Genomic DNA, 143,265 nt, shown 5'->3' with positions numbered 1-143,265 from the left:
TACAAATCCTAGCTCTGCCTTTTCCTAACTGGGTGACTTGAGTCAAGGTAGTTCATCTCTATTGTTCTTTTTGTCCCAGTGTCTTCATAGGGTGATGTAAGAATTAAATGAGTGAATATATATGAGATGCTTAGAATATTGTCTGGTGCATAGTAAGTGTGATGGTTAAAGTTGTATGTCAAATTGGCTGGACCATGATTCTCAGTTGTTTGGCAGTTATGGCATAGTTTGGCAGTTATGTGATGATGTAATCACCTTCATAATGAGATCTGATATAATGCGATCACTTCCATGATGAGATCTGTTATAAGCAGCCAATCAGTTGAGATGGAGTTTCCTTGGGGGTGTGGCCTGCATCCAACATGAGTGGACTTTCTGGCAAAGCTCATTGGTTTTTGCTCACTTTAGATCCTGTAGCTGGCTCCTGTTCATCTGACCTCTGGTTCTTGGGACTTGAGGTAACCTCTTACTTGTTGATCTTGGGATTTGTCAGCCTCTGCAGCCTGTGAGCCAGAGGCCTGCTGTTTGACCTGCTGATCCTGGGTTCGCCAGCCCCTGCAGGTATGTGAGTCAACAGAAGCCTCCAGCCTGACCCACGGACTTGGGACTTTCCAGCCTCTACAACCATGTGGGTCATTTCCTTGATATAAATCTCTATGTATATTTATACGCTTCACAGGTTTTGCTTCTCTAGAGAACCCAGCCTAAGATAGTAAGGGGTGCTGTTTCTATGCTATCTAACCTCTGAGCCTTTGTCCAGTTTGCACCCCCAAAGACAAACAGAACCTAGGAGGAAACACAAACAGAAAACATTTGGAGTCTGAAAAGTTGATGGAAAAAGGTTAACACATTTAGCAGATTCAAGGAAGAGGAATCCTTAGTCAGCAGTGGGAAAGCCAAGAGACAACCCAATTTATACTAATAAACCTTCCAAAGACTAAAACATGGGCATCGAGAGTTACTTCAGGAAGCGGGGTGAAGATGGGGCTAAAAAAAAAGAAGGTTTGGTTGAAAGTCTGCCCTGTCCCACCTCTGAAGAAAAAAAAAAAAACCAAACCCACCACCATGGAGTCAATTCCAGCTCATAGCAACCAATAGGACAGAGTAGAACTGCCCCATGGGGTTTCCAAGGAGTGGCTGGTGGATTCAAACTGCCAACCTGTTGGTTAGCAGCCGAACGCTTAACCACTGTGCCACCAGGGTTCCCCTTTGAGGAAGGCTGGAGGTTTATTTTCTGAAGAAAAGAAAACAAGTTCACTGAACTGGAGGGACACCAGGATCAGTATAGGGATGGATTTAAGTAAAATTTGCATAGCAAAGCTTGATATCCCCAGATTTTACCCCCACTTGGTTTCCGGGGTCTGGCAAGCAACATTTACCTTCCACGTAGGATATAAGGAATCTGATGAGCCTGTGAGAAAACACCTGAAAATATGAGTATTAGGATTCCAAGGAAACAACCTGGCCGATCAAAGTGAAACCCACAGTGGACAGTCCCACCCCCAGGCACTGAGCCCAGTTGGCTGGTTAGTGCCCCATTTGTAAGTGTGAGTGGTCAACCAGGGGTCACTAAACATTTGATTGAGGCCAAAAAAAAAAATGTAGTTTAGGGATACATTGTCGATAAGTACAGAAGTTGTGTGTCCTTGAGCAAGCCAGAAGCTCTCTAAGCCTAAGTCTCCCCTTCTGTAAAATGGTCAGAGCTGGAGCAGATCATAGGGTGGGGTTGGAGGGTACCGCACCTGTATGTCCCCTGTTCCAGGACAAGGGAAATCCTCGGACAGGTAGTTTCTCTGGTCCTCAGGGGTCCACAATGGCCAAATGATGGCTGCTGGCTGCCCCGTGGCTTCCTCCACGGTCACTCCAATGTGACACAATAGGGAAGAACGAGAGAAAGACCTGAATCTTGGAAATGGTGTCCTGGTTTGCCCTGATAACTTGGGGGGCGGGAATATGTCTTTGCCCTGGATTTCCCATGAAATGCAAGTATAGGCACCATCTGAGACCCAGTCTTTACAGAGAGGAAAACTCCAGAGCATTCTTCAAAGGACAATGCCTGGCCACCCTGAGAGAGAAAGTGTCCCTCCACCGCCCCCTGCCCCCAGCCACCTTGGGCTGTCTTCAACTCCATGGGCCTTATCTGCTAATCTGGTAAAAATAGCCCTCAAATTGTATTGTCAATGGGAGTGTAAGCAAAGGCACCCTTTCTTTAGTCTTTCAGACTCCTGACAGAAAACTTGAATAACAGCAGACCTGGTGAAGTCTGGGAGAGAGGGTGAAGGGAGATCCCTTTGGTGTTTTGGCCCCTGAGACTCCCTCTAAATATAGTTTGCAACTATCTTACATCAATAAGGATGAATTTTGGCTGCAAGTAATAACTCCAACCCCCGACTCAACTAGCTAAACTGAGAACACATTTGTATCTTAAAGCAAGAAGCCCAGAGGTGTGTGGTTCCAGGGTTAGTAAATTTAGAAACCCAAAGACATCAACAAAAACCCCGTCCCTCCCCTGGGTCATTCTCATAGTTCAGGTTTGGTCCTCAAGCTGGCTGCCTTAGAGAACACAGACAGACGAAGCATAGGGAATGGATCCGAGTACCAACAGGAAAACGACGGGCCCAGGATAATTCCTGCACTTCACAGAAGCATAAACTGAAGCCCAGAGGGAGTAAGTAACATACTTAAGGTCACACAGCAGAGCCAGGTCAGTCTTCTTGCAAAGTCCTCTCTCCGCTGGGTTATGCTGTATCCCACCTCCTACCAGCCCTTTCTCCAACCGAAGTTCCACCCCTCTCCCCATACCCAAACCGCAAAACCAAACCCACTGTCATCAAGTTGGTTCCAACTCATAGTGACACCACAGGGTTTCCAAGGCTGTAAATCTTTACAGAAGCAGACTGCCACATCTGTCTCCCTGGGACCAATAGAAACAGGACAAACACCTTATGGGTTGAGAAGCACCATAATCTTGTATCACATGACCATCGTTTAACTCTGGATATTTTAGAACAAAACCCCTACAGCCCCTACCGCCTTTGCATCTGAGAAGGCGCTGAGCCCGAATAAGGCCCCAGTAGAAATTTGAGATGGGCTGGGTATCAGTCATATTACGGAATTATAGTTCATTTTGTTAGACATGTTGGTGACATTGAGGTTATGTAAGAAAATATCCACACCCCACCCCACCCCACCCTTTTTTGAGATGCAAACAAAAGTATTTATAGATGAAATAAAATGATGTCAAAACGTTGCTTGAAAATACCCCAGGAAAAAGTGGGGGGTGGGGATGGGACACCCGTTGCTATAGAGTCAATGCTGACTCACAGCGACCCTGCAGGACAGAGTAGAACTGCCCCCCAGGGTTTCCAAGGCTGTAAATCTTTATGGAAGCAGACTGCCACATCCTTCTCCTGTGGAGCGGCTGGTGGGCTTGAACCACCAACCTTCTGGACAGCAGAAGAGCACTTAACCACTAAGCCACAGCAAAGCTGAAGCTGGCTGCTGGACACATAGTGGGTCACTGTTCTCTCTGCCTTTGAATGTTGGAAAATTTCCATAATAAAAATTAAAAATGAATAACAAAATAAGCCCCAGAGTGACTGCTTAAGGCTCTGAGGAGTTAGTCAATGGAAACACAGGGTGCTAAAAATAGCAAAGAGATTTATTTGGTTTTTCCACATGATATCTCTGATAATTTATCATCGATGCTCATGTTTTCTTGGTTTGTTCTCTAGACGTCCTGGATGAGGCTTGGCTTAGAGGAGAAAGGAATTCTCCCTCCATCACTTGAAAAATGCCCTTCAACCTCCTATGGGAGCTTTGGAAGGACATGCTTCTTCCTGGTGCTGCTCCGTGGGCGTCAGTTTCTCCACAGAAGATAAAGCATGGTAATACCTGCTCTGACTCCCTCACGGGGCTCTTGTGAGGGTCAGAGAAAATGCTGGAACGGAAAGAATTGAAAAAAAATTTTTTTTGATTTTCTTATTCAAAAGCGAGACATGATCATTGCAGAAAATTTATAAGCAAAGATAAAAGAAAATAAAACTCACAATACAGCCCCCCCACAATGCCTCCATGTTCAGTGAAGCCCATGAGAGCTGGAACTTGATGGTAGTGCCTTGTTTTTCCAGGTTTCGTGTTTGCCACCCTTGGCCAGTGAAGTTTTACCACTTTTCTATCTCTCCCTCTTAGTGGGAAATATTTGAGTTTTCCTTCTCTGACAGGTTTCCGGCTTACACAGTTTCTGGCTTTCGCAGGTATTACTGTAACTAGTGCTCTTACTTTAGTATATTATCCTACAAGATTTTTTGTTTTGTTTTCACTGTACATAGATTTTTAAAAAATTTACAAACATAGGCTCGTATTATGCAAAATTTTATTTTCTAAAAATACATTGTGAACATCTTTTCGTATTGTCACGAATTCTTCTCTAATATTATTTTACATTTTTAATTGCTGAGTTTTCTATTATTTGGCACTACAGTAATTGATTTAACCAAATCTTTTATTGGTGGACTTTTAGGTTGCTTTCATTTTTTTTGTTATTAATAAATAATGTCACAATTTTTTGATTACCCAAAATAAATTCCTAGAAGTAGGACTTCTATAAAAAGACAATATCAATTGTAGTTAGGCCAGGAAAAGAGAAATCATAGGTATTTCAAACAGGGAGGATTTAATATAGGGAATTGCTTACTCAAGTGTTGAGCGGATGAAAGAGCAAAAAGATGCTGAGCTAAGACAGAGATTAATAACTGCAGGAAGCAGCTACCATCTACAGGATTTGGGGAACAAAAGGGAAGAGGCGGTATTACCAGAATTTAGCAGTGTGGAAGAGGAGCCAGCATAAAGCTCACACTTGGACCCCTAAAAGATAGCACTCCTGATCAGTGTTTGGCACTCTAAAGTGGGCACCCCCTAACCAATTCTCAGACCTCTAAGGGGGTGGCCCACAACTAGACCTCTGAGAGAACACGATGTGCCTGGTGCTGGCTGGTGTTCCAATCCACAGGAAGTAGAAATGGCCTGGCTGCTACTGGTGCTGCAGAAGGTGGTGGGCAAGGCTGAGGCTGGGAGTGCCAAAGAAGCTGGAGGCTGGAGCCAGACCTGTCTCCTCCTTCCGGAGGAATACAGATCTCAGCTGGAAGCCAAAAGAGAGTCCCTTCTTTCCTCTTCTCACCTTCCGGTTCCCACCATTGCCTCCCATTGGCAGAACAGGAAGCCAGCAAGGTGGCTAAAGAACGAGTTTGCAGACTTCCAGCCCCAGCATCAGGGAGCAGAGATGGAAGGTGGGAAAAGCATGGCAATAAGAGGCAACAGATAAATAACTGATATAAAGACTTTTGATATATATTATTCCATTGTCTTCCAGGAAGGTTGAATCAACCTACACTTCTACCAGCACGCTATGAAAACACCCAGTTCCCCAAAGCTCAATAACGCTTAACGTTATCATTTAAAACTTTGTGGCCAATTTGATAGGAAAAATATTATACCTTATCTACCTTTCCATTTTTTTGACTGCTAGTGATGTTGAACATATTTCTTATGGTTTGGCCGTTATGTTTATTACTTCTTTTGTGAATTATTGAAGTGTAAAGCCAAAGTAATTGAAATGTCATATTTTTATGTCCTTTGCTGATTTTTATTATAATATTTGTCTTTTTCTTATCAATTCATAGCAATATTTTATGTATTAAGGGTATTAATTCTTGTTCTACAATACGTCCCGTAAATAATATGTTTGCACTGTGGCTTGACATTTCGTTGTATTTATAGTGTTTTTGATGTTCGGGTTTTCAATTTATATGTGACCAAATCTATTAATCTTTTCTTTTATATTTTTGCCTTTGGTTTCATGTGTAGAAAGCTCTTCCTCAGGCCAAAATTATATAAATATTTATATTTTTGTTGTTTCTTATAATTCAAAATTTTTAACATTAATATATATATTTTTACATTTCAACCTTTATATGAATTTACTTGTGGATATAGAGTGTAAAATTAGAAATCATTGAATAATCAATTTTTCCTCTATAATTTGGAATGCCACCTCTATCCTCTATTAAATTCATAAATGGAGCCCTGGTAGTGCAGTGGTTAAGGGCTCAGCTGCTAACCAAATGTCAGCAGTTCAAATCACCAGCCACTCCTTGGAAACCCTATGGGACAGTTCTACTCTGTCCTTTAAGTTTGCTATGAGTCAGAATCGACTTGACGGCAACAGACACACTGGTACACGTAAAATCCAAGCCTGATGCTGTCGAGTTGATTCCAACTCCTAGCGACCCCATAGGGTTTCCAAGGCTGTAAATCTTTACAGAAGTAGACTGCCCGTATCTTTCTCCCTCAGAGCTGCTGTTGGTTTAAAACCACCGACTTTTTGGTTAACAGTCAGTTGCTTTACCCACTGTACCACTAGGGCTCCTTACTAATATATATCTACAGATATATAAGGAACCGAGATGTATACATGAATATATAAGGAGCCCTGGGGAAACCCTGGTGGTGTAGTGGTTAAGACCTATGGCTACTAACCAAAAGGTCGGCAGTTCAAATCCACCAAGCACTCCTTGGAAGCCCTGTGGGGCAGTTCTACTCTGTCCTATAGGGTCGCTATGAGTCGGAATCAGCTTGACGGCAATGGGTTTTTAGAAGCCCTGGTAACACAGTGGTTAAGTGCTCAGCTACTAACTGAAAGGTTGGTGGTTCGAATCCACCGGCCACTCCTTGGGAGGAAAGTGTGGCAGTCTGCTTCTGTAAAGATTTACAGCCTTGGAAACTCTTTGGGGCAGTTCTACTCTGTCCTATAGGGTGACTATGAGTTGGAATCAGCTTGATAGCAACGGGTTTGGGTTTTATTTTATGTTGTTGTCAGGTGCCATTGAGTCAGTTCCAACTCACAGTGACCGTATGTACCACAGAACGAAACACTGCCCGGTCCTGCGCCGTCCTTACAATCCCTGTTATGCTTGAGCCCGTTGTTGCAGCCACTGTGTCAATCCATCTGGTTGAGGGTCTTCCTCTTTTTTGCTGATCCTGTACTTTACCAAGCATGAGGTGCTTCTCCAGGGACTGATCCCTCCTGACAACATGTCCAAAGTATGTAAGACGCAGTCTCACCATCCCTGCTCCTAAGGAGCATTCTGGTTGTACTTCCTCCAAGACAGATTTGTTCGTTCTTTTGGCAGTCCATGGTATATTCAATATTCTTCGCCAACACCACAATTCAAAGGCGTCAGTTCTTCTTCGGTCTTCCTTATTCATTGTCCAGCTTTCACATGCATATGATGCAATTGAAAATACCATGGCTTGGATCAGGCGCGCCTTAGTCTTCAAGGTGACATCTTTGCTTTTCAGCACTTTAAAGTGGTCCTTTGCAGCAGATTTGCCCAATGCAATGCATCTTTTGATTTCTTGACTGCAGCTTCCATGGCTGTTGATTGTGGATCCAAGTAAAATGAAATCCTTGACAACTTCAATCTTTTCTCCATTTATCATGATGTTGCTCATTGGTCCAGTTGTGAGGATTTTTGTTTTCTTTATGTTGAGGTGTAATCCATACTGAAGGCTGTGGTCTTTGATCTTCATCAGTAAGTGCTTCAAGTCCTCTTCACTTTCAGCAAGCAAGGTTGTGTCATCTGCATAACACAGGTTGTTAATGAGTCTTCCGCCTGACGCCCCGTTCTTCCTCATATAGTCCAGCTTCTCGGATTATTTGCTCAGCATACAGATTAAATGGGCATGGTGAAAGGATATAGCCTTGACCCACACGTTTCCTGACTTTAAATGGCATTAATGCTCCTGGCATGGATTCCAAGTCACCAGTTCCTGCTGCCCTCCTGCCCAGAGGGACTATATGAGGAAGAATGGGGCATCAGGATTGAAGGAAGACCTTCTAGGAGCTCTTGTGGTGCAGTGGTTAAGCACTAGTCTGCTAATCGAAAGGTTGGTGGTTCTAACCTACCAGCTGCTGCCTGGAAGAAAGATGTGGCAGTCTGCTTCTCTAAAGATTTAGAGCTTTGGTGTCTCTATATATCAGAATCGACTCAATGGCAACAGGTTTGGGTTTGGTTTAGGGACCTTCTGACTTCCAGAGGTGGGCCTATATCTTTACTCCTCGAATCTAGGTTGGCTTGTGACTTTTCAACCAGCAGAGTATAGCAGAAGTGATGCCATGTGACTTCTGGGCTAAGTCATGAAACCATGTGGCTTCCCCTTGTCGCTGGGGCACCTGCTTTGGGAGCCTTGAGCCACCATTGCTTATAAACTGACTACAGTGAAGCCACAATGCGGGAAAGGCTACATGATGAGACTCTATGGAAAGAGCCCAGGTACCAGCCATGAGTGAAGAAACTTCCAGATGGCTTCAGCCCCCAGCCGTTCGAGTCACCCCCAGCCTTCAAGTCTTCCCAGCTAGGGCCCCAGCCATCCTGGAGACAAGCCATCCCCTTTGTCTTCTATCCAAACTGCTGACTCACTGAATCTGTGTGCACAACAAAATGGTGGAGATTTTATGTCACTAAGTTTTGTGTTGTTGTGTTACACAGTAATAGATAGTAACAACAGTAGTCTAGAAGGAATCTAGAAATAAAGGAAGCCAAAGAGGGAAGGTTTATCAGTATTTCTCCAGCAGCTTGTGGAAGCCCCCCACCAGGCAAGCCTAGTGGCACAGGGTTGGAAAAATTCACCAGGCTTTTCCATTGCCTCTGTGAAATACCCTCCAAGGATGCACAAACTTGTTTCTTCCACCTTTTTGCCTACTAAAAACTAATGGATGACTATCTCAGCCATGGTGGCCAGGAATATTCTGGGCCCTGGACAAGTTAGATCATGCTGTAAACCAATAACCCAGCTTTCTGATTTGTACATCAGTCTCTTGTCAATTTAATATGTGTGAGTCAGGTCCCACACTTCTGGACTGCTTCAGCAGTACAGTGGAAAGGCTGGATTGAATTTCAGCTCTGGGTCTATCACTTAATAGTTGTGTGACTTTGGGCAAGGCACTGGGCCTCTGTGAGTCTCAGTTTCCCTGTATGTAAATTGAATCAAGAATATTTCCTTTGTACAGTTGTTGTGAGGGTTAAATGAGATGGTATTTGTAATGGGTCTAGCACAGTGCCCACGGCTAATATTATTCTTCATTTCTCTCCCCACTTCCAGCAATGCTGGGGACAGATCTAGACTACAGTGATCCCCAACACTCCCTCCCCGGCTCCGGGGAGATGAGCAGAGTTCCTCTCTGACCTCTCCAGTCCTGACCACTGTGAAGCCCACACAATTGGCAGCAGATGTCATGGCTATTGACACAAGGCTGCCTTCTCCACTGACCCACAGACATTGCTTGACTCTGCTCCTGCCCCCACAGGCTGTGGCTGAAGAAGCCGAGGAGGGAATCAAATAGGAGTGGACAGGGAGGCACTGCCAGGATGATGGAGTGCCGTCTCTGGAGGTAAACAGCCCTGTCCCATCAATCGCAGGAGGGGAGGGAAGCCAAGGGCTTGGGAAATTACAGCTCCATCAGGACGCCATCATCCCCTGCAGCTCATGAAAGTGATCAACAACCCTTTGGCTCTCATTTTAAAGATTAAACAGGAGGAAGGATGACTCGTCGGATTGCAGCCCAAGCTACTCGTGGCCCTGAATGTCAGAAAGCGTGATGGATTGAGTGCCTGAGACACAGGAAGAAAACATGGATCTCCATCTATCACTGAAGGAAACCTGAGTCGGGTCCAAGGCACCACATGGTCCCTTTGCCTCCCAGCCCTAGGACAGGTCCTGGGGGCCCAGGCCCAGGCTCTGGAACAAGAGCTCTGGGAGTCTGATCTGTTCAGTACACATCAACCACTTAGTAAATATTAGTTAAGGAACCCTGGTGGCACAACGGTTAAGTTCTCAACTGCTGACCGAAAGGTAGGCAGTTCGAACCCACCCAGCATCTCTGTGGGCGAAAGACCTGCCAATCTGCTCCTTTAAAGATTACAGCCTAGAAAACCCTATGGGGCAGTTCTACTCTGTCACATGGGCTGACCATGAGTCAACAATAGACACCTAACAGTGACAACAAATATTAGTTGAATAAGTATATGAGTTAACAAATGGATGAATCCTTGTTCTATCACTTTCTAGCTATGAGGCTTTGGGCGAGTCACTGCACAAGTCTAGTGGCCTGGTTGGGCCGCGGTTTCCTCATCTGTAAAATGGGACCAGAATGTCTACCTCCCCAGGGCTGCTGTGAAGATGAAATGACATCGCATAAGGAGAGCATAGTGATTGGTCTATATTACAAGGTGCTCAGACAAGGGCGAGGCCAGGTAGGATCGCCAGGGCATGAGCCAAGTGCAGGAGGGTAGGACAGGAGCCAGAAATCCAGACAGGGTAGGGGGCAGCTCCATGTTGCACAGTCATGACGCATTCGGGGCAAAGCCAGCTCAGCTCTGGCTCAGCTCTCTACCTGCTTCTTCTGCCTGTATTTGCTCTGTTTAGTGAGTCCTGCATTCTCCATGGCACAAGAGTGGTGCTCACAAAGGGTCTGGTGGGGCAGAGGGATCACTTTGTCAGCAGTGGCTCCGGAGGTGTCATAGAAAGTGGGGCATTTATACCATCTGTGACGGGGAGATGGGGTAGGGCTGGCAGAGTACCTTCTATGGAGCCTCCAAGAGGTCAGGCTGAGGACTTCATGTTTAATGGTAAAGGCAGCAGGGAGCTACGGAAGGTTCTGGAGCAGGACAGTGGCAATGCAAAAGAAATTCTCAGCTTTGTTAGACAATCGGTGTTTCAGCTCCTCCAAATAAGGGGTCAGCAGCACAACGTGAACCCCTGGAGCAGAAAAGAGAAAGAAAATAGCAGACCCGTGGTGGCAAGAGCACTGGCCCGGTGTCATGAGATCAGGGTTCAGGCCCAGGCTCTCCTATTCAAGGGAGTCACGTCACCTCTGGGAACCTCGGCCTTGTCTGTTAACGGGATATGGACAGTGGAAGGACCGTATGTGACAGCACCAGGACGGTCCCGACCAGTCTACGTGAATTTTATTAGTATCTGGGGTAAAATAGAGAAGGAGTGGAAAACCTGGTGAAATAAATTATTTTCAAAAGGGAAAAAAGAGCCTGGCAGGACCTCGAATTCAGGCTGCTGGACGTGGGCGTCACCAGCGTGCCCGTGGGAGGCGTTCTGCCAGCGGTGTCTCCTAAAATAACTGACCCTGGTGGGAGAGTAAGCTATTCTTTGCCACCAGGACTCTTCTCCTGCCCTCCGACTTCCCCAGGCACCCAATATGCCTGGTGGCTGAAAGCGGATGGATCAGGATTTCTTTTGTCAACTGGGGACAGGTTGGACGGTTGAAGCCTTGGGCTGCCTGCTTACAGATGCCGGCGGAGCAAAGAGTCCCTGCTGATGCGAGGAGCCAACATGGCATCAGGATCACAAAACCATTCTGTTCCGCACAGATGACAGGCAGACAGGGATGGGGTGAGGGCGAAGGGTCTGGGGCCTGGGCCCGTGACATAGTGTGCTGAATGAAATCCCAGGTCCAGAAGGCAAACTCTGCAGCCACTGGCCTTGGCAGTTGTCACATGTCCCCAGAGCCTGGCAGTTACTGCCTTTCTACTTCAATAGGCTGGGCCTTAGCAGAAGGAGTGGAGGGCCACAAGCCAGCATCCGCCTCTCAAACCCTAACTCAGCAGGCAATATTAAGCCCACAGGTCCTTCGCAGCAAGTGAGGTTGCTTAAAATAAACACAATGCGAAAAAAATCTAACTCATTACTCATGGCTTCTGCTTGGACCCCCTGCAACAGCCCCTGAGCTGCTCTTTCCTCCACCTGCAGACTCATTCCCCACCCCATCTGCTGCCCGAGCATGTGGCCAGATTTCTCTTCTGACTGCAGCTCTGTTCCAGCCATTCCCCAGCTCAAATCTCTGCCGTGACTCCCCAGTGCCTAGGAAATACCTGCACAAGGCCTTCTCTCCTTCAAGGCCAATCTCAAAAGCTGCATCCTCCAGGAAGCCTCTCCTGGTTTTTTTTAAAACAGTTTCTGACTGCTCTCTTGCAGGCCCCCGTCAGTCTTTACTTGTATCAGAGCCCACCCCCAGGCCTAGGGCTGGAGAACCACCTGGGGCAGGTCACAAAGCCAATCAAGAGAAGACACAGGAAAGAGAAAAAATAGTCTTCCTGTGGAGCCCACACACACCGCCATCTGCCAAGTAAAGAACACAATTACATGGAGAGTCACCTACCAAACCCAGAGGCCAGGAGGCCAAGTGCTGGGCAGCCTATGTGTGTGTGTACCTGTGTAAGGGCAGCCCATGTGTGTGTGTACCTGTGTAAGGGCAGCCTATGTGTGTGTGTACCTGTGTAAGGGCAGCCTATGTGTGTGTGTGCCTGTGTAAGGGCAGCCTATGTGTGTGTGTACCTGTGCAAGGGCAGCCCATGTGTGTGTGTACCTGTGTAAGGGCAGCCCATGTGTGTGTGTGCCTGTGTAAGGGCAGCCCATGTGTGTGTGTACCTGTGTAAGGGCAGCCTATGTGTGTGTGTGCCTGTGTAAGGGCAGCCTATGTGTGTGTGTACCTGTGCAAGGGCAGCCCATGTGTGTGTGTACCTGTGTAAGGGCAGCCCATGTGTGTGTGTGCCTGTGTAAGGGCAGCCCATGTGTGTGTGTACCTGTGTAAGGGCAGCCCATGTGTGTGTGTACCTGTGTAAGGGCAGCGCATGTGTGTGTGTACCTGTGTAAGGGCAGCCCAGAGGCTGGGGATGTTCTAGGTCTACAAATTATAAATCAAAATATAACTAAAACCAAGCAGTTGCTGTTGCGTTGAGTTGATTCTGGCCGGTGGTGACCCCATGTGTGTCAGAGTAGAGCTGGGTGTGCTCCGTAAGATTTTCAACTGTGACCTTTTAGAAGCAGATGATCAGGCCATCCTTCCAAGGTGCCTCTGGGTGGAGTCGAACTACCAACCTTTCAGTTAGTAGCAGAGCACTTAACTGTGTGTGCCACCCCTAAGCCAAAAGATAGGACATTAAAATGAAAAGATGTCTCAGCTCATCTAGTCCAACCCTCTCTTACACACAAGGAAAGTGGGGCTCAGAGAGGGAGCGAGGGCAGATTTCCAGTTAGAGCTCACAGGCGTCACTACTTAATTCATCCAGTCCTTTGCTCCTTGGTTCTTTCAATCATTCAACAACCTCACTAAGCCGCTGTTGGATTCTGGGCACACGGAGCAGAAGAAGTGGTCCGCCCTCCTTCCCCCATGGGACTGAGAGTAAGTCTGAGGTGCGTGGAAGCAGAGGAGGGAGAGGACACCCCACTGGGCGTGACAAGGTGAGGTTGGCAAGAGGTGGTCTTGGAAGGCTTCCCAGAGGAGATGTCTGGTCTGGGGTCTGAGGAATGTGTAGGAGTTTGTTGGATGGTTGTGATGTAGTATGCTGAATGAAATCCTGAGAGTCTGTGGACTCTCAGTCCAGTGCTCTTCCCTGACCCTGTATTGCAGGACCCTAACATCTCAGAACTACTTGAAGGTAGTCAGAATAAAAGGGCCTTCTGTCATGCTGGCTTGGCCCATCTTCTGTGGAGCCGTAAGCCCAAGGCTATGATTATGAATTGGAAAGGCCGAGTGTGACTCGCAGAAAGGCACCCCTGGGAGCTCAAGTGAGACCAGTGGCCACTAGGGGGCAGACCTTGTGTTAAAGGCTTGACTTCCCTAATGGAAAAGCTTTTAGTCTTCAATGGGTCCATGTACATCATTTTACGGATGAGGAAACTGAGGCCCAGGCAAACAGATCCTCTTGTACAAGGCTACACAGAAAATTAATGGTAGGACAGGGACTTAAAACAAATTTCTCAACCCCCTGGCCAATGTGCCCCCCATGGGGTATCATCAATGAAAGCAGCAGAGTTGATTCCCTATAGAAGCCTGGAAATATCATATCCTTCATAAAACAACAAACAAAAAAGAGCAAGAGCCTGATGAGAAATATAGTCAAGAAGAAACACAGAGCTTAAGTGTTGAGCCTAGTCAATTTGTGAAGATGTGTTTCTGAGTGTGTACTGTATGAGATCCAGTAGATTCCCATCCCTCCAGGAAGCTTTCTCTGAATCTTCTCCAGTTGGACTGGATGCCTCCTCCAAGCAACTTTGCTACCTTGTGTCATGTATCCTTATCTATACTTGCCCTTAGCCGACTGTACCATAATTCCCTGCCTCCTTGAACCTCTTCTCCATGGGACTATAAGGTCAACTACAGGAACGGTGTCTCATTCATTGCTGTGTTCCCAATTACCTAGCATATACTGGATGCTCAATGGACATTTGTTAAGTTAATAAATGCATACATAAAAGTGTGATGCCTCTTACCCTTAACTACCTTAACCTGTTGCCATCAAGTCAATTCTGACTTATAGCGGCCCTATAGGACAGAGTAGAACTGCCCCATAGGGTTTCCAAGGAGCAGCTGGTGGATTTGAACTGCCGACCTTTTTGGTTAGCAGCCAAAGCTCTTAACCACTGTGCCACTAGGGCAAAGACAAAGAAAACATAGGCTCTTCAATGAATTGAATCTCCATCTATCCATCCATCATTCATCCTTCCATCCCTCCATCTACCATTCATCATCCATCCTTCCACCCATTCATCATCTATCCCTCCACCCATTCATCATCAATCCCTCCATCCATTCATCATACATCCCTCCATCCCTCCATCATCTTTCCATTCCTCCATCATCCATCCATCCCCCGTCCATTCATCATCCATCCATCATCCTTCCATCATCTTTCCATTCCTCCATCACCCATCCATTCATCATCCATTATCTTTCCATTTCTCCATCATCCATCCATCCCTCCATCCCTCCATCATCCATCCATCCCTCCGTCCATTCATCATCCATCCATCATCCTTCCATCATCTTTCCATTCCTTCATCATCCCTCCATCCATTCATCATCATTCCTCCATCCATTCATCATCCATCCATCATCCTTCCATCATCTTTCCATTCCTCCATCATCCATCCATCCCTCCATCTATTCATCATCCATCCTTCTTCATCTATCTGCCTATACATCCAGCAGCATTTCTTGAGCACCACTATTGGCAGGACCCTGAGTTAAACAAAGGGGAATGGAGCCCAGTCTCCAAAGTGAGAAGCTCTGTTTGCAGAGGCCTTCGCAGAAAACCATCATCAAGGTTTTGGAGAAGACAGCAGCGCAATTTAGGGACATAATTGAATCAATACTCCCTGATCTCTGAAATCTATGTCTGTTAAGTGACCAACAAAGGACGGTGGCCAGGGAAGTGCCGCTGACAGCCTAGAGAGAGAAAACTCAGTTTGACAGCTGATGGGGAATAAGCCTGCTGGGGTGGGGCTGCTGGAACCCCCAGGGACCTTTCCATTATAACAAATCACTGGAGTTGGGGCTCCTGACCATGAATGTGATCGTCTGCTCTGGAAGCTACGGTGCAAGCAGTAGGCGCCAATGATAACAGGTCTCAGCAGTATGATAAATTCTCCTTGCCAGAAGCCTGGACTCTAGCCTGCCTGCCATGGGGGCCGTTCCCACTTGAGACCCCTCCCCAACTTGACCGAGGGCAGCAATCATGACAACAGTCATACATTCTTTGCAGCAGGACACATTCTTTCCCCTTTTGAGCTTTTTGAAGACCCTGAACAAACTTATTACCATAGGGTCAATTCTGACTCATAGTGACCCTATAGGACAGAGTAGAACTGCCCCCTAAAGTTTCCAAGGCTGTCATCTTTACAGAAGCAGGCTGCCACATCTTTCTCCCACAGGGCATCTGGTAGATTCGAACCACTGACCTTTTGGTTCGCAGCTGAGCACTTAACCACTGCACCACCAGGGCTCCAGACGACCCCGAGAGGGAGGCATTACTATTCTTCCCCTTTCTCAGGTAAGAAAGCAGAGGCTCCAGAGGGTGAACAGACTTGACCAACATCATACAGTTTGTAACTGTCAGCGGAAATGCCAACTTCGGTTCCTTCTCAAAGCCTTCTGGGGAAGTGACTCAATATCGGCCTAATTAAGGCATCTTCTAATTTAGACCCAGAGTGAAAACAGCTCGGTGCTGGCCAGGGAATGAGAACAGCATTAGGACTTAGAATCAAGGCACCACCCATCTGTGGTGTTTGAGGAACCTGGGGAGGAGGTGGGGGCCCTTGGACCTGCCTTTCTCACGCACACACTAGGAGGCTAATGGAGTCTTTCTTAGTCAGAGCTCTGTAGCATCCATTTCAAAGCAAAAAGGCATTCGCGAGGGCTGCCAGTTGTCATTTTTATAATGAAATTTGCTTTCAAATTCCAAGGCCATACTAAAGACAAAATAAAGCAAACTCAGGGGGCGGAGGCTCAGACGCTGTGACGAGGGAAGAGCTGGAAACCTCACAGCGGCCGTCGTGACTGAGATGCCTACACAGTGCACACATACCACGCACGTGTACACACATGTGCATGCACACACACACACAAGCACACGTGCACACATTTTCCCAGCTGACAACCTGAAGGGCTTAGCACGCTCGCTCAGTGCAGGCAAACTGGGATCTGATTCTAGCTCTGCCCCCGACACACTGAGTACCCTCGCCTCTCTGTACCTCAGTTTCCTCGTCTGTAAAATGGGCATAATGGTAGTACTTATCCTCTAGGGTTGTTAGAACTATTCTTGGCCACAGTGATGCTATGTAAGTGTAAAATAAAATAAAATAATGAATCCCAGCTTTGCCACTAATCCAGTAAGTGACCTTAGTAAATACCCACTGAACTGCCTTCCTGGCCCTCACTTTTCTGAATTGTCGTCCTGGCCCTCACTTTTCTGGAAAAATTCCCCTTGCTCCCTTCCAAATGGTTGCCAAGTCTGTAGTATGGAGGGCAGACTAGGGTGACAGCTAAGAATGTGGGCTCTGAAGTCAGACTTGTTATTGTGTGCCATCAATTGGATTTCGATGCATAGCGACACAATGTGACAGAGTAGAACTGCCCCATAGAGTCTTCTAAGCTGTACTCTTTATGGCAGCAGATTGCCAGGTCTTCCTCCTTTGGAGCTGCTGGGTGGGTTTTATCTACCAACCTTTTGGTTAGCAACCAGGTGCTTAACCATTGTGCTACCAAGTTTCCTTCTGAAGACTACCAGGTCCAAATCCCAGCCACATCCATCTCCTAGGTTGTGTCCTTGGATTAGTCACAGGAGCTCTCCAAGCCTCAGTTTCTTCACCTGTAAAATACGGATAAGAATTGTACCTACCCCATGGGGTGGCTTATTGGGAGGTTGTAATTGACACAAGTTTGTAAGGGGCTCAGCCCTGTGCCTAACATGATTCGGCTCAATCAACGTGAACTGCTAGAATTACATTTTCATTCCAAGTGACTCTTCGCCCCTGGCCATGGTCGATTGGGCCTGGCGTGGGCACCTGACCAAAGCTAAGCCAATCAGCTTCCTCCCCAGGGAGCCGTGCTTGATGCTGAGGAGGAGTGCCCTCCACCTCTCCATGGTGAGCTGGGTGCAGTGGCTGCTGTCATGAAGGCTGAAGAGCCTGGGAGCTGATCTGCAAAAGGGGAGGCAGAGCGAGAACCCTGGTTCTTGGGGCCAAGACATCATGAGGGAAGCCACCTTGCTGCTGAGGCAGCCCTGTGTCCTTAGGACGACCTCTCTTTTCACTTCAGCTGGTTCAAGCACGCTTTGGTTCCTCGTCCTGATCAGACCTCAGTTTCCTCAGCTGTCACATAAGTGAGTCAGGTCTGAGGCTGCTGAGCCATCGTCCAGCTCTGATGCCCTGGGCATGACCTTAGAAAGCTGCAAAACCAATGGACGGGATCGTGGTGCCTGCAACATTTACAGAAAGATTTCGTGCTGTAGACATCCCTGAAGTTAGCCCTGCTTGCTTTGGATTAAGAGCCCTGGTGGCGCTGTGGTTAAGTACTTGGTTGCTAATCCAAAGGCAGGCAGTGTGAACCCACCAGCCCTGGTGGCATAGTGGTTGACAGCTGCTAACCAAAAGGTCAGCGGTTCAGATCTACCAGCCACCCCTTGGAAATCTTATGGGGCAGTTCTACTCTGTCCTATAGCGTTGCTATGAGTCTGAATCGACTTGACTGTGACGGGTTTGGTGTGGGTCTTTGGCTGCTCCTCGGGAGAAAGGTGTGGCAGGCTGCTTTCATAAAGATTACAGCCTTGGAAACACTGTGTAGCGGTTCTACTCTGTCCTATAGGGTCACTATGTGTTGGGATCAACTCGCCGGCAATGGAGTTTCTTTGGGTTATCCAGACTTTTTCTTTACTATTTTCTGGTTAGTGCTCAGTTAGTGGCTCACTCCACTTTTTGGGCCCCTTCTATGAGTAGGTCCAGTGGTGGTCACAGTGGGGGACCTTACAGACCAGGTCACTCCCACATAGATGCTGTGAGAGCGAGAATCAGGGCTTGTTTCTCAGGATCCCCTGATTGATGCCACCTCTAGACTTTGGACTTCACCTCTATCATTCATGGTCTTGCCTTTTTTTGGTGTCTGTTTCTCTCCCAGATGGTGAGCCCTTTGAGGACGGGGTCTGTGCCACTTTCTTGTCAATGTGATCATGTGTGGCAGGTGAATGGGATGAACGAATGAGGGATGTTAACAAAATGAGCCCTTCCCGAGAAGGAAAACAGGAAGGAGAAGGCTCTGGAAACCAAGAACATTGAGGAAAGGTCTTTGACCTGGAAGAGACTTCGGGGGCTCTTACGAACTGTAAATACCTGAAAGAACTGTGTGGGAAAGAAAGTGGAATGAATCTGAACAATATTTACTGTTTCCTGAACACCTACTACACCTCACACCCTGCGCTAGGGGCCTCTCATCATTCACTCATAGCAAACACAGGAACGAGTCCTCCTTGCACCCATTTTACAGATGAAAAGGTGGAAGCTTGGAGAGGTGAGGCGTGCAGGTAAGGAATGGAGCTGGGAGTTAAAGGTAGCTCTGTCTTAACCTCGCACTACTCCATCTTCTTGGAGACCTGGTGGCGCAGTGGTTAAGAGCTAATGTGCGCAACAGCTGCTAATCGAAAGGTCAGCAGTTTGAATCCATCAGCAGCTCCTTGGAAACCCCATCGAGCAGTTCTGCTCACTCCTATAGGGTCACTATGAGTCCATCTTCTTGCATGTAAAAAATGATAATAAGATCAAACATAACAAATGAACATGATGAAAGAAAAGTGGCTCCCCAAGGCAGAATTGACCCTGACAGGGGGAAGTCACAGAGAGGAAGCCTCTGTCTCAATCTGTGAAAGAACTTCTAAATCCACGGCTGGATCCCAAGGGAATGAGTAGTGAGACTCTCGTCTCAGGAGGTATTCAAGAAGCAATAGAAGCTGCTCACTGGGGATGATCCAAGGGCCAGTTGGTTCCTATCTCTGAAGTTAGAGTTGTTTTTCAGACTCCACAGAGCACAGTCCCCACCTCTCACTGACAAGCCCCACCCTATGGTGGCCCACATCCCACCTCCCAGCCCCCCAGGACTCGGGAGCAGCCGCGTGACAGCTCTGGCCCACACGGGCTCCCCATTCCAAGTGGGCGGGGAGGCGCCCTGGGGAGTTCCCACTCGGGACCAGAGCATGCGCTGAGTCAGGAACTGCCTGGCTGTCACCGCCACTGCAGCCCCGCCCGTGGCAGGCGGTGGTGGGGCTGTGGCCGGCAGAGTAACTGCCTCCTGCCCACACTTCCTGGTGTCACAGCCCCAGCCTCTTGCGCTCCACCTCCCTGGGAGGTGTGTCTTCTAGGCGGGAACTCTGGAGTGGGGTGACAAAGACACCTGGTTTCCTCCCTGAGATGGGAGGCACCACCTTCCGAGCCTCTGCTGTGAGGGGGTCAAGAAGCCGACCTTGGCATCCAGCAGCACATTTCCTGTCCAGCCTCCCCAGGAGCACAGGCAGGTCCCCCAGCGTCCCCAGGAATAACCTGCTGGCCGGGGAATTTGATGAGCTGATGGCCTGAAGGGCATAGAACCGTCGGTCCACCAGGGGCAGGGGCTACTATCACTTCACCTAACCCTCCTGACAGCTCAGTGCGATGGTAAAAGTGATCTTACTTTTATAAATGAGGAAACTGAGACTCCAAAAGACAAAATTACTCACCCAAAATCATATGGCTGGCAGTGACAGAGACTTGGATTCGAACCCAGGATGGCCTCACCCTAAGCCCAGCCTCCTCCCCCATTCCAACTCTGAGGGGCACAACCCAAAGCCTGGTGCTGCCTGAGCTCTATGCAGCAACACAGCCGAGTGGTGTGGGGGGCACACCCGTCTGCTAGGTGGGGGGGAGGAGGGCAGGAAGTGGTCGCTAGGATCCAGTGCTCACAGGTCTCCTTCCTGACCGAAGCCTGGAGGCAGGGCTCTCAAAGAAGTCAGTGAACAAGGTTTGGGCCCAAGTGACAGGCACAGAGAGCAGACCCTGGGGTAGCGGTACCAGGAGGGAGGGTCCCTGAAGGATGGGGAGACCAGGGAGAGCAGAGGCCTTTCCGGAAGGGGAAACCAAAACAGCCAAACCCATTGCTGTGGACTAGATCCCACTCATAGCAACCCCATGTGTTACAGAGTAGAATTTCTCCGTAGAGTTTTCTTGGCTGGAAACCCTGGTAGCATAGTGGTTAAGAGCTAGGGCTACCAACCAAAAGGTTGGCAGTTTGAATCCACCAGGTGCTCCTTGGAAACTCTTTGGGGCAGTTCTACTCTGTCCTACAGTGTCGCTATGAGTCATAATTGACTCGATGGCAGTGGGTTGTTTTTTTTGTTTTCTTGGCTGTAACCTTTACAGAAGATGGCCAGGCCTTTCTTTCACAGTGCTGCTGGGTGGGTTCAAACTGCCCATGTTTAGGTTAGAGTCCAGCGGGAAAGGGCAGGGAAAATTGGGGGCAAAGAGCCTCAGGGAGGCTCAGCCAGAGAGAGGAGACAGCAACCGCCCCTTTCCGGCCAGGCTGAGGCCCCAGTAGGGGCTCGAGAGCAGGCAGATTCAGGTTTGACACAGGCCCAGGTCCAAGCAGAAACTGAGACGCTGGGGCCTGGAGCCTATGGGTCGCTGCCCACGGCAACAGTGGGACTGAACCTAGTGGGGCTGTGAAGACATACCCTTGGGGACATCTGCCAGACCAGGGCTGAGGGTTCTCCTTGGCAGCAGGGTGCTGAAGGCTGTGCCTTTCCTGGGTGCACAGCTCACAAGTCCCCAGGAAAGCTCAGCCTGCAAGGCCCTAAGGGGCAGGTTATGAGGGAGTCTGGCTGGCAGAAAAGCAGTGCTGCCCAGGGGCAATGAGACACCAGTCTAGGATCAAATCCCCTTCATGGCATTTCTTATCTGTGGGGCCTTGAGGAAATCACTTCACAGCCGTTTCCTCATCAGTAGGATGATGGAATCAGACAGTGTACAGGACGCAGCTGATGAAGTGAGTACCAGCTTCCAGCACACAGTAGGTGCCCCCTAAGCAGTTGCTCCTACTAAGGTCCTGCAGACTCTAGACTCTTAAACTCTCAGACCAACGAGTCTCCTTCAGGCGATACAACCGTCAGAGCAGCCTGCAGACAGAAGGGGGTCTCCCAGCCTGAGTGGACAATTGTCCATAGGCTCATGGCTCACCCCAGGGCCTGTCTCCTCTGGATAGACGCCCCCTCCTCCCCTCTGGTGGTACAGTAACTTTCCTGGGGCCACTGTAACAAAGTACCACCTACTGGGTGGCTTAGAAGGAGCTCTGGTGGCGCAGTGGGTAAAGCGATCGACTGCTAACCAGAAGGTCGGCGGTTCGAAACCACCAGCAGCTCCGTGGGAGAAAGATGAGGCAGCCTGCTTTCTTAAAGATTTACAGCCTTAGAAGCCCAATGGGGTCACTATGAGTCAGAATTGACTTGATGGCAGTGGGTGGGGTGGCTTAAAAACAACAGGAGTTTATTATTCTCTCACTGTGCTGGAGGCTAGAAGTCTGAAACCAGGGTGTGGGCAAGGTTGGTTCCTTCTGGAGGCTCTGAGGGAGAATCTGTTCCGTGCTTCACTCCTAGCTTCCGGTGGTTACTGGCAATCCTTGGCGTTCCTTGGCTTGTAACTGCATTATTCCAATTCCTGTTTCCATCTTCACATGACCTCCATGCTTGTGTCTTCTGTGCCCAAATGTCCCCCTTCGTACAAGAACACCAGTCAGTGGATTAGGGCACACACCTAGGTCCCTGATGTGGCACAAATGGTCAGGTGCTTGGCTATTAACCGAAAGGTTGGTGGTTCAAACCCACCAGAGGCACCTTGGAAGAAAGCCCTGGTGATCGACTTCACAGCTGTGAAAACCCTGTGGAGCACAGTTCTGTTCTGCAACACCTGGGGTCACCGTGAGTCAGACTCAACTCCACGGCAACCAGTTTGGGTGGTTTTATGCAGTATGACCCATCTTAACTTGATTACGTGTGCAAAGGCTCTACTTCCACGTAAGGTCACGGTCACAGGTATCGGGGGTTAGGACTTCAACGTATCTTTTGCGGAGGCACAAGTCAACCCAGTACAGCTGGTTTTCTCTGCCTGCTGTTCCAGGGGAGCCCCTGAGGAGGAACAGTGGCTTGGCTCCTGCGGCCTAAGTCTCAGGGCTTGCCGTCCTCCCCCTCCGCTGCTCCAGCCCCCAGAGCTCAGCCTCGCCAGGGAAGTTGTGACCCGTGAGTGCTTCGAGGACTCGCTCCATGGGTGCAGCGAGGAACTTGGGTGTCGGTGCACTAGGGAGTCCCAAATGGTGGGAGTCCCATTGCACTGGGAGGGAGCTGACCGTCTTGGGGGGTGAATACCCAGGCGTTGGTAATTAGGGCTCTATGTCTGATGGATGATGCAATTCTGACAGGTCTGTGTTCAAATCCCAGCTCAATGGCCTTGAGCAAACCGCCTCCCTTTTCCAAGTTGACTTTTCCTCCTTTGTAAGACTGGGTAATGACGTCTAACTCACCGGGTCATTGGGGAGATTAATTGAGACCATGTGTAAAAGTCATTTGCACACAAAGTGCCCAGCATGATGGAGTCAGACAGTTGAGCCCAGATGCTGGCTCCTCCAGTTTCTAGCTGGTGACTTGGGATGAGACATTCCATCTGTCTAAACCACAGTTTCCTTCTTGTAAAATGGAGAGAGATGTATGTTTGCAGAGTTGTTGGCAAGACAGAAATGAGATGATGTATAGAAAGCGCCTAGCATGGGAGTGGTATACACAAGGCACTCAAGAACCAAGAGTTGAAATTACGAGTGGGACAAGCATAGCCCACAGGGTGATCAAAGGCACCATCCCTTGAACTTTGTTCAGTGGGGAGAACTTCTCCTGCCCCTGGACAGGCCCTTGGCTGTTCTGCTCCCCAATAGATAATTCATTCAACATTTGTGTTGGTAACATTTGTGGTATAATATTGTTTGAGTGTCTACCATATGAAAGGTGTTCACTAGCGGCAGCGCTGCTAAGTTGAGGCTATGAGGATAAATGAGTGAGATTCCTAGCCTCCAGAAGTGTCTATTGGGGGACATAAATAGCTCAAATACAGCTGGCAGCATCTGCCACGAAAGAGGAACAGATAAAGTGTGATGAGCCTTCAGAAGAGGGAAAGAACAATTCTGGCTGCAGGTGGGGAGGGGGCCAGGGTGATAGAGACCAGGGAAGAGCTCCAGCAGCAGGTGGCACTCGAGCTGGTCTTTGAGAGATGGCATCTGTATAAGAGAGATGGGCGAGGGGCTTTCAGGGGGGCAAGCACAGCTTGGGCAGAGGCACCGAGGCTGAAAGGGGAAGAGAGGCTGTGCTGGGAGCCTTTGCCCTAAGACAGCATGTAGATATTGTGAATTCTACCCAGGCTGCAAAGGCAGGGCTGGGTCGTGATGCTCACGTTGCGTTAGGCACACCACAGAGATTGTGGAATGGATGAAGACATGAGTCGATGTCCAACTTTTCTGAGTTTCTTCAACCTATATTCTATAACGCATAGCAAAGTGACTTACAAACTTAGTTTCTGAAAACCTGCTCTGGTTAGAGGCCTGCTGGTGACCTGTCAACCACATTAAACAGAGACCTGAATTCACCACCAATAGTGAGCCCTACTGTGTGGCAGGTACTGTGCTGAGGGGATTCCAGAATCATGCCTTTAAATCTTTACAGCATCCCTCGGTAGATTTCTCACTTGTGGGAGACCCAGGTTCAATTCCCAGCCAACACGCCTCACGCATAACCACCAATTGCCTGTCATTGGAGGCTTGCTATGGGTATTGCTATGATGCTGAACAAGTTTCAACAGAGCTTCCAGACTGAGACAGAGTAGGAAGAAAGACCTGGCAATTTAGTTCCAAAAATCAGCCAATGAAAACCCTACGGGTCACCACAGTCCAATCGGCAAGTGTGAGAAAGTACTGTAGCCGAGGCTGGAGGGGAGGGGAGGGCTGCATCCTCGGGGCTTCCTGTGCTGGGCAAGGAGTCTGGATTCTGACCCAAGTGCAGTGGGCAGTGTTGGAGGGAGTTTACGGATATGACTCCCACTGTTTAAAGATCAAGGAGCCCTCATGGCATAGTGGTTAAGTGCTTGGCTGCCAACCAAAAGGCCAGTGGTTTAAACCCACCAGCTGTTCCACAGGAGAAAGATGTGGCAGTCTGCCTCTGTGAAGATTTACAGTCTTGGCAATGCTATGGGGCAGTTCTACTCTGTCCTATGGGGTCGCTGTGAGTCGGTATTCAGCTCGATGGCAGTGGGTTTGGCTTGGTTTAAAGACGGCACCGGCTGCTGCATGAGGGTTGGCTGCAAACGGAAGGAGTGGGAGCCGGGGGCTGAGGCAGGAGGTTGTGGCCGTGGTCCAGGTGAGAGTGGTGACAGTGACAGTGGAGACGGAGGGACGCGGTTGTATTGGGATTCACTGCGTTTGGAGGTGAAGTTAATGGCTCTTTCTAACAGAGGAGACAGGGGACCAGGGTGTGGGGGCAGGGGCAAAGGGGAATCTAAGGTAATTTCTAGATGTTTTGCTTAAGCAATAGGTCCCTGGGTGGTGCAAATGCTTTGTTCGACTACTAGTCTAAAGGTTGGTGGTTCGAACCCACCCAGCGGCACCACAAAAGAAAGGCCTGGCGATCTGCTTCTGTAAAGATTACAGCCAAGAAAACCTGATGGAACAGTTCTAGTCTGTAACACTTGGGGTTGCCCTGAGTAGAAACTGACTCAACAGCCACAAGTTGCTTAAGCAACAGGGTGGACGGTGGAGCCATCGTAGGTACAACAGAATTTGGGGAGGGGATCCTGGTCAGAAGGGCTGCTTTGGCCGTGTTAAGCTGGGGATGCCTGCTCAACATCATTCTGGAAATTCTGGGCAGTAGAGACATAATGCCTGGAGCTCTGGGATCCATCCAGGTAGAGATGTCCATTTGGGTGTCACTGGCACGTGGGTGGTGCTTAAGGCTGTGAGCCTGGGTGGGGTCACCTCAGGAGTGAGGGGAGTTAGAAGAGGAAGGGGGCCCTGGTGTACAGAGCTAAACGAGAACACTGGGACCGAGATGCCGTGGAGAGGCTGCTCAGAATCAGGGGCTGAGCAGGAGTGGCCATGGAAGTTGGAAGAGCGTCAGAAGGGGGAAACAGCCAGGTGTGGTTACTTGATGAATCTCAGGGAAATGTTAGGCATAGGCTTTGTTCCAGGGAATTGGGGCCTCGGGGGTGGGGGGAGGTACGGAGTAAAAATTAGAAAACAAAAACAAAACCAAAAACAGTTGTCTTTGAAAATGTCCACCTCGAGAGCAAAGAGGAGTGTAGTCAGATTTGGGGGCTATGTTGAGGCACCAAGGAGCCCTGATGGGGCAGTGGTTAAGTGCTCAGCTGCTAATCAAAAGGTCGGCGGTTCAAACGCATCAGCAGTTCCTTGAGAGAAAAGACCTGGCAATCTGCTCCTGTAAAAATTACAGCCTACGAGAGAAACCCTGCGGGGCAGTTCTGCTCTGTTATACAGGCCTCTGGGAGTCGGAATGGACTCGGCAGCACACAGCAACAATGACATACCTGTGGATATAATCCCATTTGGGAACAGGGTTTTCTTTGTTAGGTTAGTGAGGCCATCTCAGTGTGTCTTAAACCAATCACTGTTGAGACATAAAAAGGTCACATTAGGTACAGAAGCAAGAAAGTCTGAATGGGGGAGAGAAGGATGTCACGTGGAGACCTCCAAGCATGGCAGAGAAAGAACTCTAGAGAAGCTGAGACCAGGATTTCCCCCAGGGCAGACGGAGAGGGCCTTCCCCTAGTGCAGGTGCCCTGGATTCAGACTGCTAACCTCCTAAACTGTGAGCAAATAAATTTTTGTTTGTCAAAGCCACCCACTTGTGGCATTTCTGTTACAGCTGCGCTAGGAGATCAAGACAGAGGGTTCTCGTCTTGCGGCACCATCACCAGAGTGCCGTCGTGATTTTTTTTTTTGGAAAACTTTCCTAATAGGCAAAGAGAAGTATTTCATCGTGTGCTTACAGCATTTCCATTTCTTTGATTAATGTTGGCGTGAAACGTTTCTCCCTAAGCTCTCTTGGCTGTCTGTCCTCGTATTGTAGCTTGTCCTCTGTGGCGTATTTACAGAGCCTCTGAGGTGGAGCTCTGTGAAGTGATGGGCACGGAGCCCATGGGGAGGGAAGCAGAGGAGCCGGGGGAGCGCGATTTGTTTTCCTGATGGTCGCAGAGGTGTGAAGAAACAAAAGACCAGGAAACTGAGTCAAGGGCCTGTGCAGCATAGTTCAAAGCTGATTTAAAACGAGGTTTCGTTTAAGCTGTCAGGGACCTCCCTCTCTTTCTCTCTCTCTCATACACACAGACATATACACACGGACACTGATAACACCGAGGAATTATTTACAGAGGTCTATCTCGGCTGAGGCTTTTGTGAGACTTTTATCAATTATTGAGTAACTTGATAAATAATTCAAGATTTTCCTGCTGGTTTTTTTTTTTTTAAGCATCATCAAAAACACAAGACAGCAATTCAAGCCAACACATGGCCTTCCTGAAGCTGGAATAAATCCTGATTGTATTTCCACGTATGCGTGAATGAGGGTGACAGGAGCATGTTTGTGTGTGTGTGCATGTGTACAGGTGCATGTGTGTGTGCGCGCACACCTGTGTGCTTGCCAATGAGTGTGGATGCCTGTGTGTGAACAAGTGCGCAAGTGATTGCACGCATGTGGAACATGAGTGTGTGTTGAACACGTGTGCATGCATGCGCATGGAGGCATATATTCTGGGTAAGAGTGAGCTGAGAAGGAATTTCTCTGGTGGCCTTGGATTCTGCGGTTTGTTATAATTTCTTTGGTCTCTGGTGCTGGGAGCAGTAGTTCTTTCTTCATTGTGTATGTAAAGCCTTCTTAATAAAAACATCCAGAGCCTAGGTAGAGGAAATTGAAAAAAAAATATATATATATGCCTGCATTGAGGAGCAGTGAGATGAGCAAGCAGTGGGGGGTAGTGGGGAGGTTGGAAAAAAAGCAGGGATATCACCTCCTCCAGGAAGCCTTCCCTAATTCCCCAAGCTGTGCGTCTTAGCACAGTGTCTGGCACATAATAGTTACTGTGCCAAGTAATTGAAGAACAAAAAAGATTAAGAAGAAAGAGAAGTTCTTTTAAGTAAAAAGACCAAACACCTACCTCACCAGCATGCTTTCTACGGTGAGTCCTTCAGAGAAGGGAGCATGGCCCAGCCTAAGGATGCGGCGGGAGATGCCTAAGGCGGCCACTTTGAGTACTCTATGTCCTGTGCCTGTTAGCTTCTTACGTTTCTGGGCTTCTGCCTAGAAGACCTTTATACTACATTCCTGCCCCACGACCTCGGGGGGTCTTGGAGGAGCTTTGAGGAGAATTGAGCAGTATGTGCCCAGGGTCCCAGGGTGTCTTAACTGTCTAGTGCTGGTATAACAGAAATACCACAAGTAGGTGGCTTTGACAAACAGAAATTTATTTTCTCATATTTAGGAGGCTGGAAGTCTGAATTCAGGGTGCCACCTCTGGGGATGGCTTTCTCTCTCTGTCAGCTCTGGGGGGAGGTCCTTATCTGTTCAGCTTCTGTTCCTTGGCTGCTTGGCAATCTTCATGTGGGGTGACATCTATCTCCTTCCCATCTCTGCTTGCTTGCTTAGTTGCTTGCTCGGTATGCTCTTTCTATATCTCAAAAGAGATTAATTAAGACACTCTACAAGAATACTGCCTCATTAACATAAGAAAGAAAACCATTCCCAAATGGGATTATAACCGCAGGTATAGGGGCAATTTTTATAGGGGTTAGGATTTACAATGCATATTTTGGGGGGACACAATTCAATCCATAACCCAGGGCGTCATGGGGAGTGGAAAGAACATGAGACAAGGGACAGATCTTGGTTCCTGTCTGGTCTGTGTCACTCCCTGGCTGTACAGCCAGAGGCCAGCTGCCTGGTTTCTCCTAAGCTCAGTTTCCTCAAGTGAAAAATGGCATGCTCTTAACTATGAGACAGGAGCAAATGAATACCGCAGGGTGGTGGTGAGAATTAAGTGGGCTAACTCCAACACAGTGCCCGGCCCAAAGCCAGGGCAGGATAATAGTTCATTCATTCCATGCTCACCCCAAGGGGCAGCTTCTGGGCATTCCCCAGGCCCTCCGGTGCCATGGATTTTTGTCCAGTTGTAATACCAGTTACTGCGAAACAACTGTTAAAATCTCCAACTGTGATTGTGGGTGTGTCTCTTTCTTCGTTTGGTTTGGTCAGTTTTTGCTTTATGCCTTTCGAAGCTCTGTTATTATGAGCTAACATATTTATGTTAGTTATGCCTTTCTGTTGAATAGCCTCCTGTATCATGAAATACAGACTAATAAGCAACATCATGATAAATGAAGAAAAGAGTGAAGTCAAGTATTTCATTTTACTTGGATCCACAATCAATGCCCATGGAAAGTAACAGTCAGGAAATCAAACGATGTATTATATTGAGTAAATCTGCTACAAAAGACTTCTTTAAAGTTTTAAAAATCAAAGATGTCACTTTGAGGTCTAAGGTGCGCCCAGCCCAAGCCACGATAATTTTCAGTTGCCTCATAGGCACGCAAACACTGGACGACGAATAAGGAAGACTGAGGAAGAATTGATGCTTTTGAATTAGGGTGTCGGCGAAGAATATCCCGTGGGCTGCCAGAAGAACGAACAAGTCCTTCCTGGAAGAAATACATCCAGAGTGCTCCTTGGAAGCCAGAGTGGCAAGACTTTGTCTCACCTGCTTTGGGCATGTTGTCAGGAGGAACCAGTCCCTTAGAAGGACATCATGCTTGGTAAAGTAGAGGGTCGGCGAAAAAGAGGAAGACCCTCATCAGATGGATTGACACAGTGGTTGCAACACTAGGTTCAAACGTTACAATTGTGAGGTTGGCACAGGACCAGGCAATATTTCGTTCTGTTGTACATAGGGTCGCTCTGAGTCGGAACCGAATTGACAGCACCAAACAACAAGTCATGGAATACCCCTATTTCTCCTAACAGTATTCTTTGTTTTGAAGTCCACCATGTCGAACATTAATACGGCCACACCGGCTTTCCTTGGCTTAGTGTTTCCATGGTATGTCTTTTCTCATCCTTTTTCTTGTAACCTGTCAATGTCTCTATACTGCAAGTCCATCTTTGGTAGATAGGCCTTGCTGTTTTATCCAATCGGACAATTCTTTGCTTTTTAATTGGACTCTTCATTTACCTTTAATGTAATTGTCATCATGGTTGGCTTTAAACATACAACCTCGCCACTTTTTTCTATTTATTCCATTTTTTTTTCTATTTCTCTTGTCCTGTTTCTTTCGCATTAATTGAACTGAAATTTTTTTAGTATTCCATTTTATTTCCTCTGTTGCAGCTGTAGCTATACTTTAAAAAATTCTTTTTATTATTTTTAGTGGTTATTCTGGGGATTCTAGTATACATCCTTAACTTATCACAATCCATTTAGAATTAACATCATTCTCCTTCACATTTCACTCTTCACACTTCTCAAATTTAAGAACCTTACAAAAATCCAACTACATTTACCTTCTTATCCTTTGCGATATTGTTGTCATCTATATTTGCTTCTACGTACATCATAAACCTGATACTGCAATGATAATTTTGCTTTAAACTGCTATTTGTCTTTTAAAGAAATTAAGAAAAGAAAGTAAAAGCTAATCTTTTATGTTTGCTCACAGCTGTGCCATTTTGGTGCTCAGCATTCCTACTATCCGATTGGAATTTCCATGTAGCAGGGTGCAGAATCCAACATCTCCCAGCACTGTGTCATGTCCAGAACCCCCATTCCTCTGAAGTCCTCTCTGCAAGGCCTCGTGGAGTCTTGCCCAGCCTTCCACCGAAGATCCGTGAGCACACCCACCCAGACTTCTGTGCGCCACCCCCACTGCTGTTGGATCCATCTCCTCCTCTCTGGTACCCTACTCATTCGGTTCTAGCTGCTTCAGAGCCTAGAAGTTTGATCTTGGCTTCCTCAGCTTAGCGGGACTAATATGATCTGCCTCTGCAGGTGCTCCACAGATGTTAGACTGAGTTAGCAACTGAGCGAGTGAATGAATGAATGGAAGTATGAATTCCGCTCCATCATGGTCTGCCCTTTCCTACTTAACATTCCAAAGGACAAGTATACATCACAGTTTCCCACCACTGAGCCTTTTCTTGTGCTGTTTCCTCTGCCTGGAATGTTCTTCCCCTGACCCCATCTGACCAGCAACTACTTACTCGTCAGAGACAAGTAGACAGGACTTGCTATTGGAGTCAGATACACATGAGATCAAATCCCAGCCCTTCCACTTTCTACCTGTGTGACCTTCGGCAGATTAACATCTCTTGGCATAGTTCCCCTTCTGTCTTCTTGGCCTACTCCCCCTGCTACCCTGCAGGATGGTGGTAGGGTTCAAACAAGGTAATGACCATGAAGATCCTGGCACATAGTACACGCTCAACAAAAGGTGGCTATTATTGGCCTTCAAGGCTAGCCTCTGAGACATCTCTCCCACAAGAAGCCCTTCTGAAGACTCTATCCAGAGCTGGTTGCTGCTTCTCTCTGTCCCTTCCTGGGCGTACCCCTCAACCCCACATTATTGTGGGGTTGTCGTTGTTAGTTGCCGTCTAGTTGACTCCGACTCATGGTGTCCCCATGTGTGCAGAGTAGAACCACTTCATGGGGTTTTCAAGGGTGTGATCTTTCAGAAGCAGATCTCCAGGCCTGTCTTCCAAGGCACCTCTGGGTGGGTTTGAATCACCAACCTTTCAGCTAGTAGACGAGCACTTAACCATTTGCACTACCTGCTTAGGCCCAGTCTCCCCTGCTAGACTATGAGTCCTCCAGAGCCAGGATGGGCTATTCATCTGTGCGTCCCTGCCTGGCTCGCAGTGGGTCCCCCACGCACGCTTGCTGGCTCGGCTGAAGAGGCTATCGTCTCAGGAGCCGACTACACGGACGGCGTGGCTTATTATGGTCTGTAACATGCAGTAGAGAATTGTGTGGTTCAGGAACACCCCGCAGGTCAGCAAACCTGGGTCCCCTGCGCCTCCAGCCTTGGAAAACTCTAACTGAAGACACACGCTGCACTAAGCATTGCTTGTTCAGGGCTCGTGGAAATCCAGTACATTGCGCTTTGCCTCTGATAAGCTACTGACATTTCATTTCATAGCGTCAGCGTCTCATTATTACTCACTGCTCCTGCCATGAGAACATCAGTACCTTGTACGTGCATTAGGCTTTTGTCTTCAGCGGTGCTCTCCTGTCTGAAATTGTTCTCAGTCCGCCCTCTCCCCTTCACTGAGGTACCTGACTCCTGGTCCACTGCTCTTTCCAATGAACTTGTGAGGCACACATCGGTGATGGCGGTGACAAACATGATGATGGCGACAAAAACTCACATCTATTGAGTGATTCATACGTTGCAGACACTACGCACATTGTCTCATTTAGTCCTTATCGACCCTGAAAGATAGGTGCACAGGAGGAAATGAAGGCTCAGGAAGATGATGGTGAGAAGAATCCCTGCCTCCCTGACACCTTGTCCAGTGCTCATTCCAGCTGGCTCTTCACGGGCTCAGCTCTGCTCCTTTCTGCCTCCGAGAGCAGGGGTGCCTGCCTGGCCCCACCTGTCACATCCACGTTTCCACAGCTCTTAAAGCTCGAGGATGTGACTGTCTGGGTCAGAGTGACCGTGCCATACGCTGGACAGGTAGGGCAAGTGGGGTGGCAGGTCAGATCTGGGAGGGGTGAGGGCTGGTCCATACAACTGCGATGACACTTGTCACTAGGTGAGGGCCAGTTGGAGCCAGAGCAGACACCAGGTTTCAGTCCCCCCTTCCCTTCACAGAAGTTATCCTGAGACTCATTCTGCACCCTTCCTCCGGAGTCCTAAGCTGCCCACCGTGGTAACCAGCTCACTACAGCCCTCGTTACCGCCTTTCTCTCCTTTCCTGTCTTCCTCCCGCTGTTCACTCACCTACAGAGTAAACTCCCATCACCAGCTCCTGGCCTTAGTCTCTGCTTCCCATGGAGCCCAAAGTAAGGCGACAAGTTTCACTTCGTATTCCATGGAGTCCCATTTTCTAGATTCGTAATCTCTGTTTCTTTTATTCAACAGACGTTTTCTGAGCGCTTGCTGTGCGGCAGCCCCGGGAAGCAGCGGTGAGGCAGACATGATCTCAGGCCATCCGCCTTGGCATGGCCACCCCAGACGAAGGCACCGGCAACCGGAGCACACTGATGAGGCGACGGGAGCCCAGAGAGGGGTCTCTAAGTCAGATGGAGGTCTGGGAAGTCTTTGCAGATGGTTTGTGCCTGAGCTGAGAGGCACAAAGGGTGAAAAATCACGAATGAGAGAAATCAAGGGGCAAAGGTTGGTTTGGGCCGTTCTAGGCCAAGAGAGGTACGTGAGAGAAATAAAATGGAATGACATTGTCAAGAAACCATTGCTAATTTTTTTAACATTTCTGGAAAGCTTTTCCAAGCACCCAGCCCTGCGCTAAGTGCCTCACATAGATTAGTTCACATAATGCTCACAACCACCTTACGTGGTAGGCACAATTACCCCCATTGTACAGATGAAGAGATGGAGGTGAGAAGTTAGGTAATTTGCCTGTGTTTACACAGCTAGTAAACGACAGAACTGTAGTTCAAACATAGGCCAATCTGATTCCAGACCCCAAAGTCTTGACCCCCAGAATGCATTTCCTTCTATGGAGCTCATGGAGAGTGGTAGGGACACAGCTGGGAGGGCAGGCAGGGACTAGATCACAGAGAGGAGTCCCTGGGTAGTGCAAAGGGTTAACACACTCAGCTGCTAACCAAAAGGTTGGAAGAAAGGCCTGGAGATCTACTTCCTAAAACATCAACCACTGAAAACCCCGTGGAGCACAGCTCTACTCTGACACACGTGGGTCATCAGGAGTTGGAGCCGACTCAGTGGCAAATGGTTAAATGATCACAGAGCTGCAAATTAGGAGTTTAACGAAAAGAAAGACCAGACTTGCTGGCCTGACAGAGACTGGTGAAACCCTGAGGAGCATGGCTCCCAGACACTCTTTCAGCTCAGTAATGAAGTCACTCCTGAGGTTCGCCCTTCAGCCAAAGATTGCACAGGCTCATAAAACCAAACAAGATTAAAGGAGGACATCAGCCCCCGGGTAAAGGCTAGAAGGCAGGAGAGAACAGGAAAACTGGTAATAGGGAACCCAAGGTCAAGAAGGGAGAGGGTTGACATGTCATGGGGCTGTTAACCAATGTCATAAAACAATATGTGTACTAACCGTTTAATGAAAAATGTGTTTGTCCCGTAAACCTTCATCTAAAGTACAATAAAAAAAAATTACAAGTTTAAACGAGAGAGTGACAAGCTCAGATATTTTATTTTCAAAAGATAATTCTGGACATTGTTAGGACATTCCCTTCTGTGTTCAGGGTATGAGAAAGGGTCTTGTCCGTACTGAGCCATAGACTAAAGGACAAGGAGCATCCCTGTGAGGCCGGAGTGGGAGTGACAGCAATCATTAACGTGGTCCCCCTCCCAAGCAATGGTGACTTTCTCCCAGCAAGGTCCAGCGGTGCTTCCCCACTCAGAAATTGCCCTCCAATGCTAACCTTCCGGGGATTTTATTCAAGAAAGTGACATTTTCTTTCAGCTTTATCCCTCTCAAAAAGCCTAATAAGCATCACCTAATGACCAGCATGCAATGATATACACTATGACTATTTTTTACTAACGCTGCTCTATTCCAGAACAATCTTAATTAAGTGGAAGGTGCCAGGGGCTCTAAAAGAATTTACCAATGCCTCTCAAAGTAACTTTGATTAATAGCAGAGGCACAAATGTGTTGCCATAACTGGGTCACATGACATAATACAAATGACTATCTGTTGCTATTTTTAAGTAATGTTTATTAGAATCTCTTGGCGCGTAATAAATTTAATTTACAGCTGCTTGCAGCCTGTCTTACACATGGCCTCCTGTGGCTTAGCTCATTAACACACTCAGGGAAGAAATGAGTTTTCTCCTTAATTCTCCCATTCCATTTCTCCTTTCTAATGAGGCCAAATTGTGAAACTCTTCAAAAGAGAATTTCTCCATCGTCTCCAGTACAAATTGTCTTAAACGCTCACATTTTTTAATTATCACAGAGGCATGCAGCATAAATTCATGTTAGAGAGCTTGAGGCAGAGTGGAGAAGGAAACAGTGAGTCATCCATGTTCACGTGAACAAGAGCCCTCAGAAGGAAAGACAAGATGGACCGTTAGATACCAAGAACATTCCAGTTGGAGATTTGGAGGCCTCTCAACAAATCAAGCCAGTTTTGAAGGAAGTAGACCCAGAATGTTCCTTAGAAGAGAGGACGGCAAGATTTTGTCTTACTTTGGACCAATCCAAAGAAAGCAATGGAGAGGGACAAACCACTAGTAAAGGACATCATGTTTGGTGAAGTACAGAGTTAATGAAAACGAGCAAAGCACTCAGTGAGGTAGACTGGCACAATAGCTGCGACAATGGGCTCAAACGTACCAACAATCATGAAGATGGCACCAAACTGGGCAACGTTTTGTTTTGTTATACATAAGGTGGCCATGTGTTGGAGCTGACTCGATAGCTACTAGCAACAATGACAAACAAACTATCACTGACCTCTCGGAGAGATGCAGAAGAGCTCTAGACTAGGAGAACAGAGACCTGGGGTCTAATTCTGCTTCTCAAGTTAGCTTGGAAGAACTTTGAGGGACTTTCAAGCTCTCAGCAGTCTGACTCCATTTCTTGGGCTGAGGACCAAATTCAAAGACCAAACATCTCAATAGAACTATCTCGTAGAACAGAGCTCAGCAAACTTGTTCTGTAATGGGTCAGATAATAAATATTTTAGGCTTTACAAGCCAAGAGGCAAACTCAAGAATACTGTGTAGATATTTACATAACAAGAGAGAACAAATATCCACAAATTATTATTGATGCTATTCAAAATACAATATTATAATTGAGTACACTAGTTTATAGTACTACTAGTGACAAAGATTAAATTCTTTTTTCTGGGAGAGCTTTTTGTTTAATTTGGGTTCAAAGTTAATGTTCCCTGTCATCAAATTGATTGCAAATGCCCATTGCTATCAACCACTTTCGTGGGCTGTACAAAAGCAGGTGGTGGCTTAGATTTGACCTATGGACCACAGTTTGCTGACCACTCATATAGAATATTACCTAAGAGTGCAGGCTCTGCCGTTGACTAAAAAACAAACCAAACTCGTTGCCATCTAGTCAGTTCCAACTCATAGCGACCCTATAGGACAGAGCAGAACTTCCCCATAGGGTTTCCAAGGAGCAGCTGGTGGATTTGAACTGCTAACCTTTTGGTTGGCAGCCGAGCTCTTAACCACTGAACCACCAGGGCCCCTGGGTTCAAATACTGGCTGTATTTGTAACTATTAGCTGAAAAGTTATATAATGTCTGTGTCAGCTATCTATTGTCATAATGTTGTTATTGTTGTCAGGTGCCATTGAGTCAGTTCCGACTCATAGTGACCCTATGTACTATAGAACGAAACACTGCCCGGTCCTGCGCCGTCCTTACAATCCCTGTTATGCTTGAGCCCATTGTTGCAGCCACCGTGTCAATCCATCTGATTGAGGACCTTCCTCTTTCTTGCTGACCCTCTACTCTACCAAGCATTATGTCCTTCTCCAGGGACTGATCCCTCCTGATAACTTGTCCAAAGTCTGTAAGATGTAGTCTCGCCATCCTTGCTTCTAGGGAGCATTCTGGTTGTACTTCTTCCAAGACAGATTTGTTCGTTCTTTTGGCGTCCATGGTATATTCAATATTATTCGCCAACACCACAACTCAAAGGCATCAACTCTTCTTTTGTCATCCTTATTCATTGTCCAGCTTTCACATGCACATAATGCAATTGAAAATACCATGGCTTGGGTCAGGCGCACCTTAGTCTTCAAGGTGACAACTTTGCCTTTCAACACTTTAAAGAGGTCTTTTGCAGCAGATCTGCCCAAGGCAATGCATCTTTTGATTTCTTGCCTGCTGCTGCCATGGGTGTTGATAGTGGATCCAAGTAAAATGAAATCCTTGACAACTTCAATCTTTCCTCCATTTATCATGATGTCCCTTATTGGTCCAGTTGTGAGGGTTTTTGTTTTCTTTATGATCTTTTTTTTAATGTTGTTAAACCAAAAACCAAACCCAGTTCTGTTGAGTCGATTCCGACTCATAGCAACCCTACAGGACAGAGTAGAACTGCCCCATAGTGTTTCCAAGGAGCACTTGGCGGATTTGAACTGCCGACCTTTTGGTTAGCAGCCGTAGCACTTACCCACTGCACCACCAGAGTTTCCATGTTGTTGTTAGCTGCCATCAAGTCAGCTGCGACTCATGGTGACTTCATGTATAATTGAACAAAATGCTGCCTGGTCCTGTGCCATCTTCAAGATCACTGGTATGTTTGAGGCCATTGTTGTGGCCGCTGCGTCAAGCCATCTCATCGAGGGTTTCCCTTGCCTTTGCTGGTGCTCCACTTTACAGGCATGATGTCCTTCTCTAGCAATCACTCCCTCCTGACGATGCATCCAAAGTAAGCAAGTAGGAGTCTCGAACAGTATTCTGTGATCCACAGGGTTTTCATTGGCTAATTTTTGGAAGTAGATCACCGGGCCTTTCTCCTTAGTCTGTCTTAGCCCAGCTGCTCTGCTGAAACCCGTTCACCATGGGTGACCCTGATGGCATTTGAAATACAAGCAGCATAGTTTTCAGCATCATAGCACCACACAAGCCACCACAGTATGGCAAATGGACAGAAAATGGTGGCTAACAGATGGATGCTGTCACAATAGTGTTGCAAAACTTTAGTGGTACACAGCAAGAAATGTTTATTTAGCCCATGGATCTGCAGGATCCCGTTGATCTGGCCTGGGCTCAGCTGATCTGGGCGGCTCTCTCACATACATGCAATCAGTTACAGGTTAGCTAAGCAGCTTTGCGGATGTTGACTGGGCTTGCCCACTGTCCGGAGGTTCTGCTGGCTGTTGGCTGATCTACGGTGGCCTCAGCTGTGGCGACTGGCACGACTTGGCTCTGCTCCACATGTCCTTCGTTGCTGGCAGGCTAGCCAGAGCATGTTCTTCACCTTCACATGGTACAGGCAGAGAGGCAAAAGCAAGCCAACCCAGTTATACAGCATTCAACATCCCATTGGGCCAAAGCAGGCCAACAAGGCCCAGAGTCAGAGTGGGAGGGCAGAACCAGGTTACATGGCAAAGGGGGTGGACGAAGCAAGGCCACCAATGCAGCCAGTCTGACTCACCTCCCTCTGTGTCTTTCCTTATCTAGAAAATGCTCATGGTCCTAGTAGTTACCTCATTAGGTTATCGTGAAGGCTTAAGGAGTTAATACTGTGGTATCCTTAGAACAGAGCCTGGCAGTTAGTAAACACTCAATAAATGGTATTCATTCCTGTCACCTGGTTTACCCACTCTGGATACCGGTACTGGTAGGAGTTATGCATTCCAAGGGTCTATAGATAAAAATCTAAAGGAGTCTCTGGGTAGCACAAACAATGAATGTGCTTGGCTACTAACAGAAAGGTTGGAGCTTCGAATCCACCCAGAAGCACCTCAGAAGAAAGGTTTGGAGATCTACATACAAAAGGTCACAGTCATTGAAAACCTTATGGAGCACAGTTCTACTCTGACACACATGAGGTCACCATGAGTCACAACTGACTTGATGATAATTTGTTTTCTTTTTTTAATATGTAAAAGTACCTGGAAAGAATTCTTTACCCTGGGGCTATTTAAAGGGTTTTTTTCCTCTCTCTCTCTGATCAGTTAGGCAGGGATCATGGGTATCAGGGATACCTAGTTCCACCCACTGAGGAACTGCAGAGAGCCTGCTGTGAAAAGGGGCCCTTGTGTGTCCTGCGTCATCTGTGTGTCCCACACCATCTGCATGGGAGGGCCGCTCCCTGCTTACAGAGCCCTCTTCATCACACTCAAAGCTCAGTGGCTTTGCTGATTGGCTGGTATGAAGGCTTTGCTTCACTCCCCAGGTTCTGCCCGGCCGGGTGCTGTGTAGGGCACTCAGCCCCTGCCCCTCTGAGCTGAGCTCAGGGAGGCTGGTCTCTCTCCTTGTGCAGCCTGACTGTGTCAACAGAAGGGGGCTTTCCAAGCCTCCCCTAAGGAAGTAAGTGTCTCTTTCTGCTTGGAGTATGACCTCAAAAAGTGTCTCTGTTATTGGAAAAAAAAGGGATAACTTGGAGCCTCTTGTGTAACTTAAGTAAGCGTCCTTTCTCCCACACGGGCTTGGGGATTGCTGTTCAACTACTTCCTGTCTGAAGTCTTATGGGTTACTTATATTCCTCTTTAAGATAGTCAACATGTGAAACTCTGCAGTGCAAATCATTAAAAGTTATGACAGAGACTGCTCCCTCCAATGGAATCCCCGATTTTAAGCAGAGCAGGTGGCTGCCCTGAATAAGGACTGTATTTCCCAGCCTTCCTTGCAACTAGGCGTGGCCACGTGATTGTGTACAGACCAATGGGATGTTTGAGACTTCCAAAAAATGTTCTTAAAGAGGAATTACCCTTCTTTCTCTCTTTCTTTTTCCTGCTGGCTGGGATGTAGACGTGAAGGCTGAGTTCAAGCAGACATCTTGGACCATTAGGTGAAAAGAAGCCTACTTGAGAATGGAGGATCAACAAGCTAGAAGGAGTCTGGGCCCTGCTCTGTGGAGCATCATACAAGCCCAGACTTCCTTTTATCAGACAGAGAAATAAACTTCTTCCTTCTTTAAAATAAAAAAAAAAAAAAAAAATTTAAGCCTCTGTTAATTTGGAATTTCCGCAACTCTTGGCTGAACCTAATCTTAACTAATCCAGTGTCACTGTTGTTAGGTGTCAGCCGAGTCTCTTCCGACTCATAGAGACACTATGTACAACAGAACAAAACACTGCTCAGTCCTGTGCCATCCTCACAATCCTTGTTATGCTTGAGCTCATTTTTGTACTCACTGTGTCAATCTCTTTGAGGATCTTCCTCTTTTTCACTGACCCTTTACTCTACCAAGCATGATGTCCTTCTCTAGGGACTGATCCTTCCTGACAACATGTTCAAAGTATGTGAGGCATACTCGCCATCTTTGCTTCTAAGGAGCATTTGAGTTGTACTTCTTCCAAGACAGATTTGTTCATTCTTTTGGCAGCCTGTGGTATATTTAATATTCTTCACCAACATCACAATTCAAAGGTGTCAATTCTTCTTCAGTTTTCCTTATCCATCGTCCAGCTTTCACATGCATATGAGGTGATTGAAAATATCATGGCTTGGGTCAGGTGTACCTTAGTCCTCAAGGTGACATCTTTGCTTTTTAACACTTTAAAGAGGTCTTTTGCAGCAGATTTGCCCAATGCAATGAATCATTGATTTCTTGACTGCTGTTTTCATAAGTGTCAATTGTGAATCCAAGTAAAATGAAATCGTTGGCAACTAATCCATAGTCTTCTTTAAATGCTGAATTTTCTTATTGCACTTAAAATTTCATATGATTTACAGAAAGTTGGTGAATGATTTTAATGAGTTCAGGGGCTCTATAAATGAAGTTAAGATCAAAGATGTGAACTTAGACGATTTGTTTACCTTCTCCAGGCATCACTGATCATACAGGGTGTTAGCATGGTATTTATTACTTATACTCTCTTAAAATCTTCTCAGGCAAGGCAAGCACTACTATTATTATTCCCTTTTTACAGTTGAGGAAACTGAGGCTCCAGAAGTTTAAATAACTGTTTGAGATCACACAGTTAGATAGAAACTGTTATTCTGGACTCTAGGTCTAGACTTTCAGCCAGCTCTTGGCTCATCTGCCTTCCATCTGTCCACAGCCCCTTCATTGCATCCCTCTTCCCCACTGCTGCCAGCATGGTCTTTATACATCACCCACGTGCAATGCCACGCTCTTGCTTCAAACCGCCCAATGCCTCCCCACTGCCCCCAGAATGATTTCCAAGTGTGCCGGCATGGCCCAAGGGGCCCACCAGGGTGGAGTCTTCTTACCTGCACTCTTACTTCTCTACCCCCAACTCTCTCCTCCTGCCATGCCCAAATACACAGAGCCAGGAAATAGCAGACCTGGGATTCAAACCCGGCTCCGCCTGATACCAAGTCAATATATTTAACTCCTAAATCATAATCCCCTCCAATTACTCATTACTTTTGTAATCACACTGGTAGGTAAAATGGCAACTATGTAAGTCCCCATAGTACAGACTACAGACAGCGCAGAGGGGACAGGGCTAGGTTGGCGGGGTGTTGGGACTGGGGAAAAGATGCTTCCAGGGCAAGGTAATGGGAGCTGGGTTTCTGGACTTTGCCAGAAAGGCAGAGGGGACAACATTCCAGGGAAAGGAAGGCACACTTGAAATGGCAGGGAGCTGTCAACAGCAAAGCGTGTGCAGGAAACCAGGGTTCAGTCAACCTAAAGCAGAAAGTACAATTGTGCCAAGATGTGGAAAGCACCAGATTCTTTCTGTTCGTAGCCTGCGCTTACCTCCATCGCTGCCCTTCTCATGCCGTATTTATAAGCATCTCTTTACTCTCCCTCTTTCCCACCTGATGGGACCTCTTGGAGGGAGGGCAGGGACTCTGTCCCCCACAGTTCTTATCCCTAATACCCAAGCCCTGGCACATAATTTGCATTCAATAAATGTTTGCTGAGTGTCTAAATGAGCAACCATACCGGGGGACTGTTGTTGTTAGGTGCCATTGAGGCAGTTCCAAGTCACAGCAACCCTATGCACAACAGAATGAAACACTGCCCGGTCCTTGCGCCATCCCCACAGTCATTGCTGTTTCAGCCACTGTGTCAATCCATCTTTTTGAGAGTCTTCCTCTTTTCCGCTGACCCTCTGCTTTGCCCGAGACTGTCTGGTCAAATGAGTTCTTGCAAAATCATACTTTGAGTTCCTGGGTGGTGCAAAAGGTTAAGTGCTTGGCTGCTAACTGAAAGACTGGCACTTTGAACACACCCAGAGGTGCCTGAGAAGAAAGACCTGGAGATCTACTTCTGAAAAATCCTAGGGAGCACAGTTCTACTCTGACATACACGGGGTCACTGTGAGTCAGAATCGACTTGACAGCAGCTGGTTCACATCAATCTCTGAGAAAGGTGTGCTCTTTGAAAAGTTACACAGAATAGCTGGGTGCTAGCCTGGCCAACCCTGGTGTTAGCAGTAGGCCTTCAGGATCCCGGATGCTTCTGACATTTCTGACTAAAGTAAACGGCAAAATCCTCCTTCCCAGAAAAATCTACAAAGCTCAAAGAGAGGCAGGTCTCCAGGCAAAGCCATTCAGTGAAAATCCAACTGTAAACAAGAAGACAGGGTTGCGCAAGTCCTCCATGTGATAAAAAGTCATCCAAACATTTATTTATAAAAAAAGAAAAAAAACATACTCATTGCTGTCGAGTCAATTCCAACTCATAGCAACCCTATGGACAGAGAAGAACTGCCCCGCAGGATTTCCAAGGAGCAGCTGGTGGATTTGAACTGCCAACCTTTTGGTAGCAGCTGAGCTCTTAACCACCGCTCAGCCAGGGCTTCATTTATTCATAAGGCAAGACACAAATTGTAAAACTTGGCAAATTGTCTCTCTGTTCATTCATCCATTCAACAAATACATCCTGGGCCAACACATGGCAAATGCCGTTCTTGGCTCCTGGAATAAGGTGGCCGGTTGATTTCAGTGCTCCAGAAAGCAGAGCATGAGACAAGGTGTTGGTACAGGTGATTTAATTGGGAGGTGGTTCCAGGAGCAGGTGGGAGGGAGCTGGGGGAACTGAGACAGGGCAGGAAGGGAAGCCAGCTAAGGTTGTGTTATGGAGTCAGGTACTACAGTGGGCTATTGGGCATGATGATCCGCTGGGGACCCCCAGGGACTGCGGAGACTGAGCCTCAGGCTGTCCCTGCAAAAATGAGGAAGCTGGGGCCAGTCTCCCAGAACCCACCCTGTTTCCTGCTCAGGTTGCCCTGGAGCTTGTGACTGGGATGGGGCGTGGGGGAGACACGACCCCAGCATCCACAGGAACTATCTACCACGGCTGTGCCTGAAACTTGAGGTAGGCCTAGGGAATGCAACACCTCCAGGCAGGGAACAAACTCTGCCCTCTTGGAGCTTACATTCTAGCGAAGGGAGACCCACAGGAAACAAAAGAAGCAAGCAAAATAGGCGATGTGTTAGAAGTGGTTAAGCACTACGTAGAAAACACAGCAAGGAGAACGGGAGAGTGGGTGGGTGGGCTGCAGCGTTCAACGGGGTGGCCAGGTGGGTGTCATGTGCTGAATTGTGTCCCCCCAAAATATCTGCAACTTGGCTAGGTCATGATTCCTTGTATGACTGTCTACCATTTTATGTTCTGATGTGATTTCCCTATGTGTTGTAAATCCTATCACTGTGATGTCATAAGGTGGATTAGCGGCAGTTATATTGATGAGGTCTACAGGATTAGGTGGTGTCTGAAGCCAATCTTTTTTGAGGTATAAAAGAGAGAAGAAAGCAGTGCTGGGAGCAGAAAGTGTCCTTTGAAACTGAGGTTCCTGTGCTGAGATGCTCCCAGACCAAGGGAAGACTGATGACAAGGAGCTTCCTCTAGAGCCGACAGAGAGAAAAAGCCTTCCCCTGAAGCCGGCACCCTGATTTCGGACTTCTAGCCTACTGGACTGTGAGAGAATAAACTTCTCTTCGTTAAAGCCATCCACTTGTGGTATTTCTGTTATAGCAGCACTAGATGACTAAGACAGTGGGTCTTGTTGAAAGGTGACAGCTGAGAAAAGACCTAGAAGAGGTGAGCCCTGCTTATGTCTGGAGAAGAGTGTTCCAGGCAGAGGTCACAGCAGGGCCAAAGCCCCGAGGCAGGAGAGGGCCTAAGGGTTTGAGACATAGCAAGGAGGCCAGAGGAGGAGCGACAGAAGATGGGGAGAAGGTAAGGTTGGTCAGGGGAGGAAGGAGCGACCTTTCCCCATAGGCCAGAAGCCCTTGGTTTGTCCACTTAATAACGCCCTATCAGTAACTCTCAAACAGTTATGGAGCTTCCGGTACATGTTGAGAAGCTCTGGTGGTGCAGTGGTTAAGCGCTCAGCTGCTAACCGAAAAGTTGGTGGTTTGAACCTACCAGCTGCTCGCGGGAGAAAGGTGTGGCAGTCTGCTTCTGTAAAGATAAAACATGTAGCCGTCGGGTTGATTGTAACTCATAGAGACCATGCTGGACAGAGTAGAACTGCCCCATAGCGTTTCCAAAGAGCAGCTGGTGGATTCGAGCTGCCAACCTCAGTTAGCAACCGAGCTCTTAATCACTGAGCCACCAGGGCTCCTGTAAAGATTACAGCCTTGGAAACCCTATGGGGCATGCCCACTCTGTCCTACAGGGTCGCTTTGAGTCGGAATCGACTCAAGGCAGTGGATTTTTCAGTACACGCTGGACACTGCCAGGCACCTGAATTCAAAGGCGATTCACACAAGAGTCCCTGCCTCCAAGGCACTCACGGTTAGTGGAGAAACTTCTCTGCTGAGCTGAAATGGACCTGGTTTCTCATGGGCTCCCTCTGTGAAGGCCCTGGGCTGACAGCTTTGCTTTCGTTCTTTCTAACATCCTCCACGACATCCCAGCAAGGTGAATGTAAAACCAGTTGCCATCAAGTCAATTCGGACTCATGGTGACCCCGGTGTGTGTCAGAGTAGAACTCTGCTCCACAGGGTTTTCAACGTCTGATGTTTCAAAAGTAGATTGCCAAGCCTTTCTTCTGAGGAGTCTCTGGGTGGACTCGAACCTCCAACCTTTCAGTTAGCAGCTGACTGTGTTGAGTGTTTTCACTGCCAGGGATTCCAAGGTGAATGTAGTATCCCTGTTTTACAGTCGAGAAGCTGAGGCTCAGCGAGGTTAAGGGAACTTCCCAAATTCAAGCGATCAAAGTCAGAGCTCTTTGCAGTAACCCCACAACCTGCTGCCTCCCTGGCTACACAGACCCTCATAATTACAGTCCAGAGTGAGAGGTGCCACGGTGGGATGGGGGAGTGTGTGAGGTCAGAGCAGGGAGAGCAGGCAGTGAGTGACTGAATAGGAATTGGCCAAGGTGACAAGAGGAGAAGGATTTTCCACAGAGGAAAAGAAAGAGTGTGAGGAAGGCAAGAAGATGGGAAGCAGTCAGGTGCTTGCTGGGAACCACAGAAGCACAGAGTCAAAAGTATAAGTGAGTTGGGGGGCTGGGAGGCGGAGGAAGGGAGGAGGAAGGGAGGGCTTGGGCTGGGGAGAAGTGCTTGTGTGCCTTGCTAGGTTAAGGAATCTTCCTGGGAGTTTTAAGCAGAGAATAGAAATGGCCATATTTGCAGTTTAGGGTGTATGTATGTTTCTCCTCCCTCTATTAGAATGTGAGATGTCGGATAATAGGACCTGTCTCCTTCCTCCTGAGTCTCCTGCTTGGCCCAGCTCATATGGGTGCTGAGCTGAATCAAGGAGCTGGCTCTCCCAGCTGGGCTGGCATCACTTCCTGGCGAAGGCCTGGGCCTTTGGATTTGACCGACCTGGCCAAAGGAGTGACCAGAATGTTCTCTTGGATCATAATCTGGTTGGACTCTTCTGTGAAGTAGAAAAATGGCAGAGGGTCAGACTGTGACACTGGGCATGCCCAGTGCAAAAAACTTTTTCCGAATACTGGTCCTCTCTTAGAGTTTAAGAGAGGAAGACAAGGGACGGAAGACAGGGATGGTTTTAAAGTAAAATTAAAAATACAGGCTTCTTCCTGACTCCCCCATGTCCAAACATTCAGCTACAGAGGGATTTGGACCAAGGCTTTCTTGGGGAAAGCGCTGACTCAGAATTTAGGACAGAGGGAATATGCTCACATGTAAGGAAACCCACATAAGGATACTGCTCAGCTCCTTGATTATCTGCATGGCGTGGGACAAACCTCAGAAGATTTGCCAAGTGACGTCTTGTGCAAAGCCCAGAAGAGACTTGGGGTTACCCCTCCCCCACACCTGATCAATCAGGGAAACGTCCTTTCTGGACAGATTCACAGCCGATATAAAGGGTAACGTTGACTGTTACATATTTAATTCAAGCTGAGGTCATAAACAATTTGGATAACAATGTTCGTTTAAATAACTATATATTTGCAACATTTCCAAACATAGTTAGCCAGGATAATTTCATGGTTTGACAAGGAGTGCCCCCTTACTGGTCAAAAGCATTTCCTTTGTTGTTTGTGTGTGTGTGTGTGTCTGCTTTGTGTGTCTGAGTGTGCACATTGCTCAAAAAAACATCACTGATGCCCTTTAGCACCTTTACAAAAAAGCTGCATTTTTGTCCATCTCACCAGCCATCCACTGGAAACCGTATGGGGCAGTTCTACTCTATCGGTTGCCATGAGTCGGAGTTGACTCGACAGCAATGGGTTTTTTTTTTTTTTTTGGTTTTTATCCTTCAAACCAGCACCTGTCTGACAGTTTGCAGTACTATGGTGGCTTGCGTGTTGCTGTGATGCTGGAAGCTATGCCACTAGTATTTCAAATATCAGCAAAGTCGCCCATGGTGGACAGGTTTCAGTGGAGTTTCTAAACTAAGACAGACTAGGAAGAAAGGCCTGGCAATCTACTTCTGAAAATCAGCCAATGCAGACCTTATGGATCACAACAGAACATAGTCCAACTCGCTTGCTTTCGACAAGTCATCAGGAGGGACCAATCACTGGAGGAGGACATGATATGTGGTAAAGCAGAAGGCCAGCGAGGGTGAAGGAGATTGCCAGTGAGTTGGGCTGGCATGATAGCTACAATGATGGACCGGAGCATGCCAGCAATCGTGAGGAGCAGGCAGAACAGGGCAATGTTTCATTCTGTTGTACATAAGGTTGCCATGAGTGGGAGCTGACTCCATGGCAGCTCATGAGCCTTCCAAAAAAAAATTAGAGGTAGCGTTTTCCATTTCTTTTTCTTTTGGAGCAGTTACTCTGTGACATGCTAAGTGTTTATATGAATTCCCTCAGTTAATCCTTCCAAGAACTCTGTGATCTAAGTGTTATAATCCCTGATAGACAGAGGAAGGAATCAGGCTTCAAAGGCTTAGGAAACTCACCAAAGATGACACAGCTAGTGAGAATCAAGCAGTCTGACTCAAGAGCTGATGTTCTTGACCAGCGCGAAACTCTTCCCAGCTAAACTTAACCTGCACTTAAAGAAAAACGGTGACCAGAGGAAAACAAACTATCAGGATCCTTTCAAGTCTCCATAGCTATACAGGTGTTTCAGATTAAAAAAAAAAAATACCCTGGTGGCCATGGTTTTCTGCTTTATTTTACGCATGTGGCCACAACCTCTGAAGCTGTCTTAGTCTGGATTTCCTAGAAAAAGAGAGCCTGGAGCAAAGCCTAGGCAGTAACACGTGTTGGGGGAGATGCAATCCCAGGTTAGCAAGAGTGAGGGAAAACGGGAAGGAAGGCAGAGAAGGATGGAAAGCAAACCAAACGGGGTGCTTTACTGAACTGGCTACTGTTTCACCAGGGAACACAGCCAGTTGCTCAGTCACACAAGACATATTTAAATAGTCCGTATGGAACCACGTATGGAGAAAGGGAGAAGAATTATCTATAGGATCTTTCTGGATCCTTGTCTCTCACTTATCAAAATTCATGGCAAGGCAGATAACACTTTGCAGTATTCCTCGACTTTCCTGACAACTACCAGGAAAGCCACATCCCACTCCCCATGGTGTGAGGCTTCATCTGAGTCTGGGATTGGTGATAGGAGCCCAAACCTCCAAGAACCTGGTCAGGCTAGGCTTGGGCCCACAGCAGCTGTGGCCCCTGCCAAGGCGGGCAAGATGGAGGCTGTGTCAAAGCTCAGCTCTCACCCTGGAGGAGGCTGAGACAGCTAGTAGTATAAGGAGACTGGGCAACAGGTTTGATGGCTGCCCTCTCCATGGAGCAGCACCCATGGGCTGAGGAGGTAGGTATGACCAAGCAAATTTGGGGAGGTGCATAAATTGGGTCCAATACAGTCCACCCCTTGCATCATTCTGAGTTGCTGACATCTTCCTATGATATTTGGATCTAATTTCAGATAAAAATATCATTAATATGAGAGGGAAGCTGCAAATCCAATTGTTCAGGGTCGTGGCCCATTATAACCACCTAAAAAGACACAAAAGGGTTACTATACCATGTTATAGTTCCACAGCTGCCGCTGGTCCTAGTTCCGTGATTGATATTCATAATCCCCCACCAGGACCACCACTGCTTTCCATTCTAGATTCCTCTCACCTATGGCCCGTTCTTCAGCTGGTCTGGGGTTCTTAACTGGAGAGTCTGTGGATGTTTCAATTGCCCATTCATGGTTATCTCTGAGCAGAGAAGTCCTAGTGAACCCTAGAGTACCAGACATACTCTTCCTTGTACTCACTGTGTAATAGCAATCCTACCTCCTCATGGTGATCAAGGATGATTACTCTGTCCGTATAGAGCTCTTCCCGTTCACCGCTGGTTCACTTGCATGAAAGACCCAAGGTACTCAGCTAGTAATTACAGATCCAGTGCAGTGGAACCTTTGCTGTGTTTGCTGGTGAAAGTTGCACCCAATAGAAGCCAGGACCTCTAACCCTTCTAAGTTTGCAGGAGTAAGCAATACAGGTTCTGCAGGTATCTCGCTGGCAGTTGGGCTCAGAGGGGCCTATCCTACTTCCATTCCTTGGCTCCCAGGCCCACATATTCTAGCTATTGGAAAAACATCACCATCTATCCATTCATACTACATCCTGGAGAACAACCCTCTAATTCCACAGGTTGTTGTCTCTAAGCAGATGCCATTAACTGAGTTTCAAAAGGCCATTCCATTAAATTGACAAGAGCAATTTGAAAGATTAGATAGGAACCTAAGGGGGCAGTAAGTTTATGTTAATGAGGGAGGAACGACTCAGAGAAGGAGGGTGAGAATGGGTACACAACTCGAAGAATGTAATCAATGTCACAAAATTGTACATGTAGGAACTGTTGAATTGGTGTATGTTTTGCTGTGTGTATTCTCAACGACTACAACAACAGCAAAATAAACCAAATTTAGGGGGAAAAAAAAAAAAAGACCATCCTGTCATTCAGATAAGTACTATTATGGCCATGGAGAGAGGCTGGTTGATTTTCACAGGATGAGTCCTCTTGTCCACCTGGTTGTCTCAACAATGGCAATGGATGCTCTCTGGGAACTATTAAATATGAGACAGAAAGATCCATATCCTTTGTGCCGACTCTCATGAGTTCATCCATTTATTGAATGAGGGGGGCATCCATGTTCCTGAATTTTCAGTCTTGTTCTTTCCATGTCCCTGAACAATTAGCCAACCCGTTGACCCATGCACAGGAGTCAGGGTATGCCTGTACCTCCGGCCATCTTTCCGTCCACCCTTAAGTGGGAATGTAATGCAAGAGGTGTCTGTATGTTATGTTGACCTGGTGTGAATGAGCCTCCTGTGCTTTCTTTCTCCCTCAGACTTTCACGGAGAATTCCCCTTTGAGGCTATAGGTGTAAGTTAAGGAGGTGTTGGCGCAACAGAAGCAAGTGACAGGAGAATCTGGGTCACTTCTGTTATATGTTGGATTGCTGCTGCTCTTGACTGACCTTATGACTCAGTGACATTGTATGGTTCTTCATCAAAGGAACCCAGCCTCCCCTTTAGTCAGTGGGTTCTGGGCTATGAACAAGCTGAGGTAATTTTCCATTAGTATCTGATGATGCTCTTAGATTCTTGATTTTTTTTTCTTAATTTATACAAATCAAACAACACTCTTATCAACTCTTCACCTACCTTGGCCCTAGGTACACCACAATGTCTATTATGGTTAGTGCCTATTATAGCTAATGTCTTTTACCCATTGACACAGATTTCTATGGCTCAAGGTACCCAGATCATCACTCCAGCCTTGCTGCCCATTATGGTAAGTGTACCTACTTTGTCATTCATAGTTTAGTATGCCATCTGGCCTTTGCCATTACGTTGACTCCCATTGATACTAAAAACCCAAAACCAAACCCATTGCCATCCAGTTCATTCCGACTCATAGTGATCCTATAGGACAGAGTAGAACTGCCCCAATGGATTTCCAAAACTGTAATCTTTACAGAAGCAGACTGTCACATCTTTCTTCCGCAGAGCAGCTGGTGGGTTCTGACTGCTGACCCTTCGGTTAGCAACCAAGTGTTTAACCATTGCTCCAACGTGGCCCCTTCCCACTGATACTAGGGAGTCAATTTTCTCACCATCTCCCATCACCAATGCTGCCCTTCAAAGGATAGCCACCGGTGAACTTCTCAAAGATGCCAGTCCTCCCTCACCAGTGCATTTCTTTCCGCCTCAGTGAAGGGAATGTTCTCTGGGCCATCCTGGGAAGCATAGTTAGATAGTGGGTTCTCAGGTTTTACGATTCTAATATCCGCACCTCCCTGAGCCTTCTGAGTCTTTCCTCAATATTGTGCCGAGAAGTTGACATCTCACACTACATTTACTGTAGGCTGTTATCATGAGAACAGGCACCTTCTTGTGACGTCCCTGACTCAACGACATCATTGCTTGGTGTGATGGTTAAGATTGTGTATCAACTTGGCTGGGCCAGGATTCTCAGTGTTTATATGTGATCACTCCCATGATGCAATCTGCTGTGAATAACCAATCAGCTGAAGGGGAGTTTCCTTGGGGGCGTGGCCTGCATTCGAATATAAGCAGACATTCTGGCTTTTTGCTTGCTCTGGATCCTGTGGCCGCCTCCTGTTCATCTGACCTCTGGTTCTTGAGACTTGAGCTAACAGCTTATCTGCTGATCTTGGGATTCATTGATCTTCACTGCCTGTGAGCAGGATCCCTGCCCTCTGACCTGCCAATCACTGTGACTCTGAATGGGGAGAAGCCTCTATCCTAATCCACTGACTTCAGACGTTCCAGCCTCTACAATTGCATGAGCCGTTTCCTCGATATAAATCTCTCTCTGTATATATTTATATGTTTTACTGATTTTGTTTCTCTAGAGAACCCAGACACTTGGTCTCCAGGCAAAACAAAACTTTTCTATTCTGACAAGGAGAAAAGAGTTGCTTCTACCAGCCATGGGATTCAGGGAGACTTGGGGCTCCAAGTTTTTCAAGCTTGTGCACTCAAATGTCTCTATTCCAGATCACAGGGTCCAACTCTTCCCCTATCAGAGCCCTGTCTTGGACATACGACACTTGAGTGGCTGTGCATTTAGTCTTCTTTTTAGCTCTGCCACTCTTACAATCAGATCCTAGGCCTGATATTCAGTACGGTCTGTCTTGTGGATATTAAGAGATGAGAAAGTGTGTAAAGCTTTTCACAAAGCATGCCCTAAGTTGGCAGTTAGCTGCTTTGAGCCTATCATTTTCTTTTTGTAGGACCTCCAGTACTGTATGAAGAAGCTACCTAACCCCACAATCCTTATGATTATCATTTCACCCACACTGATCAAATGCAGCAGCCACCTGCACCTCATTCCAATTAGCCACAGGTTAAAGCTCTAGTAGTCGTGATGTCAGGGTATGCCGGGTATGACCCTGCTTACCACCACCAACGGGGTCCATGTTGCTTTCACGTAGATGAGAACTGTAGCTCCAGAGCCCCATCCTGAAGGTCTGCTTCCTAGGGCCACACGTGTGGTAGTAATCATCTGAGCCCTGGTTCTCTAGGAGAGAGAGCATCTGGCAATGCTTTTTCACTAGTTGTTTATTGAGGGATGCAATCTTAAAATGAGAGGAATTGAAGTGAAGCAGGAAAGGAGAGAAGTAAATACAAGGTTGTGCATTGTTGAGTTGGCCACATCTTCAGATGAAAACATTGCCAGTTTCTCAGCCACACCTACTGGGTATCTCCTGATGGCCCAAATGGGACCTCTGCATTCCATATGCTGGACCATGCCCAGGTTTTGTCTTTCGTGGTCAAAATTTGCACCTACAAGGTTTTAACCCCCTGTATTTCATTGTGGAGTTCCCTGGCCCCTCTAGGTAGATCTGACAAGCCGAGATGTAAAGTGCTATCTGAATTCAGAAGGGGTGAAAGGAGCCAGAGCCTCCCTAGGCCCTGCCAGTACAGAGCCTGGCCCTCACCCTAAGGAAGGCTGCAATAATCATGGTGTTAGGAGGACACAGGAGGTGAGGGCAGGTGACTCTCAGGAGGTGCACAGGTTGGGTCCAATACAGAAATACTGAAGACGAAACGAATAATGCAGGCTTAGCAACACGCAAAAGGGCAGAGAGTCCATAAGTATTGAACCTTGAGTCAGGGTCAATACTTCTGAGTCCCAGGTGCCCAGCTGTGTGGTCCTGGGTAAGTCACAACATCTCTAAAGCTGTTAAATGGGATAATTACATTTACCTCACAGAGTCGTGAGAATGGAAGTAAAATACGATGTAAAGAACTATGTTAAGTGGTAAAGAGTTCTGCGTAAAAATAGCAGAGATTGTTGTCATAGCTACAAATTGCAGTTGCGTATGTGGGCACTAGAAACCCCAGTGGCGTAGTGGTTAAGTGCTATGGCTGCTAACCAAAAGGTAGGCAGTTCGAATTGGCCAGGTGCTCCCTGGAAACTCTATGGGGCAGTTCTACTCTGTCCTATAGGGTCGCTATGAGTCGGAATCAACTGGATAGAAGTGGGTTTTGTTTTTTTGGTTTACGTGGGCATTGAGCTGCAAAGGCATTAAACTATCCAGTGTTACTTTGACCTCAGCTGACCAACAGTGGCTCAATTTCTTGCCTCACTCCCCTCCTTCAAACTATTTGGTGAGAGAAAGTCACATAGGGAGCCCCCCCAATCATTTTCTCCCCATCCTTCCTCCCCCAACAGTAGGCCCCTTAAGGGCAGTGGCAATATCTAATATGCGATTGTCCACTGTTCTGTTCGATTGTCCCCTGTTTTATACCCAGCCTGGGGGGCTCTGTTTGGCCTTTAGTAGGTGCTCATAGACACTATGTATGAAATGAATGAGTGAATGAATAATGTTCTCCCACCTCTAGTAGGTCACCTCTTCATGGAAACCTTTACTCCCCCTCCCTCCACACCCCATCCCTCTGACCTGCCACTCCAGTAAAAACCAGTTGCCTTCCAGTGAACTCCAGCTACGACTCATGGCGGCCCCCTGTGTGTCAGAGTAGAACTGTGCTCCACAGGGTTTTCAATGGCTGATTGTTCAGAAGGAGATCACCAGGCCTTTCTTCCGAGGCACGCTTGAGTGGACTTGAACCTTCAGTCTATCAGTTAGCAGCCAAGCACCTCTGCAACCAGTTAATGTGCTCAGCTGCTAACAAAAAGGTTGGGGAGTCCCACCACAGTGCAGGCCCCTTTCTCACACTACACCTCGCAGTGGGATGTCAGTGCACAGTGGGACGGCTGAGTTTAACATCTGTCCCCGACCAGACCCCGAGCTCTGGGAGGGAAGGAACAGGCTTATCCACGTTGTTCCTCAGCCTTGTGCTGGGTCGGATGCGGATCTGCAGAGCTCCCATGGGGAAGACCCTGGGGGCAGTGCTCTGTCGGGAAAGGGAGGTTTGTCTGAAAACTGGCTTGCAGAGTTTGTCGTTAGTTGCCATTGAGTTTGCTCTGATTCCTGGCGACCCTATGTAGAACAGAACGAAACATTTTCCTGTCCTGCACCATCTTCATGATCTTTGAGATGCTTGAGCCCATTTTTGAGGCTACTATGTCCACCCATCTCACCGAGGGTTTCTCTCATTTTCACTGACCATCTACTTTAGCAAACATGATGTCCTTTTCTAGCAAGGTTTGCAAAGCAAATAGTTTTTGAGTGTGTGTTTTTTTGGGGTTACTTGAGGGTGCCCACAGGCACTGTGGAAAGGTACTCAGAAAATGTTTCTTCGGTGAATGAGCTATGGTGTCTGACTCTCTCTGTGTCTTGAGCCCCTGGTGCGGCTGGCTCAACCTAAAAATAGAATTGCCCAGGCCTTGGGAACCTTCTGGAAAGCCATCCTATCAGTCAAGCGCTTGCCAAGTGCTTCCATTGGATGCTCAGGACCTGAGATACTGCCGGCGAAGCCAGCGGCAGCTGGTTTGTGGAAAAAAAAAAAAAAAAGGTAACCTGGCTACTTCCCGGGGAACCGACTTGTTGATAATCTTGCCTCAAACAGAAGAGTTTGCAGTTGGTTGAGGGAAAGCAGCGGAGAGGTCCTCTCCAGGGCTGTGGGCAGGCAGCTCCTTCCAAGCTGAATGGTGAAGGAGAGGTCGGGGGCCAGGGCTAGACAGAGGACCAGGCGCGCGGCCCCGGGGCAGGGGAGGTGGCTGCATCCTCCGGCCTCTGCGCTGTAAGAGCCAGTGGAGCGCGCTAAAGGGGGTCTCCCCAAGTCAGTCCTCGCCCCCTTCCCGCCGCCTCGGGAGAAACTCAGGGAGGCAGCCAGGGTGAACAAGGAGCAATCCCCCGGGAGTTGAGGGTCCTCATCCTCCAGGGCGAGTAAAGAAAACTCAAGCGCCCACTACACAATAGCCTCGCTAGATGGAGACGCGGAATCACTGCAGCGGCGCCGGCGGCGGCGGCGGCGGGAGCGCGGGCGGGAGCGCAGCCCGGGCGGGAGGTGGCGAGGGTTGGCGCGGCTCACGTCTGTTTTCCTTTTTCGTGCAGTGTTGATTTCGCCTCCGCCCGCGGCCCTGCTGCCCGCGCCGGCGCTCCGGCCCGGCGCCTCCCGCCGCTGCCTCTCGCGGGCCGGCGTGACGGGCGCGGAGAGCGGGCACCCCCGAGTCCCGGGCAGCCGCGCGGCGCCACCGGGCAGGGCGGGGACCCGGGGCGGCCTCAGCGCGGCCAGCTCGCGGCGCCTGGGAGGAGTCTTTCCCCGCCTCCGCCCGGCCTCGGCCCGGGCTCGGGGTGCCGCCCTCCCGGCCCGCGCGCGGCCAGGCGCCGCCCGGAGCTCTCGCGCCCCGTGCGAGCGCGCCGCGCCCGGGCCCCGGCTCTGCGCCCTGGAGGCCCCAGCCGCGCGCAAAGTTTTGCTCCAGTGCCCCGCGCTCCTCTCGGCATGTGAAACCCCCCGGCCCCTGCGCCGCTCCAGGGTGAGCACCGAGGCCCCGCCTAGAGGGCGGGGGACTGGGGAGGTGGCGGGCTTTAAATGGGGGCTGTCCGGCGGCTCCGGAGCAGAGCTGCCGCGGAGGGAGGCGGACCGCCCTTCCCGGCGCCGAGAAGCCGCTGGGGCGCTGCCAAGCAAGGTGGCATGAGACACTGGAGGGGTGCTGGTGGAGCTGGAGGCGGGCTGGGGGTGGGGCGCGAGGGAAAACGGGGGTGTGCACGGAGGTGCCTATGTTGCCGTGTACGCAGTGAGAGCCGGCGGGGCAGAGAGGGTGCACGTAGCATGTGATCTCGGGGCGGTGTGCCTGCAGGGTCAGGGAGTGTGCAGACATGAGTCGTTGAGTGTGCACGGCTGGTTCCGTGGGTGTGCACGCGGGGTGAGTGGTGCCCCGCCGGGTTTGAAGGGTGGGAGTGAGTTGTGCATGGCTGTTTCTGGGGGTGTGCACGGGGCCAAGATGTGCACGCAGGATTCTGGGGGTGTGCACGGGGCCAAGCTAAGGTGTGCACTCAGGGCTGTGGAGGTATGCACCGGGTTAGGGTGTGAGTTCTGGGCTGTAGGCTTCAGTGAGTCAGGGTCAGTGGGTGGGCAGGCTTCACTGAAGATGTCCCAGGGTGCGGGGCGTGCCCGCCCGGTCGGGCTGGTATGTGTGCAGGTGGGCGTCGGGTGTGGCGCCTGCGCGGCCGCGCGTCTGACCCCATCCTTGCTCTCCTGACAGTTCGCCCGGCGAGCGGGCGCACCGGGCCGAGATGCTGCTCCGGGACCTGGTGCTGCGCGGAGGCTGCTGCTGGCCCTCGCTGCTGCTGCACTGCGCGCTCCACCCGCTCTGGGGCTTCGTGCAGGTGAGCCGGGCGTCGCCTGGGCTCAGGCTGGGTGCCGGCTAAGCGCCGGCTGCTAAGCCTCCAGCGCAAGGTGTCTGGGGTAGTGTCACTTCATGCCCATTCGCTGCCTCTGATTGGTCCCGGAGAAAACTTCAAACCCATTGCTGTCTAGTCTATTCCAACTCATAGCGACCCTGTAGGACAGAGCAGAACTGCCCCAAAGAGTTTCCAAGGCTGTAAATCTTTTCCGAAGCAGACTGCCACATCTTTCTCCCCGGAGCGGCTGGTGGGTTTGAACCGCCGACCTTTCGGCAGGCAGTAGGGCTCTTACCAAGGGCTTAGGGAAAGAAAAGATGCTAGGGTCCCTCATACTCTGACCCTGAAAAGATTGCAAAACAAAACAAAACAAAAACACAAAACTGGAGAGAGGCTTCAGCTGTGGCCTGGTAAGGCCTTAGAACAGACAGGGGGTTAGAGAACGCTGTGAGGATAGCAGACTGTTGCAGAAATGTGGGAAAAGAAGCCTTGAGGGTTTTTTCAAACTTAAAAAAAAAAGACCAAAGAAGTCTCAGGAATATACATTCTTTATTTTTCCACCGGAACCATCGGTAAACTTCAAATTAGCCTTCTTAAATTGGCCTTCCACACAAGAGAGGGCTGTGTTGACTGTAGGTAGCGGAGTTGGAGTGTGGGCAGATTTTGTGTGTGGCCACTCGTGGGGAACATAAGAAGGAACTTTCCATCCATAAGGACTGCCTGAGGATAAAAGCCCTCACCCTGGATCCCCAGACCCCAAGGCAGAGGCCAGGCAACCACCAGCTAGAGTTACTTCTCTCCAGGCCAGAGAGAGAGACAGACCAGATGGTTCCTTGCGCCTCCCAGAGTGCTTCTAGTCAGTGGTACAATGAAGTGGTAAAGAGGTGAACTTTGGTGTTGTCTCAGAATTTTCCATCCCAGCTCTGCCCCTTGCCAGCTGCCAGACTTTGGGCAACCCACTTAACTTCTCAGCCTCTCTTTCTACTTCCCCACTGTGCTGTTGTAAAGTATTTCATGGGATAAAGCAAGTAAAGACCAGAGTGCAGTGTCTGGAACCTAATAACCCCTAAATGCTAGCTGCTGCCTTTGGGAATATTAGTGATGGTAACGCTGCCCTTACATCTGGCTTCCAGGTGCTCTGTCGGGCATTTTTGAATTGCTAGTGATTTAGCAGGCTCTGGAGGACATTTTTCCCATTTTGACCACTGAGGAACCCACTCTGGAGTATTTGCAGCTTCATGTTGTCCTGATGGCACTTGGGGAGCTGGGGACTGTTCAGATGGCTGCCCTGAGTAGGGGGTGACAGGATAAAGAAAGGATGGGGCAATTTGCCAGTCTGTTGTGATCCATGTCCTGTCCCAAATGATGGGGCCCTGCTGGGAACCAGCTCTGTCCAGCCTGCTCAGATGGCAGCTTGGGTGACACTCAGAGAGAGTCAGGGGCTGTGACGCTGGGACAAGCATGCCAGCCAAGTGTGCGAGGCGGCCAGCACACACCCCCCTCGCAGCAGCTTCTGCTCTCTTCTCTGGCTTGCCTCTGTCTCACTCACATTTGTTTTCCTTTCGGAAGTGACAGCTTTGTTCAATGTGTGAAACACCAGTTATTAAACTCAGCTGTACCTCCGCAGGATTCAGGGTTTTGGCACTTCTAAACACTTGGGCGGTTTGGGACTGACTTCCCCTGTTGTTCAGCTTTGAGCTGAACTACTAATGTTAAGTTCATATATTTTTGATGTTCATTTGTTTATAGTTTTTCTTTCTTCTGTGAGAGTTTTTGGCCAGTATGGAGAGAAACTTGACGGTGTTGTCTGTCTCCAAGACTAGAATTCTGCTGCGTGAACTGTTGTTGTTGTTGTTAGGTGCCCTCGAGTGGGTCCTGACTCATAGCAACCCCTCGTGTAACAGAAGGAAACACGGTCCAGTCCTGTGCCATCCTCACAATTATTGCTACATTGGAGCCGGTTGTTGCAGCCACTGTGTCAATCCGTCTTGTTGAGGGTCTTCCTCTTTTTCACCAATGCTCTACTTTACCAGGCATGACGTCCTTCTCCAGGAACTGGTCCCTCCTGATAACATGTCCAAAGTATGTGAGGCGAAGTAACTGGGTCGCAGCAACACCCACTAGCCTCTACTACCGCCACCTAAGGAAAGAATTACGTGAAAGCAACTTAGTTTTTAAGGCAGCGTCTTTCACCCAGGCAGTACTTAGACAAGGCATTGTGTGTGTGTGTGTGTGTGTGTGTGTGTGTGTCAGATGCTGTTACTGAATTCAAATCAATTTTCATGGAAATCGATTAGAACAGGGATCCTTCAGACAAGTGGAATGGTAGCATCTTGACTTCAGGTTTTGGAAAAATTAATTGACAAATGATGTGGACTGGAAACCCAGGGAAAGGGGCCTTTGGAATGAACAGGTCTGGTCTTTCAGCGGAAGCGCTGAAACCAAGGGAACACGGAGAAGAGGAGAAACAGAAGTGCACAAAGTGACGTGTTTCCCTGTAAGCAAAGGGGATAAAATCGGTTTCATCGTAGGGGGTTCTCAAATATAAAGAACTCAGAGCTAACCACGCTTTCATGAGCATTTTTCCAGAAAAATCCCCCGAAGTGGTAAACATTCGGAAGGGCGAGTCAACATCACAAAGTCTGAGAATTAGCGGGGTAATTGATGAGGCAAGAGACCTGTGGCTCCCCAAAGCACCAGGTGCCTACGTTGGAATCAGCCCAGGGTCTCTAACTGCTGTCCAGATGCTAAGAAACTTAATCATTAAAGTCAGATGGCATTTAAATTGCCAGACAAGTTGGTGGGGGGCATGTCTCAGCCTTTCCTCTTTTTTCTTTAATGTGTCTAGAATTGCGCTTTTGTGATTTAGGGTTCTTCTAAGTTCACTTCCACATGATTCCATCCTTTGCAAGTGAAGAGGATGACAGGCTGGGAAATTTATTAGGTGTGACAGCAGTGTGTCTCATCAAGTTACTGTGGTGCTGGACTGTCTTCATAAAAGATGCCAGAAGCCGTCCTCACTGTGGTTGCCCTCCTAAAGCACTCATCAGGGAGACAGGCTCTGAGCAGGGGGGGCGGAATCTCTGCGTGCTGAGGAGTAGCTACCCCAGACTCGAGAGTTGCTGAACTCCTCCTCGAGCCAGCCACTGCAGCTTCATTATTCAGCAGAACTTGCAGGGCACCTACTGTATGCCAAGTCTGTGTCAAGTATAAGTGACGGAGGGAGTCTCTGCCCTCATGGGATGGATAGTTTGGTGGTGGAGAGATAAACAAACAAGTAATTATAGGCAAGAGAGCTCAGTGGAAGCCCACAGCCAGAAGACAGGACCTGGCTGAGGAGCCAGCGATGCCTTGAAGATGTAGCTCTTAAGCTGAGACCTGAAGGATGAGGAGGCAGGATGTGAAGCGAGAGTGAAGAGTCCTGGCTGAGGGAACAGTCCTGAGGCCTGAGGAGAAAATGGGGAAATGGAGAAGCTGAGAGCAGGAAAGCACCAAGTAAGGCCACTATTGTAAGCCAACTGACATAGCGTCTTGCAGTTTGAACTTGATCCTGAGGGTTATGGGGGCTGTTGAGGGTTTTAAGCAAGAGATGACAGGATCTCAGACGGAGATTTTAGAAAGCTCCAGCACAAAGGGTGGATTCAAGGAGGGAAGCAAGGCAAGGAGCAGAGGGGCTGCCATATTTAGCAAAAAAAAAATACAGGATGTCTACCTAAATCTGAACATCAGATAAACATGGAATTTTTTTTTTTTTTTTTAGCATAAGTATATCCCATACTCGACTTTCAAGGGCAAGTTTCAGAGTGTCTTCTGACATCCATTTTGGTCTTTTCTTTCTTTCCTGTCTTTTTAATGACCTCTTTCTTTCTTTGTGTATGATGTCCTTGATGTCATTACACAACTCTTCTGGTCTTTGGTCATCGGTGTTCAATGTGTCAAATCTGTTCTTGAGATGGCCTCTAAATTCAGGTGGGATATACTCCAGGTCATACTTCGGCTTTCGTGGGCTTGTTCTAATTTTCTTCAGTTTTGACTTGAACTTGTAACTGATGGTCTGTTCCACAGCCGGCCCCTGGCCTTGTTCTGACTGGTGATATTGAGCTTTTCCATTGTCTCTTTCTACAGATGTAGTCGATTTGATTCCTGTGTATTCCATCTGGTGAGGTCCATGTGTATAGTCACTGTTTATGTTGGTGAAAAAAGGTATTTGCAATGAAGAAGTCATTGGTCTTGCAAAATTCTAACCTGTGATCTCCAGCATTGCTTCTATCACCAGGCCATATTTTCCAATTACCAATCCTTCTTCTTTGTTTCCAAATTTATTTAGCATTCCAATCACCAGTTATTATCAAGCCATTCTAATTGCATGTTCGATCAATTTCAGATTGCAAAAGTTGATAAAAATCTTCAATTTCTTCATCTTCGACCTTAGTGGTTGGTGCATAAATTTGAATAATTGTTGTATTAACTGGTTTTCCTTGTAGGTGTATGGATATTATCCTATCACTGACAGGGATGTACTCAGGATAGATCTAGAAAAGTTTTTGCTGAAGATCATTCAAAAGTGGTTGCAGCAGTATATCAACAGAGAACTTCTAGAAATTCAGGCCAGATTCAGAAGAGGACGTGGAACCAGGGATATCATTGCTGATGTCAGATGGATCTTGGCTGAAAGCAGAGAATACCAGAAGGATGTTTATCTGTGTTTTATCGACTATGCAAAGGCATTTGACTGTGTGGATCATAACAAATTATGGATAACATTGCAAGAATGGGAATTCTAGGACACTTCGTTGTGCTCATGAGAAACCTGTACATAGATCAAGAGGCAGTTGTTCACACAGAACATGGGCTACTGCATGGTTTAAAGTCAGGAAAGGTGTGTGTCAGGATTGTATCCATTCACCATACCTATTCATTCTGTATCCTGAGCAAATAATCCTAGAGGCTAGACCATATGAAGAAGAACAGGGTATCAGGATTGGAGGAAGACTCATTAACAACCTGCATTGTACAGATGACACAGCCTTGCCTGCTGAAAGTGAAGAGGACTTGAAGCACTTACTGATGAAGATCAAAGACCACAGCCTTCAGTATGGATTACACCTCAACATAAAGAAAACAAAAATCTTCACAACTGGACCAATAAGCAACAACATGATAAATGGAGAAAAGATTGAAGTTGTCAAGGCTTTCATTTTACTTGGATCCACAATCAACAGCCATGGAAGCAGCTGTTGAGAAATCAAAAGATGCATTGCATTGGGCAAATCTGCTGCAAAAGACCTCTGTAAAGTGTTGAAAAGCAAAGATGCCACCTTGTAGACTAAGATGTGCCTGACCCAAGCCATGGTATTTTCAATCGCATTATATGCATGCAAAAGCTGGACAGTGAATAATGAAGACAGAAGAATTGATGCCTTCGCATTGTGGTGTTGACGAAGAATACTGAATATACCATGGACTGCCAAAAGAATGAACAAATCTGTCTTGGAAGAAGTACAGATAGAATGCTCCATAGAAGCAAGAATGGCAAGACTATGTCTTACATACTTTGGACATTGTCTTAGTTTTCTACTACTACTATAACAGAAATACCACAAGTGGGTGGCTTTAACAAACAGAAATTTATTTTCTCACAGTCCAGTAGCCTAGGAGTTCAAATTCAGGGCACCAGCTCCAGGGAAAGGCTTTCTCTCTGTGTCAGCTTTGGAGGAAGGTCCTCGTCATCAGTCTTCCCTTGGTCTGGGAGCATCTTAGCACAGGAACCTCAGGTCCAAAGGATGCCTCTGCTTCCAGCAGTGCCTTCTTGGTGGTATGAAGTCCCCATGTCTCTCTGCTCACTTCTCTCTTTTATATCTCAAACGAGATCGGCTTAAGGCTCTACCTAATCTTGTAGACTTTATCTATATGACTGCCAATAATCCAAGTTATTATATCACAGTAATAGGATTTACAACATATAGGGAAATCACATCATGAGATAAAATGGTAGACAATCATACAATTATACAAGGGAATCATGACCTAGCCAAGTTAACAGATATCTTTGGGGGACACAATTCAATCCATGACAGACATGTTGTCAGGAGAGATCAGTCCCTGGAGAAGGACATCATGCTTGGTAAAGTAGAAGGTCATTGAAAAAGAGGAAGACCCTCAACGACATGGATTGACACAGTGGCTGCAACAATGGGCTTGAGCATAACAACAATTGTGGTCATGGCACAGGGCCGGGCAGTGCTTCTTTCTCTTGTACACAGGGTCTCTGTGAGTCAGAATCGACTTGACAGCACCTGAACGACAACAACAAAACCTTCCATACAACACTTGGGATATACTAAAAAAAAAAAAAAAAATCCATGTTTTTGTGACATTCAAATTTAACAGGGTGTCTTGTATTTTATCTGACAGCCCTTCGTAGGGGATTTCCTGCCTGGGGAGATAGGTGGTGGCCTAGTTTAGGGTGGTGGCAATGAGGGATAAATGGATGAATTCAAAGACTACGTAGGAGGCAATATCCATGGAGGGCAGAAAGCTGCACTAATTGGCCAGCTGTGGGACGGAGGGCGGAGAAGGGGGCACTGATGCTGCGAACTGGCAGATGTGGGGCACCATGCCATCTGAGTTCCCTGTATCCTCCAAGTCAGAAAGTTTCTGGGGATGGAGGGGCACATGCTAGACACTTTGAGGCACCTCTGGTCTCTCCTCAGCCATTCCTGCAGCCAGGTGGCAGAGTCATAGCGGAGAGGTGAGTTCTGTTTTCTTTTACAGCTACTTTTCACAGGTGCTAAATTTAGGTGACTGCAGGACCTACCTGTGACTACCTGGAGAACCTATCTCTCTGTGACTCTAGCCTTGACAGGATCCTGGCCCCACAAGAATGCCACAGAGAAGGGGCAGGAAGGCAGGCAAGGGTAAAACTACAATAGAAGTGGTCACCAGAAGGAATGATAGCAGCTTTTGTTCTGTGCACTTAAGGCACGTCACTTACCTCCCTGGGCCTCTGCTTCTTCTTAGGTGAGTCCAGCTTAGAGCAGGTGACTTCAGGGTTCAAGTTTCTTCCCTGTGGAACTCACCAAGAAGGACACAGCCAGGAGCTGAAACAAAGTTTATACCTTAAAATGGAGCCAGAGTTGGGGGACAGGATATAGCCTGTATTTCTCCACTTACAGGCACACCGACCCGTCACTGCCTTTTTATGGATCACCAAATGAACCCCACTTTGGGTACCTTACTTAGTCACCCTGAGCATGTTGTCCCAGCCATTAAGTGTGGATTCTAATACCCACCTCTCCCGGTTATTCTCAGAGTGAAAGGGAAGCATGTTTCACATGTTTGACACATAGTAGGGAGAAGTAAAGACATAGACCTGCCTGCCTGCCCCTCAAGACACTCACGATCAATTGTGAGGAGACGGACATTACAAAACTAGGGAAAGTGCTAAAAAGAGAAGGGTTTCCAAGTAGCAACAGGCAGGTGGGTCTAGTCCTGGGGGGCACGGGGTTTGGGGTTGCTTGCCCACGGAAGTTGTGCGACAGCTGAGTGTGAAGAATGGCTTGAAGTTGGCAAGTGGATGTTGTTAGCTGCCGTCCAGTTGGCCCCCAACTCGTGGTGACCCCGTGCACAGCAGACACAACGCTGCCCAATCCTGCACCATCCCCACGATAGGTTGCAGATCAGACCGTTGTAATCCATGGGGTATTTATTGGCCGATTTTCAAGAAGGAGATCTTTCTTCCTAATCTATCTTAGTCTGGAAACACCTCTGAAACCTGTTCAACATCATAACAACGTGAAAGCCTCCACTCGACAGACAGGTGGTGGGAGAACATGACGTACATTGGCCAGGAATCAAACCCGGGGCTCCTGCATGGAAGGCGAGAATTCTGCCATGGAACCACAGTTGCCTCATGGCAAGTGGATACGGCGTCCGAATAACCAGGGGTCCAGTTGAGTGAGGTTTGGCAGCTATAGGCTTGCATTGGATCAGACTGCCTGGAAACCCTGGTGAGATGCCCCAGCTGGAGCCCGTCCCTCAGGGAGAAGGACAGCTAGACCAGACTTCATGCTTTTGTGGTAACTGTGAAGCAGTCGTGACTCTTTCTGATTCAGTGGGGCTTTTATTCCTAGAGAGCAGAAACTGCAGGTGTTTACCACACAGTGGACTCCCTCGCTTCCTCCTCCTTCAGCCTGGCATCTTGACTATGATCTCCTCAAGTTCGACACTCTTCTACGTCTGTGCCCTTACAGTGTCTCACAGAAAATAGGTCATTGTGTCGGGCCAGGTTAAGCAAGCGTGCTCCTCATGAACCCTCGCGCATAAATTGCACCTTGGAGAGTGGAGAGTAATTACTTTGGCAATGGCATTGCTTGAAGTTCACACACTTTGTGGAATTCAGCAGAGATTCGGTATCAGAGGCCAGCCACTGGGAGCTTTCGGGCAACCCCCACGGCTTAGAAGGTCGGAATCCAGAGGACAGGCTCACTGGTGGGAGTTCAACCACCACACCAGGGGAGGAGTCGGTGGTTTGGGCCCTGGCATGTAAGGAGTTAATCGGCTCTGTGAAATAATTGCAAACCGCTCACCATCCCCGGGGCTACTCCATCCAGTGGGAGATTAGAGTGCCTTCTGGTTCTACACTCGGCAGTGGTCATTTAAAAACACTAAAAGGCGGTCAGCAGGAGCCTCTTGGCCTCGTAGATATTAAGGTGGACTGTAAATCAACCCACCTCCTGCCGCCTTCCCCACGGCCGTGGTGCAAGCCTGTTTGCCCCTCCAGCGGTGGGGGGCTGGGCTTTTGCTACCAGGCCCGGGACACGAACAGCAAAGGGGTGATATTACCCTCCAAACCAGTTGCTGTCAAGTCAACTCTGAGCCACAGCGCTCCCAAGTGTGTCAGAGCAGAACTGTGCTCCATGGGGTTTTCAATGGCTGCTTGTTTGGAAATAGATCGCCAGGCCTTTCTTCCCAGGCACCCCTGGATGTACCTGAACTCCCAACCCTTCGGTTGGCAGCTGAGCATGTTAACTGTTTGCACTACCCAGGGACTCTGCCTTGGCCTCCGAGGGCAGGGACATTGGAGTTTCTGGGTTTGCACGCACCCAGAGATGACAGCCAGAGAGATTAATCACGGCCATCATTGGGAGAGGGCGTATGCCGGGTGGCGGGGAGGGGGGATGTGACCACCAGCTCTTTCCTTCCTGCCTTTAAATCACCTTGTTCCCTGGAAAAGATGGCATTCTGGTGTTGGGAGGGATCTTGGCAGTCACCCTAAACCAGTGGATCTCACCTGAGCTGTACATGAGAAGCTTAACCAGGAAGCTTAAGCAAAATACCAATGCCCAGTTCAACGGGCAGAAAATCTGCACTGGTCAGGGGAGGGGCTGAGTCAGGGGAAGGTTTTGTGAAGCTGCCCGGGAGATCCTAACTTGCAGCCAGGGTTGGGAACTGCTGGTCCAGCATGACGCACTCCTGCTACCCTGACCGGTTTTCAGAGGAGGAAACTGAAATGGAGATGGACAGAAACACCAGATCAGGGCTTAAAGGGCATGGCTTCTGGTCTGGTTTTTAAATTTCAGTCTTTCATTCACCAAATATTTATTGAGGCCAGGCATTCCCATGCGTTGTAATTGTTGTCAGGTGCCACTGAGTCAATTTCGACTCATAGCGACCCCGTGTGTTACGGAGTAGAATTGCCCCATAGGGTTTTCTTGGCTGTGATCTTTATGGGAGCTGATCGCAAGGTCTTTCTCCTGCAAAGCAGCTGGTAGGTTTGAACTGACAACCTTTCAGTTAACTGTTGAGCACTTAACTGTTAAAGGAGCCTCATGGCATAGTGGAGCCCTGTTGGTGCAGTGGTTAAGAGTTTGACTGCTAACCAAAATGTTGGCAGTTTGAATCTACCAGTTGCTCTTTGGAAACTCTATAAGGCGGTTGCTATGAGTCAGGATTAACTCTATGGCAACAGGTTTGATTTTTTTTTTTTTTTTTTGATTTGATGGTGCAGTGGTAAAAGGACTTGCATGGTAACCAAAAAGTCAGTGGTTCAAACCCACCAGCCGCTTCTCAGGAGAAAGATGTGACAGTGTGCTTTTGTAAAGATTACGGGCTTGGAAACCCTGTGGGGTAGTTCTGCTCCATCCTATAGGATCACTAGGAGGCGGAATTGACTTTACAGCAACAGGCTTTAACCATTGCACCACCAGGGCTCCTGTGGGTTATAATAGTGAGAGTGAAAACAAACAAAAAAAAGGCCTGGTCCCTGTCCTCTAAAGAGCTTCAGTCCAACGGTGAAGACAGGTATGGATCAGGTAGTCACCTAAGTGTCACTTTCCATCTCTGAGTGTGGAACCTGGTGCCAGGAGAGTCTTAAAAGGAGGTCGGATTTGGCCGGAGAGGTCAGAGATGCTGCCCCAAGGAGGTGCTCACCGAGCTGGGTAGGGGCAGCAGGGGGAGGGTGGGAGACATCTGGCCCGTGGGCACAGCATGTACAAAGGCTGTTTAGTGGGAGGGAGCTCGGCCAGGGTCCAGGAACTGAAAGAAGGACAGCAAGGGCAGGGCAGGTGGCAGGAGTATGGGACGAGGTGAGGCTGGAGGCATTGTCTGGGGCCATAGCCTGCAGGGCCTGCTGGACCACGAGATCCCATGAGAACTGGGAAGGCGTTCCAGGGTTGTTGGGGTTGGAGGTGGTTTTGTTGGGTGTGTTTTTGTGTGGAGAATACACTAAGCATTGGGCAGGTTGCTCCTATCCCCTAGGTCACAGGGACAACGGAGCAGAGGCCTGGCTGGATGAGGTTCCTCCTCCCACATGGTGGCTTTGCCTTAACAGCCCCCAGAGTAGATGCAGGGTGGCCATCCCAAGACACAGTGGGAGAGAAGACAATGGCTAAGCATAGTGCAGAAGCAAGGAAGATGGGAGAAGTGGTGGGCTCAGGTTCCTATCCTGCCACCATCTGGGTGTGAGAACCCTGGGCAGAGACTTCTCCTCTCCACCCTGGACCTCAGTTTCCACAGTTGTGCAATGGGGAGATCATGCCAGTTAACTTCAAGTTCTTGTGCACCGCTCATCATATCCAGTTGACTTGCCATAGCTGGTCCTTGGCAGAGCTGGAAAGAAATCCTGCTTTCCAAACCTCCCACAACGTCTTCTCCTTTGAACCAACAACCCCAACTTCCTACCCATTCTCCTTGCCATGGTCTTGGGGGGTAAATGCAGTTACAGGCTGGCCAGAGGGTGGGTGGGCCCATTTCAACACCCGGTTGCCTCATTGTCTTCTCTGTCTCTCGGGCCTGTGTGCCCACGTCCACAGGTGACTCACGGTGAGCCCCAGAAGTCCTGCTCCAAGGTGACTGACAGCTGCCAGCACATCTGCCAGTGCCGACCACCTCCCCCTCTGCCCCCGCCGCCCCCGCCCCCACCGCCTCCCAGACTCCTCTCGGCCCCACGTAAGTAAAGGCTCACTCCATTTTCGAATTTCTCTGTGCGTTTTCCCGGGCCGAGGGCAGCCCTGCTTCCTTTGTAATTTTCCACTGGCCGAGCAGGAGGGAAGCCAAGGCCCAACTTTTCCCTGCAGTCTGTAAAACGCCTTTCCCTAGAATGTTCCTGCGAGTTGGAGAAGGACGCTGCACCGTCTGTTAATCAGATAAGAGTCAATCTCCATCTGATGAGTGGCTCTGCCCGGACTGTTCCGAAGGCCAGACACTTCAAGGGGCAGCCACTGAGTGCTGGTTTGAAATACCCCACCCGCCCACTTTCACATTTTGATTTTAAATCACGTTTAAGGAGGCAATTAGTGTAGAACTGAAGTCGAGGCTCCGAGAGCAGTTACACTGATGCCTTTTGACCATTTGCAGCTAGTTCTGCTACAAACCCTCTTTGACTTGTTTGCCTTGGACGATTTCATCTCTGAACAATTTGATCGCCTGGTCATTCAAACAAAGAAGGGTTTCTTTAGCCAGAAATGGCCTCAGCCCTGACCTCGACTTGCTTAAACTCCCTGCTTACAATTGTTGGTTGATAAGGTCTCTAAATGGAGGGTCTGTACTTGAGGCTGATCGCTCGCGTTTCCGCCTGGAGAATGCCCATGATCGTGCCTGCAACTACCTCATTAAACACACCGCCACTGGATTTATTTGGGGTGTATTTTTAAATGACCTTGATCAGCTTGTTCTCCTGAAGGCTGTTCCTAGTCTCTTGGTATCCAGTCGGGGTGCAGTGCTCAGGGGATCCTTGAAGTTTATATGAATTTCTGAATGTATCTTCGAGGCCCCCACCTGTTTCTCCATCCTTACCTGCCCCCCTGGGGCCCAGTGCTTCTCAAAGGGCAGCCCTCAAACTACCCACATGGCCTGAGATACTTGTTGTTAAGTGCAGGCTCAAACTTCGTTTCAAACCCACTGAGTTTAATTCTTTGGGGTGGGGCTTGGACATTGTCACCATAACAAGTTCTGAGGTGATTTCAAATGCAAGTTAAAGTTGAGAACCTAGGCCTCGCAGGCTGTTCCAGGCCCCACAGGAATCCTGCCTTTGAAGAATCCTTCTATGCCAGGACGCTCGCTGTCTTAGTTTCTTGTTGTTGTTGGGTGCCATCAAGTCTACTCTGGCTCATACCAAAAAAAAAAAAAAAAAAAACCAGACCCACTGCCGTCGAGTTGATTCCGACTCATAGCAACCCTACAGGACAGAGTAGAACTGCCCCATAGAGTTTCCAAGGAACGCCTGGTGGATTTGAACTGCCGACCTCTTGGTTAGCAGCCATAGCACTTAACCACTACGCCACCAGGGTTTCCCTCTGGCTCATAGCAACCCCTTTAACAGAGTAGAACTGCCCTGTAGGGTTCTCTAAGCTGTAATCTTTACCAAAGCAGATTGCCAGGTGTCTTAGTTATCTAGTGCTGCTATAACAGAAGTACCCCAAGTGAATGGTTTTAACAAACAGAAATTTATTTTCTCACAGTTTGGGAGGCTAGAAGTCTGAATTCAGGGTGCAGGCTATAGGGGAAGGCTTTCTCTGTTGACTCTTTAACTTCTGCTTCCAGGTTCCTTGGAGATTTCCGCGTGTCTTGGCATCTATCTTATCCCATCTCTGCTTCCTTAATCTGTTCCTTTTATGTTTTGTAAGAGATTGACTCAAGACACACCCTGCACTAATCCTGTCTCATTAAGATAACAAAGACAACTTATTCCCAAATGGAATTATAACCACAGATGTAAAACAAACCCATTGCCGTCAAGTTGATTCTGACTCATAGCAACCTATAGGACAGAGTAGAACTGCCCAGTAGGGTTTCCAAGAAGCAGTTGGTGGACTCGAACTGCTGACCTTTTGGTTAGCAGCTGAGTTCTTAACCACTGTGCCACCAGAGCTCCAACTGTGGGCATAGAGCTTAGGATTTACAACACTATTTTGGGGGGACACAATCCATAACATTCCACCCTTTGGCTCTCCAAAATTCATGTCCTTGCCACATGTAAAACGCACTCACCGTATCACATCATCCCCAGTCTTAAATTCACACCAAGTCCAAAATCTCATCTTCTGAATGACCTAAATCAAATATGGGTGAGACTTTAGGTGTATTCCATCCTGGGGCAAAATTTCTCTTCACCTGTGAGCCTGTGCAATCTAGACTACAGGTTATTTGTTTCCAAAGTACAATGGTGGAACAGGCACAAGGTAGACATTTTCATTACAAATGAGAGAAATTGGAAGGAAAGAAAGGATAATAGGTGCCAAACAAGTCCAGAACCGAGCAGAACAATTTACATTAGCTCTCAAGCCTTGAAACTATCTGGGCAACGTCTGCCTTCCAGGCTCTGAGTGTCGGCTAAAAACCCAGAAAAGACTACACCCTCTAAATTCTGGGTGGAGGTCCCTCAGCCCTGGGCTTCAGCTCCACCTTCCAGGCACACTGGGATGGCAACTCTGCTCCCTTGGCTTTGAGCAATCCCATTCTCCTAGTCCATCTGAGTGGTGATCCCACCCCTTCAGCCCTAGCAGTCCCCATTCTTCTCCCCTTGGGCACGGCATCCCCACTCCTTCAGCTTTGGGTGGTGGCCCCGTCCCCTAGCACACCTTAACGGCAACCCTACACTCCAGAACAGAGCTGGTGAAGCTCTGACTGTCTGAAACATAGGAAGCTGTGGCCCTACCCTTTGAGATCCAGGAAACAGTGGCCCCACCCTTTGAAACCAAGAAGGTTCTGCTTCTCGTGCTATCTCCAACAGTTCTATTGACCTCCAAGCTACTCCAGTGATAGTTCTTTTCTTGGAGGACTACAGATGTAGCTCCTTTGGTCTGTTTCCTGCCTGTAGAATTCCAAGAGGCAGACAGTGTTTTCTCCTTCCATTCTTTTTCTGTCCATTCAGTGTAAACCGATGAGTTTTCTGCTGTGGTAGTTGGTTAAATCCATCAGTCAGGCTTAATCTCTTTAACAAAATATTGTGTAGCCGCATCCCTGGTGAACATTCTAGGACATGTGTCCTTAGTTCGTACAATAGAATTTTCAAATCTGTAAGTTATGTTTTCATTTTGTACAGTTCATTTTTAAGTCCATCTCTTTCCTGTCCCATTTTACTATAAGTGTCAAGGAGAAACCCTGTGGCCCCTTTAAGATCTTGCTTAGAAATCTCATCAGCCAGATATCTATGTTCATCATTTATAATTTCTACCTTCCCCCAAACATTTGAACATAATTCAGACAAGTCCTTTGCCACTCCATAAAAGGCATTGCCCTTCCTCCATTGTTCAGTCACGCGTTCATCATTTTCTTTTAAAGCCTCACCAGAAACACATTTGATGCCCACTTTTCTAGTGACATTCTGTTGCTGGCTCCATACATATCCTCTAAGATGACAGAGACTTTCTGTATAGCTCTGCTCACTTCCTTCTGAGTCCTTACCAGAATTAACTTTGATGTCCATAATTCTACCAACAGTCTCTTCAAGGCACTGTAGGCTTTTACTATTAAAAAAAAAATAGTAAGCACCTTAAAACTCTTCCATTCTCTACTCATTACCAAATTCCAAAACCACTTCCACATTGTAGTTATTTTTTAGAGCAGCACCCTGACTTCTTGGTACCAAATTCTGTCTTAGTTATCTAGTGCTGCTATGACAGAAATACCACAAGTGGATGGCTTTAACAAACAGAAATTTATTTTCTTACAGTTTAGGAGGTAGAAGTCCGAATTCAGGGTGCTGGCTCTAGGGGAAAGCTTTCTCTCTCGGTCAACTCTGAAGGAAGGTTCTTGTCTCTTTAGCTTCTGTTTCCTGGTTCCTTGAAGCTCTCCATGTGTCTTGGCCTCTATTTTATCCTCTCTGCTTCCCTAATCTGTTGCTTTTATATTTTGTAAGAGATTGACTCAAGATACACCCTACTCTAATCCTGTCTTATTAACATAGCAGAGACAACTCATTCCCAAATAGGATTATAACCGCAGGCATAGAGGTGAGGATTTACAACACATATTTTGGGGGACACGATTCAATCCATAACACCAGGTCTTTCTCCTGTGGAGCTCCTGGGTGGGTTCTAACTGCCAACCTTTGGTTAGCAGTCAAGAACTTAACTATTTGTTGTGCTAAAGCAGAAATATCACAAGTGGGCGGCTTTAACAAGCCGAAATTAATTTTCTCGCAGTTTAGGAGTCTAGAAGTTGGAATTCGGGACACCGGCTATAGGGGAAGGTTCTTTCTCTGTCTGCTCTGGGGGAAAATCCTTGTCTCAGCTTCTCTAGCTGGCAATTCTTGGAGTTCTTGGGCTTGTAGACTGGTCAGCCTCCATTGTCTTTAGATAGTGCCAGCCTTCACCTGTGTCTACTTTCTTTGGTGCCTAATCTGCTCTTTTATATCTTAAAAATGATTGATTTAAGTCACATCCTACATGCTATGGCCTCATTAACACAACAAAGAAACTCCTATTCGCAAATGAAATTACATCCGCAGGTATAGAGGTTAGGATTCCAACACATATTTTGTGGGGGACACAATTCAATTCTTAACACTTGCCCTCTTCCTCTTTCCTAAAGGAACCCCTGGGCCTGTACTGTGGGGCTGGCCTCAGGCACCTGTCCCCAAAATCACTCCCTTCCCTTTTTTTTTGGAATTCATCTCCTACTCCTCAGGCTTCAGGCCTGTGCTGTCTGCAGGTGTGCTTATATCTAATGGGTCCATACACCTTGCTAGAGTCCTTTCAGTTCATCTCATGTGTCCAGAGTACCTGGAGGCCCAGAAGTGAAAGACTGCCTGGTCTTCTGGGATCTTTCCGATTCACAGGGAAAGGCCTCCTGTTGGTAACCCACACGGTGTGTTCTGAGAAAACACTGCAATTGTTCACAGGTAGAATGGAAATCCCCGAGTTGTTGGGCAAAACTAGAACCACAGTACATGATAAGTTTGACTTGGGTCTTAAAGAATAAGTGGGATCGTTCTGGGTTCATGAGGAAGTGGTGGAAAAAGGGCATCCAAGCAGAAGGAACATTGGAGGGATGACTAGTGGGTTTAAGGGATAATATGTGGACGGGGTAGGCTTTGAGGCTGAAGCAGTGATCAAGGGGAGGACTGTAAAGGGCTGTGTGTGTGTCTGAGTAGTAGCGCACACCTCCCCCTGTAGGTAATCATCTGCCTAACGCCATCCGCCATATCTATGTACCACCTCTTATTTGCTTTCTTTCTTTCTTTAAATAGACTCATTTTAAGTGTTCATACAAATTAGTTTTCAAAGAATCTTTTCTATAGCTACCATAAATGAAAAGCCAATATTACTTGCCACAAATAGACGGTGACCAAAAAAAAAAAAAAGCAATTTTTTGAAACACTAAAGATTAAAACATGAGAACAAACCAGTGTTCTAAAATTCCAATCTACTCTGAAAGGTACCGAGCATGAGGCCTTCTCTCTTTTTGTTAAAAAGGGAGAGAAGCAGTGATAGAGGCGTCAGAACCATAGTGGCACCATGCTGAGCCTTTTTCCCTCAAAAAACTAGAAGGCTCGCAAGAGAATTAAAAAGGCCAGTGTTCCTTGTTATATGTCTCACCGTTTCTGAGTGCTGTGTCCATGTAGCATCTAAAACCATCTCACCTAACTGCAGAGACCTGCACTCATCCATGAGGAAACTCTGCTATGGACAGGGATGAACCCCCAAGGTGTTAAGCAAAGGAGGAACTTGATCCAGCATCCTCTGCTTCAGAAAGATGAACTCTCAACTCTTTCGGCAGTGTGGAAGGTAGACTGGGGATGAGCTACCAGGCTGGAGTCAAGTAGAAGATTCCTGAGATAATTCAGGCCCTAGAGTACCCACAAGGGTGTGGCCACAGAGGGGAGGGCTACAGGAAGTACCCTGTGAGGGTGGAGGGACAAGGCTCCATGCTGAGCTTTGGGCCTGAGGGGGCTTCTGGGTGAGAGGAGAGTAAGTGGTTTGATACTCTAACAGGATTTTTCCAGTTACAGCAGCAGAAACCCATCTTGAAGTGGCTTAGCAATACAAAAGAAAAGGGGGTGATGGGACGGGGAGGGAGGTGTTTGGTTTTGGCTCATGTAATAGAACATTCAGGCAACGGATCTGCTAGATTCACCATCTCAAATGATTATTAGCTCATTCTCTTTCTCTCTCTCCTGATTTCTCCTGGGTTGCCTTTTCTCCCAGGCTGGCCTGGAGCCTGTGGCTCCAGGGTTCCATCAGTCCTACATTTAGCAACCTCCCTGCGAAGAGAGCCTCTTTTTTCCAGTGTTCTAACAGAAGTCCTGGGGCTGACTTTCATTGGACCAGCTTAGGTCCCATGTCCATCCTTGGGCCAGTCATGGTGGCCTACAGGATGATACGTGCTGATTGGTCAGGCCTGGGACGTGTGCCCACCCCTGGAGTTGGGGTATGGAGAAGAGTCAGTTCCCATTTGAAGTGTAAGGACAGTGTAAAGAAGTGGTGGTTCTCCACAGGAAGATCGGGGTGGAGGGCTATAACCCAAGGATAAAGGCAGGGACACTGGGCAGGAAGGACGCCAGATGAACATCACAGCCATGGCGTGCCTGGAGGGTGGGAGGCACATGAGCCCAGTGGCCAAGAATGTGTGTTACACATTCTCTTGGTCCACCTAGCACTCAGCCCAGGACCCTGCACACAAAAAGTGCCCAATAAATGTCAGGCAGAGCTGTGGCTGTGTGAGCAACTTCTGGCAGCCTTAAAGTATGGGTTTCTGTCCTATAATCCCAAATGAGTTATGTTCTCCCAGATGGCTCGAGGCATCAGGGCCGTGAAGCCTCTGGTGTCATTTAGCAGGTGCACCTTGAGCTCACCAGGTGCTGGGCTGTGCTGGGGGCCGGGCAGCCAGCGGAGCTCACAGTTCAGCACCTAGCCATCTACAGAAGGCATCCACAGGAGGGTCTAGGGTCCTTTCCCTAAAAAGAGAAGCCCAATTCCCAAAGTTGGTGGGCTAGCTCTGCCGCTTCCTCTTTGTGATTTTAAAGGGCCAGTCGATGTAAGCCTCAGTTCCTTCTGTAAAAATGGGCTTGAGGACCGTACCTGTCCCATGGGATTGATTTAGGATTGAAAATCTGAACGGCGAAAAGTGCTTTTGGAAAGTGGATGGGTGTCTATCGCTGCTCACCATCCTGTGAAAACCATTCTGATAAGGAGCAGCCTGGGAACTCTAGGCTTGGGGAACACAGGCTGCTACTGGGAAAATACCACTGGTTGCTGTGAAGTCTCACAGTGTTCACTGCCAGTTGCTGCCAGTCAGTTCTGACTCACGGCGACCCCGTGTGCGTCAGAGTAGAACTGCGCTCCATAGGGTTTGCAATGGCCAATTTTTTGGAGGTAGATCACCAGGCCTTTCTTCCAAGGTACCTCTGGTGAACTTGCACCTAAATTGTATCACCCAGGGACCCGACTGGGGAGAGGATATTTAATTCCAAAGTGGATGAAGGAAGGGAGGACCTGAGAAGGAATGAGGGAATTCCCAGGTCGACATTCGATTGGCAGAAGTGGAGGAGGCTGGACAGGCCATGGAAGAGAGGGCGAGTCAAAGCAAAGACCCAGAATTAGGAGCCCAGGGATCAGGGAAGCGTCTCATGACTTAGGAAGGATGAACTGCAGGCATGTGGGATACAGCGTGTACGTTTGGGACTGAGGAAGAAAGAAGCAAGAAAGAAACATCTGTGTTCATACAGACCTGTGAACCAGCTTCTCCTGGTTTTTCCTTCCAATTGATCATCTTTCCTGGTAGTAATGGCTGGAAATATCCACCAGAATTATTGGGTGTCCTCCTTCCTCATCCAAACAGAACGCTGCATTGCCCTTTTGCTCGGGGTGACCAACTTGTCCCCGTTTGCCTAGGATATTCCTGGTTTTAGCCCTGAAAGTCCTGTGTTCCGGGAAACCACTCAGGCCTGGGCGAAATGGGACAAAGTCAAAGACAATGTGCTTTTTAATTTTGTTTTTTGTTATATTTGGTGTATTTTTTGTTTGTTTTGTTTTGCCGTAAGATTTTCATGAGCCCTGGCTCCCAAAACTGTACCTGGAATTTCTTGCTCTGTGGGGCCCAGCCCTGTGTTGCCCTTCTCAGCTACCCTGGAAGACTGCTAAGACTGCTGCCCTGCTCTGAGCTCTGCCTGCCATCCAGACGAAGGAGGGAAAGGACTTGTGTGGTGGGGAAGATTCCCAAGAGCACCTCCACGTTCTGCCCCTTGCTTGTCAAGCTCTGCCCACAACCCTTCACTCTTATGCAGAGGTGGCGTCTGCCTAGGGAAGCTGCCTTTTGGTAAACTTGTGCAAGCTGTGTATACCCAGAGGTCTTCAACCCTGAGTGTGCATCAGAACCCCCAGAGAGCTTGTTAAAACACAGATGGCTGGAGGCCACCCGTAGTCGTCCTGGTTCAGCAGGCCTGAGGTGCCAGTGGCCACCGAGTCATTTCCAACCCACGGAGTCCCACGTGTATCAGAGTAGAACTGTGCTCTGTATGGTTTTCAGTGGCCGATTTTTCAGAAGTAAATCTCTGGGCCATTCTACAAGGTTTCCTCTGGGTGGACTGGAACCTCCAACCTTTCAGTTAGCAGTCAAGCGTGTTAACTGTTTGTATCACCCAGGGATGCCAGGTCTGAGGTAGGCCTGAAAATTTGCATTTCTAAGAAAACTTCAGGGGATGCTGGTGCTGCTGTCTGGGAAGCATACTTTGAGAACCAGCACCCTAGAGAATGACAGGTTCAAGGGCTTTGGAGTCAGACCCAGCCTGTCCACTCCTGGCTTTGTGACACTGGGCACATCGCATCCTTCTCAGGGCCTCAGTTTCCTCATCTGTTAAATGGGGCTGATGATAGCTCCCCAAGGACAGATTACTGTGAAAATGGGAAATAATACGGGCTGTACTGGGCAGATACTATGTGCTCACAGTGTCTCAGAGCCCGGCTTTCTGCCCTCCAGCCCTGGGCTGACATTTGCTGGTTAGCTAAGTGATTTGGGCAAGGTATCTGTAACTGCTCAGAGCTTCAGTGTCCACATCTGTGAAATGGGTGCCTACTGCATAGGGTTGTTGTGAGGGTTCAATGTGTGAAGCACACAGCACAGGGTCTGGAACTCAAGTAACACTCAACAAATGGCAGCTAATAACTAACAACTACAGTAACAATAATAGATCGCTAACCTTCATTTTTTTTTTTTAACCTTCAATGGAGCTCCTGGGTGGTAGAAACGGTTAAGGCAACTGGCTGCTAACTGAAAGGTTAGAGGTTTTAGTCTACCCAGAGGCATCTAGGAAAAAAGTTCTGGAGATCAACTTCCAAAAACTCAGCCCTTGAAAACCTGTGGGGCACAGCTCTACTCTGACCCACACAGAGTCTCCATGAGTCGGAGTCAACTCGAGGGCAACCAGCTAACCTTCAGATGGGGAATTGCTTAAAAGTGGTTCTGGGCAGTGTCTGCGGAGAAATCAGAGTCGAAACTCTAGGGAGAAATGGGTTGTTAGGGGTGTGCCAAAGTACAGCCAGAATGCTCCTTAGAAGCAAGGATGGCGAGACTACGTCTCACCGTACTTTGGACATGCTATCAGGAGGGACCAGTCCCTGGAGAAGGACATCAGGCTTGGTAAAGTGGAGGGTCAGTGAAAGAGTGGAAGGCCCTCAGCGAGATGGATTGACACAGTGGCTGCAACAATGGGACCGAGAATAACAATGATTGTGGGGACCGGGCAGTGTTTCACAGAGTCACTATGAGTTGGAACCGACTCAGCAGCACCTAACAACAACAGACTCCCCTAGGTCTTCAATAGACAAAAATAAAAAAAAGGTTTGCAGAGAGTTCCACTGGGTTCTCCTGGGGCAGCCCTTTCCAGGCACGTAGTCCTCAAAGTTGAACGGGGTCCCCAGGCAAATGTACTTCTGGCAAGTTGGGGTGGGGGTGAACCCTGGCAAAGGCAGAGGCTTGTGCCAGGGTCTGACTGAAAAGCCCTCAGCAGCCTGCAGCACTCAGGGCCCGGGCTTGCTCTGTAAATGTCAGCCATGGCCTCCTCATTCCCGCCCATGACTCAGACAGCTGGGGCCGGAAAGGAGACGTGCACCAGCCCTCAAGGAAAAGCGCACACACCCCCTCTGAGAGAACTGCTTCAGAGGGAGATAGAGCCCATAATAGCTGCAGAGAACAGAGGCGTGAACCTGCATCCACAGTACCTGATTTGAGGAGTTCAAAGCCCAGCTACAGATTTTGTTTGTGTGTATTTTATTCTTAGAAAAATTATGAGAGAGGTTAGATGACTCCCCAGAGGTCACCCAGCAGGGCTGGGGCTAGAAATGGCACCACCCAGCTCCCCTCCCATGTGACAAGGGCCAAGTTTTAACAGAGAAAGAAGCAATCAGACTGGAAGTTCTAGTAAGTTTTTTTTCACTCACCCAGAAAACTAGGAAAAAAAAAAACAAACCCATTGCTGTCGAGTCGCTTCTGACTCGTAGTGACCCTATAGGACAGGGTAGAACTACCCCATAGGGTTTCCAAAGCTGTAATCTACTTTGTCCTACAGGGTCACTATGCGTCGGAATTGATTCAGCAGCAGTTTGAAGGAAGGAATCTTTACGCAAGCAGACTGCCACATCTTTCTTACGCAGAGCAGCTGGTGGGTTCAAACTGCTGACCTTTCGGTTAGAAGCCGAACGCTTAACCTCTGCACCAGCAGGGCTCCTTAGAAAACTAGAACACTGCTACTGAGGCAGAAATTCTGCTTTCCTCATCTCATTTAATCCTCAGCCCCCCTTGGTAGTACGTGGTGGATGTTGTAGTTGGGTGCCATTGAGTCAATTCTGACTCATACTGACCCAGTATAATAAAATAGAACTGCCCTAGAGCGTTTTCTAGGCTATAATCTTTACAGGAGTGGATACACTGGTTTGGTTCGAACCACCAGACTTTAGGTTAGCCTCTGAGCACTCCTTAACCATTGCACCACCAGCGCTCTTTGTAGTAGATGGTATTGTCCCCAATTTCTATGAGGAGCTTAGGGCTCAGAGAGGGTAAATTATGTGCTCCAAGCTGCCCAGCTAGTAAGGAGGAGAGGTGAGGTAAGTCAAGACCATTCCATTCCAAAGCCTGGCTTCTTCCTTCTATCTCCAGCCGAACCCTCCCCCTATCTCTGAGAGTCAGCTTCAGGGGCCCCCTTTCCTTTCCTCAAAGGGACCTTGCTTCTTCCTGCTCAGAGCCTTTGCACGTACAAGTCATTCTGTCTGTAGGGCTCCCCTCAAAGTAGCTTGCTTCTACTCCAGTGGGTTTCAGCTCAAATATGCTTTTTCAGGAAAATCTTCCGTGATTGTGACAGAGAGCGTACCACCCCCCGTCCTGGTTATCTATGGCACGGAACACACCACCCCCAAAGTTAGTGGTAAAATAAACACAGAAGGTAGTACTATAACCTCTCATGGTTCTGGGGCAATTGACTGGGCTCAACTAAGAGGTTTTGCTTGAGGTCATCCATGGCATTGTAATCCATCAGCTGGAGCTGGAGTCGTCATAAAGCTTCCCTTGTGGTTGATGCTGGCTGTAGTTTGGGTCCTCAGCTGGGTCTCTCGACTGAAACACCTATTTGGGATGCCTCCATGTGGCCTGGGCTTCCTCACAGCATGGCGGCTGGGCCCCCAGGTTGAGGGCAGAGGAAGCTTTATCACTCTTTCTGAGCTAGCTAAGGAAGCCATACAGCATCACTTCCACTGCATTCCAGTCCTCAGAATTCCATGACCAAGACTGGCTTCTAGTCATGGCGGGGAGCTAGACACTGCCTCCTGATAGAGGTGTGTTGTCTTGGTTTCCAGGGGCTGCCATGACAAAATACCATGGGCGAGTGACTTATAAGACCAGAAAGTTATTGTCTCACAGTTCTGGAGGCTGGGAGTCTGAGATCAGGGTATCAGCCATGTTGATTTCTTCTGAGGTTCTGAGGGAGAATTGGTTCCATGCGTCTCTCCCAGCTTCTGGTGGCTTCAGGCATTCCTTGGCTTGTAGCTGCATCACATGGCATCCTTTCTCTGTCTCTGTGCCTCTTCTCTTTTATAAGGACACCAGTTATATAGGATTAGGAACCACCATACCCCAGTATGACTTCATGTTAACCTAACTGATAACATCTCCACAGACCCTATTTCCAAACAAGGTCATATTCACAGGTACAGGTGTTAGGACTTCAGCTTATCTTTTTGGAGGACACAAGTCAATCCATAACTCGTATCAAAGAATTTGTGTACATGTTAAAACCACACCAGCGTTCATCAGTGCACACACTCACACACACACTCTGAACTTCTTTTCCTCTGTAAAAAACCACCCCACCTTTTAAGTTTGTAATTAACTGTTTGATTAAAGCCTGAACGCCTTGCTACATTTAGACAGTTTCTGTATACCTATCGTATCCACAGTTACAGCCCCAGCTCCTTAGCGTATGCCTGGTGCATCATAGGTGATGGTGTTGTTAGGTGCCAGCAAGCCAATTTTGACTCATAGCAACCCCATGTAGCAGAGTAGAACTGCCCCATAGAGTTTCCAAGGCTGTAATCTTTACAGAAGCAGGCTCTGCCGCATCTTTCTCCCAAGGAGTGACCGGTGGGTTTGAACCACGAACCTTTTGGTTAGTAGCTGAGAATTTAGCCACTGTGCCATCAAGGCTCTTTTCTCTTATTATTAAAAAAAAAAAAAAAAATCAAACCTGTTGCCATTGAGTTGATTCCAACTCATAGCAACTCATACAGAGTAGAACTGCCCCATAGGGTTTTCAAGGAGTTCTTGGTGGATTCGAACTGCAGACCTTTTGGTTGGCAGCCGTAGCTCTTAACCACTACACCACCAGGTTTTCCTCTCTTATTATAGGGATACCTGATTTATATACTTAAAGAGCAGTAAATCACTCACAAATATTTACTCACTCACCAAATATTTATAGAGCACTGCAGGTGCCAAGCACCACATTGTGGTTACAGGCCAAGGATGATGCAGAGGACCAGACCGGGTGAACCGATAGGGAGAGTTCGTGGGGAAAGATTGGGAGTCCGTTTTCTCTCACATGGAGTTTGAGTTGTGTATGACATCAGGGGAGGCAGGGCACATGGAAATTGCAGTACAGAACCCCCAGGGAGTCAGCCGAGAGGTGGGGCATCTAACCCAGGCAGTGCAGAGATCAGAGAATGTGCCATGGAGTTGGCGATGGCTAAGCTGAGATGCAGGCTGGGAGTAGAGGTGGGGAAGAGGTGTGCTCCTGGCAAAGGGAACAGCAGGTGCAAAGGACTGGAGACCCCAGAGAGCCTGGTGCATCCAGGGGTTGAGAGTGTGTGGGGAGAAATGTCCTAGGGGAGTAAGGGCAAGGCAAGGCCTGGTGACATGCAGGAAATTTTGGACCTTGTCCCCTGGGAAATGTAGAATCCCTGAGGGTCTTAGTGGAGAGGTAGGATGAAAGTTGCCTTTAGAAAGCACTGGCTGGTGGCTCGATAACAGGAGATGGAAGGCAAGGAGAGCTGGAGTCCCAGGGAAAGAGTGTTGGCCTGGGTCATGCAGTGCCTGTGGACGTTGAGGGGAAATGCGGGTCAAAAACCTTCAGGGCTCAATGACTACCCAGCTGTGGGGAGTCAGGGCAAAGGAGGACTCTGAGTGCTATGTCTGATCAGATAGGGTGACAGCGACACAGGAGGGAGAGCGTGAAGAGCAGGAGGTCATGCGTCCCAGCTTTTGTCTGGTGGCCTTGGAGGGGCCTGGGACAGTGGGGGAGGGGTCAGCCACATGGGTCTGGAGTTCAAGGGAGCAGCCTGGGCTGGTTTAAGGATCAGGGTCCACTAGCAGCAATGGTGCCAAAGCCACCAGAGACCACCCAGGAAGAGTGTGGGGAAGAACAGATGAGGATAGAGCTGAAGTTCATGAGCAAGAGGATTCTGTCTTAGAGGAGCCTGAGAAGGGGCAACCAGAGGGGAGGAGGACACCAGAGGACATGCCAGAAGCCTGGGACTGAGGGATAGAGCTGAGCACTGGGACATGCTCACTGGATTAACAACTAGATTTTCCTGGCTGAACCCTCATGACTGACCTCATTCCACCTGGCAGTCATGGCTCTTGCTGCCAGCTGCTGCGTGGAGAAGAATGAAGGAGGAGGTGGCATTAAGAGCTCCACATGTAGGAACCATAGCAGCTCTGGAAGGTGGGTGGTGATGAACACTAGTATAATCCAGGGGGGCTTCCGGGAGAAGGTGGAGCTCACTGTGGGCCTGGAACGTGAGAGATCTGCTGGGCTTTAGGAAGGTGAGCAGCCCCCCAGAGTGGGGAGTGGCATAAGCAAATCAGGAAGCACACATGGGCATGACTGGGGCAGCTGAGGGTCCCCCACCAGAAGGTCTGGTCAGCACTGTCACAGGCATGAGTGGAGATGGGAGCATCCATAGCAGAGTCACCGGGATGCTGGGAACTGAGGCTTGGAGAGGCAGTGCTGGGGCTGGCATTTTTAAGTGTCTGACACTGTTCTAGGAGCTTGGGATATGCCACTGAACAAAAAAGATAAGCTCTGCCCGTGCAGAGGTGACGTTCTGGCAGGGATTGGGGCGGTGGGTGGGGGGGGAGCGGGTGGCGGTGAGACCAGAACACAATACCCGTGATAAACTAGGTGAGCTGTATGTTATTGTTGTTGTTAGCTGTCAGGGCGTCAGTTCCAACTCATGGCGGTTTTGGCTAGCAGAAAAAAAACGTTGCCCAGTCCTACACCATCTTCATGATCATTGGTGTGTTTGAGTCCATTGTTTCAGCTACTGTGTCGATATATCTAATTGGGGGCCTCCTTTGCCTTCACCTACCCTCCACTTTACCAACCACGACGTCCTTTTATAGTGATTAGTCTTTCCTGATGACGTGCCTGATGTAAGTGAGTCGAAGTCTCACCATCCTTGCTTCTAAAGAGCGTTCTGGTTGTATTTCTTCTAAGACTGATTTGTTCATTCTTCTGGCAGTCCACGGTGTATTAAATATTCTTCGCTGACACCACAGTTCTAATGCGTCAATTCTGCTGCCTTCCTTTTTCATAGTTCAGCTTTTGCATGCGTATGAAAAGATTGAAAAGGCCGTGACTTGGGTCAGATGTACCTTAGTCATCAAAGTGACATCTTTGCCTTTTAATACTTTAAAGAGGTCTTTTACAGCAGATTTGCCCAGTCCAATATGTCATTTGATTTCCTGAGTTCTGCTTCCATGGACATTGATTGTTGATTGAAGTAGAAGGAAATAGTTGACAACTTCAATTTTTTCTCCATAGGTTGTTAGAAATGTTAAGTGCTGTGGAAAAGGGAAAAGCAAGGTAGGGCAAGGGGGAGTCAGGCCAGGTCACAATCTGCACTTGGGCGTTCGGGGTGGAAGCTGATCTTTGAGCGAAGGCTTGGAGAAGGTGAGGGAGTGAGCCAGGCCAAGTTTTGGGGACTATGTCCCAGATTGGGAGAACAGCTAGTGCTAAGGCCCTGGGATGGGAGCGTGGCTAATGCAGCTAAGGAACAGCAAGGGGGGTGGAGTGGACGGAGTGGGAGGAGAGTAGCTGGGGAGGACACAAGGATGAGGAGGGGCAGATGGAGTGGGCGTCCAGGCCTGCTGTGAAGGTGATTTTTACTGAGTGAAATGGGGAGTCCAGGCAGGGCTTGGAGGAGAAGAGGGACATGATCTGATTGCTCATAACAGAGTCACTCTGGCTACTGTGTTGAGATTAACCCATAGGAAGTCAAGGGCAGAAGCAGGGAGACCAGTTAGAAGCCAGCTGCAGTAATCCAGGGGAAAGGTGTTGGACTCTCCGACCTGGCAGGGGGTGAAAATGGCAGGATTCAGAAGGGGAGCCCATTTGACTTCTGAATAACCTGGCTGCTGATGGATGGTATTCTGGGGACCAGAATAGGGGGCAGAGGGTTCAGCTGGACTCTGCAGTTACTCCAAAGCAAACAGCAGCAGTATTTTCCCCAGAGTGGCCCCAGGGATGGTGGGGATGGGGCTGTGCTGGATCCAGGACAAAACCATCTGATTTCATCTCCCAAGCAGCCTGATTCCAATAAGGCTTTGATGAAGTGGCCTCTTAAATGGCCTGGTACTGGTATAATTAAAAAGGGGAAGTGATTTCTGCATCTGTTGTCACACTAGTGCTTTGGCTGTGTGGCCAAGAATGCTTCTTCACTGTCCTTAAGTGCTGCAGTTGGGCCATGAAGCCTGGGTCTGCCAATCTGCGTCCTCACTCGGCCCTGGGACAGGTCTTCCTGAGGCCGCCTCACAGGTCCTCCATGCCATGTCCATCTCATTAGGGCAGAGGCCTATCTGACTATTGTGAGAGGGCCATGTCTTTGGAGACCAGGAGACAGTCAGACTATGTAAGAAACATGGTACTAGTTTTCTATGAAGTAAATGAACATTGACAAATGCAAACAAAAATAACAATACATAGGCTAAGTATGCTCAAGAGCAAGAAGCCAAAAAGTTCACAACCCAAAGCTCTGGTAATTTTCTTAGTCAAGAACCAAATGAAACTAGAGTTCAGATGCCCAGTGGGAGATCATTTCAGGTGTTCAAGGGACATTCACTCATTCATTCATTCCACAGACATCTGTTGAGTACCTACTCTCGGCCAGATGCTGTAGCTGGGGCTGGGGATAGAGTGGTGACTACAGGGGAAGAAATGCAGGCTACAGAGAGGGTGCTACCTTTGATAGAGTGGCCAGGGGAGGCCTCTCTGAACTGGCTGTTAAATGAAGGAGGAGAAGGAACTAGCCCTGTGAAGAATATGGGGGTAGGGGAGCAGCCTTGAAAGAAGAACTAGCACATACAAAGGCCCTGTGGTAGGACAACTATCGTGGCTTGAGAAACCCAAAGAAGATCGTGTTGCTGGAGTATAGCATTTGAGGTGGAGAGTGTCATAAAATGAGGTTGAAGAGGTTAGTATCAAATCATGCAGACCCTTGTAAACCATTAGTTTACATAGCACAAAACTGGATTTTCTTCCAAGTGCCATCAGAAGCCATTAAAGAGGTATTGGCCATGGAAGTCACACTAACCAATTTGCTCTTTAAGGCAATCATTGGCAGCTGAGTGGAGGAGAATGGGTTGGAGGGGCCAGTGGGCTGGGGGAGACCAGTTAGGAGCCTACTATAGTTGTGATGAAGATGGTGGTCTGGATTGGAATGGTGGCTGTGGAGAAAGAGAGATGAACAGATCCCAGATGCAGTTTGGAGACAGAGCCAGCAGGATGGGATGAAGGAAGATGGAGAGTGAGAGGAAGGGAAAGAGTGGAGCTACGTAGGTGAGAAGTTGATGCCAACCAGTCTGCCAAGAGTTTGGTGGTCTGGGGCCATCTGCTGAGTAGGGGCATTGACTTATTCAGCTCATGGATACCAGAATGCCTCCTATGTGCTGGACACTGGTGTCACAAACCCAGAGATGAGTAAAAACTGTGCCCTGCCAGGGCAAGGAGCTCATGGGCCAGGGCCCAAGGGAGAGAGGATGCGAAGAGGGCACAAGCTTCTATCCAGCAGAGAGTGTAATGGATACGAAGTGCTGCAGGAGCACAGAGGGAGCGAGCCCTTCCCTGAGCCATCCGGGGTGGCTGCTTGGAGGAGGTAGCATTGAAGTGGGTCTCAACGAGCAGTCAGGATTTTGAAGAACAGTTGCAGGGAGGGGTATCAGGGTTGGTGGAGGAAGCACTCCAGGTGGAAGTAACAGCATAAGCGAAGGTGGGAGTCAGAGAACATCGAGGCCTTTTAGGAGCCCGAGTATGACAGCATTTATCAGGCGTGTGGGATGCCGGGGGGGGGGGGGGGGGCGGGTAATGGGCGTGGAAACTGCATCTCAGGGTGGGTGGGCCGAGGAGTTTATATGTGATTCTGGAGGCGCTGAAGGTTTTTGAGCCATTGAGTTAACCATCAAAGTGGTGCTTTAAGACCATTAATCTGAGAGATGGGAAGGAGGCCGAGTCGCCTGCGCATTTGCGTGTCTGTGTTCAGCTCCTTGCTGTGGCAACCATCTCTCTCTCTAAGATTGCGCCAAGATGTTGGCCTTGTTTTGTTCCCCTTTCCAGTCCAGTTTATGGGGACTTGATTTATGCTGCCTTTCCATCCCATTCCTCCCTCTAAATATGGTTAGGCTGCAAATGGAGACAGTGTCTGCTGGCCTTGCAGTGTTAGCCACGCAGCTGGTCAGTTTATCAAGACTGGCTGTACCTGGCCATCAGTTGGCCCCTGCAGCAGGAGCCCAGGAAAGGTTCAATTCTCTTGAACCAGACTGTCTAGGAAGCTTCTGGACTGTGATGTTTGCAGTGCTGCCAAGGTCCAGGACAGGGTGGTGAATACCATGTCTTTCTTGGAAGTTCCTATTCTGGGGGGGCCTCCCCTCCCCGAGGTCTGCAGCTGAGATTTTATGAACACGATGCTCAAGCTGGTTTATGGGGCTGCCAGCCGCAGGGCGGCTGCTTTCCTTCCCACTCCACCAGGAGAATTGCTGGCTTGAGAGATTTTAAAATCTGGGCTGAAATGCAAAGTCACCTAGAATACTCTTTTTCCTTCTGCTCCCTTCCATTTCAAGCCCTCTCATACTCTGTTTTTTCCACGTTTGCACTTGAATACACACACACACAAACAGTCAGTACCCATGCCCTCTGTCACTTTCTTTCCCTTGAGCTAACTTTTATCCTACCGGTGGTACTCAATCAGGGCAAAAACACCTGGTGGCACAGTGGTTAAGAGACTGGCTGCTGACGAAAAGGTCAGCAGTTTGAACCCACCAGCCGCTCCTTGGAACCCCTGTGGGGCAGCTCTGCTCTCTCCTCTAGGGTTGCTATGAGTTGGAATAGACTTGATGGTAATGGGTTTTTAGGGTGCATTTAAGGAGCCTGAGGGCACAATGGTTAAAGTGCTCAGCTGCTAACCCAAAGGTTGGTAGTTCAAACCCACCAGCTGCCCTGAGGGGGAAAAGACCTGGCAATATGCTCCCATAAGGATTACAGCCTGGGAAACTGTATGGGGCAGTTACGCTGTCCTACAGGGTCGCTATGAGTTGACATGGGCTCGACAGCACACAACAACGGGTGCGTTTGGAAATGCAGGAGTGTTCGTTTCCTGGTTGTCACAGTGCCGCCTGGGGAGTGAGTGCCACTGATATTCAGAGGGCAGGGGCCAGGAATGCTGCCTTGCAGTACAAGGGACCGTTTTACACAACAGACAACTGTCTGTCCCCAGGATGCCAATAGGGACCCCGCTGAGAAACTGCCAGGCCATCAAGCCTTGTTTCAATTCCTAACCTGGTGCCCCACAGAGAGTTGCTGCTTTCCACTTTGGAGAAGCTCCTGACCTGCCTGGCTCCTGTGGAAGACAATTAGTGTCTCTTTTGATCATTTTTTTCTCACTGTTGTATGATACCTTTGGGCTAGTCCGGATTCATTTATCAACCACTTCTTCAACACCTGCTGCTTGCCAGCAACAGAGGGGTACAACATATGCGAGACCTGGTCCTGGTCCTCCGAGAACTTGAGGTTAGCATCGCTGAATGACCTCCAGTGGTCTTTGATGACCCCACTGACTTGCGGACCCTTGGAAGGCAGAGAATGAGTCCAATTCACCCCAGAATCCACACCCACAGAGCCCATTTTTGCACAGTGCCCTTATCACCAGGGTGTACTAAATGAATTTGTGGTACATTGAATTGGCTGTTGACATTCAGGTTGGCTAGAGGACAGGGCTCGCTGTGTCCTTCACCTGGGCGCTTGTTCTGCTCTGTACTTGTGGATGTTGGTACGTAGAACTGAACTTTTGCACATAGTCTTAGGTGGTCATGTACCTGCAGTAGGCTGTCTTAAAAGACTTAATACTTTCGTGATTTTCGCTAGTCTGCCTGTCTTATGTCGGTCCTCTAGAAGCAGAGCCTGAGACGGGGATCCAGGGGTGTTATTTGTTGAGTCTGTGCTCTCAGAAGGAATCGATAGGGAAGTGAGGGAAGCAGGGCAGGAACAGGGAAGGAACTGAGCACGAACTCAGTTTCAGCAGGAATCCAGCTTCAGCCTGGCCCCCCAGGGAGCTGGGAGTCCTAGCACCGCAGAGCAAGTTCTGCCTTGAGGCAAGGGACCCAGGCTTTTATACCTCCTTATCAGCAAGTCATTGGCTACCCCAGCCAAGGCACCCTGGGGGGACATCAACGGCAGCTACTGCACATTCCTCTTAGAAGTGAAGAGATAGTCCAACAAGCTAAAGACTGCACCAAGCCCAACCCCCCTGCTGTCAAGTCAGTTCCCACTCATGGTGACCCCAGGTATTACAGAGAACTACTCTTTAGGGTTTTCTTGGCAATAATCTTTTTTTTTTTTAAATAATATTTTATTGTGTTTTCGGTGAAAGTTTACACAGAAAATTAGGCTCCCATTTGAGAATTTCTACATAAACTGTTTGGTGACATTAGTTACATTTTTCATAATGTGCCAACACTCTCTTTAATTGCCTTCTGGCTGTTCTGTCTTGGCTATCATCTTTATGGACGCAGATTGCCAGGCTTTCCTTCTGTGGTGCCACTCAGTGAGTTCAAACTGCCATCCTTTAGGTGAGTCATTGGGTGCAAACTGTTTGCGTCACCCAAGGACCTTAAAGACTGTACGGTGTACTCTAAATTTCTTGGCTTAAAGGTGGTGGGATCCAATAGCGTCGAGACCTCCTAAATTGTACCTTACTACTTTTGAGAGTTTTAAATGTTTCTCTCAGATTTTCCCTCTTTTCATTTCCTTTTTCCTCATTCCTACTGAGCTTCTATTCCCACCAACACAGAGGCCACTGCTTTGAAACGGCCAGTTCACCTCAGAGACTTGGAACGCTCCAATGGCTCCACAAGGCCTAAAGCCACAGATGATCCGATGAGCAAAGCCCTGTCCCTCCAGGTCCACCCCCAGGCTGGAATCCTACCTTCCATCACAGTCAGAAATACACAAAGGATTTTCTTCTCATCTCTGAAGACATCCTGGGCCTTATGACCAGCAAAGCAGTTTATCTCTTTATTCAACTCTGAGATGCTTTCTGCAGGTCACGTAAAGCCCTGGGGATTAGCCTGCTCTGGCATTTTTACCAAATTGCTCTTCATTGGAGGGATGATAGCGAGAGTGTGAGGAGGATCTGGCGGCTGGCTGGCTGGCGTTTGTAAGTGCTGCTTGTCTTGGAGGTGCAGCCATTAGGGAATAGGACTAATTCCTTTTTTTTTTTTTTAAGCAACATCCCACAACTAATCCACCTCCCGTTGGAAGTTACCACACTGTGTGCTGGTTCCAGCAATTCTGTCGTTGCTCAGAAACTTCCTGTATTCTTCCTTACAAGGGTTGGAACCTGCATGAGCAAAAGAGGTCAAAGACCATGATGAAAAGATTGGGTTTTATTCTACATTGGGTAAGAAGTCTTTGAAGGGTTTTGATCAGGAGGGTAAAATGATCTGATTTGCATTTTACAAAGAAGCCTCAGGAAGCTGTGTGGTGAATACAGGGGAGGGGGGTGGGAGAGGGAGCCGAGAGACCAGTTAGGAAGTTGTTGTGACTGGTGCAGGTCACTTGGGAAGGGAGGGAGAGAGGCAGACAAATTTGAAGGAAGAACTGGTGGAGCTTGCTGATGGATTGAAAGGGAGTGGGCTCGGAGGGACAGGCGTTGTTAGGAAAGACACCCACTTTTCTGAACTGAGCAGCTGGTGAATGGACTATTGGTGGAGGAGCAGGTTGAAGGGTGAAACATCAAGCATTCAGTTTTGAACATGCAACATCTGAGCTGAGCTGCTCTACCAGCCACTCGAGTGAGGCTGCTGAGTCGCAGCTGGACATGTAAGTCAGGAGCGTGGGGCAGATACTGGGGCTGAAGCTGTGGATTTGGGAACTGTTGGAATTTGCTGGTATTTGAAGCCATAGGCCTGGATGAGATGTACTGGGATGAGAGTGTAATAGAGAAGGGGGGCAGGATCAGCAGCTGCCAGGCCTTTCTACCCACCCACCCTTCCGTAAGCAGGCAAGGCGGGCCAGGGAGAGGCTGAAATCCACCCTGTCATAGAGGCCTAAGAATATTGCACTCGTTTTTCTTTCAGTTTTTCAAGAAGGAAAGTTTCCTTTCCCTCATCTGTTCCCAAGGAAATAGATTATAACTGGCTGATCCATCGCTGAGGTCACCACCCCGGCTGCTGCCCCACAGAACTATGGGAATGGTGGCCATTTTAGATGCTATACCAAGGGGCTGTGGCCTAACACAGCCCACAGAGTTATATTTACCCCACCCAATGCTAGAAAGGAAGAAAGAAAGAGAGAGAGACTACTTAATAATCAAAGATAGTTCACATATAAAGATTCTGAATTTTATATTCTCTTTTAAAAAATCAGTGGTCTCACAGTGCTGTTGAATGGGAAGTGTGGGCTGAGGCTCAAAGCTGAGCTCCTCAAGGTGACAAGGGGAGGGAAAGGACAAGAGAGAAGGTGGCTGCTTGTGGTGAGAACTCTGGCTGGGGAAATAGCAGGGAGCTTAGAGGGGTTGGCGTCACTGTCTGCTGTCTGCAATGCTCCTGGGCCCTTCCTCACCTCTCCAAGAAATCTTCCTAAAACATTGGTTTCTTTTTATCGCCCCATAGAGTTGGCTGGGAAAGGCGAGTGTGGAAGGGCTGCTGAGTCGGCCTTAGCATGGATTTGGGGCAAGCACCAAGGCCCGGGGAGCCCAGACATGGTTACCACATCTCCATGTTACAGAAGCAGGAAAAAGGTCCATAATCGTAATCAGAAACCTGAGCCTGGAGGTGTTTCAGAAATGAGAATGCTTCAGATTTTAGAAAAAGTCATAATGCAACAGGCAGTGCTAACCCAAAGATTGGAGGTTCAAGTTCACCCAGAGGTACCTCGGAAGAAAAGCCTGGTGATCTACTTCTGAAAGTCAGCCATTGAAAGCCCTATGGTTCTACTCTGACACACAGAGGGTTGCCACGAGTTGGAATCATCTCAGTGGCAACTGGTTATTTAATATTATGGGCTGTAATCTAAGAACCATCGCTGGGCTGTCCAGTGATATTTCTGTGGCGAAATGTGAGACATTCTCACTCTGTCAGCCAAATCCAGATCTTCAATAACCTCATTTCCACTCAGGTCAGGCCTTGCTACCAAATTAGTTTGGGCACCAAATTACCTTTGGGGGTTAGAAATTACAAATAAATGGATGAGGTCCTGTATTTGAAGACTAAATTGTGGTACAGCTATTATGTGGAATACCATCCAGCTCTTAAGAAAAGGCAACTTTACTCAACTGATGGGAAACCATTGTCAAAACACGTTAAGTAGAATATGTATTATATCTCCCAAATGATAGCATCCCAGTGTGAGTACAGGGTGCCTCTCTCTGGGGCATAGATAAATATACATCATCTCTGGAAGGATCTGTAAGACACTGATTGCAGCAGGGGCTGCCTCTGGGGAGGGGAACTGGGTGCCTGGACTAACCCATAGGCTTCTTGTTTCCTTTTTCCAGCCAGTGTCTGGATGCCTCTAGAACCTTCGGGGTTAATGATTGTATTTTATGGTTCAGGAGATTCCAGAATTGGGAAATGTCAGAGCCAAAAGAGTTTTCAGGGCCCTACCTCATTTCCAGGTAAGGGGGCCGAGGCTACAGTGGGCAGTTCCTTGCCTCAGGCCTTGGCTGCAATGGCATTTCTTTCTGGTACCTTCCATTTGCTCAGGCAAGGTGGACGTGGCTGGTTTCTGCAGTGCCACCCTGCCTGTATGAGGTAGTCCTCGCCTCTAAGGCTCCATTAATGTCCCTGTCAAAGGAAGACAAGGGAGCAGTTGATTATGGTGACCTGTGTGGCCAGCTGTCATGGAAAATAAAGAGCAGGCAGGCAGTGACTGCATTCTTGAGGTGCTCAATTTCTGTTGGTTTTTAGAATGATGTGTTCAGAGAGATCATGATTATAAAAAATTAAAGGAGGAGAATTCATTCTGAAAATGCTATTAAAAATTACTCCTGATTTCTCCCTTGCTGAGAATTGTGTTTCCCTTCTTCCTCATTCTGGGGTCCAAGGTGTGCAAGAAGTAAGGTCTTGCTCTCAAACCTTCAGTGGAGTAAGCTGAGTAAGTCATGCACTTGGGACGAGTGAATGAAGAGCTGGGAGTGTGGTAGGGGCCACTCCTGGTGGTACCCAGAGGAGTGAGGTGAGCGCATCCCCAGGCAATGGTAAAATCCATTCTCCAGGAGTTCCTGGGTGGTACAAATGGTTTGCACTCAACTAATCTAAAGGTTGGTGGTTCGAACCCCCCCTAGTGGTACTGCGAAAGATAGGTCTGGCAGTCTGCTCCCATTAAGACTGCAGCAAGAAAACCCTTGGAGCAATCCTACTGTGTAACACATGGGGTCTCTATGAGTCAGAATCAACTCAACAGCAGCTAACAACAATTAACTGAAAGGTTGGCAGTTTGAATCCACCCCGAGGTGCCTTGGAAGAAAGGTCTGGAAATCTACTTCGAAAAGTTCACAGCCATTGGGTTGAAAAAATCTGTTCTTCAATCTGGACCAAAGCACTCTGCTGCTAAAATCAAGTAACAGTGGTCTTTGCCTAATTCGCATTAGGACGTGGTAGCTGGAGATGGACTTTGGGATAAGAACGCCCTGGGCTGGAATCCTGGCTCCGCCATTCGCCTCTCCCCTTTGAGCTTGTTTGTCTAGAAGTGGCTTTAATGACTTCCACATCTCCAGATGGAGCAGGAGACTTAAAGCGAATGCAGAGTCCAGTGGTGCTTGACAGGGACATAGCTGGGGGTTGGGGGAGGGGTGGCTACTGTTAATATCATTTTATTTTTATTAAGCTAATGGGAAAAATTTTCTAAATTTAGCTTCCTCCATAAAATTTTCTCAAACCCCAGGCACTTCCTCAGCTTCCAGCAGATGACAAGTAGTAAATAAATGTTAACCAAGCCTCAGGCACAGTCTGGCAGGGCTCAGTCCCCTGGTTTGGGGTTTTGCAGGACATAAGTGATAGCAGCCATGATTTTGTGTAGGTGGCGATCATAGCGTCTTTTTACGATGGGAAATGGTTTCTAGCTCACATCATGACATTTCATGCATCCTGGGTTTGGCACCCCGTACCCTGCTGGCCTGGGTCACTCTGCCTTCCGTTTATCAAGGGAGTCCTGTTTGGAAAGAGGCCAGCGTCATTGGCAAGGGCCGGTCTCCAGTGGCCTTTGAGAAGAAGCCCTATTTGGGGGCCTTCCGCCTGGAAAAGGCCACTGGTGGGGACAGACAATGAGGATCTGCCAGTCGGGTCAGGGCAGAGCATCCGTTGGTTTGCGTACCCTTCCTCCCCCTGAGAAAAACAAGGCAATCTGAGTGCTGCCTGTTCCCAGATCCCAAGTTTCCCTGTCATCCTAGCCAGCAATCAGGGACGGCCAGAGGCCACCAGTTTCTGGAAGAGACGTTGGCCTGCCCCCTGCCCCTCCACAGAGTGAATGGGATCCTTGTTTTCGGATTTAGAATGAACTGGACTGTGGGTGGCAAAGGCGCATTGTCTGCTGCCTTGGCAGAGAGAATTGTGGATGCCTCGGACAATAACGTGCTACCCTCTTCTTGGACCCTGTTGCGGAGAGTTCTGCTGTGCAGCCTCTGAGTAGCCAGGGGTCATCCTGATGGCAATTGGCTTGGAATCTTAGAAGGTTCCAGCTGGAAGGCCATCAAGTTTAATTCCTTTGATTGGCTGTGATTGGTGCAGTGCGTTCAGGAGGCCAAGTGTATCACACCACATTGTTCACTAGACCCGAACATCAGCCTTGGGCAGTTGGCTGTGCTGTGTTGGAGGCCATCTGTGTCTGGAGCAAACGTGGGAGCCAGGAAAGAGCCCTGGAGGCCCTCTAGCCTCGTGGTTCTCAACCAGGGCAATCTTGTTCTCCAGGGGACATCTGGCAGAGTCTGGAGACATTTGTGGTTGTCACAGTTGGGAGGGAGGTGCTGCAGGCGTCTAATGGGTAGAGGCCCAGGATGCTGCTAAATATCCTACAATGCACAGGTCAGCCCCTCTCTGCCCCCATCATGAAATTGTCCAGCCCAAATGCCAACAGTGTCGGGGTTGAGGAGCCTGCTATAGCCCAAGGTCACCATTCCTGTTTGGAAGGTGGCACTTGAGGTCCAAAGAGATGAAGTGAGGTCCAAAGTTCAAGGGGTTTGTGAGCCAGGTTGTGTGACATAAACCTTTAGAATGAACTCCATGTCCAGAAGGAGAATGAAATTCCTAGGGTGGGAGCTATTTGCCAAGTCGAGATCTGCCTGGTCTTAACTGGCGTGTCCTTCAGACACAGGGGTCATTGTGGGTGCTGTGGTGGCAGGGTCCTCATGGGCCTGGCCCTGGCCTGCTCCACTGTGATGGCACAACTGCCCATCATAGAGGGCGAGGCCATGGGCAGCCCTCTGCTTTGCTGTTGTCGCAAAGACACAGTGACCAGTCTTTGAGATCACAGGTGCTTTGCACACCAAACCTTGTGGCTAGTAAAAGATAGAGTGTGTGTGTGTGCCGAGCGTGGGTATTAGAATAGCCCTGGCACACTTAACTGCTCGCCAGATGGTTGACCTGTTGGGAGGAGGGCCCTCTCCACCGCTGTTCCCATTGCCTTGGATTATCCCAAAGGAGGCAGCAGAAGCCTTATGGCTCAGACACCCCAGGTTTCAGCCCTGACTGTCACTTTCCAATCAGCTCTGTGACTTTGCCTTTTTGACCCTTAGGACCCTCAGTTTCCTTATCTATAAAATGGGACCAGTAATTCCTGCCTGGCCTATTCTGGGGGCAGGCACATATGAGAATGAAATAAAAGAATCTAAGAAAAGTGCTTTGACATTAGCCCTGTTGGCACACCTGTGGCTGTCTCAGTGCAGTAAGAAAGCCACCTTTGGCTGCTGTTTTTGAAAGGCAAGCAGAACATCCCACTGGCCCTAACTCTGGGCCAGCACTGTCCAATAGAACTTCCTGTGATGATGGAGATGTTCTGTATCTGTGCCGTCCAGCAGGGTTAGCCACTGGCCACATGTAACTAGTGTGACTCAGGAAACAAGTTTTACATTTTATTTGATTTTAATTAAATAATTTAAATTTATGTAGCCATATGTGACTGTGGCTACTGATTAGGGTCCCTGGGTGGTCTGAACAGTTATGCACTTGGCTGCTAACTGAAAGGTTGAAGGTTCAAGTCCACTCAGAGACACCTCAAAAGAAAGGCCTGGCAATCTCCTTCCAAGAAGTCAGCCACTGGAAACACTATGGAGTGCAGTTCTACTCTGGCACTCCTGGCGTCGCCATGAGTCAGAGCCGACTAGATGGCAGCTGGGTTTTTTTTTAATAGTGGGCAGGACAGCTTTGAATCATCAGTGGGGGTTTTTCTCCCCACTCTTTAAACTGTGAAAACCCTGGTGACATAGTGGTTCAGAGCTACGGCTGCTAACCAAAACGTCGGCAGTTCAAATCCACCAGGCACTCCTTGGAAACTCTATGGGGCAGTTCTACTCTGTCCTGTAGGGTTGCTATGAGTCGGAATTGTCTCAATGCCAACAGGTTTGGTTTAATACTATGATTTTCTCCCAAAGCCACAGACATTTCAGATTTTTTAATAAATACCCACTGAGCTGCAGGGATCTTTCTCAGCTGTGTCACCAGACCTTTGTGGCCCCGACTTGGACAAAAATTCTCCCCAGGTTAACCCAAACAGAGATGTTTTAAACAGGACGTAGGCTCTGTCCAGAGAACTAGCGAAGCGTGGTTCTTGGAAGAAATCATCAGGAACGGAGAAAGGTCAGGTGAATCTCTTGGGGACAGAGTCCATTTCTGCTTGATGCTTTATGAGGCAGGTCGGTACCTCTCAGCGTCTCAGCGACCCCACGTCTGAGCCTCCCCTGAAGCAGACTCTGAGACAAGAATTTCTTCCTTCCCCATTGGCTATTTGTTTTTTAAAGTTTTTTTATTGTGGTGAAAAGATACACAACAATACATCCACTAATTCAACAATTTCTCGTGTATAATTCAGTGACATGGACTGCATTCGACAAGCCTAGCACTCATTCCTGCTATCCTTTCCCAAATTGCTCCACCACCGTTAACGTAAACCCCCTCCCTCCAGTTCCTGGTAACGGCGAATTGTCTATGGTTTCTATATATTTATTTCATGTAAGTGAGATCATACAGTATTTGTCCTTTTTGTGACTGACTTGTTTTGCTCAGTGTGATGTTTTCAAGGTTCAGCCATGTTGTGGCATGCATCGGGACTCCATTTCTCTTTATGGCTGGGTAGTATTCCATTGTGTGTATATACCACGTTTTGTTGATCTGTTCATCCATTGATGGACATTTTGGTTGTTTCCATTTTCTTTTGTATTTTTTTTTTATTGTACTTAAATGAAGGTTTATAGAACAAACTAGCTTCTCATTAAACAGTTAGTACACATATTGTTTTATGACATTGGTTAACAACCCCAAGACATGTCAACACTCTCCCTTCTCGATCTTGGGTTCCCTATTACCAGCTTTCCTATCCCCTCCTGCCTTCTAGTCCTCGCCCCTGGGCTGGTGTGCCCTTTTAGTCTTGTTTTGTTTTATGGGCCTGTCCAGACTTTGGCTGAAGGGTGAACCTCAGGGGTGACTTCATTACTGAGCTGAAAGGGTGTCCAGGGACCATACTCTCAGGATTTCTCCAGACTCTGTCTGGTCAGCAAGTCTGGTCTTTCTTTTTGAGTTAGAATTTTGCTCTACATTTTTCTCCAGCTCTGTCTGGGACCCTTTATTGTGATCCCTGTCAGAGCAGTCAGTGGTGGTAATCAGGTACCATCTAGTTGTCCTGGGCTCAGTCTGGTGGAGGCCGTGGTAGATGTGGTCCATCAGTCCTTTGGACTAATCTTTCCCTTTAATCTTTAGTTTTCTTCATTCTTCCTTGCTCCTGAAGGGGTGAAGCCAATGGAGTATCCTAGATGGCCGCTCACAGGCGTTTAAGACCCAGACGCTACTCGCCAAAGTAGAGTGTAGAACATTTTCTTCATAAACCGTGTTATGCCAATTGAGCTAGATGTTCCCTGAGACCCTGGTCCCCACAGCCCTCAGCCCAGCAATTTGATCCCTCAGGGAGTTTGGATGTATCTATGGAGCTTCCATGACCTTGCCTTGGACAAGTTATGCTGGCTTCCCCAGTATTGTGTACTGTCTTACTCTTCATCAAAGTTACCACTTATTTATTGTCTATTTAGTGTTTTTCCATTCCTACCCCTCCCCTCCCTCGTTACCCTTAAAGATTATTTCTTTTTGTGTGTAAACCTTTTCATGAGCTTTTACAGTAGTGGTCTCATACAATATTTGTCCTTTTGTGATTGACTTATTTCACTCAGCATAATGCCCTCCAGGTTCATCCATGTTGTGAGCTGCTTCACAGATTCTTCGTTGTTCTTTATCGTTGTGTAATACTCCATTGTGTGTATGTACCACGGTTGTTTATCCATTCGTCTGTTGATGGGCATCTAGGTTGTTTCCATCTTTTTGCTATCGTGAACAAAGCTGCAATGTTTCCCTTTTTGACTATTGTGAAAAGTGCTGCAGTGAACGCTGGTGTACAGGCAAGAATTTTTTAAAAAGAGTTCCCAGGGGAGACTTTGGTAAGGCAGTGGGGAGGTGGGATGGTGGGAGGGAGGAAGCCAAGGGAGAGGCTCAGGCCAAGTCATCTCTGCCTGATCCTTAGGGGGCTCTGGAGGGCTGGTGAGCCCTCAGAATTGTCCTGTCAAGCAGCAGGACTGCACATTCACACTCGGCGTGCATCAGTCACTGGTCAAGGACTCTGGGAGCATTGGGAATACGTCCCCTGTTCTCTGCCTGGTGCAGAGCCGCTCCAGGAACCCAGGGTGGTCTTTCAAAAGAAGGGGTGCAGGTGCCCAAAAGTCAGATGTGCTGTTTCAGTTGAAACCTTTCGGCATCCAAAGCAGAGTCCTCTGAGCTCAGCCAGCAGGTGGGTAGCAACAGTCCTATTCCAATGCCAAACAAACAGAAAGATCCAAGAGGCACCCAGAGGGGACATTGGCGGGGGTGGGGAGGGAGTAGAGCAACAGCCCTTTTGTATTCTTAAAACGTCAAGGAGGACTGGAACAAGCTGAGAGTATTGCCTTTCACCAGATTGGGAGCCAGGAAGAGCCCTGGCGCTTCGCTTGCTCATCAAGGTGGCGGGTGTCACGGCCCAAGGAATTGGCCGGTTCCATTGTCTGGCAGTTATGGAATGTAGGAAGTTCTTACCGATGTCAGCCCTAGATCTGCCCAAACCCCATTGTCTGTCCTCGAATTCTAGCTGTGTCCCTGGATGTGTCATCGAGGTCACTCCACCCTTTATTGATTGCCCCTGCATGCAGGGCTCCAGGGCAGTGCTGGACATGTCACCTCAGTTGAGCCTCCCCACCAACCTGCAAGGGGAGTTGTCACCCTTTCAGCTGATGAGGAAGCAAGGCTTGTTAAACTGAGTGCTTTGTCTGGGGTCACTTAGCAGGTGTGGCCAAGCCAGGATCCAAACTCAGTCCTGTCCCACCACATTGTCACCGTCAGAATGTCCAGTCAGGACCAAGCCCCATGCCACGTGGCTAGAAACCTCCCACCAGGGCGTTGGTTAACGTTTGGAGTAAAGTGCCTTTCTGAGAATAAAATGGAAGGAGTGTAATGTTTATTTTTAAAATACCAATTTGGATTATAATTTCAGAGTGCTCTTAGACAAGTCTTCTAAGCCTGCCTACACATCTCAGGTTAAGACCCCTCTAAGTGAAGGGTTGCTATGAGTCGGAATCGACTCGATGGCAACGAGTTTGGTTTGGTTTTTAAGTTAAGGGTCATGGTGTTCCAGTGGTAGACTTCTCGCCTTCCATGTGGGAGACCCAGGTTCAATTCCAGGCTAATGCACCCCGTGCACAACCACCACCCAGAGGCTTCTGTGTTGCTAGGATGCTGAATAGGTTTCAGCAGAGCTTCCAGACTAAGACAAAGAAGAAAGGCCTGGTGATCTACTTCTGAAAATCAGCCCATGAAAACCCTGTGGATCACAACAGTCCATGCTGCACTCAATCATTGGGGGTAGTGCAGGACTGGGCAGCATTTCAATCTGTTGTGCGTGGGGTCGCCATGAGTCAGTGGCCGACTTGATGGCAGCTAACAAGAACAAAGTTAGGGACTGACAAACTTTCTCCGTAAGAGACCAGATAGTAAACATTTTAGACTTTGCAGGCCGTACAGTCTCTGTCACAACCACTCAACTCTGCCGATGTACCATTAAAGCAGCCATATAATATATAACAAATGGGTGTGGCTGTGTGCCAATAAAACTTTATCAAAACAGGCAGTGGGCTAGATTTGACCCATGGGCTGTAGTTTGCCAGCCACGGGCTCGAGTTGACCCTGAACCCCTCTGCGAAATGATCGCAGCTGTTTGGACAGAACTGATTCCATCCAGCGGGGTGTTCTTTCTTTTTAAATTGTGCTTTAAGTGAAAGTTTACAAATCAAGTCAGTCTTTCATACAAAAATTTATATATACCTTGCTATGTACTCCTAGATGCTCTCTCCCTAATGAGACAGCACACTCGTCCTCTCTACCCTGTGTTTCCCTTGTCCATTCAGCCAGCTCCTGTCCCCATCTGCCTTCTCATCTCGCCTCCAGACAGGAGCTGCCCACATAGTCTCATGTGTCTACTTGAGCCAAGAAGCTCACTCCTCACCAGTATCATTTTCTGTCTTGTAGTCCAGTCCAATCCCTGTCTAAAGAGTTGGCTTTGGGAATGGTTCCTGTCTTGGGCTAACAGAAGGTCTGGGGACCATGATCTCTGGGATCATTTTAGCCTCAGTCAGACCATTAAGTCTGGTCTTTTTATGAGAATTCGAGGTCTGCGTTCCACTGTCCTCCTGCTCCATCAGGGATTCTCTGTTGTGTTCCTTTTCAGGGCAGTCGTCAGTTGTAGCCGGGCACCATCTAGTTCTTCAGGCCTCAGGCTGATGTTGTCTCATATTTATGTGGCCCTTTCTGTCTCTTGGGCTCATAATTACCTTGTGTCTTTGTGTTCTTCATTCTCCTTTGCTCCGGGTAGGTTGAAACCAATTGATGCCTCTTAGATGGCCACTTGGAAACCCTGGTGGCGTAGTAGTTAAGTGCTACGGCTGCTAACCAAAGGGTTGGCGGTTCGAATCCGCCAGGCGCTCCTTGGAAACTCTATGGGGCAGTTCTACTCTGTCCTATAGGGTAGTTCTACTCTGTCCTATAGGGTCACTATGAGTCGGAATCAACTCGACGGCACTGGGTTTTAGATGGCCACTTGCTAGTGTTTAAGATCCCAGACACCACTCACCAAAGTGGGATGCAGAATGTTTTCTTAATAGATTTTGTTATTCCAGTTGACCTAGATGTCCCCCCAGCAGGGCATTCTTCCCTTAGGGAGAAAGCCTCCATGCCTTTTTGTGGCTTGGTGGTCCTTTTTTTCACTGAATAATACTCCATTGTACGGAGAAAGCCTCCAACTTGAGCATCAACTAGGTGCTGGGCTCTGCTGGGGGGGTTAATATTCACCGTCTGCAGTGTCTTCCTGGCCCAGGTCTTGACCTTTCACAAAGAAATGGAGCTCATCATTGTCCAGTGAACTCACACCGGCTCCCCGTGTCCCGGGCATCATTTTTGGGATTTGTGTGTGTTTTGTTGTTTTATTAATAGACTTTAGCTTTAGGTTTACAGAGAAATTGCACTGAAAATTCCCACATATCCTCTCTCCCCTGCACAGTTTCTCCGATACTAATACTTGCGTTGGTATGGGACATTTGTTACAATTGATGAGCTGATATTGATAACGCTGTTATTAACTAGAGTCCATGGTTTACCTTAGAGCTCATTCTCTGTCTTGGGACCTGACAAATGCATGTCCTGTGTCCACCACTACAGCATCATACAGAATAGTGGCTCCACCCTAAAAATGCCCTGCGCTTTACCCACTCCCCTCCCCCTGAGGCCCTGGAGACCACGATCTTTTCAGTGTCTCTATAGTTTTCCTTTTCCAGAATGCCTTCTAGTTGGGTTCATACGATATGTAGCCCTTTCAGACTGGCTTCTTTGACTCCGCGTATGCACTTAAGGTGTCTCCATGTCTTTTGGCGGCTTGATAGCTCATTTCTTTTTGTTGCTGAGTAGTACCCCGTTGTTTGGCTGTACCACAGCTTGTTTATCCATTTACCCATTGAAGGACATCTTGGTTGCCTCCAAGTTCTGGCAATTATGGGTAGAGCTGCTGTAAACATCCATGTGCAGGTTTCTGTATGACGTTATTGCTTTTTGTTTTATAGTTTTCTGTTGTTTGTACCTAAGACACATGTGTGGTAAGTGTCTCATCGAGGTAGGGCTAACAAGGATGCCTTTACTTGGTGGTATTTTGATTACTGTCCATTCTCCAGTAGACTGTAACTGTCATGAGGGCAGGGTCCCTGCCTGTTTTGCCGGCCATTATATCCTCCATACCTAGCACAGCGCCTGACACACAGTAGGTGCAATAGATACGTATTTAGTGGTTGGACTGGCAGTTGAACACTGTGGTGTCAGTTTAGCGAGTATGGACTCAGGGGTCGCCCAGAGCTTTCCAGACGTGGCACCATCATATTACTTCTCGACAATGCAGACCTCCTGGATGACACTGCGTCTGCAGCCCCGGGTGGTAACGAAAGGCCTGACGCTTCTCCACAGGTCACAAAGGGGGAGGGACAGCAAAGGGTGGGCCGTGACCGCTAAAGAGAGTTGATTCTGAGGAGTGAGGAGCCCTTGCGTGAAGAAGCCAAACAAAGAGGCCTGTTTGGGTGCAGAACAAGGGAAGATGTATTCGGCCCTCGCCACCAGAAGCCTAATTAATGACACCAGGCAGCGACCTGCTGTTCTCGGCTTCTGCCCCGGCCTCCATCCAGATCTTTCCCTCGTGTCAGGAAAAGCCAGGGCTGCCCTGCCATAAAGACATGCACCCGATTCATAATTGCCCTTTCCTAATTAGGCGCAGGAATGATGGAGACAGTTAGTAATGATGTATTGATTTTTCAAACGCCCCCTCAGGAATGTCTGAGAACGGCGTCCTTGATGATAAGCAGCCACGCCGCCACCACACTGGGCTCCGAGCCCAGAACGCCTGGAGGAATGAATAAGTCAGGAGCGAGTGTCCCCTGCAGTGTGGCTGGGAGTCACTGATGGAAGGGCCCGGGGCCCCTCGCCCAGGGCTTTGGGGGAGGCCTGGTCGCCAGCGTGGGGAGCAGAGAGAGGCTAGAGGTGCCTCGGCCCCCATCCCTTCCCTTGTAGCCAAGGCCAGCCCTGATAGGACCTCTTCACAGGGTGCCCCACCATCCTATAGAGCTCAGCTTAAACGTCATCTCCTCAGAGGGGCTTCTCCAGAGCCCAGAGGGGCTGCTGAAACCAATTTCCACAGACAGTGTTGTTCTTTCTCATTCCACCCTGTATCGTTTTCTCCACACTGCTTCTTCCGGCTGTTTGTAGTTGTGCAGGTATCTGCTTGCTTCTCATTTCTGTCTGTCTGTACAGCGGTTACAGGTGGGCCCTGGAGCCAGACTGTCTGGGTCTGAATGGCAGCTCCACTCCTGAAGAGCTGGGCACCTTCACTTCACCTTTTTGTGTGCCTCAGTTTCCTCATCTTTAAAACAAGGGTGCACATCTATGACTCCCTCGCCTTGCACTCACTTCGTTGTAAGTGCTGGGAAGACCAGTCTTGGCTTATACCTGCCCACACCTGCCTGCCCAGCAGCTGACGTGGCTGGAGCAAAATGGCCCACCTGAGCGGCTAGACTCACTTGAGCTCCCAGGGTCCTTTATCCTCCTCCTCCCCCATCCGTTCACTCGCCCACCCTCCTAGACAACTGGTTCTCTCCCTGTCTCCTCCCCTCAAACACCCATGCTTGCCCATCCTCACTCTCAGCTGCTGGCCTGGCTTCCCTGTCACTGAGACAATTGACATCCCCCTCCTCCACCCCCTCCAGCCTCTTTACCCACAGGCTCTCCCTCCTGCCCTCACTATGCCTCTCACAGGCGCCATCTAAAGACCTGTGCTCTGGGTCCCTCCCAGGGGCCTTGCCCAGGGGCCTTGCTCCAGTGTGTCTCCCCATCTCTCCTGGGTCACCCCATTGACTCACACACACACACACACTCTCTCTCTCTGTTTCTCTCATCTTAAAACACCTTCACTTTTCCCTTCTCCAGCCAGCTCAGCTCCATGTTGCTGCCCCCCATTACAACAAAACTCCACCAACGAATTGTGCCTACTGGCTGTTTCCATTTCCTCTCCCCACTCTCTCCTTAAACTGCCTCCAACCAGGCTTCTTCCCACTGTCCCTGTGAAACTGCTTTTGTGATGGTCAGTGTGATGCTATGTTGCTCCCTCCACTATCTTGCCCCACCTCACTGTCTTGCCCCCCTTCATCACCATCTTGCCCCCACCCGCCATGTTGCTCCACCCAGTGGATGGTTCTCAGACCTCATCATACTGGTCCTGTCAGCTACATTGGACCCAGTTGATCTCCCATCTCCTTGAGGTCTCTTCTTGACTTGCCAAGGGACTCCCCATGGCCTTGGGCCCCCTCCCTTGCTGGCTCCTCTCTGCTCCTCAGCCTCTTCATGTGCAGACGGTGAGGTTCAGGCCTTGACCCTCTTCTCTTCTCTGTCTTTGCCCTGCCTTGATGATCTCATCCAGTCTTGGGACTGGGTGCTGACAACTCTCAGATTGATGCTGCAGCCCAGGCCTCCCTTCTGAACTTGCGATCTAGCTCCAGCTGCCTGCTCATCATCGCCTTTGATAAGTAATAGGCATTTCAAACTTGCCTCCTCACCCCCAAGCCTGCTCCTGCCCCCCAGCACTTGCTCAGCGCAGAGTCCTCGGGGGCATCCTGAAATCTTCTCTGACTCTCACTCCCACAGTCAATCTTTTGGCAGATGCCACTGGCTCTAAGAATCTGGCCTTTTCTCACCCCCTCCACCACTAACACTCCCATCTGAGCCACTGTCATCTCTTCCTGAGTTGCTGGCCTCCCAGTAGGCCTCCCCTGCACTTCCCCCACCCCCACCGCACACATACAGCATGATAGATCACACCGCTCCTCTCTCAAGGCCCTTCAGTGGTATCTGGTTTCTCAGTGTGAAAGCCAAAGTCCCTCTCATGGCCTTCTCCCGACCTCTGAGCCCTACATGAGCGCTACTTCATCTCCCCTCCCGTTCGTCCCTGCCCCACGGGCCTCCTTGCTGTTCCTCAGACATGACAGGCTCATTCCCACCCAGCTCAGGCCTTGGCTCTAGCTGTTCCTTCGACCCAAACATCCTTCCCCCAGATGTCTGCATGATGGACTCCTCATCTCTTTCCAGTCTTTGCTCAAATGTCACCCTCTAGAGATGTACCTGGACCGTGCTGCTTCACATTGTGATCCATCCACCCCACACCTCAGCAGCCTCAGCCCCCTTAAGATGCTCTGTTTTGGGGTGAAGAGGACAGTAGTGTCCAGGAGGACAGACCTGCCTCTTCCTGTGTGTAAGAGCAAGGAGACCATTCTGGAAGCCCCGGCAGACTTTTCCTCTCATGTCATAGGCTGGTGCTAGATCATGTGCCACCCTAAACCAGATAGTATAGAAGGCCTGGAGAACCCACCTCCTGGGCTGGACCAGCCTCCCCAAAGCCTAGGCCCTGTGGAGAGTGGGGGGACACAGGAGGAGAATCAGGGTTCTTCTAGTGAGCAAGGAAAGGGTGTGGTGGGGAGCCAAGGCTGTCTGCTGTAAGCTGTCTGACTGTGTCCCTCGTTTCACCCTTTCCTCAGCCCTGGGGGAGAGGTACTATTGCTTTCTCCAATTTATAATGGAACAAACAGATTAGATTAGAGAGATTAAGTGATTTGCCCAAGGTCAGAATCTGGATTTTAACTCCACATCCTTCCGATCCAAAGCCACGGGGGACAACTGTGCTGAACTGGGCTTGTCGAGGGAGGAGGGACTAGCGGGTGGGGAGGCGACCGGGTAACCTGGCAAGAGCCAGGAAGGCCTGGAGGCAGGGAGAGGAGCGAGCTGAGTGGAAGGGCAGGTGGAGGGGGCCCAAGGGAATGGCCCCAGGTTTGGCAGCTGATAGCCCTGCTGCAGGGCTCGGGGAGGGCAGAGGGAATGCTGGCTGGCTGGGCATGGGCCCTGGGAAGAGGGCAGTGCCCCTGCTGGAAGAGAACTGGGAAGAGGGTGGCATTGAAGAGAGTGGGCAGGGTGGCTTAGCTCACTGCTGGATGCTTCCAGCACAGGGAGCCGGCCAGCCTGGGGGTGCAGGTGAGATGAGACTGAGGGCACGAACACAGTTTGGGGGTATGGACGACACCATGGAATGAGCCGGGCCAATTCCCTTGCGTCCAGCGAGGTGGCCATGGTGGCCAGCCCTTGCAGCTCAGCACCTCTGGATCCCTGAGGGTCCTGGTGATGTGCCGGATGACGACCAAGGCCTCATGTACTTCCACAGACCAACAGTTTCCACAGACAAAGGATGAAAGCAGCTAATGCTGGCCGAGGCCCCTTCCCCGGCCACAGCGGCCCTGCAGACTCCCACTGACTGGAGCAGGCAGGGACACCCGGATGGAGTTTTGGAGGCCAGTGAGACTCCCACAGGACTGCAGGAGGGATGGTGGGCAGGAGACAGGTCACCCCAACAGGTCAACTGCTTCATCATTCCCCTGGCACAGCACCCCTTCCCCGGGGCTGGAGGCCGGGACCCCCACCCTGTTTAAGCCATAACGTTTGCAACCTGCTTCCTTACTGCAGAGTGGGGGAGGGTGTGCCCCTTGTTTCCGGAAAAGACAAGCTGCTGAGGCTCCCCCAGGACTAAACTTGCCCTCTGGTCGTTCTGCTAAGTGTAGGTGTGCAGGGAACTCACACTCTGGCCCGCGGTTGTCGTGCAGCCAGGGGCCGCCTGCTGTGGGAATCGTCTGGCTTGGGGAAGAAATCTGGGAAGACATCAAAGAGGGTCTTTGCACTGGACTCAGAAGCCTAAGCCAGAGCCTCATGGCAGATGGGGTGGAAGGGTCCCCAAGACGAGAGCAGATGAGTGACACTTTCATCTGCAGCAATTCCAAAGGAGACCTCTTACTTCTCTCTAGAAATGGTGACTTATTTCAGAGGTTTGCATAAAATAGCAGGTTCTGAGTTCATATTTGTGGTTTTAAAGTCCAGCCCACATACTCAGACACCTGTTGGGTTAGAAATGAGTGAGTCGCCCCATACCCGGGCTGGCCCTCCTGAGGCTCCCCCAGCCCACATAGAAGGGCGGACGCCCTGGCACGGACCTCCCCATTGGTGCCTGTGCCCTTGAATGCACAGCGGCTGGCAGGAGAGCCAGTCCCTTGTCTGTGGGAGACAATGGGGCTCTGTGTGGAGGTGGAGCTGGGGAAGGCGGTCCTGCCCCCACTCACTCCCTCCTTACAGTGTGGACGGAGGGTCTGTGTCATGCAACCCGACAGGAGCAAGGCTGGGGGGACAGCAAGGCAAAGAAAGGAAAAGGAAAAGTCTGGTGTTATGGGTTCAATTGTGTCCCCCCCCAAATATGTGTTGGAATCCTAACCCCTGTCCCTATGGATGGAGCCCTGATGGCACAGTGGTTAAGCACTCGGCTGTTAAACAAAAGGTTGGCAGTTTGAACCCACCAGTCCCTCCGTGGGAGAAAGATGTGGCAGTCTGCTTCCGTGAAGATGAAAACCATTGCTGTGGAGTTGATTCCAACTCGTAGCAGCCGTATAGGACAGTCCCACAGGGTTTTCAAGGAGCATGTGGTGGATTTGAACTGCTGACTTTTTGGTTAGCAGCTGAGCTCTTAACAGCCTTGGAAACCCTATGGGGCAGTTCTACTCTGTCCAGTAGCGTCACTATGAGTAGGAATCGACCAGACAGCAGTGGGTTTGAGATAACTAAGACAAAGAGCAAGCATGTTCTGAAATACCCCGAGACATTTAGCCGCCTTCCTGTGTGAGCTCTGAGTCCCAAGTCTGCCTGCCTCTCTCGTGAACATGCTGGCCGACTTCCCCAAAGCCCCTTCCTGTGAGCGGGAGCGGGCGGGCCAGGAGGGAGCCTACAGACCCTAAGGACCAACCGCCATTAGGCTGTCTCACAGAGCAGGGGCAGTATGATTCGCTTTGCCTGTTCTTCAATCCCAGGTGCAATGCCTGAGACACAATAATATCAGATACTTGGGAGTGTCCTGTACTTCTAGACAAACAAACGACTCCCAGCCCAGGCCAGCTGCTGATGTCAGTCCCCCACAGTAAAGGCCAAGGTTGTGCTTTCGGTTGTGGGAAGCACGTTCACTAGCTCACTGAAGGAGTCTGATTTGCACCACTCAGGAGCCTGGACGAGCCTCCCCTCGGGACGAGCTGGGCTCTGTTGTCAGAGGTTGTCATCCCCGGTGGCCTGGCGGCTGGGCTGCTGAGGACGCAGGAAGCAGAGAGAGCAACCGCCTCTGAAAATGCGGGGCACCTCCTCACCCGACAATAATTAAGAACAATTAGTACGCATCAGTTCTAGTTCCTGGGGGTCAGCCAGGAGACCACTCAGGCAGCGTGGGCGTGAGTTGCCAAAACTTTGGAATTCGGAGAACTCTAGTCAAGCCCCCAAAGGTTCTTCAGGCCACAGCACGCCCACCGGGTCAGCAGCAGTGCCTGGCGCTCAAGAAATGGGGGCCATGTGAGCAAACGGCTGGTCTCTGGAGGTGGCCTGTGACACCTGGGGTCAAGAGACCAAGCTGTGCATGAAGCTGGAGTTTCTGTGTCAAATAGAAGAGTGATTTTAAAACCTAGAACATGGCTATCACCCCCTCCTTCTAAGAACCAGACGCTATGCCAAAACAGAGATTATTTCCAGCCTTCTCCTCCCGTTCCTTTGACTCATTCATCCCTCGATCGGCCCCCTCCTGTCAGTCAAACATTTCCTGGGCACAGCTTCCCTGGCACAGCTGCCTCTGATGGGGAGAGGGAAGTGGCAGGTTGCCCGGGTCCTATATAAACATGTGATGGGTACTGTCACAAGAGAGCCCTGGTGGCATGGTGTTTAAGAGCTCTGCTGCTAACCAAAGGGCCAGCAGTTTGAATCCACCAGCTGCTCCTTGGAAACCCTACGGGGCAGTTCTATTCTGTCTTATAGGGTCACTGTGGGTCAGAATCAACGCGACGACAATGGGTTTTTTTTTGTTTTTGACTGTCGCAAGGCACACCTGGATTTAAATTCTGACAGGCTCTGTGGCTTCAGTTTTCCCACTTATTAAAGGGACTATTTTTTTATGACTCGGCCACGCACCGCTGTGCCTGGTAGAGTGCCTGGAAGTAGTTGTTGCATAAAGGACAGCTGCTCCTCCCAGTACCCACAAGAACGTCATCTCTTATCTTATTTGATATTCACATTCACAAAAAAAACAAAAACAAAAACAAAAAACCCTGTGAGAAATATAGGGGAGGCGTTTGCCACTGAGAACAGCTGGGGGCTTACCTGACCACACAGTTCTTCTGTGGTGGTGGACTGAGAGCAGATTGTCCAGTCGCCCATAGAACTCCATCTCTTTGGTCTGCTCATCCTTGAATACTGGTTCAGATGGGTGCATCTGAGGTTGCCCTTACACTGGCTCCAACATGCCTTTTTCTCAGATCTTTGTGGAGGTATCTTAACCTCTTCATTCTTTCTTTCTTTCTTAGCACTTGCCACAATGTATAATTATATACTTGTTTGCTATCAGCTTCTTCCACTCTTCTCAAAGTTCCATTGGGGAGGAACCATATCTGTCTTGGTCACCTCCAGTGCCCCTGTTCCAGCACATAAAGTAACCAAAAATTAAACCATTGCCATTGAGTCGATTCCGACTTGTAGCCACCCCATAGAGTTTCCAAGGAGCACCTGGTGGATTCAAACTGCTGACCTTTTGGTTAGCAGCTGTAGCTCTTAACCACTATGCCACCAGGGTATCCCAGCACATAGGAGCTGCTGGCGATTGTTTGTTGAATGAGTGCCTTACTTTTTAAACCTCCATTGAAACAGTGCAGAGCAGAGTTTTGGGACCACGTGAGTGCTTGGTGATTAATTCTTTCAGCTTAAAAAGCCTTTATTTTACCATCATTTTTGAAAGATTTTTTGTTGGGTATAAAATTTTAGGTTAACAGATTTGTTTCCTTTCAGTACTTTAGAGATTTTGTTCCACTGTCTTCTCCGTTGCATTGTCTGCACTGAGAAATCTGTTTGATTCCTTCTGTTTGTTCCTCTGCATATGATGTACCTGATTCTGGTGGGGGGAGGTTGGCTGATTTTACAATTTTATTTTCGTCATTGGTTTTGAGTCATTTGATTGCAATGTGTCTTGGTGTATTTTTCTTCTTGCATTTCATGATTAGGGTTTGTAGGACTTCTTGAATTGATGGGTTTATTTTTTCACTCGAATTTGAAGTTTTTGCCATTATTTCTTAAAATATCTTTTCTGTCTCCCCCCCTCGACTCCCCCCCCCCGCCACACCCTTTCTCATTCAGGAACTCCAGGTCTCCAGTTACACATGTATTAGGCCACTTGAAGTTGTCCCACAGCTCATTGATGGTCTGTTTATTTTTCTTCACTTTTCCTCTCTGCATTTCATTTTGAGTAGTTACTATTGCTGTCTTCAAGTTCATTAATCTTTTTATCTGCAGTATCTAATCTGCATTGCCTAATCCCTTCAAGTGTATTTTCCATCTCACAGATCATAGTTTTCATTTCTAGAAATTCAGTTTGGTCACTGTCTTAGTTACCTCGTGCGGCAATAACAGAAATATCACAAGTGAATGGCTTTAACAAACAGATTTATTCTCTCACAGTCTAGAAGGCTAGAAGTCCAAATTCAGAGTGCCAACTCCAGGAGAAGATTTTCTCACTCTGTCGGTTCTGGGGGAAGGTCCTTGTCATCAGCCTTCCTCAATCGAGGAGCTTCTCAACATAGGGATCCTGAGTCCAAGGGACGTGCTATTCTCTGGTTCTCGTTTCTTGGTGGTGTGAGGTCCCTTGTCTTTCTGCTCATTTCTCTCTTTTATATCTCAAAAGAGATTGACTCAAGATTCAACCTAATCTGTAGATTGAGTCCTGACTCATTAACATAACTGCCTCTAATCCTGCCTCATTACCATCATAGAGGTAAGATTTACAACACACAGAAAAATCATATCAAATGACAAAATGCTGGACAGTCACACATACCGGGAATCATGGCCTAGCCAAGTTGACACACATTTTTGGAGGACACAGCTCAATCCACAACTGTCATTTTTATATATCCCACATGTCTACTTAACTTTTTAAAAAATAAAATTTTTATTTTGGAGATTTTAGATTTACAGTAAAGTTGTTAAGATAGTCCAGTCTCTTTATATCCCTTTCTCAGTTTTCGCCCTTTCTAACATCTTACATTAACATGGGTCATTTGTCAAAACTAAAAAAACTGGCATTGGTACATTACTACTAACTAAATTCCGGGCTTTATTTAAATTTCACTGATTTTTTTTTTTTTTTCCGTTACTATCCTCTCTCTGTCCCAGGAACCAGTCCAGAGCACCACATTGCCTTTAATTTTTATACCTCCCTAGCTCTGGTCTATAATAGTTTCTCAGTCTTTCCTTGTTTTTCATAACCTTGAAAGTCTTGAGGAATACTGATCAGGTGTCCTATAAGAATACTGCCTGTCATGGATTGAATTGCGTCCCCCAAAAATACCTGTCACCTTGGCTGGGTCATGATTCCCAGCATTGTATGATTGTCCACCATTTTGTCATCTGATGTGGTTTCCCTACGTGCTGTAAATCCTATCACTATGATGTAATGAGATGGATTAGTGGCAGTTATATTGATGAGGTCTACAAGATTAGTGTCTTAAGCCAATCTCTTTTGAGATATAAAAGAGAAAAGCAAGCAGAGAGACATGGAGACCTTATACCACCAAGAAGGCAGTGCCAGGAGCAGAACACATCCTTTTGACCTGGCATTCCCGTGCAGAGCATCTCCTAGTCCAGGGGAAGACTGATGACATGGACCTTCCTCCAGAGCCACTAGAAAAAGCCTTCCCCTTCAGATGACACTCTGAGTTTGGACTCGTAGCCTACTAGACTGTGAGAAAATAAATTTCTCTTTGTTAAAGCCGTCCACTTGTGGTATTTTTGTTATAGCAGCACTGAGACACCCCCCAGTCTGGTTTTGTCCGATGTTTTTCTCAAAATTAGACTAGGATTATTAGTTGTTTGGAAAGAATACAGCAGAGGTGAAGTGCCCTTCTCATCTCATCACATCCAGGGATATGTGATGTGCAATGACGTCACTGGTGCCGTTACCCTCATTACTTGGCTAATGTAGCCTTTGCCAGGTTTCTCCTCAGTAAAGTGATTATTTTTCTCTACTCCATTTTTTGGAAATGAGTCACTAACTCTAGCCCACCCTCAAGTGGCTGAGGGGATGCAGAATTAAGCTCCACATTCTGGGATTCTTTTGTAAGGAAAATCTGTCTCCTCTCCTCCATTTATTGTATTCACTCAATTATTTATAGCCTCGTGTGATTTATTTTATTGCTCAAATTGTTCCAGCTTTGGCCATTGGGAGCTCTCTCAGGTTAGCTCCTGTGTCCCTTTGACATGCCCCCATCCTTTTGGGTCTTGAGCACGTCCTTACCTTCTGGTACACAAGCTCATCTTGTATTTTCCCTGCCTCAGCCCTACAGCCAGACATTTCTTCAAGAGTGCGTCTTCTTTTAATTCCAGTATGGTATTTAGAAACCAAGATCTGGGAGCTGAGTTTGTACTTAACTTTTGAACATATGGAATACAGTTATAACTGTTTTAATAGCCCCATCTACTAATTTTAACGTCTGTGTCAGTTCCAGTCGGCTGTGATTTATCTCCTCGTTATGGATCATATTTCCCTTCCTTTTTGTGTGCCTGGTAGTTTTTTATTCTATGGCAGACATTGTGGATTTTATCTTGTTGGTAGCTAGGTATTTTTATATTCCTAGAAATAGTTTTGACCTTTGTTCTGGGTCATAGCTAAGTTACTTGGAAACAATTTGACCATTTTAGGTGTTCCTTGTCAGATTTGTTAGGCAGGATTGGAGCAGTTGTGTCAAGTTAATTCTGAGTCCTGGCAACCTCCTATGTTTCAGAATAGAACTTTTCTATAGGATGTTGTCAATGGCTGTGATCCTTCAGAAGTAGATCCAAGTCACCCCTGGGTTGGATTCGAACCACCAACCTTTCAGTTAGTAGCAGAGTGCTTAACTGTTTCCACCACTCAGGAACTCCATACTCAGGCTAGGGCTCATTATTCCCCACTACTGAGGCAAGACCTTTCTGTGTAGTCTAATGCCCCATGAATTTTGAGGCTGGTCATTCTGGCTAATGGGAGCAGGTACTCTCCCTGGCCCTGTGTGAGCAGCAGGCACTGTTCCCTCTGATCCTTTCAGGTGGTTCTTTCCCCTGCCTTGGGTAGTTTCTTCATACCTGTGTGCTGATCAGTAAGTACTCTGCAGAAAAGTTACGGGGAACCCTATGCAGATCTCCAGGGTTCTCTCTGTATACAGCCCTCTTCTCTGCTATTCTGCAAACTCCAGCTGCTTTGATCTCCCAGACTCTCAGTTCCATCTCCCCAACTTAGCTGGTCTGCTGGGCCCTATTTGGCCTCTCCTTCCCTGCACCACTGTTTGGAAACTCTCTGAAGGCAGTAAGCTGGAGCAGTCTTAAGACTCACCTCATTTGTTTCTTGTCTCTCGGGGATCACTCTCTTTCATTGCCTGATATCCACCGTTTTGAAAACCATTATTTTTGTATATTTTGTGTTTTTTGGATATGTCAAGTGGGAGGGCAAATCGGGTCCCTGTTACCCTATCTTGGCCAGAAGCAGAAGTCCCACATGTAAGCTGTGAATGACGTATTTCTTAATTGGAAAGGATGGAGCTCCTTTGATAAAGCAACACTGAGCCTGAGTAGTTCTAAATTGTTCTCTCTGGTTGCCAGTCTCCTCGTCTTTACAAGCATCATGAGTGTTTAATGAATACAACGGACAAAACCTCACTGAGTCTCAGAAGAGAGGGGGTTGCGACCCCTGTGATGTCATACAGCGCCTGCCCTTCTGCCGTGTTTGCAGAGTCTCGGCTGTGAGCAAGGAGGAGTGAGCAAGGAGGCCGAGCTTCAGCAGCCTCATTCTGGGACTTGACATCCTCTGGGTTGCCTGAGCCTTCTCCATCTGACCACCTGCCTCTCACAAGCCACCGCCCGGACCTCTGAACCACCTTGGCACTCCATAGCTTCCTCTCTGATGGCAAAAATGACTTTTCGCCTTGTATGTAGCAATGTGTGCCTGTCTCAGCTCCTCTCGGAGACTGCTGGCTTTGTGATAAAGCCGTCAGGTCCTGATCAGCTTTGGAATTACCCCTGGTGTATCTGGCACCAGGCCTGGTAATGGCACAGTTTATGTCTGATTCATCTTTGTATTCCAGCCCTAGTCAGAGGTGTAGCTAAGGTATGGCAGGGACGGCATGTGACCTGGCCACCACTTGAAGGGGAGGAGGCCACCTCTGAGCAGTTCTATTAACCATCGCAGTTTCCATCGCCAGCTGTGAGAGATTGTTCAGCAAGTTAAGACTAATATTTGAGAGCTTCCATGACTCAAGGCAGAGTATGCAATCTTGTTCTGCTGAGTGTAGAAGGAGAAGAAATGGACAAAATGACTCTGAGCACATCACAGACCAGTTTTCATCAGTGAAAGCAAGGAGGGTGCCATTGTAATTTTCATGTAGCGCCATAATGTGTTAAGTAAAAGATTAATGATCTTGATTTGTATTTTTGAGCTGATATTATGGTAAAGTTATCTAAAACGTGGGTGCCAGATATTAGGACAGGATGCTTGCCATAGGAGCCATTTTTCTGTAGCTACGCCTTTGCAGCCCTGAGCACAGAACTTGCACACAGGGTCCTCGGTAGCTATGTAATGGATGAATGAATGAATGAGCACCTTCATGATGTTATCTTCTCACATATGATCTACTGTTCTGCCCACATGGCAAGCTGTCTTATCACATCTGAAGAGAAGTTCTGGCCATGTCCAGTGGGAGGGAGCTAGAGGTCCAGGCAGCAGCAGACCTGGCTGGCAGCCCAAAGACGGGTCCCAACCCCAGTCCTTGGGAAAGTTGCTTCTTGATGCTGAGCCTCAGTATTTATGATCCGAGGCTTCCTCCAACCCCAGTAGCCTCTGATTCTTCTTGCTATGAAACAGCTCAAGCAAGGATGAATAAGGATGCATTATTTGAACGCTATAGCTGTTTTCTTAGCAAAACCCAAGATTTATGCCTCAGACCAGATTTCACAAAATGCCTCTCTCTTTATATATCTGTTAGAAGCAAATGGAAAGACGCTCTCAAACACCATCTCCCTGCTTTCAGTATCAATTGTGTTTTGAAAAAATAATCGCAAAAAGAGAATGTGCACCTCATTAACCGAAAACACGTAAAGAAAAGATCCTTGAAAAGAGGCAAGTGTGAAATTTAGTGTCAAATTCCAAGTGAAGCTTAGAATCAGCCCTTCCGTTTTACACTGATGGAATGCCTCCACAGGGGCCCTGTTGTGGTTTTTGGTAGAGGGACAGTTCTACCTTGGGTGGGAGGACCCAGATACTTGTGGGATATCATCCATGGCCACCGGACTCACTCATTGTGGCAACCAACAGCCATACCCCATTCCCAGGTGTCCACTGGAGGGTGCGGCTGGCCCTTGTTGAGAACCATGGGCTGGTCGATTTATTCCCCAGGATAAACAGAACATTGGGTAACCTTCCCTGGGCCATTGGTGGGCAGGTAAGAGGTTCCTGTTGGCCGCAGGCCTGGCCCTGGGGGACTTGCCTGGAGCTGTTACAACCTGAGGTGGAGTCGGCAGAATCCAAAATTGCTGCCCAATGAGAGGGAGGCAAACCCTCTGGGGTTTGGGGGCCAGTGCGTGGGACCCCTGCTGTAGGGAAGGCTGGTCCTGGACCTGCGTTGACGCACCATGGGCAGATTCAGGCAAACCAGAGTACCCCAAAATGAGGAATTAGATGGAAGGATTTTGTGTTTGATATTGATAGCGCTAAAGAAGGTCATCATAGGGGAAAATGAGAATCCCTTTGGGCCTCCTTTTATTTATTTTAGAGTTTATCCCTGTTTTGAATTACATAGAGTATGTCTTTTTAGTGCGGGGGTGGGGGTTCTAAAGGCTGATCCCCCGCTGGCTGGGATCAGATCAGTGGCATCCTTGTGCCAGCCATGTCTCTGGAAGCATGTCTGTATATGACTGGTTTCTGTAATGACCTGAGGCCTGCCCTCAGGACCTTGCATTTGTTAATTTGATGGTGCAAAAGGTTAACATTCTCGGCTGCTAACTGAAAGTTTGGAGGTTCAAATCCCCCCAGAGGCACCTGGGAAGAAAGGCCTGGCAATCTATTTCCAAAAAAATCAACCATTAAAAACTCCATGGAACACAGTTCTAGTCTGACACACTTGGGGTCGCCAAGAGTCTGAATCAACTTGATGGTAACTGGTTTCCCTCAGAAGCACGTAATAGCTTCCTTGATCTCCTGATCCAGCAGCAACAATTCAGGAACCACTCACTTCTTCCCATCTCTCCTCTCCTCCCTGTATTCCACATGGGAGTGGATAAGAGTACAAACACTTTGGAGAACCAGGTTGGCAGTTCCTTTAAAGTTAATCATATACATACCCTGTGACCCAGCAATCCCACTTTTGGATGTTTATCCAAGATAAATATAACAATTTGTCTCTACAAAGTCTTGTACCCAAATGTTTATGGTAGCTTTATCCACAATAGTCAAAACCAGGAAACAGCCCAGGTGCCCATCAACAGGTGACTGGACAAGCAAATGGTGGTAGACTCATACCATGCATGGCATGCTACTCAGCCATAAAGAGGAATTATTGAAGTCTGCAGCAACTTGGATGAAGCTCAAAGACGCTAAAGGAAGCAGAAGAGCACACATAGTATGATTCCATTTAAGTGAATGTCAAGAATAAGTGAATCTCATCTGTGATTTTAGGAATCAGAATAGTGGTTGCCCCCAGGGTAGGGACTGGCCAGAAGGAGGCCCTGGGGAGCTTTCTGAAGTGACAGAAATGCTCTGTATCATGACAGAGGTAAGGTTTACACTTCCCCCTCTCTCCCTCCTTTTCTCGTTCTCTCCTTTCCCGCCTCTCTCCCTCCTTCCCTCTCCTTCCATCCCTCCCAGTCCTTTTGCAGTTCTGAGCACTTCTTTCCTGTTGTGTCTGGGTCTCCCCAGAGCCTCTGGGCTACAGCTGTGTGCTGGGAGGTGTTGGTCCGTGCTTTGCTCAGAGGCAAGTGTTGTGAGCCTCATCTACACCTGTGTCGCAGGTGCCCTATCCCCAACCTGCGCCAGGTAGGGCAGGCAGGTTCTCTCAGGACTCCATTGACTGAGTAGTGACAGAGGCCTATGGCACCCAGTATCAGTCACCTTGTCAGAGACAGATGGTTAGCGTCTCGGAGCTGCTGGAAGAAAGTGCCACCTGGGCGGCTTCGAACAACAGGTCTTTCTTCTCTCTCAGCTCTGGAGGCTGGAACCGGAATTCAGGCTGTCAGAGAGCCATGTTCTCCCTGAAGTCTCTATTGCAGGGCCCGTCCTTGTCTCTTCCAGCTTCTGGTCGCCCCAGGCATCCCCCAGTTTGTAGCTGCATCACTCTAATCTCTTTTTTGAGACACTGCTCATAAAGGATTAGGATCTACCTTACCCAGCAAGACTCATCTTAACAGATAACATCTTCAAAGACCCTATTTCCGAACAAGGTCACATTCAAAGGTACTGGGGGTTAGGACTTCAATGTATTTTTTGAGGGGGGACACAATTCAATGCCTTACAGCGACTTTTTCAAATTTTAGCCACCCCATACAAACTGAGACAGCCAAAATCCTGCAGGGAGAGCCTGTCTCTTACAAGCAATTAGCTTAAGAACCTGGCATTGGCGGGCCTCCCTCTCTCTTGCTCCTTCCTCCCTCCCCCAGCATCCCCTGTGAGTCCTGTCCCTGCCCCCACCTCCAGAGGACGCGGATTTAATGCCTCAGCTGAGAGAATGAGATGTTCTGTTATTTTTCATGGGAAATTAAGCCTGACCCTGCTGTCAGTTAGCTCATGCCCAGAGAGGATGGATGGTGGGGGTGCAGCGCTTAACCTCTGCTCTGGGACAACCAGGGCCAGGGTGGAGGCACATGGGGGCCAGCCTGGCTGGAAGCCAGCCATGATGTCACCGCCCCTCTCCCCAGGGTGGGGGTGGGGAAGCCAGGAGAGGCCAGAGAGCCTTCAGCCTGGTGATAGATGGCTGGGAGGCCCAAAATTGGGGTCACCAGGCAGTCCTGCTCTGATGTGCCACAGTTGCTGGTCCAGGGGACTCAGCTACTCCCATCTCTTTCAGCTCCCAATTCCACCTCGTGTCCCGCCGAGGAGAGCTGGTGGTCGGGGCTGGTGGTCATCATCGCAGTATGCTGTGCCTCCTTGGTGTTCCTGACTGTGCTTGTCATCATCTGCTACAAAGCCATCAAAAGGTGAGTGCCCGTCCAGTCCCCGCGTGACCCCAGCTGGGCTCGGCGCTCCTCCACCCACCCCCATCATATATGTTTTTAAATTATTAAAATGGTTAGACATACAAGAAGCAGAAGGAACGTACAGCAAACTGCCATCTACTCTCGCCCTGATTCCACAGTTGTCAGTGTTCGGCTGTATTTACTACACCTGTTTCCTTTCTCTCCCCTTTCTCTTTTTCTTCACTGGAATGTTTGAAAGGGGGCTGTAGACATGACACACCTGTCATTTTTAGGGAGTTTGGTTCAGCAAACATTTAACGAGCACCAGTCATATGTCAGGCCAAGTGCAATACAAGGTGAGCTGTAAGGGGCAAGCCCTGCCGTGGGGAGCTCGCTCAGGGCCTGGGGATATGGGAATCATCCTCACAGGTCCGGGTGACAGAGTCACCAGTGGGAGGCACCATGCTGGCTCGGAGTTAGATCTGAATTCAGACCCCAGTTCAAGCTGTGTGACCAGGAGGAAATCACTTCCCCTCTCTGGGTCTGTTTCCCTATCTGTAAACCGGAAATAGAATAGCTACATCATACTGTTCTGAGGGTGGGAGTCGGTGGTGGGTCAGGGGAAGAATTCTTGCCATCCATGGGGGAGATTCGGCAGGAGACCCAGCTTCCGTTCCCAGCCAATGAATCTCATGTGCGGCCACCTCCCAGCTGTCACTGGAGGGTTGTGTCTTGCTATGATGCTGAACAGGTTTCAGCAGAAGCTTCCAGACTAAGACTAGGAAGAAAGGCCTGGCAATCTACTTCCAAACAATCAGCCAATGAAAACCCTGTTGATCACAACAGTCCAATCCTATTGTACATGGGGTGATCATGAGTCGGGGACAGACTCAATAGCAGCAAACAACAGCTATTCTGAGGGGTAGTGAGATGCCCTCTGTAAATAATATGCCCAGTATGTATACTGCACAGTGCCTGGTGTACAGTAAGTGCTCGCCGAGTACCGAACCAGCCTCCATTGTTTCAACAGAGTCGCAGGTATGAGGAAGAGGCATGGCAGGTGGAAGTGATGGTTCTCCTGGGGAATAGGGAAGGTTGAGATGCCTGAGGGAGAGTTTTCAGTGGATGTGACTCCTGAGCTGGGTTTTGAAGGATGAACAGGAGTGTTTCAGTCAAGTTTTGAATGATCCAAAGAGCAAACTATCTTTTACTAACACTAGTCATTTCTGTATCTACCATCTCTGCCTTAAAAAAAAAAAAAAAGTTTACCGGGCACCACCCCATTGTTGGCATCTAGGAGAGTTGGAGTTGGGGTGTGCAGTGCAGTATGGCTGTTGCTGAGCCTGTGGAGGCTTGGGCTGTGTCCAGTGCCTCGAGCACGGTGGATAGGCCACGGTGTGAATGGCACACCCTGGAGTGCACAGCACAGCAGCTCTGGCGAGGCCCCTTCATTTCCGGTCTTTAGCAACACCCTCCAGAACACCGTATCTAGCTCACAGGGACCTTGAAGGAAGACAGAGTCAAAACACAAAAATGTTACAAAACACCAGAGACGAATAAAGAAAAAAAACAGCCAACCCAGTTGCCATAGAGTCCATGCCGACTCATGGCGACCGCATGTGTGTCAGGGCAAAACTCTGCTCCATAGGGTTTTCAGTGGCTGGTTTTTTGGAAGTAGATAAGCAGACCTTTCTTCCTAGGCACCTCTGGGTGGATTCAAACCTCCAACTTTTTGGTTAGTAGCCGAGTGCTTAACCATTTGTGCCACCGGGCAGCCTTAAAGGGTAATAAACAAACCCATTGCCTTTGAGTCGGTTGTTAATAATATAATAAATTTCAAAAAAAGTTTAAAAAAATTTCCCTGAGGCCCAAAGTTAGAGGATCTACATTAAAAAAAATCGTAGCATGTAAAACATTTCATTTAACTCTTTTAGCCGGTTGTTTTATGCGATTTCACTTTATAATTCAAAAGCAGGAGTCAAATATAAAGTTACAAGTCTTAAAACCCACTTAAATGAGTGCACAGTTGGCGTATAGGCTGAAGGGCCATGCAGAGCCACACCTGGGCAGAGCCGGAGGGGCTGTGGTCCTGGCATCTCCCTCCAGCCAGCGAGACCCTACCTCTGCCCCAGTGCTCTTGCTGCCAGGCAGTCTCCAAACGATAATAACAAGGGAATAGCTACGTTCAGGTGTCTCAGGCCAGGCAGTGATCGTCTCTTCTCCAACATTCTATGAGTTCATCTTCGCCACCATCTTTTCCCAATCGGCTCCATTTTACAGATGTGGAATCTGAGGTTCCAAGGGGTGAGGGAGCAACCCAGGATGGTACAACCAGGGAGCAGTGGAGTCAGAATTTGAACCTAGGACCAGCTGGCCCAAACCATGGCGCCATGTGGCCACTGCTACCGAGAGTTTCACTCCAGTGTTGGGCTGAGAGTAGCCCTCACATTCCTGTGTGCTCTTCCTCGGGGGTGCCCAGAAGAGGGGGTGTTGGGGTGTGGGGGGCATGTCTGTGCCCCTCTGAAGCCACAGGATGGACAGACAGAAAGGCCCTGAGGCCCCGAGACCCTGTAACTCAGGGTGGGACACACCCAGGTGAGACCCAGGCCGTGGGAGGTCTTGGCAGCCTTTGTGGGTGCTCCGAGAAGTCACGGCTCCTTCTGACTGGGATGACGCAGCACCTGAGCTGAGGGCTGCTGGAATGGGAGGAGGTTTTCAGAAGCAGAGCCAGGAAGGCATTCCAGGCGAAGGCACTTGTGTGAGCAAAAACATGAATATCCCAGAGCACCAGGAACCCCCTTCGACGTGGGAGATGAGGCTGGAGAGAGCCGTGAGCCTGATGGAGGACCTTTTGTTGAGTGGTTTGCTGTGACTCCGGGCACTGCGAGCTACTGAAGGTTCTTGAGGAAGAGTGAAAACCAGCAGGGACTCCTCCCCGCCTTCCCTCAGGGTGCTCAGCATAATCTTTTTAATAAGCTGACCCAAAAAACAAAACCAAACCTAGTGCCGTCGAGTTGATTCCGACTCATAGTGACCCCATAGAACAGAGTAGAACTGCCCCATAGAGTTTCCAAGGAGCACCTGGTGGATTCAAACTGCTGACCCTTTGGTTAGCAGCCCTAGTGCTTAACCACTATGCCACCAGGGTTTCCTAATAAGCTGAAGCTCTTAACAAAAGACAAACAGTCCCACTGAGCCGTTTCTGCCTCCCTCTCTGTTCCAGCCTCCCCTGGAGTAAACTGTACCCGCTTCGAGGAGGGGGAAAGGGGAGTACTGTTGACCAGCCATGGCTGTGCTCTGCTGTCTCAGTGGGGCTGGGTCTCCCAGGAGGAAGGTCTGGGGGGCACCATTCCTGACTCTTCTCAGAGCAGCCCCAGGGGTCTCCTTCCTGGCCTCTGTCCCCTCCCACCGGTTCTGAGCTCTTGGTTCCTGGAAAGAACCAGATGGTTCAGGTGACCAGTCTTTGATAACAAGGATCCTTACAGGGGTGTGGCCCGGTCAGGGTCAGGGGAGTAACTGGGGCTGGGGAGGCACTCAGGGACCAGCCACAGTAGGAGCTGTCCCCACCCTAGGGTGACAAAGCATGGGGAAGTAGAAATGGTGCCTCCCAGCCAGAGAGCCAGAGCTTTGCAAGAGGGGCTGCCCAGGAGAATCTGTGGCTGGAATTGCTAGAGTCACACCCCCAAACCTGGAGAGAGAAGCGGGGGAAACGCCCCGAACTCTCCATGCTCTCTGGGCTCCTGTAGAGTCCTCTCATTGGTCAAACCCAAGCTGGGGGGTGGGGGAAGTTGGGAAGTGGGGGTGAGAGATGGGGGAGTAGCAGTTAGCCTCCCCAGGTACAGGGCAGGGAGAGAGGGCAGAATGGATGGCGGGGGTTGGGGGCTGGGGGTGGCGGATGGTGAGAAGGGCAGTGGGGGCTCGGGTCGAGTTAGAGGAAGGACGGGGGTTGGGAGGTGGGGGAAATGGAGTCCAGCATCTCAGCCCCTTTCTGCCCAGCCACTATGTCCTATACCCTCCTCTGGGCCGAGACTGCGGCACATGGGATGGTAAGACCCAGCCCTCTGCTGTTAAGATGCTCCTAATCCAGAGAGGTGTCCCGGGCACACGGCCACAAATACTCAGCAACTGGAGGGCTCTCTGCCTGCTCAGCGTGCCCAGGGCCTGCCTGGAGGGAGGCCTTAAGACAGGGTGGGGCAGGGGGTGGGGTGGGGACAGGGTTACCTTGCTGGGGGAGGGAGAGGGAGGCAGAGAAGTTAGGACCCCACCCAGCAGGTGTAGAAGGCCAAGTGGCCCCCACCGCCGGGCTGGCCTCAGCTGGGCAGTGACAGTGGGCTGCGCGGAGCTTCTGTTAGCCTCTCTCCCCTGAGGAAACAGGTTCCTTGCTCACGGCCAAATCTTTTTGGTCAATGAATCATCTGAAACCAGCCTTTTCTTTCAGTAAACGAAGGCATTCTGTGCTGCTGTTAACCTGTGGAGAGGAGAATTCAGGGATGAGCCCTACTTCGTTTGCTTTTGTTTGTTTTCTTTTTTAAACTCTCATGGCCTCAAGTCCCAGGGAATGGTTCCTGGAAGATCTTTGTTAGTGCCCCCAACACAGCCTTTCAGAACCTTTCTAGATGGTTCTAGCTGGAACAGGGAGGGGGAAATTCCGGAGATGACGGCTCAGCATCTGAGGGGTGTCCACCGTGGGACCCCAGGCCTTGGAGGGGGTTGGGGGAGGAAGACTGAGAAGGGCACCTGTCACTCATCCATGTACCTGACCACAGCGTCCCACTGAAAAGGGCCCCACTGGTGGGAGTGAATCAGAGCCTCGTGCTGTGACTCAGTAAGCATCCCCCAGATCCAGCTCTGCCGGGGGCTCCTGTGATCAGGGGCACAGCGGCTGTGCGGCCCAGAGGAGGGGCGCCTCGCCTAGATGGAGGGCCGGGAAGGTTTCCCGGTCACATGGTGGTGGCTGGGCATCAGCCAGGACAAGGGTCTGAGGAGAGTGTCGCTGTCGTTGGAGCTAGCCTGTGCAGTGGTCCTGAAGTTCCGGCCAACTACCCCAAACTCTGGCAGATTTCCCAGCCCCCGGAGCCCAAGCAGCTTGCACTTTTGTGGTCCCCCTGCCCTGAGCTTATGGGGAACAAGCTTCTGTATCCAGAGCCCCAGGATGATCCGGAGCCCTTGTGCCCCCCACCCAGGCCCCCTTCCCAACCCTAGGCCAGGTGTGCTCATGTTCTTCGTAGCAGGACAGCCTGGAATTGTTCAAGGACCTACAGCGGGACTCAGGACCCCTGGGGTCTGTTCCCAGCTCTGCAGCCTCACTTGCTGGGCCCCAGCTTTCCTCGTCTGTAGAATGAGGGTCCTCCAAGTCTCCCCCTAGCTCCCCGAGCCTGCATTTCCGGGGATCTTGATGGGCTGCCAACACTAGGGCACTCTTCCTGGAATGCCTGCCCAAGGCCTGGCTGTGCTTGGTGCCCAGACTATGGTGGTGGGCGCCCAGGCATGGTCCCTTAATCAGACGTCCCCGAAAGACCACATATTACAGTCTGAGAGGAGGATCTGAAGGGAAGATCAAGGCAAGAGCCAGCGAGGTGACGTCCAGGGCGCCCACTGCTCAGGTAGGAGGGCCGCTTCTCTGGCTGGGTGGTGCAGAGAGCCCCACAGGCCCCCCCAGGCTTCACTCCTGGACTGCCCTGGATACCTTCTCTAATGGCCACACCCTCCAGCGTTCCCCTGGCCCAGTCACCCCCACCTCCTGGTCCCAATAAGAACATTCCCTGGTGCAGGTCCCCACTTTCTGCCATCGATTTTCCATTAAGCAGCTTGACAGCCACTTTCTTCTAATTTACAAGGTATTGGCTACAAGACCAATTAAAGGCTGCAGAACGTTTTGGCCTACCGTTAACTGCAGACAATAGACAAGTATGCAGCCTCCTGGGCGTGCGCCTGAGTGTGGCTGTGCAGGCGCCTTATTGCTCGGCTCTGGGACTCATCAGCTCCTTCTGATTGAGCCACTTCAGCAGAACGAGCACTTTTGAAAGCCCACATCTCTGGTAGCGCACAGGGCTGCTCAGCGGGTCAGCATTGGTCCACAAATACTTACTGAGCACCTACCTAATTTCCACTGAGTCTACGATTCAGGGAAAACTAGGCTAGGTGCTGGGGATATAGAGATTAGCAAGGCCTAGTCCCTGCCCTCCCTCGGCTAGTGGCGGGAGCAGGTCAAACACACCATCACCCAGCCAAACCAGGTGCCATTGAGTCGACTCTGACCCCTGGCGAGCCCATGTGTTGCAGAGTAGAACTACGCTCCGCAGGGTTTTCATGACTGTGACCTTGCCGAAGCAGATTGTCAGGACTTTTTTCCAAGGTACCTCTAGGTGGGATCGAACTGCCAACCTTTTGGTTAGTAGCCAAGCACTTAACCGTTTGCACCACCCAGGGCCTCTGATCAAACACACACACTAACAAATTAACAAATGGAGTGATTTAAGAGGCTGAAAAGAACGCTAGAAAGGGAAAAACAAAATGAAAACAAGGATAATGGGAGAGAGAAAGAGAAGGGTTGCTTCCCAGACCCGAAGAGTAAGGACAGCGGTGCAGGCTTTTTGAGGGCAGGTGGAAGCCATGGAGACTGTTGTGATTAGAAAGTGTGGCCAGGGTTTCGTACATTCATTATCACCTTTTAATTTAATTTTAATTTTTATCAAAGTAATATATGCACATAGTTTAAAATGTCAGATGTACCACAAAGCTTTTAAGAAAAACAGCAGCCCCCTGACTTTCCCCTCCTCTCCTTCATGTCTCATTCTTGAGAGCAGCCACCTTTAACTGCCAACTGTCCCTTCTGCCATTTTCTTCCATACTCTAAGTGGTGTGGATCCTGCTATTTAATTTTATTTTTTCATTTGTAAACATTATCTATCGACTTTCTACCATGGAAGATGCAAGATTCAGAGCCCTTACCCTGCCTACACACATGTAAGACATTTCCCTTCTTCCCATCCTCACCTATGGTGTTTTTGGTTGCCATGGAGTCACTTCCAACTCATGATGATGTCACGTGTGCAGAGTAGAACTCCTCCATCAAATTTTCAAGGCTGTGACCTTTTGGAAGCAGATCACCAGGCCTGCCTTCCAAGGTACCACTGGATGGATTCGAACTGACAGCCATTTGGCTGGTAGCCAAGCACTTCAGCATTTGCACCTCCCAGGGACGACTCCTCTACCTGTAGGTATGTCCAGTGTGGGACCTGATGACTACTCAGTGTTTACTTCATGACGATGGAATTGTTCACAGCTGAGCCACGTAGTATATACTATGATTTGCTTCCTTTCCTGGAGTCAGCAATGCCTCCTCTCAATGTGGTCAAATACATCAGGTAATCAATCTGTCAGCCCCGTTTTTGTCTTGGAGACAGCCTCCCCAAGACTTCCTCCTCCTTTCCACATGGACTGGTGGCTCTGGGTCTGTTGCACAGTTGAGCTGCAATTCTCGTCTCCAACAACCTCCAGGCTGGGTGGGCCTAGCAGGCTCCCCAGGGGAGCCTGCTGCACTCAGCTCCCTCTCTTTCCCTCCAGTCCTTCATCCCTTTAGTTTCACCCCATCATGGAATTTTCCCAACATCTCTTCTGCATCATGACTCAATAGAAAATTACTCAGTGAAATTAGTTTCCCTTTTAGAATTTTCATGAGTTTCCTATGGTGTCCAAGCAAGAAGGCTGCCTCCTGGTCATGGGTCAGCCCCTTGTTTTAGAGATGAGGAAACAGAAGCCTGGACGGGGACAAGAAGTGGCTTAGGTCACCCAGGTTTCTAGCCCAGGCCCCGCTGGTTGGCCTCCTCCCTGTGTGGTCATTGAGTCCTCTAGGAGCTCGCGCTGGCCAGGGCCCTGCCCCTCACCCCTTCACTTGAGTCCTTATGGCTCGTCCCTCAAGACCCAACTCAAACACCACCGCCTCTGAGACGTCATCCTAGACAGGGGAGCTCTCTCCCTTCCCTGCTCAAGTGCTGGAGCTGGAGCTCTCCCCACGTGGACATTTCTGCTTCCTGCTGTACTCAGGTGTAATGTTGGTGTTCACATGTATATGCACATGTGTGTATGTGTGTGTGTGTGTAGCAGTCATCTTGACTTACTCGTCTGCCTCCCCACAGTGCCTGGCACGGCACCTGGCATGTAGTAGCTGTTCAGTGATGGTCTGTGTGGAGTGAATGGAGGCTTGTTTATGTAGACTTGCCAGATTCTACCTTTTAAATTTATAAACTCTATTTGGAATTTCAGTAAGCTCATATTTTTTTATGTTTCCATCTGGGTAAGTGAAGTAAAATCTACTTTTAGGATAAATAACATGTGCCCAATTTTAAATGCCTAACCCAACCCCTTCACTCATTTCTGCTTCCTCCGCCCTCTGCCATCTTGGCTCTGCTCCCTCCACGCCCCTGTCACCTCTGCCTTCTTCTCCATACACAAACTCGACAACACACATGTTGACTCAGCAGCCCTCCTCCCTGCCTCTGAGCAGCATGGCCTCCCTCCCACCTGTGCATGACACATACTCAGGATGGGACTGCCTCAAAGGAGCCCTCACCATCTGCCCCCAGGACATACTACTGTGCTGTGGATAGACCAGCCCTCTTCCCCTGCTGTGGTCTCCAGCTGAACCATAGAGTCATGGCCAACAGAGGGGCAAGAAGAAGAGAAGGTCAGTTGAGTCAGTGGTCAGCAGAGAGAAACAAGGGTCAGGACATGGGTGGAACCTCTTCATCCATCCCCAACTCACCAAGAACTTCCAGAACAAAGAACTTCAACTTGGGTGCATCTTGGATTGCTAGGATGTGAAAACTGGGTTTCTGTCATGGTCCAAACCCTTTTTAGCCAGGTTGGGGCCCAATGCTGTAACAGGATGCTCAAGACCCAGCTACTCCCATCCATCACTTCTCCTCACTACCCTGTAATACCACCCCCACATGCACCCAAACCCAGTATCTCCAGATCCCCAAGTCTGGTTGTGCTGTGACTCAAGTAAGCATTGGTATCACCCAAGGAAGGACGTCTTTTGGTCAAGTGCTGGACATTGGTACATGAACTTGGCTGCTCCGAGACCACCTTACTTCCTCCTGGACCTTGACTGTATTTGTAGGGGAGGGTGCTAATTCTTACACTTTGTTGCAGAATCAAGTCTCAATCTTCTAAGTCCTGGTCTAGGGCTCTTTCTCCCTGGGCCTCCCTGCCATCTTCCAGGCTCTCTGGGTTGGATTTTTCCCCTGGGGATAGCCTCAAGGTGGGAGATCCGCTCCTACAGGAAGAAGTCCTGAGCACATCTGTGAAGTCAACCTCTGAACATGGCTAAGAAGCTCATTTACATTTCTCTTGGTTTTAGGAACCAGGCCATTTAGGGAGCCAGTTGTAGCCATCTCTTCCGGGACGAAGGTGGAAATGCCCCTCCTTGTGTTAGCGAGACCTCTCCTTAACATTCCCAGAGCCCCATGGGAGCACAGTAGGTAGGAAGTCCGTGCAGACGGGACAACACTGGCTGCTGCTGGCCAACTGCAGCTCCCCACTGACACCTTTCCAATAGCAATACTGCTATCTTACACTTACTGAGCACTTACTGTATGCCAGACACTAAGTACTGGACACATATTAACATATTTAATCCTTACGACAACTCTATGAAATGGACATCATTGTTGTGTTCGTTTATAGACAATGAAACTGAGGCATAGAGAAATTAGTAACTTGCCCAAGGTGATACAGCTAGAAAGTGGTGGAGCCAGGGTTTGCTGAGCTGTGACATCTGTCCCCTGGTTCTTCTGCTGTGTCACCCCAAGTGCTGTGCTTAGAAAAGAGCAGGTATGGGGCAGGGAAGTGCAAAGACAACGCCATCTCCTGCTCTAGGTAAAAACCAATGTCCATGGCGCTCCACTGAGTCCCAGAAAGGCTCTGGGAGGGGGTTCAGGCAGCACGCGGGCATCAGAGTGGTTTGGGGTCAGCTCCGGGGGGGGCAGGAGGGGAGCAGACCAAGACCACGTCTCAGGAAGGCCTCCTGGACAGCCACCCTCTCCTCTTACCAGGCTTAGGCTCTGGAATGCTCCAATCTGGGGGCGGGGCCAGCCAAAGGGGCCTGCTTTGTTGGGTGGGACCCTGCCCAGACTCCCTGCCTCCATTCCTTCTTGGTTCCCTATAGCTGGTCTCCTGCTTGGCCTTCTGAGTTTCCACTACCCCCCGGGTCCCAGGAGCACCAGGCATCTCACAGCCAGCAGCTGGCTGTAGAAATCTATCTCGCCTCTTCTCCTGCAAGAGAAACCCTGCCGTCTTCCCACGGCCACGTTAGAAAGGGGGAACCCTGGTGCCCTCCGGGCTGCCCATTTCCTTGGGAGCTCCAGACCCCTTTCTTTGCTTTGTTGATGGCTTGCCCTTGAAAGCCCTTAAGCCATGTCTCCCATGACCTGGGCCTGTTATGGTTGATTTTTTTAAACCTAAACCCAAGATTTAATACATATTAAGGAGAAATGCAGTGTGGATTTAGGCCCAGAGTGTTTGACTGCGTGTATTTTCCAGACCCCTGAATCTGATGTCCATTCTCCCCCTCGTATATTGAAGATAAATTTAAGAATCCCACTTCAGTCCCTCAGTGGCCTCATGGGGGACAGCACTTGAGTGTAATAAAGAACTACCAAACCCCACCCCACCCCCATTCCCCAACCCCAAGTTTTCCAGGTCATACAGACTTCCTGAGTCAGAAGTTAAGGCCACCCAGCAACATCAGAGCTGCTTCCAGCACCCCGGAGGAGGGTGGGAGGGCCAGGAAGGGAGATGGCGGAAACAGGAGGTAGAGCAGATCAAGGCCCAGGGGCAGAGACAGGTGCAGCAGACACTGCCCACGAGCCCAGGGGCTCTTCTCAGAAGCCCTGTTTCGACCAAGGCAGCAGGTGTGAGCCCAACAAACCCGGAGGTTCCAGAAGGTATAAGTGAGCATCTATGTAAACGAGTTCCTCAAGCCCCACAAGGTTGGAATGTACTGGCTTCTAAGCCAGAATGAGGCAGAGTTCTTGGGGGACTTCTCAGAACTTTTGTGACTCTCCCAGAGGAGGGCAAGGCAGGCTTTCCCAAGCTGGTCTGGCTACGGAGCCCGTTTTCAGGGGAACGCCCTCTGGGAAGGCTGATTTCACGAACAGCCTTGTGGACTAGGAGATGGCAGCAGCGGGCGGTGGTACAGGCACCACCACAAACCAGCTGGGGGTCCTTGGGCAAGTTACAGCTCTCCTTAAGCCTCAGTTTCCCCCATGAAATGAATCTCTTAACTCCAGGCCTAGCTTCTTCAGGGAACCATGGTGAGAAGGGACTCGAAAATACCAGTCCTTTCTACAAAGCATAATCCTCTATGGAAGGAAGTGTTGGTTTGTGCCTTGCGTTTCTAGAAGAAGGCATAATGGCTGGGCTTGGCCACCTCACACGAAGTGCGTTTGGGTTTCTTTGCTTATTTTTGTGAGCTCTTTCTCCTGCAAAAGGGGGCCATTTCTAGATTTGATCTCAGTGTGTTGTCTCTGAACAGGCTTGTGGCCTGGTAATCCCACCCCATGAACCTACTGATAACGACCTCACAGATCCTCCCTGCCCTAAACTAATTCAGAAAGGCCTTTACCCCATAGGCATCAAACTAGTCACCAAATATGAGTCCTTCTCACGCTGGGTTTGGGGAGGCTCTGAGGACAATTGAGAAGAGAGCAGCAATCAGTCCCCAGGCTTCAGACAATGACCATAAATGTTCAATTAGAGAGCAGACAACAAGGGCTAGTTCAGACTCAGCCTGTGGTCACTGGGGACACAAGAGGTACCTGAGCAGTGGCCCTGTGGGGCTCAGATCCACCAGGAGACAGCAGTATTGGGGCGTGGAACTGGGCTATATATAATATGCTGCCAAGACCAGGAAGGCCAAAGCCTCCCAGGCCTAGAGCTAGAGGCCAAGGCCCTCCTGGAAGATTCAAGGTAGCAGGTAGGATTTGAGCCCAGCCAGAAAGTGGTATTGTGAATTCAGAACCTCAGCAAGTGTGCCAGGGTCTTCTCAAAGCCTCCCTCCCAGGCCTTCCTGACCTTCTTTCTGCATAGGGGAATGGCTTTTGAGTTAAGTGGCCTCTGGCCATCTGGCTCGGATCATTGTCATTGTCACCATCACCATCATCACCATCAATCCCATCATCATCATCACCACCGTCATCAGACACCACCACAATCGCCACCTCCAGCATCATTACCGCCACGCTCATCACTATACTGCTATTACCATCATCAACACCAATACCGCCACCACCACTACTTCCCCACCACTGCCATTACCACCACCGTCAGCCCTACCATCACCACTGTCGTCACAACCACTAATACCACATCCACCACCATCACTGTCATCACTGCCACCATTGCTACCGTCACCACCCCTTATTGCCATCTCCATTACCATCACTACAACCATTGCCACTAGCATCACCATTATTGCCGTCGCCTTCATCACATCTTTCATTTGCCTTGACCACACCGAAGCTAGACTGCAAAATTCAGCCACTAGCGTCTCTCCTGTATTAACTGTCTGCACCACCCAAATATTCATTTTCAAGTCTGTACACTCATAATCAAAGCGATCAGTCAAAGCCCTAACGCTGGGCTGCCCATACTTTCTAATTCATCCAGAATAGTCCCTATGTATGCATGTTATCCCTGCTTCATTATTAATGGCTCCCCCCTTTCACTCTTAACTGCACCCTGACTTGCATACAAATTATATGGTCACCCTAGCTAAGACCGCATCCAGCTTCTGACTGACCCTACGAGGACCAGCAGTCCCAGGATGCCAACCCAGACCAGTCTGGTGGGCTTCCTGCTGGGAGTCTCACAGCTGCTAACTGGGAGGCAAGCTATTCTCCACGCTCGCTCGTTGGTAACTAATGGCTGTCCTGCCCGTTCCACTCACTTCCAGGAAACCACTGAGAAAAGACGAAAACGGCACGAGTGTCGCTGAGTACCCCATGACCTCCTCCCAGAGCAACAAAGGGGTGGATGTGAACAACGCGGTGGTGTGAGTCTGCAGCCCTGGACCCACTGGCCAGAGGGATACCTTGGTGGCACAATGGACATGTGAAAGCAGGGGGACATGAGCAGACCCTGGGCTTGCCCAGGACTTCACAGCCTTGCAGGCCTTGCATCTCCCAAAGAGGAAACCATCCACTTCCCAGCCCTGCCGCATCAGCCCACCGGCCTGGGCAGCGCAGACACAGGCCCGAGCCAGGGACCCTGCATGCAGCCTGCGGAGGCATCCCTGCCTGTGGCTCTTCCTAAGCCTCTTCCCTGTCTTGTGCGTGATCCACTGGCCATCCCCCAGCACTATCTAAAGCACGTGCTCATACAGAAAGGCGGGAGGGCAGGGGTAATCTGTCTATCTGTCCGCTGCGACAGGGAAACATCCCTTTTAGTTAAAAGAAAGGCAGCCCAGAGTCCACCTCCAGCTGAGACCCTCCCCTCTGCCAGGAAGCCCACCTGCTTCTCTGCTGACCCTGCAGCTCCCTTCAGAAGCCACTGGCACAGCCCTGAGACCCCTTCAAAGGTGCTTCCACACATCTGCCATCCCCTTCCCTTGCCCTTCCCCATCTACACTGTCCTCAGCGCCTGCCTTCCCCTCTGCTCCTACCAACGCCTGAGCTGGGCCTGCCTGCCCACCACCGAGGGCTGTCGGCCCCATGACCAACCCACTCTGGGGCAGTAAAGCTCGTTTACACTCGGGGTGGTGTCTGACCTCCTGGGGCAATAGTGACTCCAAGCCCTAGGCCCAGGGCCACCAGGAAGGACACCTGTTCTTAGACACATTCCTAGACCCACATCATGGAAACTGATGCATCCCTGTGAGCCAGGCCCTGCCTTCGCTCAGCAGAGCCCACCAATGTGCCAATCCCTTGCAGGTGGCACTCAGGCCCTCCTGATAGACCCTGGCCCCTGCCTCGTCGAGAAGGAGGGGGTGTCCCCAGTGTCTCCCTATAACAGTCTCTCTGTGGTCATATGTTCTGAAATTGCTGAGCAGTCTGGACTGGGTGGCAGATGGAAGGCAGAAAAGCGGGGAGGGAAGAACGGACCCCCCAGTCTTGGTCACCCCGCCTGGCTGGCCTGGTCCCCAGGGCCTGCCTGCCCCGAGGGGCACATTGCTAGGCCCAAGAAGCCAGCAGCCTTGTGACTTTGTGTCCCCTTGTGCACTGAGAGGACACTTGTGATCCCATGAGTCCCCTCCCCTCCCCCCACACTTGCCCAGAAGGAACCAGACACATTTAATGGGGCCACTATGGCCACGTAGGGATTTACCTGGGTGGACCCATTTGTCCCCCAGACCCCCATGGAAACCAGTGTGGTTCTCTGGCCACAGAAATTGTCACCCTCTCCAACCCAGGTGAGGCTACACCCACTACAACCCGGGTGAGGTTACACCTTTGCCAATCCAGGTGAGGTTACACCCTCTCCATCCCAGGCGAGGCTGACACCCTTGCCAATCCAAGTGAGGCTGACAAACTTGAAAGCCAATCTCCACATGGGGGAACCTCAGAAGGCCCATTGTGCCAGAGACTTGTGCCTGTGCAGCTATCTGGGTGTCATCGTCAAGGAGAATTTGCTGTGACTGTAACCCACAGCCTGCCCCGGCCAGTGGTGCAGGCTGAGACCTGCCAGGGCACTCCCTCCCGTAAAGCTTTTTCCTTTTCTGCTTTCCATCTGCTTGAGGAATTGAAAACTTGGGTTTGGATTTGAGTTCTGCTTTTACATGCTGCCAATGGTCTCCATCCTTACTCCCCCACCTAGCGAGCACTTCACAGTGAGCACGCTTGGTGGACAACCTTGGTGACCCCGGAGAATACAAACCCCAATGACAAGGGGCTAAGAGATGTGGGTCAATGGGACGGTAGGGCTGAGAGACCCAGCAGACCCCACTCCTCCCACTGCTTACAGCCCCTGGGTGCTTGCTGCCCCCCACCCCCACCCCTGGTGCCCTTGGCAGACACCTGGGCAGGTCCCTAGTCCTGAGCACACCCCCATCCCCTGCTTAACCGATGAGAAAATGCCGGTGGCTTTGAGCCAGTCAGAAACTTGGGAGTGGTCAGAGAGGACAGCATCAGCTAGAGGGGGGTCCTAGCTGAGCACTTGTAGAGTGCCAGGGCAGCCAGTCCTGGAAGGACATGAGCATGGGTACAACCCAGCTCATCACAAGCCCACCCAGTCCCACCATCCCCAGCCTTTGACTGAAACCTAGGAGGGTTGATTCTACAATTAGCCTAATCCTCCATGGGTGGTGCAAGTGGTAACCTGCTTGGCTGCTAACCTAAAAGGCTGAAGGCTCAAGTCTACCCAGAGGTGCCTTGGAAGAGAAGCCTGGTGATCTACTTCAAAAACATCAGCCATTGAAAACCCTGTGGAGCACAGTTCTACTCTGACACACATGGGGTCAACATGAGTCCAAGCTGACTTGACGGCTACTGGCCTAACCCTCCAGCCCCAGGCAGGAACCTCCTCCCTGAGCGTCCCTCATGCTGTGGGACCAGGATCCCCTTCCCGGCACCACGACACAGCCGGAACTCTGTTAAAGGCTAACATTTGCCCTGAAATGCCCTCTAAATTGGGTTTGTAAAATCCCTTCTCACCCATTTGTGAAAATCACAGGAAGAAGCCAGTTTTGGACAAAAGGAATGACTTGAGAATAATTCCCCGCAAACCCAGAACCAGCCATTCAGAAGAGACATCTCACGGTGCAGCGTAAGGATCCCGCCAGGTTTTTAGCTTAGAGACTGACGCCGACATAAAACTGCACCTGCCTGGTGCTTGAGCTTAAAATTTGTCCTTAAGAAATGTACCTGCAGACTCCAAACTGACCAGTTCTCCAGTGAGCCCGAGCAGGGCGGTAGAGAATGGAAGGTTCATTCGTCCTCTGCATTATATCAAATAGGTTATTTCTCAATCTATGGTCTCATAGTTGAGACCAACTTTAGAATTTAATGGCATCTAGAATCCCCCAAAGAGCCCTGGTGTCACAGTGGTTGAAGAGCTCGGCAGCTAACCCAAGGGTCAGCAGTCTGAATCCACCAGCCGTTCGGCGGGTGAAAGATGTGGCTTCTGTAAAGATTTACAGCCTTGGAAATCCTGTGGGCAGTTCTACTCTGTCCTGTAGGGTCAGCATGAGTCAGAATGGACTCAACGGCAACAGGTTTGCTTTGGTTTGGGATTAGAATCCCTCAGAGCCTTTGGGTGGTCCTTAGAAGCTTCTAAAGCAAGTTTAGGAGGAAAGACTAATAGACGTAAAAATATAGACACATATATTATATATAGTTATATATATTTAAAGATATATATATAAAATTACTATTGTCCCTGTATCTATACAAAATATGGTTTAAATCGCCCAGCTAGCGTGAGATATCTAATGCATGAATGTAAATATCCCACAATCTGCCTTCTTAACAACGAGCCCAGTGTACAGGGGAAGCCGACTTGTTCCTGGGAATTCAGCCTCAGCGGACAAATGCACAGTCGAGGCCGGCTTGTCCTCCAGCAAGCCCTTTGTGCGGACTTGGTGCTGAACTGCCGCCTAGGAAGCCCGGCCGGCAGCATCGGGGGTGTGTGCTGTGTGCTGCTCACGAGGAGAAAAGCACCGTGACTTTTTTATCTTCAATAAAAATATAAAGATGGCTGTGCGTTGTCATATGTAGTGGGCATTGGCCCTGGGCGTGGGGTGGAAGGCAGGGACCAGAGTAGAGCAGGAGGGGGCCTGTGGACTTTGTCCCTGAACTGCTGTTGTCAACCAAGGGCTGGGCTTGGGAGCCTGCTTATGCCGTTTCTGTACTGCTTTCTCCTAACACCACCAAAGGTCGGTATTTGGGGGAATTTCTAAGGTACCGCCAGTCCTGCCCTCCGCTCTCCCTCCCCCCACCTCGGTCCTTGAAGCAATCAGGAATAGGTTGACCAGCCATCCCAGTTTGCTGGGCGAGGGGGTCTCCTGGGACACAGGATGTTCTGTGCTAAAACCAGGAACATCCTGGGGCAAACGGGAATGAGTTGGTCACCCCAATTTGACACGTGCTCCTGGGAGTCAGCGGGGCAGGAACCAGCTGGTGGCGCAGGAAGAGGCTGGGGCATGGGCCGGTGGCTGCTTCAGGCCTCCTGCTATGTCCACCCCACTTCTAGACCTCAGCGCCCCAAGGGGCAGGGCGGTCTGCAGTGGCCCCTTACCACCAGCTGCATGGAGAGTCACAGCCTGCCTGCACCCCAAACAGAGAGGCCCCAGGAACCCAGGGCCCAGCCCAGGTGTCTTCTCTCTGGCCCAAGTGGAGCCCCACTGTGGGCCTGTACTCTGCCCTCCTCTTTCCAGCCTCCCCTGAGGCTCACCTTGCAGAGCAACCCCTCCCTTACTGTGAGGGGGATGTAGGAGGAAGCTGTGCAGCGTTATGTCCCTGCCTTGGGAGTGAGGACACAGGTCAGGGATGGAGTGTGACAGCCAAGGCCCCCCAGATGTCAGGAAATGGGCGGGCCTGGGGTTTGAACCCAGACCTGGGTGCCTGCAGCACCTGACCAGTGGACACAATGAGGGGGACCCCCCAGCCCAGACAGTGTCACCCCTTAGTCAGGGCACCATTGGGCCCTCGCCGCAGCCCGGGTTTCCCATGGCTCCAGAGTTAGCTCAGGTCGGGGGAGGATGGGGGCCCTTCGTGCCCAGGGCTAGGGGTCAGGTATTTCCCCAAACTGACCCACAGCCTGGGGGATGATCAGCTCAGTACAGCGGCTCCAGGGGGAAGACCCAGGTCCCAGGTGTCTGGGGTCAGGGGAGTGCAGGGGAAGCTTGGAAGTGTCTGCTGCAAACCAACCAGCACTCATTCTGGAAGGCCCCTCTGACCCAGGGTTCCGTGAGCTGCCCGGTGCCGAGAACTCTCAGGGGACCTGGCTTCCAACAGGCACACATGGATGCAGCCATCCCTGCTGTCATTGCTACTTGCTGTGGTTCATAGAAGCGGCTGTGACTCTGCCATTGGCCACCCAGTGGAGCCTCCCTTGGAGAATTCAGCTGGACACCTCGGGCCTCTACATGAGCCTATGCACCCAGCCTGGGCATCTGTCCACACAGCCGCAAACCTGGAGGCTGGCAGGGTACAGGCAGGGGGCCAGGCCTGCGTGTGAGGCCCACAGGGCCCCTGGAGTGAGGCAGACCAGCCTGGTAGGGGGAGGGGCTTGCCAGGCACACAGGTGCTGCTGATGGGTGTTCAGCACGACTCCTCACAGGTGCCACTGCACCCCCTCCTTCCCCCCGTCCACCTCGTGCCTCTGGAACATCTGGTTGCTGGTTCCAGCTCCAGCAGCCTGTGAGCTTCATTCACTCATTCATTCATTTGTTCCTTCCGCAAATACTTAAGAGTGTCTGCTGCATATCTGGGACCACCTGAATGTGAGGATTCAGCTTCCCTGACCCCCAGGTCCCCAGTGGAAGCCTCCGAGGCCCCAGCTCCTCCCCACCTTCAAATCTGGTGTGTTCTGCCGCAGCCTGCAATCTGCTCTGTAAGCCCACCTCCTCTCTCCCAACGGCTCCCCCGTGTCCCCCACCCCCATTTCCTGCTGCTCTTTCCCTCCTGCAGCACCTCCTCATTCCACAGAGCACTGTCAGCCCCAGTGAGCTTCCTCATGCTATCCACAGCCTTGGTCGTGTGAGTCTGGCTCTGAAGGCCCGCCCTGCCCTGGCCTGCTGCTGCCAGCCTCCTCCTTCACGGCTCAGCCCCGGCCTCCTCCAGCCTCCTCCTTCACCACCGCTCAGCCCTGGCCTCTTCCTTCATGGCTCAGCCTGCCGTCCACCCCACAGCTCCCCACTGTGCAGCAAACTGCACTGCCTGCGAGTCTTGGGCTGGGCTTTGCTGTCTTGCCTCTCCCTCCAATTTCTGCAATATCTGCTACCCAGGTCCGTCCCAAGGCTGCCCAGCCTTGAACACACAGGTGAACACAGGCCCACACCTGCACAGAGCTGAGCAGTGTCCCTCTGCACAGGCCCACACGGCCCTGGTGTGGAGTTCTCGTGATCTGCCCTCTCCGCTGGCAGCCCCTGAAAGCCTGTGTCCACTCACACCCTAGATGTTGACCAAGGGCCAATGCTGTGTCTGGGGATACAGAGAGAAACAAGACAGATCTGCCCTCCTGGTGGTGGTGATGAACCTGCAGCGTTCACCCAGTGACACCCGTGTGGCAGGGTGGACCATGTGGGGCAGCTTCCCAGCGCTTCATTATAGGCCTCTTTGAACCCTGCCACCTGCCTAGGAAGTACATAGCAACACCCACATTGTACAGGAGAGTAAACTGGGGCTCAGAGAGGTTAATAGACTTACCAAGGGCCAGGAAAGCAGATCTAGCTCTGCGTGGCTAAATCCCAGGCCCTCTCAACCTGGACAGACTTCAGATGGTTCATCCCCGCTAGATTTAGTCAGTTAACCTCCAAGCCCTGGACTCAGCCTCCTTAGGGCCAAGGGCTACACCTCAGAAGATAACAGGATGCCCAGCCTCCCCGGCCCCTGGGAGCCCAGGACGCAGATCCTCAGATCTAACACGAATTGATTAATACATGACTCCTGGTGAGGCCTTTCCCTTCTCAGAGACTCGGTTTCCCTGTCTGTAAATGAGGGCGATACTCCCTGGCCGCTGCCTTCCCAGGATGTGAATGTGAAGGGACTACAATCGCCCCAGAGCTCGGCTGTCGGGTGGGTCCCAGACCTGGCAGCTCAAGGTCGGAGTAGCTGGACTTCTTCCCCAGCCTGCAGGAGCCTGGAGCCCTCCCTCAAGTTCTGCATACCCCATGTGTGACTACAGATCCCACAGGACTGTCCCTGGTCCATACCAGACAGACCCTCACAGGGTACCCAGCCTTGCTTCCTAGGGCACCCAGCCTTGCTTCCACAGCCTCCCAGAGGAACCTCCATGTCTCATGAGATATTTGTATATGGACAGACTGTATAGGAGCTTTGAGCAGAGGAGTAGAAGGAAAATTGATTTCTCACTCAATGCCAGGCACTTAGGCTTAGAAAATACCCCCTCAGCCCCTGGGCTGGAACCAGAGACAGGCCTGAGACACAAGTGGCCTCTCTTTTCTCATGGCCTGGCCCCTGGGCCTCTGGCCTCTCCTCAGTCTGACGTACACAGCCCCTTCCCTGTCAGGTCCAGCCCAATATACTGAATGTTGGGCATGGTGGGCTGAGGTTCTCTCAGGGCCCAAGCGCCTGGTGTGGCCACATGCCTGGTGTGTCTGTGGGTAACTGTGTGAAGTCAAGAGGGTCTGTCTGAGATGGCTTCTCAGGTATGGGGACAAGTAACAAAATTCTCCACTTCCTCCCCCCCACCCCCATAGTTGCACTGGGCTTTCATCTCCCAGTACCCCTAGAACTACTGTTGGGGCATTATCACCACTGCCTTGGCCACAATGCTTGGTCCTTCAGTGTCATTTCCTCCACAAAAAAAGTCCTTGGCCCAAGGACTGTGCTTCTGTCCCCAGGCCAGAATCCTCTTCTCTCCTAGCAAGTTTCCCTGGAGGGGAAGTGCTCCTGTCCTGTCAGCTCACCTCAGCCAAAGTTCATCTGGAGCCACCAAGAGGTTACTATAATGGTGAACCCTAAATGGGATGGCATCCCAGGAGCTTCCTGAGCAAAGGTATCCCTCTCTTCTTTGCCAAGGCTAACCCACTCCATCCTTTCATAAGGCAATGAGGGTCTACTTGACATATGGGAGGAGCCTGCTTTTAATTCTCCAAGAACAAAGTTTGATCTGATGTGACTTGCTGTCTCCACCATTAGAAGTAGAAGCAACTGGAAGCTTTTATATTTACATCCCCACTCGACACCCCCTAATTAAAAAAAAAAAAAAATCCACCTTTCCAGACTCCCTGGCACACAGGGATAATGCTGTTCTGAAAAGGGATTCCAGAGAGGCAATGCCTTGACCCAAAGAAGGTGGACTTCTGGTGGTGGACTTCAGTGGGATATGTTCTGCACAGGTGAGGTTACATCCCAACACTCTCCCTAAGTGCACCCAGCCCACAGAGACTCAGGTCTCACACAGGAATGCAGTGGGGCCGTGACAGAGATTGCAACAAGTCCACCTACACAGGTCATTCTGTGGGGTCATTTTGAGTGTGTCCCCAAAGAGCAGGCTAAGGCCCAGTGGGGACAACCGCACCCACCCCTCATGAAGAATTGGGATGTGAATATCCAGGTGGGGCTTGCTTAATGCCATTGACTTTTACCTGGAGGTTTCCCGTAACCTTTCATAGGGGACATATTCTCAGGGGTCCATGTGTTCTTTATGAGAATTTAGTTTTGTATTTCATTTTGATGCCAGACTTCAAAAAAAAAAAAAGTAGAAGCAGAGTCTGGATCATGGGAACATTGCATACCAATATCTCAGTGCCCACGTCTGGCTCCCAGCCTGTCAGTGATAAGTAGCACTACTGTAATTGTTGCAAGTGAAGAGAAAAGAAACTAGATCAACACTTTGCTGGCTTCACCTCGCCTCTGCTAGACCCTCCATGGTGGCACACCCCAGCCTTAGCCATGAGCTCCCTCTTCTCGCCATCCACATTTTCCCTGTTGCTCTCACTGAGTCCTGTGGCCTTAAATTCCATCAAATGCAGATGAATCTCAAATTTATACCTCCAGCCCCAACTTCACAAAAAAATCTCCAGAGTTGAGTATACCCAACTGCATAACTCATGTAAGAAGCCCTGGTATTACAACTGTTAAGCACTTGGCTGCTAACCAAAAAGTCAGAAGTTCGAACCCACCCAGCCTCTCTGCAGGAGGAAGACCTGGTGATTGCTTCCATAAAGATTATAGCCAAGAAAACTCTATGGAGCAGTTCTACTCTGTAACACATGAGGTTGCTATGAGTTGAACACTGACTCCATGGCACCTAATAACAACATGCCTTATGTAGATAGGCATCTTACCACAGCCAAACAGAACCCATGGCTCTCCCTCCAAGACCTCTTCATCATCTGCTCTTCCTCCTCTCCATGCATGGCCTCAGTGTCCACTACCATTCCTCAGCCCTTGCAAGCCCCAGTAGTCATTCTTTACTCCTGTTTCCCTTGAATCGATGGCCAAAAAATCAGCAGATCCTATCAGCTCTTTTTCCAAAGCACCTTAATGTCATCTACTTAACCCAGCATCTGCCCTCAGCTCAAATCACTGTCACTCTCACTTGGACTACAGTGACAGCCCTACCTCATCTCTGCTTCCACTCCTCCTGCTCCACAACCCAGTCCCACAAAAACCAGAGTGAACAAAGAAAACTACAAAACATTATTGCAAAAAACCAAAAGAGACCTAAATAAATGGAAAAACATACCATGCTTATGGATAGGAAGACTTAACATTGTGAAAATGTCAATTCTACCCAAAGCAATCTACAGATATAATATAATCCTGATCAAATACCAACAGCATTCTTTAATAAGATGGAAAAACTAATCAATTTTATGTGGAAAGGAAAGAGGCCCTGGATAAACAAAGCACTATTGAAGAAAAAGAATAAAGTAGGAGGCCTCACACTACCTGATCTCAGAATCTACTATACAGCCACAGTAGCTAAAACAGCCTGGTACTGGTACAAACAATAGATTCATCGACCAACGGGACAGAACCCAGAATCCAGACATAAATCCATCCACCTACAGTCAGCTGATCTTTCACAAAGGACCAATGACGCTGGCAAATATGGATGTCCATCTGTAAAAAAATGAAACGGAATCCACACCTCACATCATACACAAAAACTAACTTAAAATGGATCAAAAATCTAAATACAAAACCTAAAACAGTAAAGATCATGGAAGAAAAAATAAGGACAACACTAGGGGCCCTAATACCTGGCATAAAGAGCATACAAACTATAACTAACAATGCACAAATACCAGATTTACTAGATAACTGGGAGCTCCCCAAAATTAAATACTATGCTCCCCAAAAGACTTCACCAAAAGAGTAAAAAGAGAACATACAGAACGGGAAAAAAAATTTTGGCTACAACATATCTGACAAGGGTCTAATATCTAAAATCTATAGAATGCTTCAATACCGCACAATACAAAGACAAATAACCCAATTAAAAAATGGGCAAAGCATATGAGTAGACACTTCACCAAAGAAGGCATTCAGGTGGCTAACAGACACATGAGGAAACGCTTGCGATCATTAGCAATTAGAGAAATGCAATTCAAAATTACAATGAGATACCATCTCACCCTGACAATACTGGCACTAACCAAAAAACCAAAAAATAATAAATGTTGGAGAGGTTGTGATGAGATTGGAACTTTTATAAACTGCTGGTGGAAATGTAAAAGGGTTCAACCACTATGGAAAAAGATATGGCACCTCCTTAAAAAGCTAGAAATAGAAATACCATACGATCCAGCAATATCCCACTCCTAGGAATATATCCTAGAGAAATAAAAGCCGTCACACGAATAGACATGTTCATGGCAGCATTATTCACAATAGCAAAAAAATGGAAACAACCTAAGTGCCCATCAACAGATGAACAGATAAACAAATTATGGTACATACACACACTAGAATAGTATGCAGCAGTAAAGAACAATGATGAATCCATGAAACATCTCACAACATGGATGAACCTGGAGGGCATTATGCTGAGTGAAATAAGTCAATCATAAAAGGACAAATATTGTATGAGACCACAGATTCATTATACCAAAAAGAATTGGTCGATGTTCAACCATTTCAGGAGGTGGCATATGATCAGGAACAAATGGTACTGAAGGAAGAAGTCCAAGCTGCACTGAAGGCATTGGGGAAAAACAAGGCTTCAGGAATTGACGGAATATCAATTGAGAGGTTTTAACAAACAGACGCAGCACTGAAAGTGCTCACTCATCTATGCCAAGAAATTTGGAAGACAGCTTCCTGGCCAACTGACTGGAAGAGATCCATATTTAGGCCTATTCCCAAGAAAGGTGATCCAACAGAATGCAGAAATTATAGAACAATATCATTAATATCACATGCAAGCAAAATTTTGCTTAAGATCATTCAAAAGTGGCTGCACATTTCATAACCTGGAGGAACCTGGAAGGCATTATGTTGAGTGAAATTAGTCAAATGCAAAAGGACAAATATTGTATAAGACCACTATTATAAGATCTTGAGAAATAGTATAAACTGAGAAGAACACATTCTTTTGTGCTTATGAGAGGGGGGAGGGAGGGAGGGTGGGAGAGGGTTATTTACTGATTAGTTAGTAGATAAGAACTACTTTAGGTGAAGGGAAGGACAACACTCAATACAGGGAAGGTCAGCTCAACTGGACTGGACCAAAAGCAAAGAAGTTTCCGGGATAAACTGAGTGCTTCGAAGGTCAGCGGAACAAGGGTGGGGGTTTGGGGACTATGGCTTAAGGGGACTTCTAAGTCAATTGGCAAAATAAATACTATTATGAAAACATTCTGCAACCCACTTTGAAGTGTGACATCTGGGGTCTTAAATGCTAACAAGCGGCCATCTAAGATGTATCAATTGGTCTCAACCCACCTGGAGCAAAGGAGAATGAAGAACACCAAGGTCACACGATAACTATAAGCCCAAGAGACAGAAAGGGCCACATGAACTAGAGACTTACATCATCCTGAGACCAGAAGAACTAGATGGTGCCCGGCCACAACCGATGACTGCCCTGACAGGGAGCACAACAGAGAACCCCTGAGGGAGCAGGAGAACAGTGGGATGCAGACCCCAAATTCTCATGAAAAGACCAGATTTAATGGTCTGACTGAGGCTAGAGGAATCCCGGCAGTCATGGTCCCCAAACCTTCTGTTGGCCCAGGACAGGAACCATTCCCGAAGACAACTCATCAGACATGGAAGGGACTGGTCAATGGGTTGGAGAGAGATGCTGATGAAGAGTGAGCTACTTGTATCAGGTGGACACCTGAGACTGTGTTGGCATCTCCTGTCTGGAGGGGAGATGGGAGGGTAGAGAGGGTTAGAAACTGGCAAAATGGTCACGAAAGGAGAGACTGGAAGGAGGGAGCAGGTTGACTCATCAGGGGGAGAGTAAATGGGAGTATGTAGTAAGGTGCATATAAGCTTATATGTGACAGACTGACTTGATTTGTAAACTTTCACTTACAGCATAATAAAAATTATATATAAAAAAAAAAGTGGCTGCAGCAATATATCGACAGGGAACTGCCAGACATTCAGGCTGGTTTCAGAAGAGAACATGGAACCAGGGATATCATTGCTGATGTCAGATGGATCCTGGCTGAAAGCAGAGAATACCAGAAGGATGTTTACCTGTGTTTTATTGACTATACAAAGGCATTCGACTGTGTGGATCTTAACAAACTATGGATAACACTGCGAAGAATGGGAATTCCAGAACACTTAATTGTGCTCATGAGGAAGCTTTACATAGACCAAGAGGCAGTTGTTCGGACAGAACAAGGGGCTACTGAGTGGTTTAAAGTCAGGGTGGTGTGCGTCAGGATTGTATTCTTTCATCATACCTATTCAATCTGTACGCTGAGCAAAAAATCTGAGAAGCTGGCCTATAAGAACGGGGCATCAGGATTGGAAGAAGACTCATTAACAACCTGTGTTATGCAGATGACACAACCTTGTTTGCTGAAAGTGAAGAGGACTTGAAGCACTTACTAATGAAAATCAAAGACCACAGCCTTTAGTGTGGATTTCTTAACATAAAGAAAACAAAAATCCTCACAACTGGACCAATGAACAACATCATGATAAACGGAGAAAAGATTGAAGTTGTCAAGGATTTCATTTTACTTGGATCCACAATCAACAGCCATGGAAGCAGCAGTCAAGAAATCAAATGGTGCATTGCATGGAGTAAATCTGCTGCAAAGGACCTCTTTAGAGTATTGAAAAACAAAGATATTGCCTTGAAGACTACGGTGTGCCTGACCCAAGCCATGGTATTTTTAGTCACATCATATGCATGTGAAAGCTGGACAGTGAATAAGGAAGACTGAAGAAGAACTGACACCTTTGGATTGTGATGTTGGTGAAGAATATTGAATATACCGTGGACTGCCAAAAGAACGAACGAATCTGTCTTGGAAGAAGTACAACCAGAATGCTCTTTAGAAGCAAGGATGGCGAGACTGCATCTTACATACTTTGGACATGTTGTCAGGAGGGATCAGTCCCTGGAGAAGGGCTTCATGCTTGGCAAAGTACAGGGTCAGCAGAAAAGAGGAAGACCCTCAATGAGGTGGATTGACACAGTGGCTGCAAGAATGAGCTGAAGCATAACAACAATTGTAAGGATGGCGCAGGACTGGGCAGTGTTTCATTCTGTTGTGTATAGGGTCGCTATGAGTTGGAACCAACTCAATGGCACCTAACAACAACAACACTATTATAAAAACCCAAGAAAAGGTTTAGAAACAGAAAGAAACAATCTTTGATGGTGTCAAGAGAAGGGAGGGGTGGGAAGAGGAAATCACTAACTAGATAGTAAAGATAACACACAATATAGGGGAAGTCAGCACAACTTGACAAAAGCAAAGCCATAGAGGCTTCCTACACACATTCAAACACCTTGAGTGACCAAGTTACTGGGGTTGAGGGCTATGGACCAGGGTCTTGAGGCCCATCTAGGTCAAATGGCACAAAAGAGTTCATAAAGAAAATGTTTTACATTCTACTTTGGTATCAT

General features: G+C 49.0%; 1 protein-coding gene across 2 annotated transcripts; it reads left to right on the top strand.

The window, feature by feature from the left end:
• The first annotated feature begins 53,726 nt into the window (after positions 1 to 53,726).
• Positions 53,727 to 133,222, top strand: PRIMA1 (proline rich membrane anchor 1). Of its 2 annotated transcripts, XM_049898302.1 has the most exons (6): positions 53,727 to 53,776; positions 54,172 to 54,593; positions 55,323 to 55,446; positions 66,774 to 66,909; positions 116,424 to 116,553; positions 129,491 to 133,222. In XM_049898302.1, exons 3-6 carry the CDS (start codon positions 55,354 to 55,356, stop codon positions 129,591 to 129,593), a joined length of 462 nt encoding a protein of 153 aa, XP_049754259.1. In that variant the 5' UTR covers positions 53,727 to 53,776; positions 54,172 to 54,593; positions 55,323 to 55,353; the 3' UTR covers positions 129,594 to 133,222. The 2 variants fall into 2 exon arrangements, with proteins under 2 accessions (XP_049754259.1, XP_049754260.1); XM_049898303.1 differs by lacking the exons at positions 53,727 to 53,776; positions 54,172 to 54,593 and adding an exon at positions 54,667 to 54,746.
• The last annotated feature ends 10,043 nt before the right edge of the window (positions 133,223 to 143,265 follow it).

The sequence above is a fragment of the Elephas maximus genome, chromosome 10 (assembly GCF_024166365.1).
Source record: "Elephas maximus indicus isolate mEleMax1 chromosome 10, mEleMax1 primary haplotype, whole genome shotgun sequence".
Classification (NCBI taxonomy): domain Eukaryota; kingdom Metazoa; phylum Chordata; class Mammalia; order Proboscidea; family Elephantidae; genus Elephas; species Elephas maximus.
This window is presented reverse-complemented; position numbering and strand designations above follow the sequence as displayed.

What these genes read in the sequence shown, in the direction of transcription:
- PRIMA1 (XM_049898302.1), top strand. Translation starts at nt 55,354, where the DNA reads ATGCTGCTCCGGGACCTGGTGCTGCGCGGAGGCTGCTGCTGGCCCTCG. An exon ending in CAGACTCCTCTCGGCCCCAC is followed by an intron (nt 66,910 to 116,423) that starts GTAAGTAAAGGC and finishes CATCTCTTTCAG; the next exon opens with CTCCCAATTCCACCTCGTGT. An exon ending in TGCTACAAAGCCATCAAAAG is followed by an intron (nt 116,554 to 129,490) that starts GTGAGTGCCCGT and finishes ACTCACTTCCAG; the next exon opens with GAAACCACTGAGAAAAGACG.